General features: G+C 36.1%; 7 protein-coding genes and 1 long non-coding RNA gene across 10 annotated transcripts in view; 6 read left to right on the plus strand and 2 right to left on the minus strand.

The window, feature by feature from the left end:
- Positions 1-4,651: 4,651 nt before the first annotated feature.
- LOC121424372 lies at positions 4,652-30,171 on the minus strand. The gene is made up of 7 exons (XM_041620036.1): positions 30,092-30,171; positions 28,350-28,403; positions 12,157-12,513; positions 11,123-11,482; positions 9,419-9,559; positions 6,797-6,957; positions 4,652-6,134 (listed from the first exon to the last, which is right to left on the minus strand). Exons 3-7 carry the CDS (start codon positions 12,314-12,316, stop codon positions 5,130-5,132), a joined length of 1,827 nt encoding a protein of 608 aa, XP_041475970.1. The 5' UTR covers positions 12,317-12,513; positions 28,350-28,403; positions 30,092-30,171; the 3' UTR covers positions 4,652-5,129.
- LOC121424380 (tyramine receptor tyra-2-like) lies at positions 19,737-31,652 on the plus strand. 2 transcript variants are annotated; one of them, XM_041620057.1, is made up of 6 exons: positions 19,737-19,834; positions 20,124-20,571; positions 25,874-26,057; positions 28,262-28,543; positions 30,011-30,289; positions 30,690-31,652. In XM_041620057.1, the coding sequence occupies exons 2-6, from the start codon at positions 20,269-20,271 to the stop codon at positions 30,908-30,910; spliced, it is 1,269 nt and encodes a 422-aa protein (XP_041475991.1). In that variant the 5' UTR covers positions 19,737-19,834; positions 20,124-20,268; the 3' UTR covers positions 30,911-31,652. The 2 variants fall into 2 exon arrangements, with proteins under 2 accessions (XP_041475991.1, XP_041475983.1); XM_041620049.1 differs by lacking the exon at positions 19,737-19,834 and having other exon boundaries at positions 19,855-20,571.
- A 625-nt stretch (positions 31,653-32,277) lies between these two features.
- On the minus strand, positions 32,278-39,051 carry LOC121424397. The gene is made up of 7 exons (XM_041620068.1): positions 38,967-39,051; positions 37,553-37,795; positions 36,844-36,989; positions 36,129-36,259; positions 35,022-35,136; positions 33,997-34,159; positions 32,278-33,695 (listed from the first exon to the last, which is right to left on the minus strand). Exons 2-7 carry the CDS (start codon positions 37,773-37,775, stop codon positions 33,544-33,546), a joined length of 930 nt encoding a protein of 309 aa, XP_041476002.1. The 5' UTR covers positions 37,776-37,795; positions 38,967-39,051; the 3' UTR covers positions 32,278-33,543.
- A 232-nt stretch (positions 39,052-39,283) lies between these two features.
- LOC121424406 lies at positions 39,284-43,095 on the plus strand. Its single transcript, XM_041620081.1, has 5 exons — positions 39,284-39,689; positions 40,331-40,495; positions 41,355-41,506; positions 41,797-42,079; positions 42,690-43,095. Exons 1-5 carry the CDS (start codon positions 39,524-39,526, stop codon positions 42,833-42,835), a joined length of 912 nt encoding a protein of 303 aa, XP_041476015.1. The 5' UTR covers positions 39,284-39,523; the 3' UTR covers positions 42,836-43,095.
- Positions 43,096-50,807: 7,712 nt separating this feature from the next.
- Positions 50,808-53,886, plus strand: LOC121424407. Its single transcript, XR_005971368.1, has 4 exons — positions 50,808-51,006; positions 51,383-51,469; positions 52,050-52,137; positions 52,764-53,886. It is a non-coding gene; the product is annotated as an uncharacterized LOC121424407 (long non-coding RNA).
- Positions 53,887-66,267: 12,381 nt separating this feature from the next.
- LOC121424413 (tetraspanin-8-like) lies at positions 66,268-88,675 on the plus strand. 2 transcript variants are annotated; one of them, XM_041620102.1, is made up of 11 exons: positions 66,273-66,632; positions 73,765-73,967; positions 77,047-77,136; positions 79,082-79,130; positions 79,875-79,927; positions 81,043-81,123; positions 82,926-82,982; positions 84,326-84,382; positions 84,662-84,748; positions 85,839-85,914; positions 87,024-88,675. In XM_041620102.1, the coding sequence occupies exons 2-11, from the start codon at positions 73,911-73,913 to the stop codon at positions 87,044-87,046; spliced, it is 630 nt and encodes a 209-aa protein (XP_041476036.1). In that variant the 5' UTR covers positions 66,273-66,632; positions 73,765-73,910; the 3' UTR covers positions 87,047-88,675. The 2 variants fall into 2 exon arrangements, with proteins under 2 accessions (XP_041476043.1, XP_041476036.1); XM_041620109.1 differs by lacking the exon at positions 84,662-84,748 and having other exon boundaries at positions 66,268-66,632.
- Positions 88,676-98,885: 10,210 nt separating this feature from the next.
- LOC121424429 lies at positions 98,886-113,422 on the plus strand. Its single transcript, XM_041620118.1, has 4 exons — positions 98,886-99,179; positions 109,180-109,320; positions 110,817-111,908; positions 112,973-113,422. The coding sequence occupies exons 1-4, from the start codon at positions 98,963-98,965 to the stop codon at positions 113,122-113,124; spliced, it is 1,602 nt and encodes a 533-aa protein (XP_041476052.1). The 5' UTR covers positions 98,886-98,962; the 3' UTR covers positions 113,125-113,422.
- A 7,139-nt stretch (positions 113,423-120,561) lies between these two features.
- Positions 120,562-121,929, plus strand: part of LOC121406562 — a 6,337-nt gene continuing 4,969 nt past the window's right edge. The window contains exon 1 of the mRNA XM_041597573.1: positions 120,562-121,152. The gene's annotated coding sequence lies outside the window, so the exon portion shown is untranslated. The remainder of the gene's footprint in view (positions 121,153-121,929) is intronic.

Below are 121,929 nucleotides of genomic sequence, written 5' to 3' on the forward strand. Positions count from 1 at the left end.
TACGGGATGACATTTTGATAACAATTTATAGTCTCTTAGCCGAATGCTTGAGCAATAAAACTTTCTTTTTTTTGTCAATGATAAAGTTAAAGCGGGTAATGATGTAAAAAACTGATACCCAACAAAGAATGTTTGAGTACGGGTGAATTAAAGGTGAAAATGTTGTGTGTCGTAATAGACTCAGGAAATGTCCCGTACGACACGCATTACATGATTACCCTGTACTAGTACTTTGATATGACCAGAAAACACAATGAAGTTCCTCGTTTGTTTGGACAGCAGGTTGAAAAGTCTTGTGAAAATGGGGGATTATTCTAGCAAGGAATCGTCCAGTAAGACATAATGCCTTCTGATCTTACTGGAGCTTAGCTCCATGCTGTATCTGTCGAGTTGCTACCTTGTCTCATAAATTCTGTTGCAGACTGCACTATCTCGCCCCCTCCACCCCCCCCCCTCCGCTGTTTCGAGGACGACCTCTCCCCGTCTTCAAAATAATGAACAAATACTAAATGAAAAAAATACAAATGATCAATCAATATGGGGGTCTTTCATTTTACGCCATTTTATCTTAATATTGAGTTCCGGATTTAGTTATTTTGAAATACTGCAGGGACAGACTTATTAAATCCTGTGTGTTACTAGAAACGAAACGACTCAATCCTTTTCTGTCTAAAATGGGTGGCACTGTACAGTTCATAATAAAGCGCGGTGAAATGGGTTTGATTGAATTGTACTAACACTCAAATATAAATAGAGTGACCCGTTTTAGGTCTAAATCTCTTTTCTTCCGCTTGCGCGTTACGCTCGCATTGTTTATCTATATACCTATACCCTGTTCATGAGCGCAAAAAGTGCTTGTTATGTCAATTGTTAGGTCGGAATGTTAGAATTTCAGCTCGCGCTTCGCGCTCGCGTTATTTCATTGTTGAAATATGTATCGTCTTCATGGCTAACAGAAAATACCCCATAACAGGTCCCTTTTCGATCAGGCCAGAATGCATATATAAATTTCTGCTCACGCTCGCAGTAATTGTATAGTTACATTATAAGCATCTTGTTCAGGATCACAAACATTGCCCAGAATGTTAAATTTTCAGGAAAAAATACATGAAATTTCTATACATTTTAGCTCGCGCTTTGCGCTCGCAATATTTAAATAGGGCTTAAGAAACTATTATATATTCATGTTGTTTGAATAGCTTAGAGAGGTGACTTTTATGACTATACCCTTAAAAGAAACAAAAAAAACTTGTAGCGGCCGATCGAGGAAAATATAGGGGAAATTTTTTTGCCCCCTCTATTTGCATGGGCATAAATCCCAGGAGGACAGGGGGACGCGTCCCTCCTACCTAAACCTACCCAAAATAGTAAGGGGCACAATATCAAATGTCCCCACTACTCTTTTTGGTCTTTTATGATGGAGAAAAATACATCACTTCATAATCGAAATAATACATGTATTTTGGACTTAATGACCTTACATTTTGGGTGAAAACCTTTTTGTTTTTTTTTGCTTGTAATTTTTTTTTTTTTTGAGGGGGGTTAAAATTACGGCACCTTACATTTTGGGAGATAATTTTTCTTTTGCTTGTCAAATTTTCCAGGCCCTGGTCCCCCTTACCTTTGGGGACAGATTTCCGCCCATAATGTGAAAGCAGGACCCGCCCCTGATAATTACCAAAAAAATTGAATATCAGAAATTTTTAACTCGCACTGAGCGCTTGCTTTTCGATTAGAAAGGTAATAGAATAAAGATGGTTTTGCTCCAAGAAAAATTTGACAAGCAATAAAAAAGGTTTTCACTGCAAAATGAAAGTGATGTTAGTTACATTTCAGCTCTTTAGCATACCTTCCAGTCAGATTTCCTGGGTGCTGCGTACGGCGAATAACACACGAAGCACCCCCGAAGCAACCCTGTTTCCCAGGGTCTTGCCCATGTCAGGTTTCGCCAATGGGTGATTTCAAGTTCAGTGTTGACCGTTTGGTGTTGGTGTTAGGTCAATTTTTACACGAGTATAACACCAAACATAAAATGAATATGGTCTGGAAAAGTCACTCACTAGCTTTTGAGATGTCAATAATGTGATCTGGATCAGTTTTACAAACGCAGAATAGATTTTGGAGCAAGGGGAAGCAATCCAAATTTCAACACCAATGCCAACACCAGACTCGAAATCGCCCACTGGGGGGAGGGGGTGTTTAAAAAAATATTTCTATCCACAATGTCCCCGGTCAACCACTAAGAGCCGATTTTTGTTGTTATTTCTATAAGGGGATAGTCGAAACTTAAGACATATATTTTTATTTACATGTTTGCTTCATTCTTACAAACAAATTAAGGTATCTCATAAAATTTAAACAAATTATGCCCAGCGCGAAGCGCGAGATGAATTTTTGAATTCCGATCTGAAAACTCGATACTCTTAGTGCTTTGTAATAATGAACAGGATTAAGTATTTTTAAAAAGCAATTGATGTGTGCGCGAAGCGCGAGCCAATTATTTTTTTTAATATAATTCGGTTTGAAAATTTGACATTCTAAGCAATATTCTTTGTAATCATGGACAGGATATATATCTCACTAAACAATTGATGAGAGCGCAAAGCACGAGGTGAAATAAATGTAATCTAATATGAAAACTGGGCATTTATTAAAGCGTTCCTTGTAATCAGGAACAGGATACACGACCTTTTTTTTATTCTGATATGCGAACTGAGCATTTTAAAGCATCCGAAATTTTGCGCAAAATTCATATTTGAAATATTAGATTTTTATTAATGTGATTTAAAATCTCCTATAATTTGGGTGAAATTGTAAAGTGTGTGGGAATTTTCTGTCCTAACTTGCCTGTGTTTCATTTATGGCAGTATGAGTTAGTGCATCATCGTACATTTAACTTGAAGTATAGGACATGCCTATGCTTTTTGTACACATTGTCCTCACTTCCATGAAGATTCCAGGATATGACACCCCCCCCCTCGCACACACATTCACGCCAGTGTATAAAAAATGTTTATAACTATATCTAAAAGTTATTGGTGTCATATCAATTCATAAAATAATGGACATATTACTCTCTGATGATGCAGCGGATTACAATCTTTGCAATAACCTAAACGTAAAGGGATTTGTCATACAGCCAAATTGTGTGAGTGCCTGCCGCGAGCAGAATTTTGTTATATTCATAATTTTCTAGTAAATAGGAACATGAATCTAATCTCGCTAAAAAATAAAATAAGAAAACTCGAATCGGGAGCAGAACAGTTTGAGCATATTGACTTTAGACCTATTTTATTTGAATATCAATGTTAATAGGAAGTTTTCGCATTTACCACGGAGAAACTCTACAATTCACTGATTCCTTTGAAAATGCAACTAAAATCACAATGGAGAGCTGACTGGTTCCGATGCTGCTCCGGTCCACTAACTTTCGACAAAAGCCTCTCAGCTCTACATTGTGATTTGATTTGCATATTCAAAGGAATTGAAACGTTTTAGAGAGTTTCTCCGTAGTAATGCGAAAATTTCCGATTTTTCCACTCGACAGGCACTGCGAGCGCGAAACAAAATTGTTATTCTTTTTTAATATGTTTATTCAAATTATCCCCCTCCCTTTATTTCGTTCACTTATATTTCTCTCCTAATCTCTCTTCACCTTCCCTCATAGGAAATCTTCTTTCTTTTTTTGCACCGCCAGTAATGGGCGTGTCGGCTTAGTGCTCATGGTTTCATTAACACATTTAAAAACAGAGTAAAATTCAGTCTGCAGGCTGATAAAACAAAAATACATAAGATTTACGTTAATTCGTACAAAGAAGTTTCTACATTTAATGCGACAATAAAAAATATATTTTAAAATATATTTTCTTGAAACAAACTTTGACTTTTCTCATCGCAATTCAATAAAACACGCATTTTCTGCACTCAATGTATACTAATTTTAACATAAAACAATTGCATTCTTTTCTCACACAATACAAATGATATTCCCTCTATAATCTTAGCAGGATATAAAAATATCAAACTACTTACAATGACTTGCAATTAGCGTTAGAAATACACGAGCCAAGAAATGGCTGTGCTGTCACCATCGATCACCAAAGAGGCTGAAGAGTGTGTGTCACTAATTACTGGCAGGCATCTCTCTCTCCCTCTCACAAGCCCAGGCACTGCAATCTCAATTATTCACATTCATGTCCACTCAGCCTCGCATTCTCTTTTGCATTACAATAGTCATTACAGCTTCTAGAGAAGGAATGAGAACGTGAAGTAACACCTCATCACATTTGCTCTACGGCGCGGGAGCCGTATTATTATTTGTTCAAACCATCTATATGTACATGTATGTGTAGCCACTAGCGTATACCTAACGAGGGGGGGGGGGCAGCCACCCCCCCCCCCCCCCGCTGACGAGTCACAACTGATCCAGGACGTGCCCCCCCCCCCTTTTGAGAAGCTTTTGTAATGTAAAAATGCAATGAAAACAGACATGTGGGCCCTCTTTTGAACCTGAAGACATTTTTTTTCTGGTAAGAAATCTTTGATTTTTGGTTGAAGGCCTTTTATTTTTTTGCTTGTCATTTTTTTTCGCGGACGAGATAAAAAAAATTGCCAACCCCCCCCTTTGGAAAATCGCGGTAGCACCCATAGGTACGCCAGTGTGTGCAGCTATTACAAAAAATGTGTTAAAACGGATTTTCTACTCGCCGTACGGCCGCCTCAGACTAAATGTGACTGAGGTATTAGTTACAGGTTGAAAATCATTCAGATCGAACGAGTAAAAATCTTAGTCAACACGTTGCATATTCACGAAGACGTGCATAAAACTTTTCAATTACATAATGCTAAACTTTAAATGTCACATGTTCGTTATTTTCATCCGATATCTGTTTCATCACAATATTTTCAGCCTGGAGTCCATAAAAATCTCTTGCAAATTTGTACTGCATGAATGTAGTCTTCATGTTATGAATAAACCAGATAATCAACTAAAATTATTGTGCACCCCAGTATTCCATGTATGATGTAACCATCTTTACGCTAGCTAATGTAAGTCACTCTTTTATATTTTACGAATTTAAATTTGAGGTCACAATCATGTTATCATACGTTAGGTCTCGGTCACAGTGTTATTCAATGTACTCTCTCTCAAGATAGGTGTGCTCGATTGTTGAACTACTTGAGACTGATTCTCTCACCGAATATATGTTAGGAGACGAATCGAGTTCATCTGACGTTGACCAATGATCGCTGCTACCACGGTAACGTAATTTCTCGTCACGGTTGGACGTAAGTTGCCGAAATCCACCGCTTTTCGGTGTCGACGTTTCGCAGATGAGGTAGCCGAATTCGTCAACGTCACAATGTGAAAATCTCAAATCCTCTGTCGACATTATTGATGTTTTTGTGGACAATTCCTTAACCTTGGAAGGAGGAAAGTTACAAGACTCATCTGATTGTAACCATTCATTACTATGTAGACAACAACAACGGTTGTCATTAGATGATTCACTTAATCTGCTTCCACCAAGTCCTGACCTGCACGACATCACACTTGAAGAATCGTCATCAGATTTCGAGGTAGCACCGCGTGAGACGACAAAATCATCTTTACCATACCTATCGTTAGGTCTTACACGTCTTGGTGATGAATGTTCAGAACACCCCTCTCCAGGTCCATACCTCTTAACTTGACTGTCGTCAGCTGCTGACCAATCATATTGGACCTTCTCAAGTCCACATCTGTTACATATGGCACGAGGTTTAGCGCCAGACACCTCGTGTACATCACATGCTCGTGAAACAGGCCTATCAAAACCGAACTTGTCAATTTCATCACTTTCATCGAAGGTATACTTGCCTAGGGGATCGGGTACGCAGGCATACGCGCCATCGAATTTTGAGGACTCAAATGCAACTTGTTGACTCGGATAAGGGGTGTATTTAACCTCGCTAAAAACTTCATCTTCCAAAGCATGACTGTTCTTTAAAATATCCATGGTGCTGTCACTTTCGTCATCTAAAAAAGCGTGTCTGTGAACGTCGGGTGGAGAGGCAGAGAGTGGAGAGGCGTGTTGTCTGATGAATCTACGAGGGGGTAATACTGGTGCCGAATCTGTGACAGTGCAGTATATCTAAAGGACAAGAAATAATGATATAATGAAATGAATTAAATAAAAATTGTGACATTCTTCAAATCGCATTTACATTAGTTGGAGCATACACAGAGCCTGATTATATTACACATAAAACATATTTATTTCTCTTGCGCTATACTCTTTTTTTTTCTATATTTGTATTTCCACATTAGCTGTTACATTAATTTTTTTTGTAATTAGAATTAAAGATTCCACTTACAAGATGCAATATGCATAGTTAAAACCATGCTTATAGCATAAAGCTCTCATCACACACAAAAAATTCCCTTTTCGTCAAACTTACCATAATAAATCTTCCGTTATTTGTACCTTCCGAATTCTTTATTGATATTGGCTGTTGTAAGCCCGTTACCAAGTCAGTTAAATCTAAATATAAATAACAAACTGACCATACCTTGGGTTGACGCCAGGGTAATTCGAGAGAGGGGGCAAGACAACTTTAAAAAGACGTTTATTCCTTTATTTTCTCAGTTGTTATATACGTTGACACTCATTTTGATACTATTCTTCTTAATATTTTTCTCAACTTTTTTTTCACTATACGACGAAAAAAAAAACACCATAGGGGCGTTCGCCCATGCCCCCCCCCCTGTAGCACATTCTTGATCACGGCAGTAACTTTTATCGAACATATTTACCCTTCCTTCTGCCTGTGTTAAGTGATCATGGTGGCATCGTCTAAATTTCATCCCCACATAACGCAGGAGGATCACTAGCAAGATGAGAGAGAATGATGCAGAAAGAGCACCGAAGATTATTGAGAACTTACTCGAGATGGTCGTCCATTGCATTTTCAGTACTAGAAATAAAAGAGATGGAACTTGAAGTTGTAAGTAGGTCTAACAAAATTATTCCAACGAGGTCTCAAAGTAAAAGGAAATGGAGGATCGGGTTAGCTTTAAGAATAATTGATTGCAAAGGCATTCATCAAAGGATTTCATCACCACAAATGCATTACAGTACAGGCGTATAAAGTGAGACAGGCTACTACGACCAACAAAACAAAATAAATAGAACGAGAAATGGAAATAAAATGGAAACGGATATAGGAGTGAAATATGTATTCAAAACATCTCTTACCCAATAGGACTTTCGTTTTATGTTCGCTTCCTCGGCTCGAGACTTTTGTGAAATTTGCTCCATGTGCCATGATCATTCCTTTATTTATCTATTCATTTATTCATTTATAGGTTTTCCCGTCCAATTTCGTCAAAATTTCAACCAATTTAATGATGTAATAATTCAATTTGCAACTTATTTGAATGACCTATAAGATCAGCATTTAAATAGCCAAATACTTAATTTAATTTAATTCTACTGGCACGCGATTTCATAGTTATTTCATTTAAACATTTATAAAGAACGATCAAATTGAAATAGCTGAGTAGTGTTTTCAAATTCGCACCGGTACCTTCCTTGCGAACGTTTAGGAATTCAAAATCATTAATGTGCAATCACTTACAAGATATGGACAGTGTTTTTCGTTGTTTTTTGTTTATACTTCTTTTGAATAATTATGGAAATGGGTTTTACTCCTAAATTAGATGTTAAAATATTTTGCTGAATTTTACATCTGACAGACCATCATCGGAACAACAACTCGTTTTTGTTCCACTTTCATAACTCGAGACTGTGGTCAATTCCATGATACCCATCCCTTCCCCAAAACGATTTAAATTATATACAATTATGTACAATACAAAAGAACAAGATGATGAAGAAAAAATACCTACCATTGGCATACTAGGTCATCGAACCACTCGACGGCGGATCCAAGGGGAGGGCACAGCCGACTCATGCCCCCCCCCCCCTTTAGAGGCACAATTTTTTTTCGTGGACGAAATACCCTTATTCTTTGGTTAACAACCTTCTTTTTTTTACTCGTCAAATTCCTCCGGAAAATGTGTCCCCTTTGGGGGAAATCCTGGATCCGCCCCTGCACCTACTCATCAATCACTAAAAGAATAAGCGTTTACAACCATATCCTGTAAGTGTTACATGAATTACCTCTTCATCAAACATAATGGAATAAAATGATTCTAACTGAAAAGATCCGCAAAAAATAGAAATATAGGGTAAAGTTTGAAAAAAAATGAATACAGAAACTTTATCAGAATTTGGAAGTTTAAAGTGCAGATATGTGTGCAGATAAATGAAATTGAAAATGGTGTTTCAGGCGAAATTAAACGATCAGTTAGTCGTCGCGAAATTGAATGACACCTTAGGGCCATTAATTTGAACAAGCTTCTCTCTGAATTGAATTTCTACAAAATTCAAAGGAATGATATAGAACGGAATTAAATGCTAAATGAATGAAAATGAACTATGTGTGCAGAGGGTGGACGAAATATTTCGAATTTGAACGTCCTTTCATTAATTTAATTGCAACTCTGATGAAATTGGACGGGAAAACCTATATTTATTCATTTAATTATCTATTTATTTATTCATTTATTTATTTCAATTTATTTATTTATTCATTCATTTATTTTATTTATTTATTTATTTTTATTTCATTATTAGTTTTTTTCTTGGGGGGGGGGTCATTATTCCACTGTTTAACTGAAACTGTGTTTTTTTTTTTTATTCCCATGTTGTCAATCCTTTCTTTCTTATTATTTTTGGTGAGCGCCCTCTTCAAAAATACCCAGCACAAGAAGCGACAGTAAAGATATCATTTTTTTTGGTGTGGTGTGAAAATTGTTTCAATCAATTGCGGATCCAGTAGGGGCACATCCGATCCCCTCCCCCTTGAGATTCATACCCATAGGCGGCGGAAGCGGGGGGGGACGTGTCCCCCCTAAATTTTAGGTGGGGACGACCTCCCTAAATTTTTTGGTCCTTCCTAAAATTTTTGGCTTCCGCCGCCAATGGTCATACCCAATATTCCAATGTAAATATGACAGTAATATACACAAATGTGCCCCCTTTTTAGAGTCACGTGAAGACAGTGAGGACCTTTTGCTTCTCAAACTTGACGCGGGAAAAAATTACCTTCATTTTTTACTAATAAACTTTTTTTTTCTTTTTCGTTTTTGTTTGTTAAATTTTCCTAGGGAAAATGTGCCCCTCCTTCTTTGGAAAATCCTAGACTCCCCCCTTTGTTTTAACAGAAGTACGAAGGTTTGCTTATGCAAGTAGGCCTAATACAAAACTAACAACAAACAGTTACTTACTCGAACACGATTTATTGTTTGAGGGCATGAGTGAAAAGTTTTAAACCATTTCAACTCACAAGATAAAGTATCTGTCTAACTTACCCCCATTTATTGTTGTTCCTGGATGTACAGCACTGCTTTCCAATGTAATGACGTCATTGCTATCCCGTTCCGATGGGGATGAAGATATTGGTATGGTAGTTACACCATATACCATGGTTACACTTTGTAGTGTAGACTGAGCTGTAGGTAAGAAATCATTTTATTAAATCTTTGGGCGTACACGCAAATTATGATGGGAGGCAAGACGGTTACAAACTAGACAATGCTATTCCATACAATCTAAAATTCAAGGACTTAAAATAAATCCGGATCGGCTGTGAATAGTGTCCAGTCGAATTTTGAATTTATTTTAAATCTTAAGGATTAACTATTTAATCTCAAAAGATTTCAATTCAAATCTTTTAGATTTATATTTAAATCAACAAGGTTTAAATCTAAACTTCGGCTTGCCACTATTCACAGCAGATCTTAATTTTGACAATGATAGTTTTACAATGTTATAATTTCAATCAATTTTACTCTTTTATTGAGATTGTCCAAAATGATTTTTTTCTGGCTTTTTGTTGATTATTTGTCTAGCACTAGAATTGTGATATATTGTAATCTTTTGATAATATACATGTACATTTTTTCTTTGTAAATATGATAATATGAGTCTTCGGACTTTTGTCATGTACCATTTTGACAATAAAACCAGAATTGAATTGAATTGAATCGATCTGGATCCTTGGAATTTAGAGTGTATTGTTAATTTCACTACAGGAGTAATATCCACGACACATACCTCTTTTTATACTCTTCCTCCTTCTATCTTACTTTTCTTTCCCCTTTTTTTATCATTTTTTATACACTTCTCGCAAAATTATGGTGGCTGTAGCACTGATTTACTGATTTGACAAGTAAATAATTATTAAGGTATTTGTTTCGAGTAAAATGTAATAAATATGATGACGTGTTTCATCATCATTTGTCATCTAGGAAGTTGACACGTTTACCATGAGAACATTTTTTGAGTGGCCGAGCTGTACAGGCATCCGACTGTCACTATATAGTTATTGGATATGACAATTCGTCAATGCCGACAACTTTTAAAATGTTCCATAATATTCCCGTCTAACATGTTTACTGAGGTATTTTATCTACATTACTCTCATTCATACATCGAGCAAACAGTGTTTATAATAAAGCACACTTTTTGTTGATGCTACAAATAAATGTCTTTTACTGCCCTAGCAAGGGTTGTTAAAACTTGCCGAGATTTTAACTTTAAAAACACCAGCAATTGGAATCTCAACTGAAAGGTAAAGAATATCTTCATCTAATTTTTTTAAGTCTAAAACTCTTAATAAATATTTTTGAATTTTACAAATTCAATTTTTAACGAAACACAATGTCTTGAATCACACAAGCATATATTTCAATTTGTCGAAAGCAAGATGAAATACATGGACAAATTGCTTACAATATATATTTCCAATATTTCCCATCCTCATTAGTGACAAACAAAAAATGTCTTATGTAATTTCATTAGAAGCTTGGGAATTGATCTACAATGAAGCAATAATGACACTAAAGGATGAAAAAAAAGAAATACACAAAAGAACCATACCATTGGGTGTTTAAGAAAATATATAGGCCTAGTTGCTCCGACTGAACTATTATGAAACGTAAAAATACGTCATAGTGACATCATTATGACGTTAACATTACAGTCATAGAATCGTAAAATTAATTGTTTCTCACCAACTTGTTCCATCGCTCGCAGTTCAATCTGAAAACCGGATTCGACGGTGACGAAATCCGTTGTGAATATGATCAGTACCGGGGACCAAAGAGAAATGAAATATCGATACTCGCTGATTTCGATCAAATTCCCAGTTAGATCATGCCACCTATCCATCTGGTTTGAGAACCTACTTGCACCTTCTCCGATGTAGAGATGGTCCCTATTAAACTCGAGATCGAAGTGGTGAACGATGACGGATACGACAAATCCATCGACTGCTTGAAATTTCCAAAATCGGTAGCAGTTTTGGGGGTATTCGGCAGGATAGCCAGGAGACTGAATGAAATAACTATCCGTTGTATCCAGGGTGATTTCATCTGTAAAAAATACAACGAAGTCGCTGAAATGAAGCGAGCAACACATTCAATTTATGAAAGTTCAACTCAAAGCATATCTATAGTTTTAGTAAATCCTCTTAATGTACGTATTCCAATTGATTGCTAGATTATTTGAATGTCTTATATGTGTGCCCTAAAACGACAGTGACGTGAAGGCCTTTGAATAAGAATGTGTTTTATCGAATAAGAAGAAATTGTACAATAGAGTGAGAAGAATGGGGACGGGGGATAAAAGTAAGAAAAAAGGAGAAAGATAAGAAGAATGAGGAAGTGTAGAAAGAGGACACTGTAAAAAGTTGTTTAACATCATAAGCACGTTGCTGTTTAAGCCCGTCACTCTAACAGCTATTGTTTAAACTTTTTAAACAACTGTTTAAAAAAAATTAAACAAGTTGTTTAAAAGGTTTAAACTATTACAAAAAAAAGTTAGAACAACTTGTTGTTAGAGTGACAGGCTTAAACAATGTGCTATTTTTCTGTGGAGGAGGAATAAGAAACTGAAAAAAAGATGATGCGATTAAACACATAAAGGAAAAACAACGGTGGTTGGAGGATATGAATAAAGGGCACTCCGATCCCTATTTTTCATCACGTACGCCAAGTCGACATATTCAATTGAAATAATTATTAAAAAAAAAACTTATTACTATTACCTGTTTGATTGACGGCTGTGATCTCCAATGAAAAGGATGCTGAAATTGAATTAATGTAAAAACCTATCCAGACTTCATTCCTGAGCGAAGTCACGTGACTTGTCATCGTGCGTCCGCTGAACTTCGCCAAGGTGGTGTACTGTTCGTCACTTGTAAACATTGCATTATGGGTACTATCCGGTTTGAGTCCATCGCCGATGCTGATGAAATCAATACCGGGTACCAGGTTGAAAGAAATGAATTTGACCCGGATCCGAAAATGTTCAGATGTATTGAAAGAATAAGTTTGCCATTGTTCATGATTTACATGACCGGTTGACAGACGTCTTACTGAATCTGTTGACAAATATGAATGCTCTGAAATAAAATAAAACATATAAAACATAGAAAATAGTTAGGATGTTATTATTTTCATAGTGATTATCAAATCATCTTCATAACATGCGAATTTTTTTGTGGAAATGCCTTATCACCAAAATACCTACAATAGATTTGGAAGGAAATGGAGAGAAACATCCCAAATGGAACTCATTTTCAGAGGGTCTTCTAATATTCATAGAGTTTTTTTTCTTGATGGTTGTATCTTACATCTTGTTGTTAGCATAAAAGGCTATTTTACGATTTTGCGGTACCAAACACTATCTATATGAGTTTAGATTAAAGAAGGGACGTAATAAGTAGGGGAAGGCGGGGTAAGTTGAGCATATAGGGGCAAGTTTAGCCACCACCGCAGGCCAATAGAAAATGAGTCAGACATTGTGGTGGTATCATGTATTGATGACCTATTACATAACCCTTAACTCCACCACATTGTTTTCAATTTTGAAACAAAAAGTAATTATTAGAGGAAAAAATACAAATTTAAGCCAAAAAAGTAAAAATGGGTGTGAAATAGAGAAGTGTTTTTTACCTGCACACGTCTTTAAATGTAATAAAGAAATAAAAACAATATTGTTAGTCCTGGTATGGATTCTCATTTTTGTCATAGTCTTTTACATGATGGATGCAAAAGAAATGTGTGGATGTGAAAATATCGCATTAAGTTCGGACCGGGGTAATTTGAGCCAGCCAACATGGGGCAAGTTGAGCCATTACGGTAATGTATAATAATAATAAAAAAACCTTTAAAAGTCATTGATATGCAATTGCAGGCAAAAAGGGGCAAATTCACATGAAAGTTCTTTTACTTTTAGACGATGTTAGAATGGCAAGTGAAAAGACTTTAACTGAAAACAATTGACATGCTGGTTCTTCCCGCATACATTTTGTCAAAGTTTTTGTGGCTCAACTTACCCCAGAAGGTGGAACAATTTACCCCACAGATGGGGCAAGTTGAGCCATTTGACATCGTTTTTTTAAGGTTACAATGAATTTCAGTGAGGGGGTAGAAAGTTATATATAGGTGAAAAATACTTCCCAAGAAATAAAATTAAAAGGCAAGATACTTAATACTTCAATATTTTTTAGTCATATCAATTCTAACATACAAAATGCAATAAGTGTCACAAATTACCCGCCTTCCCCTACACCAAATAGGCAAATGCGATCCCGCTGGCAAAATTCTAGCAAATTTGAATTATTTTTATTATCGTCAATATTCCAATTTGCATGCTCTTTTTGTATGAGTGCCAGAAACCGATGACCAATCACGACTATCTGTCAAGGGCTTACACTATCAATTCCCATTACAGTGGCACTATTATATTTGCCACCAATATTACACTTGCCCTATACAAGAAACCCTAGTCGATATATTTGTACTTATACGGGCTTTCTTAAAATATGACAGGGGTAGAATTTAACGTTCGTACGAGATACCATGCCAATTGACATAGATCAAGCAATTTCATATTATGTTCTGTAGCGCCAGACCAACCTATTGTGTGAAAGTACGATTTAGGAGGCCACTTCCGTTATTTGATATCAAGTGGATTTGTTTTAATCATGTACTTGAGTTATCACTTTCTTTTCCTCTATCCAGTGGCAACAGCAGTAGGGGACAAGTGGATGGCAAAAAAACAAAACGTTGGGGACGGGGGCGAAGAAGGAAAAAAATCGTGTGTACCCGCAAAATCGAGCGCGAAGCGCGAACATCATAACAATTATTATTCGAAAGAAACCTTCCTAAGAACGACCGAGTGAGGAAATCTTTTGAATTTAACAGAAAAAAATTTATATGCTTTTGCACCTTGAATGGGGTGCTTATGTCAGAATTCAATTACTATTTACAAGTGATATACAGTGATAAAATGATATTAAGTTTCGCTTCTACCAACATTAAATTCGTTTTGGGGCGAGCAATATTTTCATTTTTTTCCTTATTTCTGGGGATGGGCAATTGTCCCTATGCCTAATTGGTTCAACTGCTTGATGTCTTTTATTCCCTTCACATTTTGTTTAATTCTGTCATATGGAGGCTGATAACCTTTTACCTCCTTCATAACACTATTTTATTCCGTGTAAACGTTACAGCAAAACTAAGTATCTCTGTACACAAAACTAACAGGGAGCCCTTCAAGATTTTCAACTTTCAGTTTCTGGTCAAAACCATTACACTTTGTACTCACACAAAAATTATAGGCCCGCATTAAACGAGGAAACAAAATGCATTTTGTGGATTCATACAGAATGCTATTTGTATAGCTTTTTACACTAAGTGATATGTAGATGAAGCAAGTAATCGTAAAAAATGTATTTTCAGCTGAAATATCAGTTCAAAGAAATACAACCAAAGTCTGTAGAAGCATTGGAGTTCAAAAGGAAATGTGAGAATGAAACAAATTAAACAATAGTCATGTCAAATTGAAATGAATATTCCGAAAATTGAAAGGCAGCAAAGAAATATGATGACCTAGTAGTGACATTGCATTTCTCAATTGTCACAAGCTGTTTATAGTTGTCATGTTTTACTATGATTCATTTATTAAAATATTTTCACACTTTGAAAACACATTGACATATAACGCAACATAGATAACAACATCAATACATTAAAAATCTCTTGGCTTGTCAGAGATGACTACCTGACATGATTAATCTCAAATCTGTCTTGCAATCACCGATTATGCTATTACAATAGTGTGATTGATATTCATTTGGATTGTATTTTAATGGAAATAAATATAAAATTATGAAAATGAAAGAAATGAAAATAAAAACTGAGTGAACCACGCATGATATTAGGCAGCAATGCACGTTGTCGGATGCATATTTGAAAATAAAATGTTGATTTGACTGATGAGCCCCTAATATCATCTTTGTAGAACTATTCTGTTTGCCGTGGGCATGGTTAGCATTGTTCTTTGATGCTGGATTAGTACCTTTTAATTTCCCTCATAATAGCCAAATAAATCAATTTCGTTATGAAAGCCATTAAACTAAAAATACAAACTTTCTCTCATACAAATCCATGTACGAAATAAATTGCATTATTAGTGTTATTATTGATTTATCATTACCGTTAGGGCCTACCATTGTCATCATCATCAGCGTCATCATTGTGATCAAAACTTTTAGGAATGCTGGTCATCATTGTCATGATGAAATTATTTATTTTGTTATCAAAACCATCATGGTCGTCGTCGTCATTATCATCATCACCGTCATCGTCATCACCACCACCACCACCATTGTCATCATCATCATCATCATCATCGTCATCAACTCGATCATCAGACATGATTATGGGCTCAATCGGTTGAGCGCCCGCCTCATAGAGATTCGGGTTCGATCACTACTGGCAGATTGATACCCACACTTTTAAGATGGGACACTCTCAGCCTTCCTGCTGCAGGCGATCGGCAGTTCAAAATGGAACAATCGCTGGGATTTGTGGGATGACGACATTATGATTTATGTTACGCATGGCAAACTAAAAAAAAGAAGACGCCAATATCGGCTCAACTAATAACGAAATGAAAGTGAACTTACTTCCTCCAGAGCAGATGCCAGTCACCAACAGAAGATGAAAATATATATACCAACTCCCAATACCTTCCATTAATAACAGATAATAAGTGACATCCCAGAAGAAACAATAATAGACAAATGCCTTGCCAAATCAAGATTGTGAGTGTCTCCGGTAGATTGTCTCCTACCACTACTTTACTTATAAATCGTTGCAGTGTTATATTTTCCCTATTAATCGCATGGTTTATCCCATTAACGAACACGGTTTCACATGAAGTATACTTTCACAAAATTTCACAAATCTTTCTGAGCTGAAAGTAAAAGTGCAATGAAGAGTATTTGTGAAGTGGTCAAAGATATTGTTGGGAAGGTCAGATGATGGACATTATGTAACTTTTCTTTCTTTTGAAGAAGAAATATAAAATGTAGGAAAACACTTGTCCAAAAAACAACCAAAATGACCGCGACCCCTTAAAACTATTTCTCTTTTATTTTTATTTGATGACAAAATGAAAAAAAAAGGGTTTATTTCAGCGCCCTGGATCACCCATCATTAAAACCCTTTATTTCCACGAGAAGGTGGAATAATCAACATCAAATAATATACTAGATGATTTCATCGGAACATTTTCCAGTCAAAACTATCGAAAATAACACACAGAATATACATTCAGACATGCTTCAGATTATATAACATAAAGAATGTTCAAGTATGACATTATATGTTTCTGTATTTTCATGAGCGAGTGAGGAGCCGTAAGCAAAATGGTATCTGGGGTATTGATAACACAGTCATATTCAATATACTTTTACTCCAGTCTTGAGATTTTAACTGAAATATTTCGTATTATCATCACACTGATTTTGTTATAGACTTTTTAATTAAGGATATGTTATAAGTCACGGGCTGGTAAATGATAAAAGTTATCATAAACAGGTCGTCCTCCGGGTGCAATTTAATTACTTATGAGGAAAGAAAAATAAGCATATCTTGCACATTACAATATTGAATGTTATTAGAAATTATTTTGAGTTTTCCATGCATGAATGGCTAATGTAATTAAATGGATCATCCACAGAGGCACGTGAGCGGGTTTATAAGATGGGATGCTGGTTGATATGGAACAAAAATGAAAAGCACCAACATGTGTGTGTGTGGGGGGGGGGGAGGTCACTCCAGATTACAGGCGCTTTTTGTAAAAAAATCAAAATTTGATTTGATTTATTTATTTATTTCCACATTCCAATAAAATCATATACAAGTGAAATCATTTTTTTTTCTTAGCATAACATACGTAAATGATATAATTAATAACATATACATATATACAATCTAATAATCTAATCAAAATATATTTATACCTGATATTTTTTTTATCGTTACAAAAATTAGCAGAAAATATCATATATAATACATACATCAACATAGTACATTTTGAAATGTGGGAGACCTTCATCTTAAGCTTAGAGCTTGACATTGATGAAGGCCTCAAAAGGAAAGGGGAAGGAAAATCAGACAAACAGTGCAAATGAAACACAAGCCCCTCTAAAAAATGAAATGTGACTCTGTCCTATGTGTTTTCTGGTACAAGATACATAACGATACACATTATAGAATAACAACCAAATTTCCAGGGGGTACAAGTAACCCTCTCCCCACAGCCCCTCCTCCCAGAGCCTTGATCATCCATGGTCATCATTGAGGAGACTTGGGGTCGCATTCGTTCATTACCAGAAATATTTACATGGTGATAAATAAGAGAAAGCACTGGTATCAATTGCGAGTACTGATTATGCAAAGTTGGATCCTTGACCTATACATGTATACATAATTATTTTGTGTTCGTTGCCACGTTTATTAAAGGGTTATTCCATGAAAAAATACATCAATCCCAGCAATGGCCGATTGGCCGGAAGAATAGGAGAAAATGGGCAAAATGATATAATTCTCCTACCATCACCAGGGTTAAAATAAATTCTAGACAAATTTATGGGACAAGCGAATATGTCCTACTTCTGTATTGTTTGGCAACCCGGATCTAAATGAACTTGATATGTGATATTGGGTTGATAGTACTAATGACGTATTATTATTTTTTATCAATAATACCTTATACGGAAATAGTCACAACTTGCTTCCGGTCATTTGTATCATGTATGTATACTAATAACTAACACCCACTGTCGTGCGATCCATTAAGAACGCTACGATTGGACCTTCGTAACTGATCTCGAAAATTTTTTAACCATGCAATTTTTTTCTACGATCATTACGATTTCTACGACTGATCTGATAAAATCTAATACGATCTGTTATGATCCCTACGATTACTCCACGAGTATATAAGATCACCGTTTCAATAGTAGCGCGAATCGTGACAGATGGAACTATGTATTATGAGCTCAAATACAAACAACAACAACATCAAAACTTGACAAACTTAAATAGGACGAAATAAGCTTGAACTGCCGTTTGTCAAGACCGAAGCAGAATTTTGAAAATTCAAACATACCTTTAATGCGGGATTGCACCCATATTACATACTAAATGAAAGAGTCACCTGGGTGCAACTATCATTTCAGTCATAAAGGTCAATTTCTGGTCATATTTGACTAAGGTTGACTAAGAGTTAGGTAGTTGGACTTGACCTCAATGATGTCCCCTTTATGCTACCTTTTGTCAAAGAATGTAAACAATCAAAAGCAGCGTAATAAGCAGAAAACTATGAGGGAGCCCAGACGTGATAGATGGTGCTAAATTTGTAAAGAGTTTATAGCGAACAGGCAAAGTTTTTGAAATTGTTTCATGCATGTTTCACCTAATTTTGTGATACATTTGACATGATATTCAGAAAATAATCATATTTCACCCTTTTACATTTGTTTGTTTATTGTTTTTTTTTTGGGGGGGAGAGGGGGGAAGCTTATTCAATTTGTACACCATTGACTACAATGAACCTTTGGAAATGACAACTTTCTTTTCAAGCTCTAGATCACAACTTGAGGTAAATTAGCACCAATCCATACAATTTATTTACTGATCAGGAGCGCGCTCCAGTTTTAGTCTATATGATGCTTTGTTTTATATCTATGTCATGCGTTTCATTCAAATGCCAAACTCTTCGTATTTTCTTTGTTTTCATGCATAATTATCATTAAATAAACACAAAATGTTATTTTAGTAAATCGAATTAGTATATATATATATATATATATATACATGTATATCCATCATTGACCCTTAATGACGATGGCGTATCGAAACAGTCGACATTTTAATGCGAACGCTGCATCACTTTAAGAAGTCATGTACCAAATAATTATGTAGATTCATAGTTGGGTTTAAACGTTCCTTGCTTAGTAAAATGAAGCCAGGAAAATAAAAAGAAATTGACAATTCAGAAACAGGCAACGGCATAAATATAATTTATGTTCTTCCTAAATAATTGATGAGAGTAATATATTGAAATATAATTAGGCTACTGATCAATCTAAGGATAGTTTCCTTGAATGGTAGTTTTGGTTTTGATACCAAGGCCGTTGTACTGTGAGTTTTTAGGCTTTTATTATGGACAGGCACCTCGGATTGTATATAAAACGAACATCCGCAAAAAAGAAAGAAATAAAACAAAAATGAAATGACAGCACACGGATATCATATTCATGAGACTCCACAATGGACCAGCAACCCGGTACTCTACGACGTCCTTCAACCTGTTTGCTAATGCATTATTACTGTGCATGTATAATAGCTTCTTATCAATGACATGTAAGAGCTTTTCATTTGAAAATTAATCCGCTTTAGCGATGTAACTCTACAGTATTGCTGTCAATATCGGCGCATTAAGTTCTTTGACGCAGCGGCGTCCATTTCGGCCTTCTCATTAGTGCCAACAATAATAAAAGGCCTATATTAAGGGAAATGATGATTTCGTCATCTTAAATCCTTTACATTTTTAAAGGATTTCTTTTCTATATATCTTCTCTGAAAATTCAATGTATTGGGGTGCTCGTTTCATCCGCGTGTCACACTCTCTCCACATCCCTCTTTTTTTTAGGATGAGACTCTACATTCGCTTTTCATCGAGAGAATTGCTATTCTGAAAGAAGACTCTTTACGGAGAGACATCAAAGTTCACTACGACGTATGACTACGATTCATCCGTCAGTCATAACAAAGGACAGTGTCCACTGCTTATAATCATGACGCCGAACGTCACCGACAACGCCACGGTTCAATACCGGTTCATGCACGACCTCGGGAGCCCTGCCCAGATTGCCGAGATCCTGACGCTGAGCGTCATCCTAATCGTAGCATTATCGGCAAACATCGTGGCTTTTACTACGATCGTTCAGGATAGAAAGCTGAGGAGGAATCCACATAACCTTCTCGTACTGAACCTCATATTGATGGATTTGGGTATCGCTGCCCTCAGCATGACTTTCTCCATGATTTCAATCTTTGATGGAGGTCGGCTTCTCGAGGCTTTTCCAATCTTATGCAAGGTAAAAAAATCATTATGGTAAAAAAATCATTATTATGGTAAAAAATCATTATTATGGTAAAATGTACAGGGTGGCGTCACGGGACAGGGACAACAGGCCCTATTGTGTTTTCTTATTCTTACAAAATAGGAGCCAATGACACATGAGAGTGAGAAAATTATTACTGAAAAAATGAGAAGAGATTGCGAAAAGAAAAATCTTAGTTGCGGAACTATGTAATCAATACTAAGCATACCCTTATTTTTCACTGATAGAAAAAAAAACAGAGAGAAAACCTTTAAAGGTCATTACTTAAGTACGCAGGCACCGCCTTTGGAGATTTGAATGAGGTGAACAAGTAGCAGGTGTAGGTGTTTGCTATTTGCTAAGAGAGGGTTTGACAAATTGTCTGACGATCACGATCAGTGGCGACAAACTGAGTTTTCATCCCCACTCCGGGGCCCTGTCTTACCAAGAGTTACGATCGATCCGAACAATTGTAATTCTATGGAAATCCATCAGTGTCGTAATTTTTTTAACGAAAAATTTGCACAATTTGCTATGTATGCAAAGAGAAGCGCAGTGAATTTTGAAGAAAACAATGAATGCATGAATATACATCATTCATAGCTAGAAAATATTTTGAACAAACATGCATAATTGATGTTGACGTTGCTGGCCGTTCATAGTTACGATTGATCGGATCAATCGTAACTCTTTGTAAGACGGACCCGGAGGACCCACCACTGTTCTGCCTGCGCGATATTATGAGCACCAGACAAAACTATCCACCTCATGGTAACGTATGATTATGATATACATAGAGGGTCTATTGTCATGAGTAATTCATTAATTCATTTCTGATATCATTTTTAAAGTCTAATTCATGTTTTCGAAAAGCAAAGTTTTACATTCAAAATTGTTTTAACACACACAAAAAAAAACATTCGAAAGCACAATATTCAAATGTTGGCTACGCCCCTACTGTAAAAGATGCATTAAGGCTGCAAAACTACATCCCAAAGAGCTTTCACAGTTGCATTTGATGGGTGCAAAATGTGTGTTCGTTGACATGTGTTCGATAATAAATGCGAATAAACTACGGAGGAATAATTATTTTCATGATGAGTGCACCAATGAACTAGTGTATAGCTTCTATAGACCGAGGTCAAAAGCATTTTGATCCGGGGGGGGGGGCACTTACATTGACGAGTGGATACCATGCGCGACCAAAAAACACGTAAAAAGGATGTCTTTTTCAAGATAGGGCACGTAACGTACGTAACGTGATAAGAGTGTCAAAAACACAAAAATATTGAAAAAAGGGTATCTATTTCGCTAAAAAAAGCTACGTGTTTAGGGTAAAATTTTCGGGGATGATAAAACAAAATCAAGTGTTTGTGTTTAGAGTCCGATTTGCGCGAGGTGTGGAAGGTGGGGCCGTACCAAACTAAAATGGTCTGAAAGGTAAAATCGATGATCGATGTCCGTGACATAACAATCGAAATATCGCTGTACTTGTTTAGGGATCATTTCAGGGAATTCTTGCCAAAAGTATCGTTTTGTTTCCAATACTTGTTAAGGGTATAGGGAATTCACATGCCAAAACTTGTTAAGGGGTGCATTTTCAGAATATGGAAAATATGTGTTTAGGGTGCTTTTCGAGACGCCATGGTCGCGCATGGTATCCACTCGTCAATGGAAGTGCCCCCCCCCCGGATTTTGATATTATCAAGAATCGTGCTCTGGGGATAACTGAAACCATAATAACCTTAAAACTCTTAAGGAATCGTGCTTCAAGCTTTACTTTTCCAGAAGTGTTCGTCTTTCTTCCATGGATATCTGCAAAAGAATCATTACAATTCAATCGAATCGACTTCTTTAGACAATGGTGCATCATGGAAAGGCTTTGTAAATTTTATTACTTAAAATGTTGAAAACGTTCCAAATCGATGAAATGCAAACGACGTTTGAAAATATAATACGACACACAACTATACGTATATTTTCTTTACAATTTGGAAGTGATTGATAAAAGCCCATAATGTTAGTGTCTTAAGCCCCTTTCACAAATGGTGGTGCGACTGCTTACAACCGTTGCGATTCTGTGCAACATATATTGTGACCAAATGATCGCAAACGATCGTATGAGCAATTGTGAAAGCCCCTTTAAGGCACCTTCTATTTTTTTTTAATCCTGAGCCTCTATCCCTTTTAACACTGAAAAAGATTGGCACTCCATTAATTTCAGTTCAGCGTTCCCAAGACAGTGTGTATCATTATACAATTGAATGCTAAATAATTATGCAATTCATATAATACCATGTACATGTTCATGTATGAGCGTTTCACCTAATCACTTTTATCGTCAGTTTTACTGGAGATATACACTTTTTATTATGGCCTACCCTTTTTTCTCTCCGAAGTATGAACTTTGTGATTTGTATCTCTTGTCTCGAATCTGTAATCCCATTGGTCAATCAGCAACTTACGTCAAAGTCACACAAACCAAATCGACTCCAGACTGATCAAAGATATATACGTTATTTTCAATGACCTACCGTCGGTCGATTAAAGGTCAAGTCCACCTCAGAAAAAAGTTGATTTGAATCAATAGATAAAAATCAGACAAGCACAATGCTGAAAATTTCATCAAATTCGGATGTAAAATAAGAAACTTATGACATTTCTCAGTTTTGCTTATTAAAAAAAAATGCTTATATATGAACGAGCCAGTTACATCCAAATGAGAGAGTCGATGATGTCACTCACTCACTATTTCTTTTGTTTTTTATTGTTTGAATTATACAATATTTCAATTTTTACGAATTTGATGATTAGGACCTCCTTGCCTGCAGCACAAAATGTTAAAATAATGTAATTCCATGTGTTCAGGGTGGAATGAAACTTCATTTCACATGACAATGACGAAAAAATCATATTTCCTATTTCATATAATAAAATACAAAAGAAATAGTGAGTGAGTGATGTCATCAGTTCCCTCATTTGCATACTGACCGAGATGTGGATATAACAGTTTTGTGAAATGAAGCGAAACTTTAAAATGTCCTAACTTTCTTATTTTACATCCGATTTTGATAAAATTTTCAGTGTCATGCTTGGTGAAGTTTTCTCTTTTTATTCGAATCAAGTTTTTGTTGGGGTAGACTTGGCCTTTAAGAGTCAATTTCCTCAGTGTGGCGGCGACATTTGAAGCAGATACGAACCAATGGCGCCATCTCGAGTCCTCAACTACTCATACGTGGCCAGTTTCCTGACCTATAATGCTAGTGTAGTCTAGAAATAAAGAGCTCACTTACAAAAGGGGTTAGGTCCATCTTTCATCGAATTCTATATATTTTTGTCTCAATATACAGATTTTTAGTAGCTCTATAAGATCATACTAAAGAAAAGTTGAAATTCCCATTAAAATTGAACTAAAATGGCAAAGATTTTTTTAAAAGGGGTAGGTCTACACAGAATTTTTTTGGAAAAGAATATTTTAGAATATATGAAGACAGGTAGATTTCTTTTGTACCAAATTGTATGTTCTCATGGTAGGTTATCATGAAAATTTAGTTTCGCACAAGAATATTGCAATATGGGAGATTTTGAAAAATGTAGTTTCTTGGAGTGGACCTAACCCCTTTTGCAACCAAACTCTTCTGAAGAGCTCATTTGTCAAAAGGGGTTAGGTCCATTTTTCATAAATTTTATTGTGTTCTGTCTCAAAACCTCTAAATTTTTAGTCGCTCCGATGATACCAAAGAAAATTTGACAATGAAATGAAAACGTGAAAAAAGTGGCAAAGAAAAATCACTTTTTTAATCAAAAGATATTGGATTCATTTCAATTTGTTTGCAAAAGGGGTTAGGTCCACAATGGCAATTTAAGAAAAAAATATGTAGAAAAAAAATTGAAGACAGGTGGATTCCTTGTATACTCAATTTTATGTTTACATGATAGGGTAGTACATCATGACAGTTTAGTTTCTCATAAGAATTTTGCAATAAGTGAGAATAAAAAAAAACATGTTTCTTCTCAGAATGGCTAACCCCTTTTGCAACTAAACTCTTCAAATATAGACCCACTTGAATGATAACACGCTAATTAACTACTCAATACATTACCGCAGTTATTGTGTTACCAAGTAGCAAAACAATTATTTTCCTCTTAAAGCATTTTAGTTTCTCTATACAATTAAAGGTCAATTTATTCTCTGTAGTGTTAGTAGATATCTGGAAACGTATAGTTTAAGACTATGAGAGACCACACACAAGTTCACTCTCCCTTTAATGTTTCCTGTACTGCATTGTATCATAAATTGACTTATGACGCTGGTTTGGCGCACTGAAATGAAAGAAAATTTGGCATTTCATGGGTAATACAATGATTATCTCTTTTGTATGGGTTAATTGATAGACCTTTCTCGTATAAATCATTCACAAACGAAATGATATTGCATGTATTGGAAAATTGTAGGCCTACTCAATATTAAAAGTACTACGATGAATGCAAAATAATCCTTGGAATACACAAGTAATCGTGAACATGATTAGGTCTGTAGCCATTAGCCAAATTGATAAAAGTAAATGGCGAATCCATGGAAACTCCACACTACTTCACCAACAATTACAAATCGTTGACTCTTTCATTTCATTTAAACCAGAGGCGTATGAGGTTTTCAGCCCCCTTTAATTTTTTGATACCCAACCCCCCTAAAAATTTAGTTCAAGACCCTTTTTTTTGCTTGTCAAATTTTTTTGAGGTACAAAAACAAACGACGTAAAATTTTGGGTGAAGACCCTTTTATTTTGGTTGTCAACATTTCATTCAGCTTGACCCCCCCCCCTCAACAATTATGCGTACGGTACTGATTTAGACTACTCTCTAGCAATAACACAATAGTTTGAAAATATGTAAGGGGATAACACAAACTACATTCCTAACTGAAAAACAACAACATTTCTAAAGATACATGGGTAAAAGAAAATAAGCAATTTCAATTGCAGAAACGCTCTCTATTAATTTTCCAAGCATACAAGAATTTGCAAAAAAAAGTTTTTCAATCTCGCACAAAAGGTGAATTACGACCACTTAAATGGTGACAAAATGATTATAGCCATGACAGAAACAAGCCTTCCCACCTTAGATTATAATGTTATCACATCGCTATTTTATCTGTAACAACCTCGTGGGTATTAAAAAAACATTCAGTCACTAAAAGCACAAATCAATAAAAAAATACTGACATAATATCCCCTCTAGTTATTTTTTTATAATCTCATCTTCATTTAATTATTTACATGCTTTTCTTTTGCAGATCAATGGCTTTAGCGCTTCTATGTGCACCATAGGAAACTTCGCAACTGTCTTGTTCATTTCTACTGACCGGTTTATGGCGGTTGTTTGGTCTGCTCGCTATCCGTCTTCCCGTAAGCGGGTAACCGTCATGATCGTAATCACCTGGATCATCTCGCTATTGGTCGGCATAGCACCGTTGACTGGTGAGATTCTGCTTCTTTTGAACCATCAGACGATGCACGGAATTCTAAGATTATCATAGCAGGGGCCGCGGAACGGATTTAAACTGGGGGAGGGGGCTGAAAATCATAATCAGATGGTAATTTTTACGTTTTTGTACACGGGTTTGGAAAAAAAGTATTGGGGGGAGGGGGGTGGGGGGGCTGAAACCCATCAAGCCCACCCACCCCAATCCTCCGTTTCCGCGGTCCCTGCATATTTCATAAAAGGTGGTTCTCAATAATTATGATGGAAGAAAGGTGCCCTTTGTTTTCATGTCAAAGAATTCAGGGGATAAAAGGAGAGGCAAAATCATTATTGGAGGACAAAGGGAAGAAAACCCTTCTATCCCAAATGAGGTTGGTTTTTCACAAAATACTTAGAATCATAGTGAGTATTCGCAATTGCGACGCTAACGGATTCTACAACGTAGAACATTTTGTTGTCAAAAGGCCATCATGACCAAGTAGTAGCCCTATATTTTTTTTTTTAAATTGGTGGACCAAAAAAAGCAGTGTCGTCTTTGACCCCGGACAAACGACATTCGCATTTTTTTCGTCAGCTCAGAATCTTATACTTTGGTCACATTTGTTCTACGGCGGCCGTACTGTAGTCTGCAGGCACAGACCCTCATTGAAACTTAGTGTGCCTCCACGCAAAGACTAGCACATACAATACGAGAGAGCCTTCAGTACACAAGGCAGAAGTAGGCTGCACATTCAGACCCTTATTTCGAGTGATGGGTTTGCCCAGCAGACTAGCCGTACTGCGAGTCGAAAACAGTCGTTTTATTCATTTTATTCAAATTACCCGGGGGGGGGCCACTTACATTGACGAGTGGATACCATGCGCGACCAAAAAACACGTAAAAAGGATGTCCTTTTCGCGATAGGGCACGTTACGTACGTAACGTAATAAGGGTGTCAAAAACACAAAAATAATGAAAAAAGGGTATCAATTCGCTAGAAAAATTACGTGTATAGGGTCGAATTTGCGGGGATGATAAAACAAAATTAAAATGTTTTATAAAGGATGTCCTTTTTGCCCCAACACTCAGTGTTTAGAGTCCTATTTGCGCGAGGTGTAGAAGGTGGGTTCGTACTAAACAAAATAAGGTAAAGCCGACGACCGAAGGACCCGTAACAATAAAACATTCCTGTACAGGTCCATTTCAGGGAATATTTGCCAAGAGTATCGTTTTGTTTCCAATACTTGTAAAGGGTAAGGTTTCACACGCCAATACTTGTTAAGGGGTGCATTTTCAGAATATGGAAATTACGTGTTTAGGGTGCTTTTCGAGACCCCATGGTCGCGCATGGTATCCACTCGTGAATGGAAGTGCCCCCCCCAGGTCAAATTATCTATATCATGTATATGTAGCTGTTTTCGACTAGCCGTACGGCCGCCGTCTGTGACCAAGGTATTACAACGATCAGCTGTCCCCGGTTCACCAATCTAATATGCTTAGTCAGAGCGTGGACTTTGATATTAATGCCAGAAAATTGGACACTTTAAGCATTTTGTAATAATGAATAGGACACATAGGTTAATATTTTTCAAGGGGCCGCGGAACGGTTTTCAAAGTGGGAGGGGGGGGGGGGCTGACCATGCAAAAAATCACAACCATATGGTAATTTCTTACGTTTTTGTACACGGTTTTGAACAATGCATGCGAGTGCAAATCGCGAGCCGAAATTCTGTATAAATTGTACTATGAAAAGGGGATTTTAAGTAGCTTGTTATATAACTAATATACATGTAGATTTTTACATAACTTACCAATCAAAATGAACCTGTATAGTAGAACCTGCTCTTATTAATGCGACGAGAATTTCGATCCAAGTCGATGCACCAATATTTTTGGAACAGTGACAAGTCTTATTGCCATGTCCCTCACCAAGGTATGACATAGCTAGAAGTTGTACGATTGATAACCTTCAATATTAATGTCTATCAAGTTAAAGTACTGGAATTAAGATGCGTTTTGGTATTCTTTTTTCCATGATTACTTCAAGGGAAGAACAAAAACACTCCCAAATGATGTCGTGATGAACCAGATGCGCTGCTTTATTTCAGTGCATACATTACCTTTTGTTAGGAAGACTTCAACTTCCTCCCTTCGTAAAAAAAATGCCATTTAAAAAACGTCACCTGAACCGAATTACTTGGGACTTTTATCATATTACAGAGGGCCTCTCCTACTACCATTATAGCAGTTCAACCCATCACTGCTCTCCGGCATGGACGAACTGCATCTTCTATGTCTTTAACCTCACCTTCATATATGGACTGGCAGTCCCCACCATGCTCATCTCTCACGCTTTTATCATCTATAAATTGAGAGCAAAAGAGAAGAAGCTTAGATCGTATGGTGTCGGCAAGTCAGGGCAAGCTCAGGCAAGCCATCCGGAGGGCCATATCAGTACTGTATCGGGATCAGCTGGAATGGGAACTGACATATCTATGGAAGGCAAGTGAAGTAGAACGGAGAAGTGATTTTAGAAATGAGGGGCCAAAGGAAGACTAAAGGAAGTGGGTTGAATTCTTGATATTTGTTAATTTCATGACAAGCCAGAAAAAACAATGCAAAAACAATCCAAAACAATGCGCTTAACATTTGACCAGATAGGGGTGTGGTTATCACTTCAGTAAATAGATTAGACATGATTGTGGACACCCAACCAGACACATTCTGTGGATCCTTGGGTGTTGCTATTTTTTTTTCTTTCTTTCTCTTATTTATTTCTTTCTTTCTCCCTCTCTCTCTTTCATTCTTTATTCATTTTCGTTGGATGTGGTCTCGTCATCTTTTTTTTTTTTAATGTAGGCCTACACAGACATGACATGATTGTGGACACCCAACCCGACACATTCTGTGGATCCTTGGGTGTTGCTGATTTTTTGTTCTTTCTTTCTCTCTTATTTCTTTCTTTCTCCCTCTTTCTTTCATTCTTTATTTATTTTCATTGGATGTGGTATCGTCATCTTTTTGTTTTTCTTTTGAATGTAGGCCTACACAGACATGACATGTTTGTGGACACCCAACCCGACACATTCTGTGGATCCTTGGGTGTTGCTGATTTTTTGTTCTTTCTTTCTCTCTTATTTCTCTTTCTTTCTTTCTTTCTTTCTTTCTCTCTCTTTCTTTCATTCTTTATTTATTTTCATTGGATGTGGTCTCGTCATCTTTTTGTTTTTCTTTGGAATGTAGTCCTACACAGTTTGCAGACCATGCTGCTTATAAGTGCAATGAAGTCAAAATGGTAAAAAAATAAAATAAAGAAATTTTGGCTAACAACGTATCAAAACAAGCAATTCATCATTAATGTAATAAACCAAAAAGCTTAAGGGGCCAGATATGGTGTATCTGGCAAAATTTATAAAAAGTTGCGAACGAGCAAACATTTCGACATATTTATTACGAAATCCAATTTCGTCATAGATTTTGACATAATATTCAGAAAACAATATAATTTTCACGCTTCTATCTTTCCTTTTCTTTCACTTGCTCTTTATTTTTTTTCTTGGTCGTGTTTTTTTTTTTTTTTGAAGGGCAAGCAAGCGCTCGCGTGGCCCCCATTACATCACTGTAATTAATTGTAATCTTATAATTACAGAAAACGGGATAACGCTTGTTTATGAGTCATTATATTAAATTTGCTTGACTTTATTTATGGAAAAGCTTTCATGAGACTTGGGTATTTTAATAATGCTAATTTTAATTGGTAAGTATTGATTCGCAGGTAACCCGACTGCCGTTCTAGAGCAATTGTTGGCAAAGATAATTGTCTATTGATGAGCAATTAATTGGAAAGTAAATATCGTGCTCACTATTTTTTCAGTTAACTCAAGGTTCGGTAAAAGTTTGTATCTATGTCGGAACCAAAAACAGACGCCAATTATAAAGTCAAAATTTACTGTTCAATGATCATTTTAGGCATACAAGAGAAAAGTGACAAGATTCCCTCGAAGGTACCTCAAAGCAGTAACATGAAACAAGATCAAGAACACAGCTTACATTCTCTTTCGGTGGATTTCGGTGACACTTCGGACACAATCGGCACTTCCGAACTTGATCTCTCTTCATCGGATATGGTGTCTCGGGGGCAAAAGAAAGAAGATCGGCCGAGGAAAGCAAAAGGGAAAAAAGACAAACAGACCCAGTTGGCAGTAAAGTGGGCGAACCTAAGCGTGGATAAACAAGTTGCAGTTGCAGGTAAAACATATTATTTAATATATTATTGTCGCTATCAATTAAATTCTATCTTCACTTTTCTCTTCAGGTAAGGTTAAAACCAAGAAGGGAGGGTGGGGGCACAGAAATGATTTGATTTTGTTTGGCAAAATTCTAGACGATAAAATGACCAACTCAATTTTTATACAACATATCCGAGAAACAACAACAAAAGAAGAGAACAGGGACGACGATACAAGTACGCCTAGATTAGAAGTGATGGTTTTTATGTCATTATTGTTGATGGTTGATCAACATCATTTTATGTTAGAAGATAGAAATATGATAGTTACCGACAGTATTATCCTCAAGAGGCATTATCATCCGTCCCTTTACCACATACTCTTGCAATAATTCCCACATTTCTCACTTACTTTTCCAGGTGGTATGGTTGTCCTGACAACGACCCTCTGCTGGGCTCCTTACTCTCTGGTTCATGCTTGCTTCTTTGACTTCACTCCATCTCACATGGTTGGGGTTGCTACCATGTGGCTGGGATACACCAACGCGATGCTCGATCCCCTGATCTATGCATTCTTCAACAGACAGATACGATCCAAGATTGTCCATCGTTTCAACGACTGCTTCTCATGTTTGAAATGATCCAAATTGTCAATACTACTTCCTTTGGAGGGGGAAGTGCTGATGGGTTTAAACAGGGCAGTTTCTCCGTCATTCTCAAAGCAATCCAAAACGGGAATAAAAGGTTGGGGGCATTGAAGATATGGGAAAAGAAAAGTCTCAAGCACTAGCGATACAATGTTCCAAATTGATAGAATTCAGGCGGGAATAATCCAACTACCCTCCCCCATTTCCTAATAAGTACCTAGCTGGGCGTCATGATCGTATAGTTGTGTTTTGACATGTAAATATAGCCATTTTATGATATACCTCTGATGTAATCTTACGATTTATAAACGTGTAAATAGCGTTATAAAATTAAGTAAAAAGCTATTTTGAAATGTTAGCTTTGATACAAAGAGCTGTAAATAAATGTATATTCAGAATAATATTTACACCTAGAACTGCATTATTGTGAAAGCAACATAATATCAATAAATCCTGAAAAAATCAAATAAGTGCCTGTACCAAGATTTTAAAAGAATGGAGATCAAATTATAAAAAAAAATGAAGTCTACTGATGTCAAATTGGATATAATGAAATATGATATTATATAAAAATGGAGATGTCTAATGATGTCACTTGCAAGCTGTACAATTTGCCTATTTTTATTTTAGTTGTATATTTTCTTAAATATGTATGTATATACCATTTGTCAACTGAATGTAATTTAGCATTTGGCTGCTATTATCAGTGATTATTATAAACCATTCAATAATAATGCCGTGTTCCATAAAATTCCATCAACCGTCATCTTAGAAATTTTTATTTTTTTTTGCCTGTGCATAATAACATTAAAAACCTATATATAATAGGTGTCAAATGATATCACAATGAGACATTTTTTTTTTTTGGGGGGGTCCTAGTAATTCTCAGAATTTTTCATAGATTTCTATTTTATAATCAAAATGCTCCTCTCAAACCAACATGTATATTCAAATGTATTTCAATAATATGGATGTAATTACATACTCAGCAAACTAAGCCTTATGCTTGTATTATGTTCAAATATTGTTGCAGTATTTTTCCCCTCTTTTTTTTCAATCAAAGTAATTTCAAACAAGAAAAAGAAATTTGTGCTACACTTGAAGCCACGACTTCCCTTATTCATGCAAATAATCAAAGGAAATTTAAGATTTCGTTTCATCTTCATAACTTGTCTTTACTAGAAGAAATAAAAGAAATCTGATGATTCTAACAATGGCACAGATGTTTAGTAGATGTTTTTTAGTTCTTATCTTGTTATGTTTTAAGCAAAAATAATAAATTGTAAAATCAATAAAAATATTGAATAGCTGATACATGTACAATTACAGAAACTATAAATGAAAGGTTTAATAAAAAATAATTTAAATAGCTAAATATTTTATTCATACATACACATCTCTTTGAGAATATTGGAAATCTACAACATTTGCATTTACATACTTTTCAAAGTGTATTTTCACAGTGAATTTAAAACATATATCCATAATATTATGTACAAGTAATGATACAGTAAAATTTTATTCTTGTTTATGATAATTTAGATTTCTAGAAATCAAGGTGATAATAATTTGCCAAAGAGATGCCTCAGTGTGGCAACAAGTATACCCATTCTCTTTGCTTCTATACATTGATTTACAACACACTACAATAATACATTTATTTGCTCCTGAAAGTATAGATCAGATTTCATTTGAGTTTTGCAATCATGCCAGTTAGTTTCACACAATGGTCTTCAATAGAATCATGAACATGTTAAAACCTGATGTGCTGGCATCTCTGGATTTTATCAAAATATTTGTAAAGTTGGGAATGACTCCAAGAAAGACTGGAAATATGCAGAAATATGCATCCCCAAAACCTTACACTTCCTTACATATAACTGTAGGTCAACTATACACAGCTAGACGAACATGTGCTGTGCATATACTAATACACTTTACATACTGATCCATCAATTCAATCTTGAAAACGGTGAAATATAAATGTTCTCAAGGTGATAATTATCCGAGTCAAGATGTAACTATTATAGCACTGATTATCAGTTACAACTATATCCAGCATTTGATTACGAGTGCACTTTAGTTGTTGACTAGACCATCATCAGAGTGAGTAATGGTTTGTGCTTTACATGTGTAGTCCCAGTGCACCAATACTAAATATTAAAGTTCTGCAAAATCCCCCATGCATTTGATTAATAAAGACTGTTATTCTATCATTATTGGCCGGTCAGGATCTGGTTAATGCCACAGTCACATCGGTGAATCCGACTCCAGACAGACCAAAGCTGTTACATTATTTTCAATGACATACCATTGGTTGGTTTTGAGTCGGTTTCCTTGGTGTAACTGCAGCAGAAGAGTGGTGTCTGTGAAGCTCTATAAGTATTATGGTCCTTGTGGGGTAGTACAGGGCACTGCCACTGAATATCAGGTATTCTTCTCTCCTGGCATTTCATAGAGTGTTCTATGGTCGTTGACTAGACAGTATTTATTCAAAGAAGTGGTTTTTGCTGTCTGAGTGCTATCCAACATCAATCCCAGAAAAATACATATACACCACACTAAACTAAGACATGTTCCCAGCATTTGATTAAAAGTATCGTTCTATTCTTGTATGCTTGTCATTGTTAGTAGGTGTAGTGGTTTGTGCTGTCCCAGTGGGCTACATGTGGAGCCCTCAGTCCCATCTCCCCGTCGGGTATCTTCGGCATTGGGAGGTTCTTGCCGGTGAATTGAGGAAGGTTGCCGTAGTTATGCATGTTTCTGATGCCGGGGTAGACTGTAGCAATAAAGAAAATAAAGAAACGAATGGATCAAAATGATGTGGAAAAAGAAGCGGTTCTGATTCTTTGAGGGTTAATACGTTAATTTCCTTCATCAAGAAATTCATCCATATTGTGCTGCACTCAACCCAGGTAAGATGAATGGCTACCCAGCAAGATTAACTACTTGAATGCAGTAAGCATGTGAACGCCAGCTCAAGCCAAAGCAGGGTATCCAATATGTGCCTCAAAAAAGCTAAATTCTAAATAGATGTTGTTACATTTATCTTACTATTATTTCAGAGGAGGTATTGTTACCTAATGGCGGTTGAGTCCTTTCAAAAGGCAGGTTGGGTTTCTGATCTCGCTTGGGCCAGTTAGGATCATGCTCCGGGTAGATGTTGGTCATTTCTTGGATGTGCTCAAAGACACCGGGTTTGCTGGCCTCTGGGTGGTGTGTTCCCGAGGACCACATTGTGGTCTTTAACAGGGTAAAAGAAGAAAATCATGAAATTAAATTTTTGAAGATAACATAAAAGGTTTCACAATCACTTCCTGAAATGACAAATGCTGTGTATTAGTCATACTCAAAGACACCAGGTATGTGTTTTGTAAAGCCATTTGTAAAGTTATGCATGACTTTATGCATGACTGGAACATGTTCTTCAGGTGCTAATTCAATCACACATAGTGATATATCACTTGTAACTTTTGATTCTGAGACCAATTGATGTGAGGGTCTATAGCCTCTCTGTGATTGAAACAATCTCTTAATTATTGACATGTGCTTAGTAAAGATTATCGAAGCTTTATCTGTACAGGAATCATTGTATGTATCCTGTCTATTGTGTATAAGCATACAAATACTTTCCATCAAAGTTGTGTTAAATATCACGTCTGTGCCATTGCATAAAACTTTCTGCTTTTTTTCCTTTTTCTTTCTTTTTCTTTATCATTAATATTTATACATTTTTGTTTTTTTCTTATGATGTTATGATTACTTGTAAATAGTTTAATTATGTTTGATTTGTTATTTTTGTTTATACTTGGTCTGCGTTAACCCAATAAAACCTGTGAAGAAATCTTTCAAGGCAAAGGAAGGTTGCTACCCATGTCATAACTCTAAAGTCTAGCTTATTCTGAGCTGTCATCAAATTATTTAAATTTTGAGACACAAAGTTTTACCATCCTAGCCACGATATAGAGGAAGGATTATGACATCTATGGCTTTCCGTGGTTGAGGTAGATCAAATGATACATGTACAGATAAAGCTACAAAAATAAATATAATTAATCACAAATATTTGTAAATAGTATTATTAATTAAGAGCTAGGTAACTTACCACCGGATGTGAGTTGGTTCCTGGGTAGGAATCTGATGTGGCAATCTTAGCATCATTTACATTTTTCATGAATGTTTCTGAGCCTTTTGGTTCTAAGCTTATTTCAGCTGGTGGGCTGCAGAGACAGAAAAAAAAAACATTAATGAATGACATGACTGAAAAATAATAGAACACATAGAAGAAAAAAGAAGCAATTCCAAAGCCAAGCCAACTGATTAATTCCTACAAGCTATGTTGTAAGTTTTTAGCTGGGGATTTAGTCGAACCACTTTGGGTTAATTTGAAGAAAATAATAAAATATCAGTAAATACGATGATTGAGAAAACATAGAATACAAAGAATGCAATGGGACAACCATAGAAGAAAAAGAAACCGTTTCAATGTCAAGCCAACTGATTAATTCCTTCAAGGTAAATGTGCGCTCAAAAGTTAGTGACCCTCACCACAAAGTGCACTCCTTAATGCCGATTGTTGAATGTAGATAACAACAATACAATGTTCGGCAAGCACAGAGGAACAAACTTTATTGAATGTAATATCTTATCACCTGACTTCAAAATCAGATATCATCTAAAACATGGCAGAACTTGAACACTTTAAATATGTTCATTTTCTGGTGGGGTTCACTATTAACTTTTTAGCACCACTGTATGTATCAGATGCCAAAACAATGCATCGTTAAGATATGAAGAAATCGATTACAATACTTGTTTTAAGCATGTTCACAATAAAATGCTTTTAGCTTTAAAGTGGCTTTATTGTGCCTATAAAAAGCATCTGCATGAATAGCATGATTTTATCACATGTAATTGTAAAATGTTAAAATTACATGTTCATGCATTCAGATTTTGATGAGTTCCATTTATATTCTTTAACAAAATACAAGTTGGTAATCATTCTCTGAAAATGCATGAAACTTGCATGAATGTATTTTTAGCTTTCTATTGGTGCAAAATTCACCAATTCCATATTTTGCTTCCATTAAGGTCTATAACATATCATAACATTTAGGAACAAAATAATAACAATGGCTATCCAGATTGACCATGCATTCGAACCATGATAAGAAATCATTCTATGAAGAACATCAGCCCTAATTAAACTTACGTTTTGGTCAATCCTCCAGAAGTCATCTCTGTGGGTCCTTTAGAAACAGTGTTCATTCTCAGTCCTACTCCACTATCAATTCCCACTGTGTCTGTTCTGAATAGGGTTTGCTGGTGATATGTTTCAAGTTCCTAAAAAGAAAGAAACCATCATAGATCATTCTAATGCTATTACAGCCATTCTTTATAAAAAAAAAAAAAAAAAACAGGTACCAACTGGCAAGTACTTCACCCATCTTTATTAATTTTGAAAAAAAAAATACCGAACGTTTGTGCAGAAGTCTATGGAAAAAAAAGTGTCATTAAAAAGTGAATTTTCTCATGATTCGTATTGGTACTATTTAATGTTCCGGCATTAATGTAGGTAATGCCGTCAAGACATACATGAAAGACTGCTCCATACTATTTTATGGAAAGTTTATGTAGCATATTTTGAAACTCAACTATTGATATGTCACTCTACTTGTTCAAATTTGTGCAGTGGTTAGAACTGCTCCTCATTATTAAACAATTATTAAATAGAATCCTACATGTAGATGTACATTCATTCAACCATTAATGTTTCACTAGGATGTTTTCTTCTTGAGATGCCTGAGATACAAGTACAGTCTAGACCCCAAAAATGCACATTATAAAAATTGATACAGTGCTCATTACATGTATGAAGAAAACAAGGAATTTTACAAAAGCAATGTTTGAAAATAAATGTCTCTCACCTCAAGAGCGGTTCTTATATCTTCAACATGTTGTACTAGGTGTCTTTCAATGTACTCTTGACCGTTGATAGCTGCACTCTTTTGGCTACATGTTCTCTTCATTTCTTGTAGCACACTCTTTGCTTTCAAAACATTGGCAGTCAAAACTAAAAATGATGCAAAAGTATAAGAAATAAAATTACATGTAGCTTGAAAAACAGAGTAAAAATAAATTTATTGAAATCATGTCTTTATTGAATCTAAGATAAACTACATGTTGACATATATACCAGATCCTTGGTTCTATTCTGAATGCATGGCAGGACAGTCACAAATGTACAATACATTAATTATAATCATATTATATACACATTCAAATATATCACACTGTAAAAATGGTAACTTTGGAATAAGGTGAAGTATGGTTGTGCTACCCCCCTACAGGCATCAAAAATGAATTTAAAAGTATCATGCATTTTAACTATTTCAAATGCTTGACATGGCAATATACACACATTAGGATACACCCAAGCCAAAATTACATTTAAACAAATAAGACACAGGTTAATATATTACATACAGGAAATTGTCACAAAATGAAAAATGATTTTATACGTACAAATAAATTGTACATGTGAAATTCAAAAGGAAACATCGATTCCATACATTCTACAAAGTGTACAAATCTGGTAAATGATGATCCTACCAAGAGACAGATCAAACTACTCACATCTCACCAGTGGGCCATCTACCCAGTACTCTTTATTCTGCTTGACCTCAGGTCGAAGGTCACTGACCATCTTCCCCAAACGGTTCAACACTTCCCATGACCTTTCATCTATGACAGACTGTTGCCTCTGGAGACAATTCAGACCCTCTAAAACACTGGTACAAGCATTGAAAAATTCTGCTCGGGTATAAGGTGTTGCTGGATTAGCTGAAGTCACACTCATGATGAATAGCTGTTTATTTCCTGAAAGAAGTAAGAGCATGATAAGTGTTCACTTTTATACAAAAGATGTGGAGCTTGAAAGAATGATGGTGTTTGGTAATTGATTAAATGTCACTATGAATTGATCAGAATTTATCATACAAAAAATCCAGGTCAAAGTATATCAAATGTGAAAACTGAATGAACTAATTAGTTCAGTTGATTACAAGTATACCATACGGTGTTCTATTGAAATGAATTTGATTTTAAACTTAAATAAGTTGACTTTTAGTTTTACTAGGTATTTATATCATGCTCAAGTGCAATCAATTTTGACCGAAATCGACAGCACTAATAAACATCACTATGATACTATGCTAACTTCTTTTATCATTCTTTTGTTTGTCTGTCTGTATATCATATCAAATTTATAACAATAAAACCAATAGACGATACATTTTTCATAAAAATAAAACAGTACAGAAGAATACAGACAATTTATATCAATCTAGGCAAGATGGCATGTTACTGTTTGTTAGGGTAGTTAGTCTTGGAAGTTACGCTATGAATACATGTAGATCTACAGATGTGTGAACCTGCGCGATCTGAAAATCAGGTTTCCGCCGAATGTTAGATCTAACATTACTGCTAATGTTGTCTTTACATACAAGCCAACAACACTTCAGTCTGAGTCTATGACTATATATTGGTGTGTTGAGCCAACCCAGCACAACGGCAAGCACGCAGTTCAGCTGAAAACAGAGTCTCAGAGTCTGTCTGAAGTCTGGACTGAAGCTTAGTTAGATTCATGGTAATGAATTGAACGTCAAGATTGACTTGACCGAACATGCCTTAAGATCTTTATTTCATTCTCATATCATTATCAAGTTTATTAAAAGACAATACAATATTTTTTAGAGCAGATTACCCTGACTGAGGCTGAGCCTGCGCTGCGGGACCGGCCGGGGCGGGCGCGGGCACAAGAGCCGATATGCGGCGACCACGACATGAGTAGCGACGAGCTGTCTGAGTGAGTCACTCTCGAGTCAAGTCTCGTGTCATATCATGCTTCTAAAATCCGTGACATTATACGTTTGAATATAAATTTATTTTCACAGCAAATACTACGATATGTTAAAATTTTTAATCTTCAACATACTAATTACACGTTGCCCTACCGGTTTATAATAGAAATCACAATTAGAATACTCACATTAGTCACAACTTGGTTCAGCTTCGAGTTTCTGCAGCGCACCTGACCTTACAAATTTAGGTCAAACGTAATTGGTTCATTGTAATTAAAAATAGATTTATTTGTAGGTCAATCATTATTTTAAAATACATTTACTTTACCTAAATAAAATAATTAGTTATTTAATATATTTAAAAAACAAAATTATCATATTTTAAATAACAAAATAAAAAATAAATTAATGTAGTCATTATTTATTCAAATTGGCTTCCCGCAAGCAGAAGTTTGTTGATAGCAACGGCCAGCTGGCACCAAACCCACGTGCAATGATATTGTATGTAAACAAAAGGGCGTTGACTACCGATCGCAAAGCAAAGGCACGGTGGCATTGCATCGGGTCTCGTCTAAATAAAAATACGATGTTGATTAAACTGCATGGTTTTTCTGTTTGATAGTTCTAATATCTGAGTTCTAACCAACACTTACTTCAAACAATACTCGCACCGAATTCAACCTGTTCTTTGACTTCGAGCGATTTATCTCTTGCCACTTTTATTTTGAACAGACGCCACCAAGCAATGAATACCGACACCGCCCCGATACCCGCGGTCCGTCCTCCGGTGGACAAGCCTATGCGGCTGGTTGGTGTTAGCCACAGTAACAACAGCTACAGCTTGGTCGACCATGCTTCTGCGAATGATCAGCTTCACCATGTATTTTTGGTTGTGAAGCAGCACGTTGCTGGTAAGTAATATATATAGGTCTCCGCTAATGATAGCCCCTGATCGTATATAGGACTATATATCTTTCAGTATTTATGAAGAGGAAAAAGAATCAAATAAAACAAATCTTCAACAAGGTCAAAGACAAGGATTAAGATGAAAGAGAAGAGGAAGGGCAAGAAAGGGACAGAAGAAGCAGATGGTAATCCCTAACTTTGTTATGTCTAACAAGAAAGGAAGAGAGGGTATATTTTACTGGAAAAAGACACAATCATCTTTGGCAAAACTGATCAAAACATGCATCAAAGAATTCACTTAATTGTGCTTTCAGAGCTCTTGTCTTATAAATGCAAAACGATCTTCTACTTCTTCTGGAAACAGTACAGTCCACGGTCTGGTGTATTGTCGTACTGGTGAAGTGCAGCGTGCAAGTGTATGTACATTATCTGATAAAAAATTGCTTACAGCATGCAAGTAAAAAACAAGTAAAAATCTGTCCATGAAAACACAAAAAGTTGGTATGCATATTTTTTCCCATCTGTAATCTCATTCTAAAATAATCCACCAATTCCTGAGAGATATATAGTCTACTTTACTTGTCTAACAGTTGACATACAATGTAGAATTCATCCACATTTCTTTTTCCCCATCTTATATTCTCAGGTATCCTTGCTGATGCCCAGTATTACAAGATAGCTGACCTCAAGAATGAATTGATTGCTCTGGGTACAGATGTTGCTTCCCTGGAAAGAGACAGGGCTTTTGAGGAATCTAGGGATAAATATCACAGTCATTTCTGGAGAGCAGATGATGAAGCTGAAAACAAACGTAAGTGATTATGGTTTCAAAAAAAAGTATTAGGATATATTATGTTGTAACTGACAATAGTAAAGCCTAAACAATAAAGAGTCTAAAAACTCTAAATCCTCACAAAATGGTAAAATAATGAAAAATGAAAGGCAAGCATATTTTGTATATTAAATCTTTTATTGTGAATTATATCCCTAATGGTATTCAAAGTTTTTCTATTCAGGGGTGTGAGAGTTCAGATTTTTATCTGATTTCAGATTTTTTTGTTTTGATTTTCAGCTGAATTTCAGCTTATATTTGGCTTTCTTCTGTACAAAAAGTATGGGAGCTCTTTCTATTTCAGACTTTTTCAATACTCTTCAGCTTTTTTCAGATCTTTTTATTTGTAACCACTCACACCCCTGTCTATTATCATGTTTATTAATTATTTTTGCCTTGAGCTGGAGATACCATGTGATTGATTGGATTTTATTTTATTTTCTAATAGGATAAGCTAGAAAGCTTATTCCTTAAAGTGTATGTATAAGTCCAAAGTTTTTGATTAATACAAACACAAATATTATTGCTTGGAGAGAAGATTCATTTAGGGGTCTAAAAAGAAAAAGACGAATGATCAATCTGCAGAAGTCGTAATTCTTTAGGAGAAGGAGGTACAAGCAAATGAGATAACAAGTCATTCTTCTAATCTTATGGGATCATGTTCAATTCAAAATGGTTTACTTTTAAAGGGAGTAAATTATTGTATAAAGCTTAATTACTGAAGTTTAACACTGAAATTAAAAAAAATTGACACGATGTCAACAAATGACCTTTAACAGTTTGTAAAACATAAATGTTCTATAAATATATAACATTTTTGTTTGTGTTCTTTTTCTAGAGCTGATTGTGAAATTGTCTGAGGTTGCCTACGCACTCCTTGATTACAAACAGAACTGTTGCACAGAAAGCAGAGGTCCCTATGCATTAGATGAAGCAAAGCTTGAAACACTTTGCAAGAAGCATTTGTATGAATTACAGAATTTCAGAAGGGTATGTATTAAGCTTACTATTTGCTTTGACATTCCAATTTGCTATGCTAATTTTCATATGTATTATCAAGGATCTCTAGATATCATTTGTGTTTTATGTTTCTCAGAGATTATTGTAAAATAATAGCTTCAATCATATCATCATTATTTGGAAGAAAGTAAACTATGCAAAGAGATATCCACCACATGTATGATTGTTATCCAGGTGCTGATAAACATTTGCGTCATCCTTTCGTTGTTTGTTAGGTTCATTTTGAAAATATGATTATTTTTCCTTTCGTACATATCCAGGAACTTGCACAGTTTGTCAACACAGCCCGAGATCGAAATGCCCATGTTACCCGCCTCTCCGCACCCCTTCAGTCTCAACTCGAATGGCATCAGTACAAATCACCTCTAGATGACCCCAGTATCCGTCGACCTCTGCCCTATGAATGCACCCTGACCACCCGTGATACGATAGGCCCTAGAACTGACCCTCCAGATGTGGATGGGCACAAGTCAGGTGTCAAGCAATTACGAAGTCAGTGGGATGTACCAGATTTATCAGGGAAACCAGGAGCAGTTAATTCTGGTATGATTCATTTCAATCATTTGTATGAGGTTATGTGGAGGCATCCATTATTATTCTCCATAATTGCCTATGACATGTACAACAAAGCTTGCATGATAAATTGATTGAATACATTTGGTACCCTTCTTCTTTTCCTAATATTTTGATCAAACTAAGGAATCATCATGTGTTATGATAGCTGAAATATGAAGCAGTTCCAAGCCAATTCATACAATTACTTTATTTATAAAGGAGTTAAAAAGAATCACGTGACCATGCTTATTTGGCAAGTGAAATATTCTTGTTTCATTTGCCGCAAAGTTATTCATTGTCATCTGTGATAAGTTGTAACTTTATTGATTGCTCAGACACGGGATAGTTCCATGCCAGCACAATAACATTATAAAAATTAAATGAAAAATACAATATCTGTATTTCAATATTCCCAATACAATTATGTTCTTATGTTAATTATATTGTTTTATAATTGTATAAGAAATAATATTTTTTGCTCCTGTATTTTTTGGTATTTATGGCATGAGGGGACAAAAATACATCCAAACCTGGAAAAAAAACCTTCTGTCGAAAAACATAATATTCAACTCCCATTTATTTTTTATTGCCTATTTAGGAACACATGGAACTTTGACTAGCCGAGGACGATATGGTGGTAGACACATCTATGAAAGGAACATCAACGAGAGAAGAAAACCAACTGAGCAAGAAATTCAACATGTTTCAAGCCGATACAAGCATTATCATGGACTATGTGAATAAGCAAATGATCTTACAATGATGTTAAGCATAATCACGTCTTTGAGGACTGCTTTTGACTAGGTTCATTACATAATTTTGACATGCCTAAAAAGTGTAGTACAGCATCTCTGTCTGAAAATGCAGTGTGTTTCTGTGAGACTTACATGTACATGTATGTCAGTTGGGTAGTAGGTTAACCCGAGGTATAAGTTCAAGACTAACGGTGGGGAAATACCTGCTTCTATGGAATTCAGATTGTCTGATTCATTATTCATGACAAAGATATATAGTATAGTAGTTCTAATCTACAAACATAATTGGAATGATTTTATACTCATTTTCTTTATTGAAAAAATTAATTTGGGGGACAGATTTTCTGCAAAAATAAAGTTGGTGAATGAGTCACGGTCTACAAGTGGCACTCCATAAAACTATGTTATACCTGTTACATGTATCAGGTTAACTGCAATCAGTGCCCGGGATCAATGCTGTTAGAATAACGGTCAGATATCTTGTTGATAAAATGAAATAAGATATGGCTGACAAGTTGTGCATACAGGCATATGGCAAACTACATGGAGTCTCCATTGTGGAGTCTCAAAATTCTACTTTATGTCAAAAGGCTGATGCTATGCAGTGGAGGTTATGAATAAGAAATTATATCATGCTTGCTGGAATATTGTTAAATACTTGAGGTGACATTTGGCCCGCATTTGGTACTTCATATTTAAGTTGTTTATGAATTATGTGTAAATTTGAGAATTTCTGCATAATGTACAATGTACATTGGTATAAATACATGGGATAGATTATATGTAATTTGGGTTTGCTTTTGAGCACGGAGCCAAACCACCTTAAATTTTGTAACCTTTGTATTGCCAATCATGAATACATGAGGAGTATAAGATTATAATGGATATAATGGAACATTGCTGAGCTTATTGAACTTTTTTACTTTGCACGTATTTTGATCTCAAGGAGGTTAATCGTCATATATTCTTTTTTTTTAAATGATATACAGTGCATAATATATGTTAGCTGTCAAATTGTGTAAATGACTTGATGTATGACAATCATTTCCTGCTATATTTTGATTTCCCCTTTTCAGTTTTTCCCTTCATAATTGGAAGGAGGGGGGATAATGAACTCATTCTATTTATTTATCTGCTGTATCTATCTGTTTCTTTTTTTTTTGCCAAAGGTGAATTTAGTCTATTCTCACATTGAATTTATTAATTCATATTATATTTACCATTCACTTTTCAATGGAAAACAATCAGAGACGGCAGAACGTCAGGCTCATACAATGAAAGTGGTGGGGCATCTATTGTTTGGCAGACAAAAGGTGCCCCTCCACTTTCTTTGCCTGATGTTCTGCCACCTCTGAAAATAATTTTGAAAGACTTGTTAAAATGCCGCTTTTATTTAGCTTAATATTAATTTCCTATTTGTAATAGCAAGAAACAAACAAAATGTACCTGTATGGCATCATGGGCTCTGCCTAGATTGGGTGCAGATTAATTGATTCAATGGATCTAAAAAGATATATATCACCTGTAATAAATATTCAGCTTTATTTGTAAATAAAGAAATGACAATTATGGTATATTCATATAATTTGTATTTTGCTCAGTGAGTTTTGTAGTGTTTAATGCATGGGTAGATGGGCTATGGCACGCAAGGTGGGGGGGGGTCACTTTTCTCTGCAAAATTTAGGCTTACACCAAAGAAAAAAAGTCATCACTCCACCTCCTTGTCGCCAGGGAGGGTTGCATGTGGATTTTTTTTTACATGTTTTTGTATTGGTTTTTTTTTCTTTACTTTATGTTCACATTATTTCTTGGGGGGGGGGGGCTAGACCCGGCATAACTATAATCGGGAAATTCAGCTTTGTTGCCTGAATCCCAGTAGAATTATACAAATGAGACTCGCAACTCTAATTCTGTCATCCCCAAACACCAAGCTTTGCGATTGTTTTGAAAGTTGATTTGTATGATTGGTTTCATGAAAGAAACCAGTACTCAAATGCCATAGTGAAAGGGGGGTTGATTGGATTCCCCTCCCCCCCCCCCCAAAAAAAAAAAAGTTTGGTGATCGAGGAGAAAAAAAGGGACAGAAAAAGACGAAGAAAAGGCAGGAAATAAATTTGGAGGAAAGGGCCATACCACCACCAACCCCTCATTAATTCCGCATTTGCCCCGTTTCATGTATTTGGGTTTTGCTATGCTCCTCTCAAGTCAATGAGATAGGTCTAATGATCTAGTTTGCTTATTGGCTATTATCAATTGTTTCATTGTTTTTTATGCCAAAACGTGGAATGTTAGAGAATTAAGCGTGTATTATGTCTCGCTTTATTGAATACACAGACGGGTATTATTTCTTTCTTTATCTTTTTTTTTAAAGAAAGTAACATTTTGGTGAAACATGACAAAATATCGCAAAAATCCTTCTACTAAGGTCGGCGGAATTTTTTTTCTTCGGGAGGAAGGGGGGGGGGGGGCAAAGCTCAAAAGTGCACTTATAATTATGTCAAAATGTGCATTTTGGTGCAAATAAATATTTCCCGCACCATGAGATTTTCATCTCTGTGAAGTAGTAATGTGTTTTTTAGTGATTAAGTTGAGCAAAGCCCTTTGATTTCTGAAAAGATATTTAGGATTTATTTTTCCGCAAGAGAGCATGCTAGCGAGCGTAGCTATAAGCAAGCTGTTTAGTAGTAAAAAAAAACCTTTCAAATATCAAGTTGCAAAACTTGCTCTTTAATTATTGCGCTAATTACTGCATGAAAAAGCGCAATCATGGCGAGATGTTGTGAGTGTGAATCCCATGCTCAACTTTGGGACATTTCAATTACTAGTAAGACAAGAAAATTAAATATTCCGAGCAGTTTTTGTACTTTAAAATGGTATTTCATTTGGAAAAGGGCACATTTTATTTTTAAAAATAGGGCATTTTCATTTAAAAAAAGACATTTTTTCCTACTTATCATTTTTTGAGGGGGGGGGGCTATCCCCCCCCCGTTCCGCCAACCCTGCCTTCTACCCCCTTTTACCAATATAGATACCTTATAAGACTAATGCTTTCGGTTTATTTTTACAAGTACATCTCTCGTCTGCATCGTCAATATACTGATATACACTTCAAGGAAAATAATTTTAATACATTTATTAAGAAAAAATATCAAAAAATGAAAATGAAAGTAAATAAATAGCTCAAAACATTTATTGATGAAATAATGAGACGAGAACAGGGGGACAACAAAACAACTTAAATTAGTGAGTGGAGTGCAGTGGCGTACCCAGGACTTTCCAAAAGGGGGCAAATTCGTCCGCCAAAAAAATTTGACAAGCAAAAAAAAAGGTCTTTAGCCGCAAATAAAGGACATTTCCCACAGAAAAAAAAATTAACAAGCAAAAACAGAAAAAAAAGAAAAAAAGGTCTTCAATTTCCAAAGAGGGGGACACTTTAACGGTGGCTCGTGGGGGGGGGGGGGGGCAGTCTGCCCCCCTTAGGTACGCTAGTCAGGCGCGTACGCAGGATTTTTGAAAGGGGGGGGGGTTCGAGCTGATTTTTTTTTTAATCTCCCGCCCAGTCTCTAAAAAGTGATGAGCGGGGGGGGGGGGGGGAGGTGATGACTTTTTTTTTTTTTTTTCAGCGCTGCAAATAAGACAATAACATTTAAGTGGGGATGGGTATGTAACAGTGCGGTCATGACCCGCGAGCGAGCAGAAATGTTCTCGTTTTTGCGTTGAAAACATAACCTTTTTGTCAATAGTTTGTTGGTATCATAGTCGATGCTACATGTCCTTCGGATCGTAGCACTCATGATATGGCCAACCGCGTAGCCAGGATTTCATTTTGGAGGGGGCGGTATATGCACGCTTCGCGTGCCAACACTTACAGAGCGCGCGAAGCGCGCTCCCTAGGGGGTGGGTGCAGGGAGGGGGAGTTTCCCCCGCGCGAAGCTTTTAGTGTTTCATAAATTAAAATGAAAAGTAGCCGTTTCTCTTGTCTCTAGTACCTCCAATTCGGTTGACTATATTGCGATTTTGAACCTTGTTTTCAAAAGTGATTGTAAACGCACAAAAGAGGTATACAATGGAGGAAATTAAAATGATAATAACTCCGCGCGAAGCGCGGAAGCTAAAGTGATTTATCAATTTTTCTTGCCATAAAAAGGGTCCCGAGAAAAGGGTATTCTCAAAGATATATTGAAACTTTCTTTGGAAAGATCAGATTTGATTACAAACAATTTAGCATCAGTGCATATTTTTAACTCGCAAAACAGAGGAGAAGATTGGTAGAGGAAGATATTCCTCCCCGCGATGAGCAATGAAACTCTGAAATTTCAAAGGGCGGACGTTTCATCAAATTGTAGATATCTCTAATACCCAATCGTCTCTAATTCAATTGATATTCTAAGATTATTGAACTTCATTACAAGGAAAATAGTGCGCATAAAGTTGAAACTTCTGTGATTTTTTGAAATTATCTATCTATATAATAAAGGATGATTAATTTTTTGACTTATCCTGAAGCGCTTCATTTTGAATATAAAGAAACTTAAGTGTCATTCAAAATTTCAACCGAGGGCGCAAAACAGGACAGGAGATGAATGTATACAGGGAAATGACATGAAGTTTAATACAATTTGATGAAAAAAATATTGTACTTTTTTATTTAATACGTCACGAATTCCATACCTTCTTTTTTTAAATTAGGAAACTGTTTGTCCCAAAATTATGGTTGTTTATAGTAATGAGCTGAAAAGCGGGAGAAGCTGACTTTATGGAGGTGACGGCAGAAACTGATATAAAGATTTTACCCGCTCGGAGCCGACCAGACCAGAAGTTGCGCGAATCAATGAAAAAAAAGATAACTTCATACATTTACTTCGGCCTAACCTTACTCAAATTCATGCCCTAATGTATACAATTTTAACTTTAACTGACAAGAAGCACATAGCTGAGGTGGAAAAAACAGGGTTAGAGAAAAGGTGGGGGAACAATGGAGAACTTCAATATTGTCATTTAACCGCGCGCAGCGCGGAAGCAAAATTCATATATGAATTTAAAGCAAGAAGAGTGAAGGAGTTTCTCTTTTGAGAAAAAAATAAAGAATAAATAGAAAAACACAAAGCTACCTTTCTTCCTTTCCTTCCTTCCCTTTTCCTTTTCTCCTCTCCTTTTTTCCCTTCTTTTTTTTTCTTTTTGGGGACTTTTTTTGGGGGGGGGCGACCGCCCCCCGGCTACGCGCCGGATATGGCCTTGATCAGAACACTAGAAACTTGAGAAATGTCATGAATAATTACGAGGCGAGGACCAAGCGAGCCGAAATGTTTGCGTTTTTCCGTCAAAACATACAATTCTTCTCAATAGCTTGTTGGTAATGATTACATATTAGTTGATGAAACATCTCCTTCTGCTCGTAAGTCTCATGATATGGCCTTGATCAAGAGACTAGAAACTTAAGAAATTTCATAAATGATTACGAGCGAGCGGAGTGAGCGAGCCGAAATTTTCGCGTTTTCCGTCAAAACATACATTTCTTGTCAATAGTTTGTTAGTAAATCAAGTATTAGTCCGATGCTACATGTCCTTCTATTCGTAACACTCATAATACGGCCTTGAAAAGGAGACTTGATACTTATGGAATTTCATAAATCATTACGAGCGAGCGGAGCGAGCTAACCGACATTTTATCGTTTTCCGTCATTTTGGTTTTCATATTGGTAAACAAATTTTGTAAGAAAACGTATGTCTTTGTCTTGGTTCACTTGTATTCATAAGTATACATCATGATAATCAATGTATGGCCTTGTTAATGGCGATACCGTGATCATGTCGGCGACATGCGGAAATAAAAGATATAATAAAATGGAGCGAGCGAAGCGAGCGGAAATTTTTTCTGTGTTTTTCGTCGGAAACATGAGATTCTGTTCATTATTGCTGTCATATAACATTATTGGGTTGGGGAACTGTCCGTAACCAGACCAAGGAGTTATCAGGCTCTTGCCCGATAACTCCTTGACCAGACCGACTCTGGGGAGACAAGCAAGCAAAAAAAAAAAAAAAAAGGGGGGGGGGGTTGAACCCCCGAAACCCCCCCCCTTGCGTACGCGCCTGTCGCTAGTGGTGGAGTGTGTGATATATGATGTGATATATACGATCAGTGTTTACGAGGGAATTTTCTATTCTCAATATTACATAATGTCATATCGAAATAATGAAATCCTCTATTCGTCGCATAATAGACGATTTTTTTCTCCACTCGATCATCATTGATGACTGTATAAGTTTTCTATTTAAAAAAAAACCCCTCAAGAAAGCTTCCCTGACAGCTCTTTTCATCATCTTCATCATCATCATCATCATCATCATCATCTTCATCATCATCATCATCATATCATCTCATGTTCTTCATCATCATCATCGTAAGTCTTGTGAGAGGTACATGTATACGGGAATGATTTAATCCTGTATATTCCCGATCGTCGACGAAGTCATTAGCATGTATTAATTTAGAAATACGATATACATAATTTTTATTTATAGAGAAATATACCGATTTGCACAATTAGTATACTATTTTCTCCTGGCTAATTTCATATTTGTATCTCAATTATTTCAAAAGTGGCTTTCCATAGTAGTACCTACTGTGGCGTTCCGTTGCCAAGCATCAGCTCTGGCGATTTTCATTTTCAAGGACGTAATTATCTAAATATTTATCGGATTTATTGAGTATTTGTAGGAAAACTCATGGTTCTCGGTACGTTGGAAAAACATTGTTACATTTAATCACACAGTACATATTCCATTTTTGCTAATCTACTCATACCATAGAGGCCCTGTAACCGGATGGACAATGCAAAAACTGCAATGTTTACATTCGATTTACCAGTCCCACGCGCCTATTTCTGTGATGGGTTTTGTGTTCGTTTTTTGCATAAGGATTTTAAGCCAGTGGTCGATCATGTATTTCGGCACTCATTCAATGAACAAGGTTATGCATCTGGAACTGTTTTCGTATAAAAAAAGATGTCACGTCGAACTTTAATCTGTTGAAATTCATGGATTGGTGAAATTTAATATGAGGTTTAAAAGAGAATGATAAAAAAGCCACAAAAAATATAGATATATTATTATTAAAGGTCTCAATAATAAACGGGTGGGTGTTTCATGAAGGTTGTCAGTGCTGACTAAATTGTCCTGGAGACTCGTCCTGGATCCAGTGAACATGATATTGTAAACTTAATCCTTATTTCTACCATCAGATCATATTCATTGGTTGTTGAATCAAAGTTTAGTGATATGTCTATGTTTTTATATTAATAGTAGGCTATATTAAAAAAACATAGATATCACTAAACTTCAATTATTACAGAGTTTTAATAATTTGAATATACATGTATTGTTAACTGTTTGTATTGTTAAAATTTGAGGTTTTTCTATATCAAGTTCCCCCAGGTCTGCAGTATAACCAGTTGTTCTGTGTCCAGACAATTGATTTGTAACAGCCATTTGGAAAAGCTACATGTAATAAGCAAAGTTTCATCAGTTTTTTACAAAGTGTTAGGCAATATCAGAGAGAACAAAATTGAAGAAGATTACATGTACAAACTATTGAATTCATTTTTTTGTGTGTAATCCAAAGACAAAAAAAGAAGGCTTCAAAATCTTTTTAAGTGTCCAGACACACACCCCATCCTACCCCATGTCTGCGAAATGTTCTAATAAAAGAAGACCTGCAACATACACAAACTTCACACCAGCAATACATAGATAATCATTAAAAAATCTGACTCAAAATTGTGGAAAAGTATTGAATTTCAGGCATTTCATGTGGCGGCTTCAAAATGTGGCCTTTTCTCATCAAAATTCCAGAATTGTTTGTACAATGAATAAATGCGTAGACATGGGGCAACATTTTTTTTTTTTTTTGGGGGGGGGTTAAATCTAAAAATGACTCGCCAAGGTTTTTTAAAAGAAAATAATACATTTCTTTCAAAATTTTGTGAGAATTTTGGCACACTTATAAGAATATAAGGAATATTATCGGCTGAAAATTTATTCATGTTTAATCTTAAGTTAAAGTTTTAGGTGCGCAGACATGGGGGCCCCCTTCATTCATAGTTGAATAATCTATTTTCAGGTCTTGTTGATTCAAGGATGTACAGGCCACAGCAACAAGAAGTGAGTCATTGAAGTTGCACTTTACAATTCATTTATCTTTTTTTTATACTTCTAATACATTTAATGATATCAGCACTCTAAATATTTATAGAGTATTTTTTTTATTTGCATCCAGTTGTATTAGATTCTGTGGATTTGCTTGTACTACATGTATGACAATGGATGCTGCAGTTATTTTGTTTTATCAGTGATGATAATAATAAATGATGATAACAAAGTAATAACATCAACAACAATAACAATGATAATAGTAATAATGATGATGATAATAATTATAATGATAATGATGATGATAATAATAATGATTACAACAAATAGTCATAATAGTATTGTTACTATAGATCAGCTCATATGTTCCTTGATATGTTTCTTCCAGCTTTTGATAACTGCTGTGGAGCAGGGAAACAAAGCAGAGGTCGAGACTTGTCTTAATATGCCGGGTACAGATATCAATGAAAAACCGGTGAGTATTTGAAATCTTTTATAATGTACAAAGTAAGTCCAGAGGATCATGATTTGAATGAAACACCTGATAAATTTGTTGCAAACCCAGTAGTGAAAGCCATTGGCGGCGGAGCCAAAATTTTTAGGAGGGGACAACCCAAGAAAAAATTTGACAAGCAAAAAAAAAAAAAAAAAAAAAGTTTCTCAACCTAAAAATTTTGGGGGAAGCGTAGGAAAATATAATTGACAAGCAAAAAAAAAAAAAAAAAGGTCATCAACTACAATTTTAGGGGGACCGTCCCCCCCTCCTCAAATTTAGGGGGGACACGTCCCCCCGGTCCCCCCCCCGCTTCCGCCGCCCTATGGTGAAAGCCCCTAAATGTTTAAAACCCCATCTAAAGCTAAAAAATTGAAACCTGAATGCATGAATTCTGTGAATGAGAGAGTTTTCTTCATATTTCCCCTAAATGTATCTTTCTTGGTATGATACACATATATGTTATGTACTCTATTATAGTGTCCACCCTTGATTTATCTTTCCCTATGTCACTTGTGAGCAATAATGTATTATTTTTATTATTTGGTCTGTCTGTTTGTAGTGGGGAATGGAATCCTTGCTGATGAGAGGCAATACGTTGCAACCACAAGGATGTGGCAGAACTCCTCATTGAGAGGGGTATTGATGTGGTGAGTAGAAACTTATTTTACAGGTCAATACTTTAATTCAGGGCAGCACCAGAGGAAGTGAAAAAAGGGGGGGGGGGTAGAAGAAAAAAAAATAAAACAGACGGGTCTGTGTGCACTTCTTGAGTCTATTCTACCAATGGTATTCAATTGAGAAAAAAAAATAGTCACATTTAGATAATCATCCTTCCCCTCCCCTAGACATTCCACACCCCTCCACACTGGCAAGGACATGGTCAATATGTTAAAAAGTTCAAGAACAATATTAGTGGAAGGCCATGTAGATAATATTTGCTCCCATGAAACCAAATGACATGGTTGGATATATTCCACATTTCTTCCCTCCTAACATATTTTCAAGCACTTAAAGATAAGACAATTGGATTGATTTCCCTGTGAATTGAAGTTTATAAACATTTTAAAGATTTTTAATTTCTTTTCAATTTATTTTCTGCATAACTTCAAGTACTACTAATTAGTTTAAAAGTGCTTTTAAGTATTGTGAATACAGCATACTAATTTTATGAGAAATATTGTGCAACATGATTCACATAATCAGGTGACGTATGAGGCTGTTTTACTAACAGCCACATGTGTTGTTTTCTGAAACATTAATGTTTTAATCCCAGGAACCAGACTCTCCAAGAAGTGAGACAAAGGATTGCAGTCAAAAGACAGCTAGAGATTATGCAGAGTTCTATGGAATGCCTGACATCGTTAAGAAAATTGATGAACAGCGGATTAAACGTATGGCTAGACCTTGAGGAGAGTGTCATTATGGGGACATATTGATGATAGTGATGTGACAGATTGGTGAAGCTGAAAATGCCATATCTACTGACTTAAATGTATGTACACTTCATTAATTGGTCTAAAAACAATTTGGTCTCATAACCAGATAGGCTTCCTACGTTGTGGCTTGACCCTTTTGGTCCATGATGTTTCATTTTGTCAAACTTACACTTGGTCTAATTGCTGCCAGAAGATTTAATGATCACTTGGGCTGATTATCACTTAGTCTAATCTAGGTCCCATATTACACAAAGGTTAGTGATTGATCATACAATTGGTTTGTATGATCGATTGTACATTGTGGTCAATGCAATCATAAGATTATTCTTTAAAATGATTGCAAAGCTTTGTGTTACAGGCCCCTAGTTGGTCTAGTTACCACTCTATCTTAGGGGAGTAAAAATAAGTATAACGTTATACCTGATAGTGGTTAGCCAAAGTATGATATTTGATAAGTATACAAACTGGCCGTAGACTATATAAAATTGAACCAATTACCATCTGTTGATGAGACCAAGTGAGAGTGTAAATTAATTTCTACTTTATCTTTCTGGGCCTGCCGCAGAAGAGTAAGTGTGCACGCTTCTGATTTGTTAAAATTCAAGTTGCTTTTGATTTGAGATTGCATTTGGTGGCAACTTTGGCCGTCCTGGCTAAACATATGTGAGTTCCTGGGTTAAAAAACAAAATGTAAATGATTAGGGTTGATATACAGTTTCTTTTTTTTTAATTATAAGTAGAATTTTGTTAAGCTTTTAAATCATTTTCACATTATTTCTGAAAATTGCTACAGTAAAAAATGTATTCTGTCTGGGAATTATTCTTCAGATGCTTCACATTCCTTTGAACAAAATAGCAAACAACGGCAGCAGACATTTTCAAGCCTAACATTTGTGTGTAGTACCATATATATGCATTCTGGTCTTCATTACATATTTCTCAGCAATTTTGGGGTGATTATAAATCTCAAAACAGTTATTAGTTCCAATTTCTCAATCTCTTCTTCTAAACATTTTCTTCTAGTACCTCATGACACAACCCATTATTTATATATGTGTATATATATATATATATATATAAAACAAAATAATGCTTTTATTGCCAATAAAGTTTTTATTGTTTACTTGAATTTTCGACGGTCCTCCCTCTTCTTCAGGAGTATATACAATGTATATACAATGTGTACATTATATATACTCCTTAGAAAGACGGAGGACCGTAGAAAATTCGAGTAAAAAATAAAAACTTTATTGGCAATGAAAGCATTATGTTCAGCATTATTTTGTTACTTACATAAGCCAATACGTGAAACTTTAAGATATATATATTTAATTGCATTGGAATTGAACAGCTCATTGTCATTGGAGACTTATTGGGTAATGAATACGTTGAGAGACTACAAGAATGACTTCTTGTGAGCATAAATAGCTTACTTTGTTATCACATGAAGTTTTTTTATCATGACATAAATTGACTTGAATCAAATATGAATTATGTATTGAATGCTATACATGTATACGTATAGGCATATTATAACCGAATTCAATTAAAATCTTAATTATGTATTGAATTCTATAAGTAAGTGAAGAATTCTTGGAATCCAATTCAACTCATCAGAAGAAAACAAACTCATTGGAAATCATCAATTTGAATTTCATTTGACATTGAACTAATTTTCATTATAATTTACAAACATAACAAATGGGTATTACCTGACATAAGTAATGTGATTTCTTAAAAAAAAAATGGGCTCACATTATCTAAAACACAAATAAAGATTAATCTGAATTATGTTCTTATTTCAATATGAATATTTAACTGAATTCAATTATTTCAGATCGAATATGAATAGAATTATAATTCACCAAAATTAGTCTTTCCTGTACCATTTTATTAATAAAATTTCTGTATCCATTTCCTGAGTGTTTATTTGATGTGTAATGTAATATATTATATAATATTATTTTGTACACAAGACAAATTTTTATTGTAGAAATTTATATTGAATTGAATTGCATGTTATTCGAAGTAAAGATGAAATATATGGATAACATTATATTAATCAAAATACACTGGAACCAACAATGGGTTTGCTACAAACAGATTTTGAGTATATATATATATATATATATATATTATATATATATATATTTTTTTTTAAATGCACACTAAGCACACCTATTTACCAATAATGCATATAGCATTTCCATTTATTTGAAAGCAGGATAAAAAACTATGTAGATTAAAGGGGAAGTTCACCTGAAGAAAACTTTGTTGTGAAAATAGCAGAAAAAATAGTGAAAATATTGGTGAAGGTTTGAGGAAAATCCGTTAAAGAGTAAGAAAGTTTTAGAGTTCAAAATTTTGGATTTGTGACGTCATAAACGAGCAGCTGCCCCATGTGTTACTTTATATAAAATGTATGAATTTCAAATTTTGTATGGTTCCTGATCAGGCGCGGATCCATAGGGGGGCCGAGGGGGCCTTGGCCCCCCCTTCGGCTAAAAAAAGAGAGAGGGAAAGAAAGAGAAAGAGAGGGGAAGAGGGGAAAAAAGAAGAAAAAGAAGAAAGGAAGAAAAAAAAGAGAGGAAAAGGGGGGAAAGAAAAGAGAGAGAGGAGAGGGTGAAAAGAAGAGGGGAGAGAGAGAGGAAAGGGGGAAAGAAAAGAAGAAAAAGGGAAAAGGGGGAAGGAAAAGGGAAGGAAAGAGAGAGGAAAAGGGGAAAGAAAGAGAAGGAAAAAGAGAGGGAAAGGAAAAAGAGAGGGAAAGGAAAAGGAGAAAAAAAGAGAGAGGGGAAGTGGGGAAAGGAAGAGAAAAAAAGGAGAGAGAAGAAAAAGAGGAAAGAAAAGGAGAAAGAGAAGAAAAGAAAGGGGGAGGGAGAGGGAGGAAAGAAGAGAGAAAAAAGAGAAGAAGAGGGGAAAGAAAGAGAAAAAAGAGGAAGAGAGGGAAGGAAGAGAAGAAAAAGGGAGGGGGAGGGAGAAGAAATAAAAAGAGGAAGAGGGGGGAAGAGAGAGGAAAAGGAGAAAAAAGGAAAGAGAGGAAGAGGGAAGAAAGAAGAGGAAAAAAGAGAGAGAAGGGGGAAGAAAAGGGGAAAGGAAGAGAAGAAAAGGGAGGGGGAGAGGGGGAAAAAAGAGGAAGAGGGGAAAGAAAAGGAGAGAGAGGAAGAGGGAGGAAAGAAAAAAAGAGAGGGGAAAGAAAAGAAGAAAAAAAAGAGGGGAAAGAAAAGAAGAAAAAAGGAGAAAAGAAGAGGGGAAAGAAAGAGAAAAAAAGGAAGAGGGGGAAGGAAGAGAAGAAAAGGGAGAGGAGGGGGAGAGGAAGAGGGTGAAAAGAGAGAGGAAAAAGGGGAAAAGGAGAAGAGGAAGGGAAGAAGAAGAGAAGAAAACAGAAAGGGGGAAAGAAGAGAAGAAAAGGGGAGAGGAAGAGGGGAAGGACGAGAAGAAAAAAAAGAGGAAGAGGAGGAAAGAAAATGATGTTCGAACCAAAAGGGCGCTGAAATGATGTTCGAAGGAATGTCAAAATGCTGTTCGAACTGGGGGGCAGAATTGATCGATTCTAAGTACATTGACCCTGATTGTTCGACGTAGGGGCGTCAAATTGATGTTGGAACTGGGGCGCAAAATTGATACTCGAGCTAGGGGGGGGGCGAAATGGTATTCGAACTAGGGGCGCCAAATTGATGTTGGACCTACATGTAGGGGCGCCGAATCGATATTCGACCTAGGAGGGCGCCGAAATGATGTTCGAAGGGATGCCAAAGTGATGTTCGAACTGGGGGCCGAACTGATGTTCGAACGGGGGGGGGGGGGGGGGGCCTAAGTGATGATCGACCTACATGCAGGGGCGCCTAATTGATATTCGAACTAAGGGCGCCAAATTGATGTTTGACGTACATTTAGGGGCGCCGAATCGATATTCGCACTAGGAGGGCGCCGAAATGATGTTCGAAGGGATGTTAAAATGATGTTCGAACTGGTGGCGCCAAATTATTACTCGATCTGGGGAGGGGGGCCGAAACGATGTTCGAGCTAGGGGCGCCTATGATACTCAAACTAGGGGGGCGCCGAATTAATGTTCGAACTAGGGGGGCGCAAAATTAATACTCGAGCTAGGGGGAGACGATATTCGAACTAGGGAAGGCAAATTGAATTCGAAGGGATGCCAAAATGATGTTCGAACTAGGGGCCGAATTTATGTTCGAAAGGGGGGGGGGGGGCGAATTGATGATCGACCTACATGTAGGGGCGCCAAATTAATATTCAACTAGGGGCACCAAATTGATGTTGGACCTACATGTAGGGGCGCCGAATTGATATTCGAACTAGGAGGGCGCCGAAATGATGTTCGAAGTGGGGGCGCCAAATTGAGTTCGAAGGAATGCCCAAATGATGTTCGAACTGGGGGCCGAATTGATGTTCGAAGGGGGGGGGGGCAAATTGATGATCGACCTACATGTAGGGGCGCCGAACTGATATTCGAACTAGGAGGGCGCCGAAATGATGTTCGAAGTGGGGGCGCCAAATTGATACTTGAACTAGGGAGGGGGCCGAATCGATGTTCGAGGTAGGGGGCGCGCCGAATTGATGTTCTAACTAGGGGGACGCAAAATTGATACTCGAGCTAGGGGGGGAAATGATATTCGAATAAAGGAAGGCAAATTGAGTTCGAAGGGATGCCAAAATGATGTTCGAAGGGGGGGGGGCAAATTGATAATCGACCTACATGTAGGGGCGCCGAACTGATATTCGAACTGCCGCCTTGTTGTTGGCTCATTGTTCCATGTATTGAAAGTTTGAATTGCCTTGGCCCTGAGGTTTTTAGGCATGGCCTTGGGGATTGAAGCCTTGGTCTTGGGTATAAAAGCCTTGGCCTCGGAGGTTTGAGCCTTGACTACAACACTGATGGACATATTTTAATATTTATACAGAAAATTTTGAAGTTTACTTGCAAACACTAAGAAATAAATGTTCAGAATTGAATCCCGAAAAGTTGATGCAAAATCAGCTCCTATGGTTAAAAAATTGAACCCCTGATTTGGGTGTTCAAAAATTGAACCTGCGATTGGGGTTCATTTTGCACTCTGCGGGTTCAAAATTGCACCCTAGGGGTTCAATTTGAAATTTAGGGGTGCATATTGATGATGATTATGATGATGATGAAGGCCATGGAGATGATGGTGGTCATGATGAAGATATTGGTAATGACTAAATCGAAGGAGGAATAAATTCACGATAAAAAGGATATGACACAAAAAATTTTACTTCAAATATTCTGATAATAACATAGATTTAACGTTTGCCTTAAATGAGTGAAGAGACGAAGATTGTTTTACAGACTCTGCTGGTAGAGAGTTACACAAATCTGGACCATGGTGTCTTGTGGATTTCTGCGCAAAAAGCAGTTTGGGGTTGATTAAATGGAAATTTGAAGAGTTACGAGTAGGGTATGAATGAATAGATGTATTCAGAGAATAAAAATTGTGGAATGAAGGTAGATGGGAGCATGTTATTTACGTACTTAAACATAAGTAGTAAACTTTGAAGTGTATTTATGTCAAATACTGTTAGAGTCTTTAGTTTATGGAATAATGGATTTGTGTGTGATAAATATTGGGAATCAGTACAGATTCGAATTGTTTTTTTCTGTAATTAAGTAAATTGTATTAAAGTTTTCCATTCTTTATGTATATATGTCCAAAATTTTCAGCTCGCGCTTCGCGCTCGCATTGTTTAATTGATGAAATACGTAATGTATTCATGGCTAAATGCAAGCAGTCCTTAAAAGGCACTTTTCGATCAGTTCAAAACGTATACAAACATTTTCTGCTCGCGCTTTGCGCTCGCATTACTCATCTTTTTCATGATTTAGGAAACATGAATAGAGTGTCCCGTTCTAGGTCTAAAACTAGAATTTTTCCGCTCGCACTTCGCGCTCGCATCAATTGTTTAGTTATACTGTATAGCTATCCTGTTCATGATTACAAAAACTGATTATTATTTTTTCCATTCTTTATGTAGAAATGTCAAAAATTTTCAGCTCGCGCTTCGCGCTCGCATTATTTGATTGATGAAATATGTAATGTCTTCATGGCTAAATGCAAGCAGTCCTTAAAAGGCACTTTTCGATCAGTTCAAAACGTATACAAACATTTTCTGCTCGCGCTTTGCGCTCGCATTATTAATGTAGGAAGATCCCCTCTTACTCATTTTTTCATGATTTAGGAAACATAAATAGAGTGTCCCGTTCTAGGTCTAAATCTAGAATTTTTCCGCTCGCACTTCGCGCTCGCATCAATTGTTTAGTTATACTGTATAGCTATCCTGTTCATGATTACAAAAAACTGTTATTAATTTTTCCATTCTTTATGTAGAAATGTCAAAATTTTCAGCTCGCGCTTCGCGCTCGTATTTATTTGATTGTGAAATATGTAATGTCTTCATGGCAAAATGCAAGCAGTCCTTAAAAGGCACTTTTCGATCAGTTCAAAACGTGTACAACATTTTCTGCTCGCGCTTTGCGCTCGCATTATTAATGTAGGAAGATCCCCTCTTACTCATCTTTTTCATGATTTAGGAAACATGAATAGAGTGTCCCGTTCTAGGTCTAAATCTAGAATTTTTCCGCTCGCACTTCGCGCTCGCATCAATTGTTTAGTTATACTGTATAGCTATCCTGTTCATAATTACAAAAAAAACTTATTAAAGTTTTCCATTCTTTATGTAGAAATGTCAAAAATTTTCAGCTCGCGCTTCGCGCTCGTATTATTTGATTGTGAAATATGTAATGTCTTCATGGCAAAATGCAAGCAGTCCTTAAAAGGCACTTTTCGATCAGTTCAAAACGTGTTACAAACATTTTCTGCTCGCACTTTGCGCTCGCATTATTAATGTAGGAAGATCCCTCTTACTCATCTTTTTCATGATTTAGGAAACATGAATAGAGTGTCCCGTTCTAGGTCTAAATCTAGAATTTTTCCGCTCGCACTTCGCGCTCGCATCAATTGTTTAGTTATACTGTATAGCTATCCTGTTCATGATTACAAAAACTGATTAAAGTTTTCCATTCTTTATGTAGAAATGTCAAAAATTTTCAGCTCGCGCTTCGCGCTCGCATTATTTGATTGTTGAATAATATATACGTCTTCTGGCTAACTGTATGCAATCTTTAACAGGATTGGTAGGCCTACCTTTCCAATCAGTTCAAAACGTTTATCAAAAAATTATACTCGCGCTTCGCGTTCGCAGTATTGCAGGCACATCTTTTTTCAGAATGTTCAAATTTTAGGAAAAAATACATACAATTTCAAAAAAAAAATTGCTCGCGCTTCGCGCAGTCATTATAAAATAAGGATTATGATATTATACATTTATGTTGATTTAAAGAATAAAGCTAAGAGGTGACTTATAGGACTACCCCCTTCAAAGAAACAAACGAAAAAAAAACATCTTCGAGCGGCCGATCGGGGAAAATGTGGCTGAAAAAATATTTCCGGGCCCCTTTATTGGCGAAGGCTGAATCCGCCCCTGATTCATGTGCCTATGAAATAAGATAATTCAACATGCATTTAAGGCACTTATGATTGCCTGGGGGGAGGGAGGGGCCGCCATTGGCGGCGGAAGCCAAAAAAATTAGGGGGTGTGCACCTGAATTTTTGGGATGGACACAGGTAAAAAAATTGGACAAGCGCCCCCCCAAATAGGTTATCAACCTAAATTTTAGGAGTTGCTAAACCAAAAATTTTTGACAAGCAAAAAAAGAAAGAAAAAAAAAGGCCATACCTAGGGGGGGGGGGACAACACACGTTTCAGGGGGAGTCCACGTGAATTTTAGGGGGGAACCAGGAAAACAAATTGCCCAGCCAAAAAAAAAAAAGTTTATCAAAAACAAATTTAGGGGGGACCGTCCCCCACCTATATTTAAGAGAGGATACGTCCCCCCGCTTCCGCCGCCTATGGGGGCCGCCATTTTTCCGAAAAGTACACAGGGGCGCCAAAATCAGGTCGAATTGGGGCCCCCTCCCTACGAAATCCTGGATCCGCGCCTGTTCCTGATGACTTAATTTTGTTTTCTTTTTCATGATCGGGTATGAAATGATTTGTCTATTGATATACAAAAGTTGCAGTGAAAACCATTTTCAATTTTCTGAGAAAATGACATTTCATTGATTTTTTACCATTCGCTATGTAGGAATGCTGCTCGTATATGACGTCACAAATCAAATAATTGAAATTCTAATAACTTTTTAATTATTTGATGAATTTTTCTCAAACCTTCGGCAATATTTTTTATTATTTTTTCTGCTATTCTTACAATAAACTTTTTGTCAGGGTGAACTTCCCCTTTAAATGCCTCGCTCATGGGCATAGGTGCCGCGGCCGGGGATCGAATCCCTGACTTTCCCTGTATAGCCAGGCGGCCTTAGACCACTCGGCACGGCACCTTTGGACCTGATCCAGTGTTGCTGCCCTCTACGTTTATATCTCACCATGGGCAAACAAAATCAAAGCAGTTACTTGATGAATCACCCGTTAAATAGATATGATTTCAAACATTGGTTCAGATTTTTACTGTGTTTTAATATTTCCCATTCCCACGGATATAATAATCAGACACATTTTTGTAATTGTTACTTCCATGTTTTAGGATACAAAAATCTATTATTTTACAACTCTTACAAGGTAATGAAAATAAAGACATTCCAAGAAAAAGCAGACAAGCTAAGTGCTGCGAATTTCTTAAAAATTACATCGAAATCGGGTGTAAAATCAGGTTAATATGACAGAACAAGTGGAGTGATACACATTTAAGAGAGGCAACGATATCGCGAACTCAGTATTCTTTTGTATTTTTTTATAGAAATAATTTTTTAAATTTATTTCTACGTTTCCTTCAAAGTGGAGACACTGCTAAAGAAGTTTGCGCGTTTGGCTAGGTGTTGTGTTCACTCGAGAAAAGTGGTCTGAAAATTCAGCCTAAAATCCCAGACAGTGACAAGCACACAGAAGGTCGATCTCATTCTTTATGCTAGTCTTGTCGGAAGACCAGCTTGTCAGTGCTTCATTCGGGGTCTGTGCCGGCAGACTAGCCATAAAGTGCGAAAGATCAGGGAGGCACAGGTTCATGGCTATTCAATTATATCTGGGAATTCCCCTGCAATTGTAGTCCAACATATTCTCTGGATCACCCCCATTATCCCAAATAACGATGCCATGGCAACCAAATTACGTGTCAGCGTGCCATCATGGTGTCTGGGAAAACAAATTAAACGCAATAGTTCAAAATTTTGATGCTGTATGTGAAAACTGTTTGATTGTGTCTAGTTTTGCATGATTATTTTTTTTCAGGGTGCACACACATTCCGACAATTGCATTCTAGTGAGAAACAATAAATTTCTGGAAATTGAAAAAGGTACAGATGAGCTAACATGATTTTCACTATATTATAAGTTATATATCCCGTGGGACATTGTTCATGTCTTTTCTCCATTAAGTCACCTATCATACATTTTTCATACGATTACCTTTTTAATTTAGATTCGGTAATAGACCTTTATTAACTTACATACATGACTGCATGGTAAAGACAATAAAGGAGATATCATGACAATAGGACAGAGGGAGAGAGAAAGAGAGGCGGGGTGTACCCCTCCAATTTTATGTTATTTACGTTTAAGGCCAAAATGGAGATTAGGTCATTAAAAGAGGCATTATGGAGACGAGGTATATCGCATGATTTAGCGACGAATTAAATGTTCTGCCTGTGCAGTATTCATTGTTTAGTGCTCTGATTGATTCATATAATGGGTGCCCTGTCAACTGATGACCTGCATAATTTGCTCAATCGCAATATTGGGGTATAGGTAAAGATTATATTGGGTGGTTTCATTTCATGAAATTAAATACCGAACGTGTATCCGTCTACGATTCGTGCAATATTTTAACCTATCTCGTGGAATATCTATCTGGGACCATTTCATAAGAAGCTACTACTATTGCTAGTGTCATAATGGCACATGTACATTTAGTTGACGCTGTTTATGAAACAGATTGATTCCCTTTACTGAGTTATTTGCAAAATTTTGTACCGTTTAACATGAAAGAAAGAAAGAAAGAAAGAAGGAAGGAAGGAAGGAAGGAAGGAAGGACGGACGGAAGGAAGGATGGAAGGAAGGAAGGAAGGAAAGAAAGAAAGAAAGAAAGAAGGAAAGAAGGAAGGAAGGAAGGAAGGAAGGAAAGAGAGAAAGAAAGAAAGAAGGAAAGAAAGAAAGAAAGAAGGAAAGAAAGAAGGAAAGAAAGAAGGAAAGAAAAAAGAGGAAGGAAGGAAGGAAGGAAAGAAAGAAGGAAGGAAAGAAGGAAAGAAAGAAAGAAAGAAGGAAGGAAAGAAAGAAAGAAAGAAGGAAGGAAAGAAGGAAAGGAAGGAAGAAAGGAAGGAAGAAAGAAAATTAAACGCTAAAGTTTGCCTCACCTGTACAATGCATTTATTCAATGTCAGAATACATGTAAACCACGCCTATTCAAGGTTGAAATTCTATCAAGACCCTTCCAATGTACTGGCGAAATCAGTGACGTAATGAGCCAAACATTTTTAGGGGTGCAGAACATCGCACATGGGGCCCTGGGCATGGGGCCCCATGTGCGATGTTATGTGCACCCTAAAGTTATGAGCGAGTAAAATTGAAATTAAAAATGAAAATCCCAGATAGTTTTTTTTTTCAATATGATAATCAGATCATTCTTATTCTGTTTTTTGCTTTCCTTTTTTTCTAGATTGTGGAAGTCTTTTATTCGGGGAGGGGGGGGGGGGGTGCCCTCGAAGCCCATATCTAAACGTCTGGGTGTACTTGTGTATACGGATGCGTATATATGTACGCATAGCATGTGCGTGTACACATAACCTCCTACCGAATTTTCCCTTTAAAAAAAATTGAGAGCGAGCGAAACGAACGAAGAGAAAAATCGAATTTTCTGACTTGATTTCTTGTATAATACAAACTATGATGATGATGATATTATGATAATAAGAAGAAGAAGTAGAAGAGGAAAATGAAAAGAAGAATAAAGAAGATGCATGAAGGAGAAGCATGAGGATTGTAATGATAATAACTGTAAGCTTATAATAGCACAACACCTTGAACCGAGCGTTACACAGACCCCCCCCCCCGCTGTCTACGCCACTGCCAGGATTGGCGTATCCAAATTTTTTTCATGAGTAATACGGCACCATCACTTTATTGTACCCCTATACCTTAATAAAACAACAAACAAAAACTCACGATAAGGTTGATCCGTCTGCAATGGCTACCGTTGCCATACACGAGAAAACTATTGTATTATTTCTTTCATTCATTTTACCTTTTCCCATTTAAAGCCATTAATAAAATTTAAGATTGGGAGATAATAAAAACCATACAATAGCTTAGAGGTGGTCTTTCTGCAACGGGGCCCAGGGCCCCGTTGCAGAAAGAGTTGCGTTTAAACGTAAACCAAAAAATCAATCGCAAGTCCCAAATGCTCGCTGTTGATTGGTTGAAAATCAAGTTGCGCATGATTTTTAGAGTTTCGATTGATTGCAACTCTTTCTGCAACGGGCCCCAGGTGGGTGTTTCATAAAGCTGTTCGTAAGTTAAGAGCAACTTTAAGAACTACTGGTGATCCTTTCTTGTGGTAAATGATATATTCATTGGCAAAGGTTTAGCGCATAAGAAAGGATCACCAGTCGTTCTTAAAGTCGCTCTTATCTTACGAACAGCTTTATGAAACACCTACCAGGTCATGATCATACTTGCATGTCAAAATACTTCGGAATAACAAGATTGGTGGATCATCATACTACTGATACGTGTTCTACATTGGTTCTACTACTCAAACGTATTGACCAGGGCCCTGGGAACGATTTTTTGGATAGCAAAAAAAGGAGAAAAAAGGGAAAAAAAGAGGTGTTCATTCCAAATTGTTGAAGGCCTTTTGGTCTCAAGAAATTTGAAAATTTGACAAGCAAAAAAGAAAAAAGGGGGTTCAGCACAATATGTTGTGGTCAATTTTCAGCTCGCGCTTCGCGCTCGCATTATTTAATCATTGAAATATGTATCGTGATAATGGCTTACTGCAAATCGTCCTTTACAGGTCCCTTTTCGACAAGGCCAGAACGCATTATAAAAAAATAAGTAATTATCTAGATACATACGCATCTTCTTCAGGTTTACAAACGATGCCCGGAATATTCATTTGAATTTTCACGAAAAAATACATGAAATTTCAAAAATGTTTAGCTCGCACTTCACGCTCACACTACTTTGATAGGGCTTATGAAATTATTACGCATGTTGTTGTAAGAATAAAGCTAAGAAATTATTGTAAGGACATGGGTGTTTTGCCCCCCCCCCCGAAAAAAAAGAAATCACGATCACGAAATAAAAGAGAAAAGAAAAGGGTGAAATATAATCTAAATATTATGTTAATATCTATCACGAACTTTTTGCCTGCTCACTTTGCTCGCTCGAAACTTCTTAATTTTACGCAATACACCATTTCAAACTCCCTCAAAGTTTTGAATCATTACGCCACTGGAAAAACCCCTTCAAAGAAACAAATAAAATCAACTTTGAGCGGCCAATCAGGGAAAATATGGGTGAAAAAAATTCGCCCCCCCCCCATTGGCGGAGGCTGGATCCGCCCCCGAAAAGGATGTCTTTTTTAAGACAAGGGCACGTTACGTACGTAACGTAATAAGGGTGTCAAATACACTAAAATATTGGAAAAAAAGGGTATCTATTTTCGCTAGGAAAGCTACGTGTTTAGGGTCACATTTTCGAGGGTGTAAAAAATTAAGACTAATTTATAAAGGATGTACTTTCTGCCCCAAGAGATCATCACTACGTGTTTGGGGAACGATTTGCGAGAGATGAGAGGTGAGGCTAAACCCAATTTTTGTAAAGGTATAACGACGACATTACAATAAAAATATCGCTGTACCTGTTTAGGGGTCAATTCATGCAGGGAATACTTGGCAAGAGTATCGATTTGTTTCCAAAACTAGGGTAGGGTTTCCACTCCAATACTTGTTGAGGGTGCATTTTCAGAATATGGAAAATACGTAATCAGGGTGGAGGGTGCTATTCGAGACCCCATGCATGGTCGCGCATGGTATCCACTCGTAAATGGAAGTGACCCCCGGGGATAAAACATCCGAAATATCCGAAGTTTTTTATAAAACGTTCCCATCCTGAGAGAGAGGGGGGGGGGGGGGGTCGACGGGCCCTATGAACCTCTAATGATAAAGGCAAAAAAAAACACAGAATGCATACAATTTCTTTGCCGAGTGACACTTGAGAGAGTCACCGATTTCTATCACTCCGTCATAATAGGATTGCTCCCTTTGTCGTTCTACTTCTGCTCAAAAGTCGTTCTGGTATCTCTTGTGTCCGCAAGTTCCCATACAATGCATGTCATATGACTCTATCAAAAGTATCATCAACGACGTCATAGTTGGTTCACGGTCTCAGCACAGAGCGTCGCCCTTGATCACAAAGAAATTGACAGTGATAACAAAAACATCGATATTTTTTGTGAATTATTTGTTGTGAAAACAAATGGCGTGAAATGGGAGCATAGGCCCATAAATCGTAAGGGTACCCGTATTGGAACTGTACGTATGAAACCAGTCTTGTTTGCGTTCTTGCCACAGCCAAGCAGACACCTGTAAGACAGACAGGTAGGTTTCCAGTTTATTTTTATTCTACCAAATAGTAAGGCCTATTGCAAGACATAAGTCTACTTTTACCTGTATAATCATGACAACTCAGCGGGATCCAGAAGTAAGGATTTCTGGATGTGATATTTAGATTGCATTATTTCATGTCTTTAACCAATTCGTTTTGCCTTTTAGTGCGCAAGCTGCAGCCATCCAGCATGGATGTTTTGGTTTAGAATGTTAGGTAAAACATGATTTCCATGATATGTATTTTTACACTGACAGTATCTTTACCCTGTTACCCATCAAACCCAAACAAAAGTGCACTTTCCGTCTTTCTTTAACCAGTTATGATTTAGTTCTAACATTCTAGTATTTTTTGATTGCCTTCTCACCTAGAGCATGTTAGATATAAACATTTTATTTCGAAATATAACATGTCTTTTATAGGCGTATACATAATTGATGGTATGTCTCTTTTTTGTTATATGAGTATGCACGGCCCAATACTGTGAGCTTGTACTTTCTATGCGTTTCGCTCTTTATTTTTATTTAAACTTCGATTAAAGTTAATCTTTTTCGAAACTTTTTTGCAACTAAAAAATACTTTTTCATTTTGAACAGTCGATAAATCGTGTAATGAGGCTACAACAGACTCTGGAATTTTGTCCCCATCAATGTACGTGAGGCATCATCGTTAGAACTGTTTAAGTCCCTCCTTAAAACCCACCTCTTTTAATTAGTTTCACTTTCCAATACTATACGATTCTATTGTGTTCTGTATGAAATCATACCCCTCGGTTAATTTGCATTATCATATTGCGTTCAGATTTTTAAGTCGGATTGTGTTCTTAGTTATTATGATTATATAAATTTACATACATGATTATCGACCCGTTATATTCAAGTTGTGTATTCGCCGATTATCTCTTTATTTGTACGCATAATTAATAATCAATTTTTCGTAATGGTATTTTCACTTTCAGTTCCTTTGTTGTTCTTAATTTACTGAAATATCTTGTATTATTTTCTCCCCTTCTTTCTTAGCGCTTTGAAACTTATGTATAAAGCGCTTTACAAATGTTGTATATTATTATTATTATTAACAGACGAACTATATATCATTGGTAAGGCAATGCAGAGGAAAACGGGCTAATCCAAATCCTTCACAAACAAAAATAATTGATGTTAAGGTTCAGACAGGCGATTTAAAGGCTTTGTGGATGTATGCAAGCAAGTTATCTCATTTAGTTCAGAAATACAAAAAAAAAATCGTGTGATACGCTCGAAAACAGACAGAAAAAGGGGATTCATCTATCCTTGTATACCTTTACGTTTTGTTCGTTCTCTTTGGAAAATGGTCGGATTAAGGTAAGCCCCAGAAACCATTAAGTAATCACACAATCACCGTGAAACTCGTCTTTCAGTTTCAAGAAAGGTAGAAATCTCGAAACATTTCTAAGGACTCGTAATCTGGTTTAATTCACATCCTTCCAATCCAGTATCATCTTAATCGAAATAACCCCTCTGAAATGCTTAAAGGAAAAGTTCATTCTGACAAAGTAAACTGTTTTGTTCAAAAAATGAGAAAAGTTAGAGGAAAGCTTGATGAAAATCTGTCGAAGAATAGCGGAGTTATGACTTTTTAAACTTGTGATTTTGTGACGTCCCAGACGAGCAGCTCTTCCCCATGTCGTGTCATCTATGAATTGACAAAAAAGGTCATTTAAAAAAATGAATTTGATTTTATCTGTACGATAAATATATCACCAGACATATCATTTTACATCCCCTTCTATATTCTATTCGGAAAATATTTGTATTTATCACATTTCATTACAAATTTGGAATTTAAATTAAATGGATTAAGCTGCTTACACACAAATTTCAAATGCTAAAACTCTCCCATTCTTTGATGGATTTTCATCAAACATTCACCAATATTTTCTCAAATTTTCCTGCTTTTATTCAAACCAACCATATCGCCAGGGTGAAATCTCCCCTTTAAAAATAGGCAATGTGTACTGTCTTAATCCTGCCCCCGCTTTAAAATCTACGATACCAAGTACCCGTCTCACTCTAGGATTAATATTTTTGTCCCTTTACCTTTGCGAAGAGATGAAATCATACAAAAAGAAATAAATCCCTATTGTAGCTGAAGTTTGTTATGCGTTTCCCCCGTTTCCAGTCACGATGGTATTTGAGTTACCATAACAGAAACAGAAACTCTCATCATGATAGATTTTGTTCATAAAAGTATCATCAAATTCACTAGCCTTCGGAGGAGACATCTCTATTCAAGGACATTTCGTCATTCTTGATTGATTTATAAAAAAATGTAACAAATGATTGAAATAGCAATGGTATTTGATATTTACGTGGGCTAAAGGTTTGATTGCTTCGTCCAATATTCTGTTTAAAGCTAAGCGGTAAACAAATACTCCATAATTATCAGAGTTGGTTACCTTTCTAGCAAGTTGGGCAATGTTCATGAATATATTGATATGTGTCCGAATACCAGATCAATGCCAAATGATGGTTGCCGATTATTTACCCATGTGTTGTTTGACACATAAAAGTAACATGTCAGTTCAACAAAGTAAAGGAACAGAAAATATATTTGAGGTATCTTCTTCTTCGTCCTCTTCTTCTTGTTTTCTTTAATTTACCCTTCGTCTTCTTTATTTCCTATCGAACTATCTTCCCATTTAACTACTTTCTTCACCCTTTCCTCTCCGTCCTTTTCAGCTTCTTCTTTTTCATTTATTTTTTTTCTAAAATTCTTCTTTTTGGTTTTTTTCCCCTATTTCTTCTTTTAAAGTTCCCCCATATTATTTATTTCTTATCGATCCTTTTTCCTTCTGTTATCATTATTCAGTACAGTCTTCTACTACTTCTACTGTGCTATACGGTAAAATTACAAATTCGTCTACTAACACTAACAACTCGTCCACTCACCACATATTCTACCTTCATTTAGTCTAATGCCATTTCGTCCACTTTTTATGTCTAACAACCACTTGGTCCGATAATTATTTGATCCAATCATCACTTCTTCTAATCTTCCATTCGTCTATGACCATTTCGTCTCATAACCAGTTATTCTAATATCCGTTTTATTTTCATTAATTTTGCCCAGATTACAATTAGTCTAATTAGACCAAATGGTATATGGACGAAATGGCTATTCGACCAACTGGTTGTTAGACGAAATGGTGAGTGGATGAAATGACCATTAGACTATGTTGAAATTGGACGAACTGATAGTAGACTAAATTAAAATAAACCCATATTCTGCTGCTGCTGCTGCTACTACTACTACTACTACTACTACTACTACTACTACTACTACTACTACTACTACTACTACTACTACTACTACTGCTGCTGCTACTACTACTACTATATACTACTACTACTGCTGCTACTACTACAACTACTACTTCTACTACAATTATACAATCATAAAAAACTACTATTTACTGCCATGTACATGATGTAACAATGATATTCCAATACTATTTTTTATATTATATCGCAGACATGGCAAATGATCCGTATATCACATACATACCTTCCTGAATCAATGGTACTACACGCAATATCAACAGTTATAAATTTATCTACAACTGAGGTTGGTTCTTAGTATTTAGTACACGCAGAACCAAGACAGCTATTCTATCACCTTAGTAACGGTGTCAAAAGTCAAACTGAACCTGATCTTCGAAGGATCATATTTTAGTCGATGGGTAATGAAAGTGAGAAGGGTAACAGGCGATCAGGATGTGGGAACTGATTTATGTTTTTTTAAGATGGTGAAATAGAATATTACCAAGATAGTAAACGCCTTCCTTATTAGGTATAGTGTCCGTTTAATTAGTAGTGGTGTGCAGTAACAAGTGTTTCGGATACATTACTCGGTGACAAGTGGAAATAAAATTGTTGTCTCCTCTTTTCTTTTATCTGAGTCCTACACCGCCGGCAACACTGTGTTTGTATTCCGACTAAAACTGCAACTTACATTTTCAAGTATATCTGTATAGAATTGTTTTTCATAATTATTTCTTAAACTTGATTAAACATATCCTGGTGGGTGCTACATAAAGCTGTTAAGAGCGACTTTAAGAACGACTGGTGATCCTAGCTTTCTTGAAGAAAATGGTGTAATTGACCATGGTTGTATCTGCTATATCAGGATATCATCTTGATTATTTTGCATCTGTATATCAATTAGAAGTTGCCAACCTGTATCTGTAAATTGTGCATCATTATTGTGTTAAATTGTAGTCTATATTTTGTTTTGATATATGAGTAATGAAAAACCACTTGAATCACAAAATTATGAATTTTTATGAAAAATTATACTTAATAATTGCCATGAAACAAGAAGAAGGGGGGGGGAGGAGGGGGAGAAGAAGAAGAGGTAGTCGAAGTAGAATTAGTCATGGTAATTGTATATGTTAGTAGTAGTTATTTTTGTAGCTCAAGAAACAGTAGTATCATATCATTATCATCATGTTATGTTAATCACTGTCATCCTGAAAAAAATAGAAATATTAGTAGAAATAACACAAGTAGCAGCGTTAGAAGTAATCCTAAAGCAGCAGCGGTATGGGTCGAATATCATTCCCATCGTTGTGAAAATCATCCTCATTAAACAATACTACAGAAAGAAACATTCTCATGTATTTTTTAGATTCGCAATGATTGTGTTTACCACTTGAGAAACCTGTTAGAAATCTTATACGGTTTTAAAACCTCGTTCTAAACACCCAACAGTCATACCCCCACAATACCAATACACTTTTGTTTATTTATTTTTCACCATGCATAACAATAAATAAATTGACAGAATATAGTGTTATATTGATGATAATAATGCACAGTATAGGAATTAAGCATAAACAAAAAAGTAACTTCTCTTTCTCCATCTCTCTTATTTCTTGTGCCCCCCTTTCAATTAGGAAGCATATACCTTTTTATAACATTTTGATCGCTAGGAAGAAAATGTTCGTCAAATTGAGATTTGGGAAAACACATTAGGACTACATGGATTTCACACAGTCTTGTATGGAAATAGTTATAAATCATGAATACCGTCTAGCTGGTGTCTATCTTCATATCTATGTGATTGAATCTCAGCTTCAAGCATCATGACTCTTTCATTGTAGAGAATGGCGCGTCTGGTGTAACCATAACAACCGGAACTAAGCAAGCCACTTCAGTTGTTCTAGCAGGTGCGCAGGGATTGTATCGAATGACGCTGAAAAAATAATGAGTTTTTAATGAACACATCGGATAAATTTCTATAATGAACTTTTTTTTATTATTCGTGCATTCAATATAGAAAGAAGAACCCTATTCTTTCCCGATCATCTTTACCCCAACACAGGGGCGCGCGGCACCAGGGTAGTTTGAGACAGGGCCTTGAGAGGGGCGTCCTGAAGGCGACGACATTTTTTTCTTAATCCAAAATTTGGGGTATTAAAGAGTGACACGACCCAGGCCTTTTAATGTATAGATATCTTTTTCCCTTCTTACTTTTGATCTCCTTTGAAATTATAGAGGACCACTTTATCCTCATGTTCCCTTGTTTGGCCACCTATTCGGGCCCGACATGGGGTATAGGTATGGTTCTTGAATGATAATTTCACGTCCTTACAGTCCTTCTGTATATTAAAGGCTGAGACATTAGTTTCTGCATCATCCGAGTGCTTAAGAGTTAAGTTTATCCATTATTTGATATTTTCATGTACTCCTTTTGCTTCTCTATTCAGTTTGTACCCTCCTTTTACCACCCCTCCCACTCCCCCTCCCTTGAAAGGAGGAGTCATATCATTGCTCAAAGACGGGTTGAAGGCCTGAGGGAACATGTTTACAATGGTTTCTAATAAACTATGATTAATCTACGAATCTAATCAAATGTTTTTATATATCATCAGTATTACTTTATTCAGTTTCCTATTATTTATTCATCCGTGTATTCAACAATGTTCTGATGCACGATTCTTTTTTGCCTCTTTTGTTTTTTTATTTTGTTAATTTCGTTATTACATTTGTGATTAAAATAATTATTTTATCCTACCTATGATCCCATTGTACGTTTTTCGTGGTTTATTGTGCCAATCCCAGGGGCGGCGGAACGAATTTTAAAGTGTGTGTGTGCGTATGAAGGGGGGGGGGGGAGCCTGCGGCCCCTATTTTCACCTCAAGATACCTTCTCTAAAATCTCTGTTTAAATGGAACGACTGACGATTGGGGAGGGGGGGGGGGGGTAGAACCCGATATGCATATATTGCTGGATGATGTTACATCTGTTATTAAAGGGGGACAGTGCTAAAAGCAGGGCAATGGCATTGCAGGGGGTTTCTAATCATGCTAAAACTTTTACCATTTCCATACACTGGAGTTTTCTTAATTATTGTCCAAAGTTTCTGAAATTAAAATCGTGATTTTATCAAGATTTGTATAGTCTATCTGTACTTGATATTAGGGAATTTGCTCGTTTTGAGGATTTGTGTTACGTGATTATATTTTTGACAATATTTTGTTGTACGCATATAAATGTTGTTGAGTGTAATAATGAACCTAATGTGATATCGTTATACAGTTTTTGTATCAGACATTATATAACAAGGTTTAAATGTTGCACCGTAGGTAATCAGGGATCGTTTGAATACACCATGCGCTGGTGCTAAACAAGGTCTCTACGTACACAATAATTACGTAGGCCTACTCCTGCCTTTAACATGAAATCGGTATACCTCAGTCTCACCCTGCCCTTGTAATAACCCGTTGCAATAGGATACCCTGAATCCACCATTATCTGATTCATTGTGTCGGATTTCCCTCCAACGAGTATTTCTTGTCTTTCGGAAGTATATAGCACGATATTAATTATGTGGTTGATATTAATATCTACATAATATTGTCTATCACTTCCACCCCTAGTAACACATTAGTTTTCATGCTTTCAAACTAATTTGAGAGACATTTCCGACTGACCAACGACTTGAGAAATTGTGTGCAAATTATAGCTTTTACCATAAATCAGAATTTATATTCTCATCCCGTCTCTTGCTCGTATACTGCGCAGTTTATAGAAATGTATAATGTATTCCATTCTCCTTTGTTTTCTTTCGTTTTATTTTAGTGATATTAGTTGGTCAATGGATGGTAAATAGAAACTGATCGATACTACATCGGTTGCAATCGATTCATTTGATAAAGAATAGGATACAACTCAGCTGTGAGGAAATTCTTTGGTATTTTTTTAAACTTTCAACGGAAACGTTCAAGATGTGTACTATCAACGGTATTAAGGTGTTGCTCTTCATCGAAAACTTCATATTTTGGGTGAGTACTGACAATCATTGATGGCGTAGTCTATTCAAGCAAGAAACCAATCGTTATGTTTTCTATCATTATTGTACTATTAGTATTAAAGACATTACCATGATTACAGGAGCCGCGGAACGGTTTGGAAATGTGAAAAAGAGGACGGGGGATGACCGTGCAAAACACACAGTCGGATGATAATTTTTTAGCGTTTTGTATACACTTATTAAAGCAAAAAAAGTACACCCCTGCCTCCCCCACTACTCCCCTCTCCGGCCCCGCCGCACAAGGATCATGTTGTCAGAACCTAAGTCACATTTACCTTACGGAGGCCGTACGGCGAGTCAAAAACAACTGTTTTATTCATTTTAATTCAAACCAACGATGTAGCTATTACAAAAAAAATGTTAAAACGGCCGTTTTCGACTCGCCGTATACGGACGCCGCGCCGTCACGAAGCGCAAATGTGACCAAGGGAAATAACGGCGGCATCAAACAGCATTGCAATTGTCTCTAATGCCCCACTCCCCCCATCAGTGAATATATAATATTCGCTTCTATCTTGAGTCAAGGGTTGTACCAAGATTCGATGTGAAATATTATTTCCCCAATAGGGAATAACACTCCCAATGAATATAAACACAATTGGACGTGTACCAGATATCCAATTACATGAATATGTGCATGAATGAAATTGCATAAGTACTTACAAAAGATTGAAATTGAATTTAATGAAGTTTTAGTTTCATTTCAAGTGATCAGAAATGCATGGACAAACGTTAAGTGACAGAATTAATGTCTATACTCTGACTCTTAGCAAGATTGAAGTAGTTTTGGAGTAACACATTTCTGCACTGCTTAAAACCACACTTGTGTATCTAGAATACCCGTGTACATTGGTAAGTGTTAGCAAATTAAAGGGATGGTCCAGGCGGAAAGTATTTATAAATTAATAAATAGAGTAGAATTCACTGAGCAACATGCCGAAAATTTCATCAAACTCAGATAACAAATAACAAAGTTATTGTATTTTAAACTTTAGCAATATTTGTGAAAACAGTCGTCATGAATATTCATTATGTGGCCTGATGATGTCACATCTCTTCTTGTTCTTTTGTATTGAATTATTTAGGTTTATTCATTTTTTTTCCTCCAAGAACTAGAAAAATTGGATTGACTTCTAGTTTAGTGCATTGGATATTTATTGCTGCAACTTATTTCATTATAAGGGTGACATATTATTCACACAAGTATGAAATAATGAAAAAATATGATTTTATGTGATAAGAAAACGGAAAGTGTGGATGTGACATCACCAGCCCACCTAATGAATATTAATGACGACTGTTTTCACAAAATATTGCTATACTTTAAACTTCAATAACTTTATTATTTGTTATCTGATTTTGATGAAATTTTCGGCAATTTGCTTAGTAAATTCTACTCTATGTATTAAAATATGAATATTTTCAGCCTGGACCATCCCTTTAAATGTTATGAAATATTTGAATGATAATAGACACAGGTCGATGTTTTCCAATAGTTTTAGTCAGATACACTTTTTTCCACCAACGCGCTGATTCGATGGACGAAGAGTGATAGGCCGTACTAAGTTCAGGTAATACGCAGGACGTGTTAAAAGGAAAGTTCACCCTGACGAAAAGTTTGTTGTAAAATTAGTAGAGAAAAATTATTGGTGAAAGTTTGAGGAAATTCCATTAAAGATTAAGAAAGTTATTAGATTTTCAATTTTTTTTAAAATTTTTGACGTCATATAGAGCAGCTGCTCCATATGTTATGCCATATAAAGTCCATGAATTAAAATTTTTAATAATGATAATAATAATAATAATGGTGGCTACTTATATAGCGCACAGGTCCACCTTTCGGTGCTCATGGCGCTTCAAGGAAAATAAACAGAAAACACAACAGTAATAGAAAACAAACAAGAATAGAATTTCAATTTTCCTGAAAAAAACACAATACTAAATGTTAATGGGAGATTAAATAAGTTTTTAGCTTGGACTTGATGTTTCTGTAGATGAAATTTGACGTAATTGGATAGGCAGTTGATTCCATAGCTTTGGTCCTATAACAGAGAATGCATGGTCCCCCCATTTGTGTTTTGTTCTGGGTGTCTGGAGCAATAGGGCATCAGATGATGAGCGAAGACTACGTGAAGGCTGATATTTTGAGATAGAGCTGCTGAGATATGTGGGGAAGAGAGAATAAATTGAATGATGTATTAGTAAAAGAATTTTGAAGGTGATTCTTTTACCAACAGGCAGCCAATGTAGGGACTGGAGGATTGGTGAGATGGTGTCATACTTTTTAGTGTAAGTTAGGAGACGGGCAGCAGAGTTTTGTAGACGTTGAAGTTTTGTCAAGTCTTTTTGTGGGAGGTTAGAGAACAGTGAGTTTGAAAAATCTAAACGGGAGGAAATTAAAGCATGGATAAGTATCTCGGCTGCAGGTTTAGACAGTGACTTTCTGATGAGACTCAAATTACGTAGTTGATATCTAACATTTTGTTGGACTTCAGTGATATGGTTCGAAATGTCATTTCCTGATCAAATATAACCCTAAGATTACGGGCTGTTTTAGACGGAGTGATGCAAGAGCTACCAAGATGGACATGACATGACTGAAAGTCAATTTTTCTAAGCATAAAAATGGTTTGTGATGACTTAAAATGTTTTTTTTTTCCGGAGTGGGTGTGAACTTTTTCTCTTGATGTAATGAAGGTATAATAAGAAGCATTTTTAATTTCTTAGAAAAAAAAAACGTTTCGTTGATTTTTTTTCCTTCACGATGCAAAGGAAGCTGCTCGCATATGACGTCACCAATAAAAAAATCTAATAACTTTTAAAATCTCTGATGGGTTTTCCTCAAACCTTAAGCAACATTTTTTTTCTATTTTTTTCAATAAACTTTGAAGTGAGCTTCCTCTTTAATTCATTGTCAGATCGAAGCTCCTTGGTCAGATTAAACCATGCTCCTACCATGTTTTTTTTTGGTTAGTTTGTTTGCCATACTCGTTTCTTTATCCCCAGTATGTTTAGAAAATAGATGTTTTCATGTTTTGTTCACGTTTCAGCTGTTAGGAACTAGTCTTCTGGGATTAGCTGTGTATATTTTAGTGGCTGAAAGTGTACCTGGCATATTACAGATATTTAAAGGAGCTACGGTAAGTTGCTAAAGGCCCCCCCCCCCCCACCTTTAAGGACAAGTCCAACCCAACAAAAAGTTCACTTGAATAAAAATAGAAAAATCCAACAAGCATAACGCTGAAATCTTCATCAAAATTGGATGTAAATAAAAATTCCCCCCCCCTTTGGAAAATCCTAGGTACGCCAGTGCTGAGGTCCAAGTTGCGCGTATAACTGTTTTGTGGGGGGAACAAATAAGCTTAAAAGTGTCATAATTTTCTTTTTCTACATCCGATTTTTATGAAATTTTTTAGCGTTATGCTTTTTTTTTTCTTTATTTGGTCGAATCGAAATCTTTCTGGGATGGGCTTGACGAAATGTTACTAAAAGAGAGAGAGGGGAGGGGGGAGACAGCAGACAGACAGAGGGGGGGGGGGGGGGGGAGTGGAATGGGGAGAATAAGTGATAACCTCAGGAAAACCCCGCAAAAGTGCATTCTAATTTAACTAGCAATTATGAAAGTGATGGAGTGAAGCACGGAGTGAAAATGAATTATTAATACATAATTAAGTAGTTTGTTATGTTAATTGCTTCATAGCTTCATAATTGAGTCATGTAAAACCGACTGTTGGAGGTGATAATTAATGATCTGATGATCGCTTCACTCTTCACTGCCATACCCCACTGTATTGATTCAAAAGATGTTATTTGGGTTGTGTTTTTGAATGACACTGTTGAATTTTTTTAAAATAAAAAAAATATGAAGAATATGGAGACAGAAAGAAAGAGAATGCTCTGAACTAGATCTCATGAAGAGATTATATACAGTGATTAACGTGATTAATAACAGATATTATGTAAATTTATGATCGTACTATGGCAATGCTTGAGGCAGGAAATCAATACTCAATCGTAATAAAAAAAATATTCTCCGGTTTGATAAAGCTTTGTATTGTTTTTCAGCTTTTGTATTTATCGAATTATAAATATGTTGGAAGTAGAATGTCTGTTAGTAGTATTCACTAATTGTAGAAGTTCTATCTATGATTTTTTTCGTAACCATGGGTTCTTCAAAACGCGATCATTTTGGAAAGTCAAATTCGAATCATAATTCAGATTCCAGCTTACTTGTGCAAATCTCGGGTATAGGGCGGGAGTGAAAAGATAGGGATACACCCCCACCATAACTGTTCAGTTTAAGAGACAACCTCTGTAAAAAAAAATAATAATAAATAGATAAAATAAATAAAGTATACACTTTTCAAGAAATAAATATGGTTTTTGTTTTACTAATTTTATTGATATGGATAAATTCATTTGACTTTTTCTTTGAACCTGTATTCGTTAAATTTCACTTTAAACGATTCCTCTCGTTCAGACGCTTCGCTTCCTCGCACTCCTCACCCCACTTGAACATATTATCTCGGCCACTAAAAGATCACACGCTTTGGCCTTATTAAATAGGTTATGTCAACTGCATCACCAGAGTGTGGTAACAAATGGCAATTTGTTTTAAATTGTAACTTGAATCGTATATATCGCTTCAAGGAAATAAAATCAGTTACTGGTCATGCTGGTGCTTATCCAGATTTAAGAATAGCACTTGATTTATTTTTGGTGTCATAACTTTAATTTTCAGCTCACAGCTATGATTTTTTATTTCTTATACGGCCCCTTCAAAGAAATACAATAGTGAGACAACAAATATTCATAAAAAAGTTAAAAGATAACAAAAAACTCTTACAACAAACAGGTAAAAGGCAAGAATCGAAAATAAAATGTATGGACTAATAACATGGCATGAAAATACTCTGAAAGGTCGGTTTGTGAGATTTTCTGAAAATATAAAATAAAAAAGAAACCTTTTTCATACATTAGCAGAGATTACAAACGTATCAAATGTTTGTATTGTGTTTTAGTCATATTTCGTGATATGAATCTCTTTCAATTTACCACAAAACATTATTTTGATTGTCACTACAGACTCTGTGCTACGTTGCTATTGGTGCCGGTGCATTCCTGTTTTTCCTTGGTGAGGATTTTGTTTTAATTTTTTTTCGAGCTTATATTTTGTAGACTGGTGAATTCAGTACACAACACGTTACACAGCAATCAATCTCATCCTAATTATCGTTCACCCAACAGAGTGAGGATTATCACATAATGATTGACTGTCATAGTGCACCATTCTTGGAAAGAAGTTTCATGTTATGATTATGACTATTATTATTATTATTATTATCATTATTGCGATGATTTCTATGGCGATGATGATGATGATGATGATAATAATAGCTAGTTTTATATACTGTAGCGCTTTTCCCATATACGGCTCAAAACGCTCCAGCATAAAGATTATTTTTATGATGATGATGATGATGACGAGGATGATGATGATGACGACGACGATGATGATGATGATGATAATTATAATAATATAGTTATAGTTTTATATACTGTAGCGCTTTTTCCCCAAATACGGCTCAAAGCGCTTTCCAGCATAAAGATGATTTTGATGATGATGATGATGACGACGACGATGATTATGATAATGATAATAATAATAGCTAGTTTTATATACTATAACGCTTTTCCCATATACGGCTCAAAGCGCTTTCCAGCGTTAAGATGATTCTTATGATTATGATGATAATAATGATGATGATGATGTTGATGATGATGATGCATGATGATGTTGATGATGATGATGATGATGATGATGATGATGATGATAATGATGATAACAATGTGTATCACCACCATTCTCTAATCTTAGGTCTCGTCGGATGTTGTGGAGCTGCATATCACAATGACTGCCTCTTGAAAACGGTAAGTAAAACTTGCCTTTGAATGTAAAAAAATATTAAAAAAGCGCCCTCCTAATGCATTTGGTTAAACATAATGATGGAGTGTATGATGAAAGTTAAAGGAGAAAAACTAAAAAAAGTGATAACGTTGATTGCCACACTGACCGTCTTGGGGTGTGTTGCAAAAAAAGAACTGTATTTGATAAAATAATATAAAATCACGTCGGATACGTGGTTGGACTAGTTAGTTTGCCCCAATTCTTTGGCGGCGAAAGCATAAATGCTTATAGGGGGACGACAATTGAGGGGGTTGGGTCTTCATCATTTTTGTTTATTATATATTTTACTTGTAGTATAATTATTCCCGGGAAAGTCTTTCCAGAAATGGCCTTTGACCTCTTTGTTTTTCTTGTCAGAAAATATTATTTGTTAGCCGAGATCCGCCTCAGGCAAACGAAAAGTATAAATTTTGATATAATTTACCAATCTCACTCTTTATACCTGATATAATTATTTTCTACACTTGAATATGATTTGCAACATGCAAATTTCTTGGGTAAAATATCGAAAAATACAACGTAAAGTTTAGGCAATGTTTTTCACCTGATATTTTACACAGCGAACATAACTCTTCCAAACACATGCAAACATGGAAAATCGAAGGTCTTTGGTGATATAACTCTTTTGAAAATGGCACCAAAATAATTCATTGTGTAACATGTGTAACAGCCTATCTCATATCAGCTTAAAGGACAAGTCCACCCCAACAAAAACTTGATTTGAATAAAAAGAGAAAAATTCAACAAGCACAACACTAAAAATTTCATCAAAATCGGATGTAAAATAAGAAAGTTATGACATTTTAAAGTTTCGCTTAATTTTAACAAAACAGTTATATGAACGAGCCAGTTACATCCAAATGAGAGAGTCGATGATGTCACTCACTCACTATTTCTTTTGTTTTTTATTGTTTGAAATATGAAATATTTTGAGTTTCTCGTCATTGTCATGTGAAATGAAGTTTCATTCCTCCCTGAACACATGGAATTCCATTATTTTAAAATTTGTGCTTCAGGCAAGGAGGTCCTAATCATCAAATTCGTAAAAATTGATATATTGTATTTTTCTTTCCTGCAGTATATTTTTGTGTTGATCCTTTTGATATTGGCGGAGATCGGAATTGGGATCTACATTGGACTGGGCTTCGGTGAAGAGCAGGTAAGTCAAATTATAATTTAGACGATAAAATCCTGAGGGATGGAGGTGGAGGGGGGGGGGTGTACTCACATTTTGTTTCTTGCGGGAATGTGCCAGTTAACCTGCCGCCCTTTTAAACGGTAAAAATAAAATCGTAATTTGAATGATGATTCCAGTGCAAAATAAGGCTAATGACGAATATATATCGCACGTGTGAAACCAAACTAGAACATGCTTAGAATCACGAACGCTAATCACAGTCACGGTTAAAATAGCAATCATTATTACAATGATGATTCGAGATTCACGTGTGAAAAGACCCGTAGTCCTAAGATTACTCAGAAGCCTGTATAGTTTCTCTCCACTCAAGTCAGGGATTACTAGAGTTCCGCTTTCACCTTGTCAAGAGCCGATAAAATTCTTCGATGATCTCTATATGGTATACCGATACACAGGTGTCGTCTGTTCTGTTTACACTTTAACACACTGATGTTTTATGCAGCCTTTTGTCACAATGATCTCCGAATGTGCGATCTGGGTAAATTTTTGGCCTTTTCACACGTGAATCTTGAATCATCATTGTAATGATGATCGCAGGGGTTCGTGATTCTAATCATGTTCTAGTTTGGTTTCACACGTGCTAAAAAAAAAATCGTCATTAGCCTTATTTTTTCATTGGAATCATCATTCAAATTACTATTTTTTACCATGTGAAAGGGCGTTTTGTTAAAAAGGCATAGTGCTCACAGAATAACGTAGATATTATATTTAACGTTTTGACATTGTGACTCACAGACTAGCAACGTCTCCATAATTATGTGATTCGATTTTTTTAATGCCATTTTCTACAAAAGAATGAAAGTGGTTGTATTTCAGACACACTAGATATTCAGACTGGACACAATTCCATACCCCCTTCTTTGGAAAAAAAAAATCTTCATCATGTTCCTTAAAATAAATGCAATTCATGGATTTTAAATAGAGGAGCTAGCTGTTGCCATTATGAGTCAATCGTGTGATATTTCAAAATACCGCGCCCGTAAAACTAGAGACCGGACCCTCCCCCCGCTTGTCTCGAAAAGGTGCGTTAAAGCACCTCTCCGTTCTCAACACAACCCTTGGAGACAAGCGAGGAAGGGGAAATTTTTCATATACCCTTATCATATCATCATGTTATCTAAAAAAAAATACTTTTCATTCTGAACCTTTCACTTCATTTATGTATTATTTCCACAAATCTGCGACGCAAAAAAAAACTTACAATAACATAATTATGCTACACAACCCTTGCATACATAATATATGGAAAATAATTAACAAGCATTCTCTATTAGTATGCTACAAGAAGAAGTGCAGAAATGTGGAGGGAACCTTAAAAGAATAATGCTTGTAGATAGGGTTCCCTTATCTAAATCATTTTTTTTTACAAATGATTTAGATGACATTTGAAATAAAAACCCTGATGGAATAGTCAAATTATAACTTATTTGGTGCATGCACAGGGGTTGAATGTTTCATTCTAGGAATAATTATGAAATATGAATTATTTTATTAAGTGCTTTTTAAGTTGAATTATTCCTTCAGTACTCTCTGTAACGTGTATGTTCTAATATGCACTGTAGTGATGACACTAGTTGAGATAATAAGACATTTAAGGGAGTGTAAAAAATGCCTCCTTTATGTTGAAAATTTGAGAAAAGGGCTTTTCTTAATCCTTAGTTATGTTAGTGTAGAACGCTTTAGATTTTTTAATGTTTCAAAGCAAATGATATTTTAAAAGTTATGTTTACATAATATTATTTCCTTTTCAACTGTAAAATTAGATAAGAAGCATATGGAACAGCATCGATCAGGGCAGCAAAGAAATCGTCTATGACACGGTAAGTCTTTGAAAAATGATATTTCGATTATTTTAACCTGAATAGATTGGAAATGACTAGTAAGATCACACTCCGCGATTGTTTTCATTAGAAACATAAATGAATGTCGTATCCAATGAAAATGACAATTATCACTGCGCTCGCGCTTAGGCGATGGTCGAAAAGCGCTCTACGGCCGCTTTTCACCAAAATTGCAGCTCCTTGTAGCAGATCAATGCGACCGGAACGGCGTAACGAAAAATATGCGAAGATTTGGAGCGGATTTCTTTCTTCTTTTTTCTCGATAAGAAGAAAATGCTATGCCTTAGAGCGGCTTTCTTTGTTCTTTTTCTCAATAAGACAAAAATGCTATGCCTTGGAAAGGAAATTTGAGTGTAAAAATGGGGGTCCCCTCCGCGGCACATACCCACTATGCATTATATACTGAGTGCCCCCCCCCCCCCCCGGAGTTTAAAGGAGCGCGTCAGTGCCTACACCATATCCAGAAATTTCCGAAACAAACATGCATTTTATAGGTTGACTTTACTGGCTTTCCATAGTTGCTGTTGATTGGATCAAAAGACGGGTCCCTGGACTGGACGGATGCAAAATCGCAGTTTCATCCAAGTCCAGTATGGACGTTGTTATCTTTCCTAAATTTAACGTAGAGGGACACAGACTCCCGATAAGTGCTATTCTTCTATGGCCACCCACAACTCAACATTTCTCCAAAAGCTAATGTTTTTAAAATGAGATTGGATAAAATTACTAAAAATAATTGTTAATAATGCCGCGAATCATACCTTGGTACCTGAAAGACCGTCAAACATGCTTCATTTCCTTACAATATAAAGATATTTTAGCCCCCCCCCCCCGTAGGAATTGAATTAAACTAAATGGGCTGCAGCAAAATAATTGATAGGTTTTCTTGAACAACTAACTAAGTCCCAATAGAATACTCAAAGGACCAAAATAATGATCCTAATTCATTGGTCTTATTTGAAGAAGTCCCAACATATTATGTTCATGTGATAAATAGTTCTCAGATGTGCATTATTGATTTTACATGAATTCATTTTTATGTACTACGTCTATTAAGGGTACGGTCGGGGGGGGGGGGATCCCCGATAATGACCGAAACTAATTAGTGATGGTGTGCATCCCTAGGTTCAAGAAAATGAGAGTCGGTCCCTTTAAGTAAGCTGCGTGAAAGGTAGCTTTTTCTTTTCATCTCCCAATCTGCTTTGATATAATCCCAACAATATAAAATTGTATTTAAAAAAGTATTATTGGCAATTTGCATACCCCTTTATCATGTTTTATAATACAGGTTTATCTCCCCGTAAACATTTTCTTTTTAACAGTTCAAATGTTGTGGAGTAGACGATCAACTATGCGTTACTGAAAATCCTACTTATGAGGTAAGAAACGCATAACTTCTTCAAATAACTTCTTGTAATTTTCGGCCAATGATAATGTTCCCCTTGAATTTATTTTTATATATTTTTTTTTTATGTGGATGAGATCTGTCATACACTTAAGATGCAAATGCTGATTTTAATTCGGGGGTTATATAGATAAACTTCCAAGTTTACATTATTTTTTTTTTAAACTTACTCATTCCAATTTTGTGAACAAAACGCTGTAAACTAACATCGTTTACCACCTCACTCTTTCTAAATTAATAAAATCAATTGCAGGTTGGCTGTATCGGAAAGCTTCGAAATGCTTTCAAAGAACTAAACATTGTGACCATTTGTGTGGCAGTTGCGGCAGCCCTGTTACAGGTAGGAACTATGCATCTGCTTAAAAACATCTATAAAGGCAAGGGTTAATTGAGCGAATCCTTCCCAATACCATGGATGTATGACACAAAACCCAAATTTAATATGTATTTAGTATATATTTTATGAACAAATTTAAATCAATTACGATAAAAAAAATTGACTTAAAGACAGTGCGTCCCCCCTAAATTAAGGTGGACCCCCTAGAATTTTGGTTGATAACCTGTTTTTTTTTTTTTTTTGGGGGGGCTTGTCCATTTTTTTTACGTGTGTCCATCCCAAAATTTCAGGTGGACCCCCCTAAATTTTTTTGGCTTCCGCTGCCAATGGAGTGTGCAAAGTATGGGGGGGGGGGGTATTCAGTTCCCCTACAAGATGGACGATTAAGATAGCCGAATACCATTGGCTTTTCCCATTTTGATCAACATGTACTATCAATTCGGTCTAGTTGCCTTGTGGTCTAATATGTACTTGGTGTAATACCCGCTAATTCTTACATAGTCCAATGCCCATGCAGTTGGTGTAACTATATATATAATTTACAAATAATTATCAACTAATTATTTCATTTTTACTTTTACAATATTTTGGTTCATGAACAGTTCATCTAACTATTTGGACTAAATGGTCTTAGACCAAATGGATAAAATAGAAAATGGAAAAAATAGCCTAACTGAACATTGAGCAGGATGAATGGGTTAATTGGCAATTAGCCCATTTTTAAGTAGACGAACTTCTTGAAGGCGAACTAGGATCATGTGGGATGTGACTATTATTTTCATTATTATTATTATCATTATTATTGATATTATTATTATTATTATCATTATTACTATAAGTATTATCATTATCATTATTAAGATTTTCATTATTATTATCGTTATTATTATTATTATTATTATTTATCATTATTACTATTAGTATTATTATTATCATTATTATTATCATCATCATCATCATCATTATTATCATTATTATCGTCATCATCATCGTCGTCATCCTCGTCATCATCACTTGCATTACAAGTATCATTATCATCACTATTGCTAAAATACCTTTTCATAATTATTGTTAACTTCTTCGTCATTCCTAGATACTTGCTATCATCATGTCATGCTTTCTGGCCTGCAACAGAAAGGAACACATCGAAAACCAAGTCGTACCTTTGCGTAAGTATTAATTAATCCACACCGTTTAAAAAACTTATTTAATCGGTCACTATGTAAAGAACAAAAGGAGATACATCTTTCCTTTCTTCATTAGCTTATTGTGATGCATTTTTATATAATTACAATTACCTATAACTATTATGTATCTTGATTGTATAAAACAATAAAATGATAAATGGACGCTATTAGGGAGGGTCAATTGATATCGGCAAGATCCTCCCTTAACGAAGACATTTTCGAAATACAATATTGAATATCAGCTGTTTGCTATACAATCAAATATGTTACTCTGTATATGCGGCTGTGGTGATTTTTTTTTGTCTAGATGGGGGTACGGAGAAGGGGGGGGGGGCAGGGAGAAATCGCCTGGCAAACATATCGATTTGCCCCCATCCCTATTAATTTTGACAACTTTGAAAATAAGATAATATATTAGATGAAAACATGTTTTAAAAAGTATTGGAAGCACTTTAAACTATATATAAAACTTGGCTTAAAATGCTATTAAATCTACAAACTTGTCACTTTTTCGCTGTGCTTTTCGCCTGAAATTCTGTATCATGATTCGGCGCCAAAAATTTTGGACATTTTTTTCAGACAAATGAGTCGCAATTATCCCCAATGAGGTCTGAAATACACTAAAATGCAGTCCTTTAAAATGTTCTATTGGGGTTGAAATCGCCATCATCCTGTTTAATTGCTTTTAAAAAAATGTATGTGGCAAAGGTTTTCAAGTTCAGATTGATTGCAATGTGATGACATAAGAATTGAGACAGAAAATGTTTTTACTTTTTTATGACATTACAAATTACATTATTATTATTATTGTTATTATTATCATTATTATTATTATTATTAGTAGTAGTAGTAGTAGTAGAAGTAGTAGTAGTAGTAGTGGTAGTAGTAGTGGTAGTAGTAGTTGATATAACAATGATGATGATAATAATAATAATGATAAAAATAAATCTTCTTCCTCGTTCGAAAATATTGCATTGTGAATATTCTTTGCATGTCAATCATGTTTGGTATGCTATTTCAGAAAAAATAAATCTACAAATTTCATTTCGAGTTTAAACACTTTTAATCGTCTCATTTTTTTTGTTATACAGAGCCACGTGGAGGATATCGGTAAAAAACGCAATGGAACAAAATAATAATAAATGATTATTTATGAATTAACTAGTTGCGGAAATTAATACAAATAAGAAATAATAATTCGGGTAATTTATGCTCGGTAAGTGGATATTTCTAGAAGTTCAATGGTGAGAAATATCACAAAGTTACAGTTTCAAGGTAAGTCGCAGTGAATAAAAAGGTTGAAGATTAAACATGAATATGAAAGGGAACACTTCTATATTCTATGATGGTGTGAAAATGACCTTGAAGATTGTGAAGCAAACTTTATATTGCGAAATCATAACAATTACAAAGCAAAAAATTTACAACTAAATTTAGAAATCAGTGATGAATGCTATATATCACTTTATGAAAAACTGTTTTATTCCAAAATAATTGGTATCATTTTTACCAGGAGACACTTTTTTATACAAGAGATCCAAAATCAACGCCATATATTGCCTTTTTCATTTTTTTTTATTCATAAAAACACGAAGAGCAGTACCGTAAAATGATACCACATTGTTTGGGTTGAAGTTCTTCAAAATTATGATGTATAATTATTCATAGTTCATCTAAAGTAGTTGGCCTTTTAGAGTAATCTTTTTTTAAACTCCTGCGCCTGAAATGTTTGGTGTGCAGTCGAGATTTTTTTATTTTTGTCGGATTTGTGTATAGTGAGTGAATTAGCAGAACATGTTTGTGCAATCGTCTTTGTGTTTTTTTTTGTGTTCGAATTTCATATTCTTATTATGAAATGTTCCTTACAGAGGTATGACATGGGAAAAGATTCAGATTGTTCTGCGATTTCTCGCAGGATATGCAATACAAAAACTCCGGATGATTATTCAAAGTATGATCATGATAATACTTGGTGTACCGTCAAACCGCTATATACACTCTTTCTACTTCACCATGGAAACCTTCAGAAGTTTTGTGATATTTTGTCCGAGCAACATAAATCATCCTTATTGTTTTTAATAGGGTTTACAATGAAAATATCGTGAAAGAGTGCTGGTTTTAAATTAATCAATAAGTTGATACAACAAGCCGGTTTTATACCAATTGCTTTATAAATATAGGTTTATTTTCTTGCTGTTCTCAGGGGCGACTGGAATCCAGGATTTTCCAAAAAAGGGTTCAGAAAATTCTGACAAAAAAGGTCTTCACTTAATAAGTATGCCAAACATTTCAGCTAAAAATATTTTCATGGCTCTCGAGGGGGGGGGGCGGGGGCATGGGGCGGATGAGCCCCTCCACTTGGATCCGCCAATGGCTGCACTGATATGATGCTTATTTGTAGCATCATGCCGCCAAATCCTATTGGCATTTTTGTGTGCTTGTCATGCATGTATATTGCAGCTACTTGATCACGTTGATGTTATGTTTATCATTGGTTCTTGATTACATATGAAAACTCTGTTACCCCCTCCCCTCTCATTTTTTTTTTACAATTTAAATTGAATTGTGATATATTATTCTTTCTAACTTTTCCGGCTTACGTTATATTTGCATTTATACCTTATCTTCGGTACTGTATATTGTAAATGGCTGAACAAATATTGTTGGAGAGTTGTTTTTGACAGTCGTCGAGTTTATTTAGGCGTGTGAAACGATATTAAATAATACATTGTGTCCTCAAATGGAGTGATTTTGTGTGATAGCAAATATCGTGTATATAATGTTTATTTATCAAGTTTATAGTTTATATTGTGTTCTTGTATATAAAATAATGAATAATTTAGTTCCAAATTATTTAAAACCTTTAGTATGTAAATGGCCCGTGAAATACAGGACACGGTTTTCTTTGCGACGCCCCCTTCAGCTTCCCAAAGCTAGAATTGAATATAAAAGAAAATCTTTCGCATACTTCGGACCCAAATTATTCAATGCACTTCCTTCAAATTTACAAGCCTGTACCTCCTTGTTAGTTTTAAAAAAAAATATGCAAAGCCTTTCATACGAATTGATAAAGAGCGAAATAAAATTCCATTGATTTACAATGCTATGTACTTGTATGTTTAAATTGTCACTTCCCACTCTATATTTTTGGTGTTAATTGTTTCTGATGTTAAATAGTTTGTATTTTGTATTTATGACGTTGATTGTTTTTTTTTATGTTATATTTTATAGTTATCTTAATTGACATGTATTTAAACTGCAGGGCGCCTTTGTAAAGCAGTTTTAAGAACTGAACAGGCCTACCCTGCAGTATAGAATAAATGAAACAAAATAAATAAATAGGAATGATTATTGGCAAATAAGTTATTGCAAATTTGTTGAAAATCTGTTTGCGTACGCCTAATATTATTGAGTGTTTTGTAATCATACATTATGCAAGCGTGTGATTTGAACCCCCCCCAAACAAATATCATTAAATACACGTATGCACATTAACATGTATATAGGGCTGAACAACATTGTTAAGGTCTGCAGAAGGAGAGGAGATAAGCCAATGACCAAACAAAAATCGTTATAATTTTTAGAAATTCACGTTTTCACTTTTGATCAGTTTCTTTGATCTAGGATAGCAAGTATAATTATGTATTCACACTATAGCAAATCTAAAATTTTAATAATTTTACATATTATTCGGTCCAATTAGCACGACAATGTTGAATTTACATAAGGCTGATGACAAACACAACAAATACAAGATATTTCTCATTTGTAACATTCTTTGGATGTCGCTGAGCTTTACTGTTTTGATAAAAATACTTTGTATACTATATTTTCTGTTTGAATAATGAAATTGCAGTGTCTTTCTCATGCTAGAATGTTGTTGTTTGTTTCTTATATTTTAGCTTATAATGTGCTTGTTTTTGTGCTTTGTTTGTTTGGGGGGGTGGAGGGGAGGGGGTTTGGCGGGACTTGGGTCTAGGAGGAGAAGGAGACACGTGGACGGGACGATCGAGACAAGATCGAGATACATAATATACTCATCGCTAATAGGTATTAGGGCCAAGGGTACCCGAAGCGGGGAAGGGGCAGAGGGCGGCATATATGGGCGTGGATGGGTAAAGGATTGTGAGGTCCAACTTGCATGGCACAATGTCAGTAATGCTTGGGCCATTATTATGGCAACTATTTACGAATAAATCTGTGAATTTCGTACAGGATTAAACACCGAAGTCTAAATTGTCAATAGAAAAGAGTTAGAGGAGAGGAATAGGTGAAACTTTTTGTTGTTAAAAGAAGGAAAGGCAAGGGCCGGGAATGGGGTAGAGAAATGGGCTAAGAGAAGAAAATGAGGGGCTTGTCAAAAGATAAAAAGTTTTAAAGAACAAGAAGATAAAGAAGAAGAGGAAGAAGAACAACAGTAAAATGGAGAACAAAAAAGGAGGAGGAGAATAATAAGCAGGAGAACAGAGAGAGCGAGAGAGAGAGAGAGAGAGCAAAAAGGAAGAAAAAGATGAGAGGGGGCAGGGTGCCAGAATTAAAATCAAATTACATGTAGTTAGAAATAAGAACAATCGATGAATTTTCAAGGCACATTCTAACTTTTACCATATCAGAGGACTGATAATGCACCCAAAAATTTAATGAGATTGATTGTGCACTCGTATTCTTCTCATTTTGGTGGCGTCGTCGTGGTCTAGTGGCTACGACTCTCGTCTTTCACTCTGCGGGATGTGGGTTCGATTCCCAACCATGGCGTATTTTTCTTCAGCAAGAAATTTAACCACAATGTGCTGCACTCAACCCAGGTGAGGTGAAAAGGTACCCGGTAGGAAATCAACCTCGAATGGCGGCTCAACTACAGCCTGGATGATAATATTATGATACTAAATGTAAAGCGCAATAAGTAGCTGCGCTATATAAATGGTCTATTATTATTATTGTTATTATCATAATTATCATTATCATCATCATTTCACACCACAATTAATTTTGGGCCTTTTTCGGGATGAGGTGCAGAATCAAAGATTTTTTTACTTGAATTTTTACTGACACAAACCATAGACCTTACTGAGAGTCAGGACAGGGAAATAGTACATGTTTCAAGGGAGGTAAAATGAGATATAGGACCAGTCATCAGCGTTTCATCAACATTTTCGTCCGACAAGGGTTAGTTGTCAGATCAGACAATTTTCATTGATTTTGATTGGCTGCGAAGCATCATTATTATGGCAACTGTTGTATAAAAAAATAATGTTTAACAAGTCCTTTTATGAAACGCTCGCTTGATCTCCTGGCGTAATTTCGAAGGTTCGTTTGTCACGTTAGTCCGAAAACAAGATAAGGTTCGTTAGTCCGAAAACGGAATGAGGTTCGTATTTCCGGAGGTTCGTTTGTCCGAAAACTAAATGAGGTTCGTTAATCCGAAGGTTCGTTAGTCCGAAAGCGAAATAAAGTTCACTTATCCGAAGGGTCCGTTAGTCCAAAAAGGAAGTAAGGTTCGTTAATCCAAAATGAAATAAGGTTCGTTTGAAGTACTTATTCTATTCATGTATACCATGAAGTTCTCAAAATATTCCTTTTCAGGTCTGATCGTAAAAATGTATCAGGTGGCGCTGCGTGCTCGCATTTTCATTAGTATGCATAGGCCTACTTCTATATGAATTCTAACAAACTACTAAGGCCTATTCATGACAGTTTATACAAAAATTTCAACTCGCACTTCGCGCTCGAAGTAATTAGTTAGTTCCATACGCGCCTTGTTCATAATCACAATTATTGCATAGACTGTTCAATATTTAGGAGGAAATTCCCGAAATTTCAACAAATAAATAAAATAGCTCGCTTCTCGCGATCGCATTATTCAATCAAGTATATCTTGTTTATGAGCATAAATCTAGGAAGTCACTGTTCGGATTACCCCTTAAATAAAAAAACAGCTTTGAGCAGCCGCTTTGGGAAAATGTGAATGAACCCCCCCCCCCTTATTTGGCAAAAGCTCGATCTAAATCTGTGTAATTAAATGTGCATATTATATGCATACAGATATAAATGTAATTTGAAATAAGACTAGTGTGCCCCTTCCCCTTATTCCGAAAACCTGGCTACGATGGCTGCGGGTGGCTTTTTTTGCCCCGCCCCAGCCAAAAAGGGGGGTGTTTGAGGACTTAATCTGGTGCAAACATTAACACCCCCCCTCCTGCGCAAAGAGTTTTTTTAGGTTTATAAGTGGTAAATATAATGGATCCTTAGTGGACATTTTGAAATTTGACAAAACAATTTCAAAATGCATCAACATGCCCTTAGCGATAATTAATTTGATAACTTCTATGATAATAATTCTACTCTTATACTTTGTTTTGTTAATAGTAGTTTTCTCGCTGAACAGTGGCGTACCGTGGGTCACGGCATGGGGGGCACCAGCAAAATTTTTGAGTCATTTAGGGAGCGCGCGAAGCGCGCTCAGTTGTCAGGTATACTAACCTAATAGAGATATTTTGTGGACATGCAGTGCCATTAAACGGATATGTATCTCACTGATTGAATAATGAGAGCGCGAAGCGCGAGCTGAAAATTTTTGATATTCAGAGCTAAAAAGGGACATTATAAGCAATTTTGTTTTAATCATGATACGTAACTGTCTCGCTAAACAAACAATGCGAGCGCGAAGCGCGAGCTAAAAATTTTGTATATATTGACCCTAAACAGGGAAATTTTAACGACTATATTTCAGAATCCATTAGGAGTATAAATATCTCACCATAGTCATCTAATGCTAGTACCATCCTTTGCAGATTTTGTCAGAATTACATCTAAACACAGTCATGAAGCACCTTTGGTAGTCATTGTAATCATGATTATCAACCGCATCTTACTAATCAAATCCTGCCATCGCGAAGCGCTAGCTGAAAATTTAGGAAATTCAGACATGAAGAGAGGTATTCTAAGGCGTGTTTGTAGGAATTCCCTAAGACCGTGCATATTTCACTAACCAAATGATGCGAGCGCGAAGCGCGAGCTAATTTTTTTGTATATATTGACCCCAAACATGGATGTTTTAAGGACTATGTTTTTTAGGAATTCATTAAGGGTATACATAACTATCTCACCATAGTCATCTAATGCAAGTGCCAAGCGCTTGCTGATTTTGTTAGAATTACATCTAAACACATGAAGTACTTTTTGAAGTAATTGTAATAATGATTATCATATGCATCTCACTAATCAAATACTGCGAGCGCGAAGCGCGAGCTGAAAATTATGCAGAAAATTCAGACCTGAAGAGGGGCATTCTAAGGCTTGTTTGTAGAAATTCACTAAGACCCTACGTATTTCACTAACCAAGTGATGCGAGTGCGAAGCGCGAGCTGAACATTTTTGATAGAGCAGAAATCTCACCAATCTACTTATGCGAACGTTAGCACGGACAGGAAATGTTTTATATCAAGACCTTAAAATAGGGCGATCACTTTAATTAGTCATGAAAACGAAGAATATGTCACTACATAAAACAATAACTCGAATTGCGGGGAAATATATTTGCTGTATATTGATTTAAAAACGGGAGGTTTTAGTACAACGGGATTATACATATAGTTAAATAGTCTATGCGAACACCAGGAACAACATGAAGAATGAAGACACAATGAAGCAAATAATGTTTTATAAAGCTATGAAAAAACATAATATAACATAATATAACATTATAATAAACAATAATTTCTTCTTTCCCCACTACGTTTCTCTTCCCTTTCCCTAATTTTCTCCTTTTCCCCGTTTTTTTTTTTTGGGGGGGCCAGCCGATGGAGGGGGGGGGGGGCACGTGCCCCCCCATGCCCCCCTAGTTACGCCACTGTCGCTGAATGTATTTATAATTTATTTGTTTGATGTTCGGTGGTCTTTTTTGTAGGATGCAATTATTGTAAACATGTTCAGTTTGGTCCTTGGTCCTTCATGTTACATTTGTCTATGTTTAAACAGGATAAATAAAATGAATAATAACATAAACATTTGCAGGGCTAGCAATGAGAGAAAAACATGAACTAGCCTCATAAGCCTATGATCATCCCTCTGAGTGAATTCTGCTTACATAAACGCCCCTGGTAACGATAGATCAGCCCCTTCCCAGAGGGGCGGTGAAAGCGGGGGGGGGGGGGGGTGCAGGGGGAACTTGCACCCCCTCAAAAAAAACCGTAGGAACGAAATATTATTCTTTTTCAAAATGAAAAAAAAAAACTTTTTCAAAATGAAATATGCCTTTTTTTTAACAAAATACCCTTTTTTTTCTTTTTTTTTTCTTATATTTACCTTTTACTCTTTACCGAATCACCTCCTTCGTTTCCTTTTTTTTCTTTCAATCTTTATTGATCAAAAATAAATCAGAGTACAAATCAAACAAATCAACAAGCTATTTACATGATTAAACAGAGCAGCACTTACATGCATGTAGGTATATACTTGTCAAGACAGATATATAAAACAAATTAGATATCAAATCTCCACTTTTTAAAATGTACAGGTAATTTAACATTTTTCTTCGCCAAAACATATTCAATATCCTTAATACCTTTGTTATGAGCTTTGAATTCCACAATATTTGGGGTTTTGTTATTAAATTTACAAAAGTGAACATAGTATTTGAAAGCAAGGAAAATGAATGTTAGAAAATTATCACCTTGAATACCAGACTAAAATCTTTACAAAGGGGGAAAAGATGATATTCGAATGTTGTTTTTGGTTTATTATAGATAAAAGATCGTCCCATACAATACTAACCACCAGACAATCACAAAATATATGTATAATTGTTTCAGAGTCTCTTTTACAGAATGAACAGTTTGGGGAATCTTTTCTCTTGATTTTAATGAAATACCCTTTTTAACGTATACATGTAAGATTAGAAAATCCCATTTTTTTATTGATTGTTATCATTTATTTTAGTAAGACGGCTTTGCTCTACTTTACTCTAATTTGCTCCGTCGCCCTTCCTTTTACCTCACCATCCACATAACAATTGAACAACAATTATATCCCCCCTCCACCACGCTTACCCTGCCGCTTCGCCATTGATTATTTCATTTTCGGTTTAATGAACTTTCCGAATAAATAACCTTATTTGGTTTTCGGATTATCGAACCTTCGGAATAACGAACCTTATTTCGCCTTTCGGATTATCGGACCTTCGGAATAACGAACCTTATTTCCTTTTCGGACTGACGAACCTTCGGAATAACGCCACAATTGTTCGGATTAACGAACCCTTTTTCGTTTTCGGATTAATGAACATCGAGGTATAGGCAATTTACGCGTTTCGGAATTACGAACCTCCGAAATTTCGAAGTGTAACCGTGGAATGCAATAGGCCATGTCCCAAAAATGTTTGAAAGTCTTGTATTTCGGTGGAAACAATGCTCGCATTTGGCTCTACAGTACGTATCAAAAAAAAGTTTACACTTTGAAAAAGCCCTGGGAATTAAAAAATATACAACATGCGGGTAATTTTTTCACAAATAATCTTGGGTTTGGGTCTCATCTATCCAATGAAACTAAAAGTTTTGTCAGAATGTTACACTTGAGTGAGCACTGTCCATTTATGTAAAGCTCGCAGAAATCTGTTTGCGCAGAAATGCTCGTATTCATGCTGTGTCAAGGGGAAAGGGCGAAACCAAACTTACACTATGAAAGATTTATCATACATTTCCCTTGCACTTTTAGTCAATTGGAATAAAACGCATAAATTCAAGCATTTTGTGACAATTTTGCCACCCAAATTGAAATTTCAACACTTAATAAGCACAACCTTTTCCTTATTTCTGCCAGCTGGATCTGAGGACATAACTGAATCCGAACAAAAGTTTATATCAGACATCTCCAGCATTTTTTTACTCAGTTTTTATCATTGAAAGTTGGTTTACATTTCATTCTTCATTTAATACTGGTTTCTCCACACTTTTCCCAAGCTTAGCAATGATTAACAACATGAAAATCAAGCTTAAGCCATTCCATGCAAATCACAGCTCAATGTAAAGCAAATATCGTCACCATGGCCTCGGTGTGTGGGGGAGTGGGGTGGGGCGAAATGCACTCTTCGAAGTGTTTTGGGGCAAGGAAAACAAGTCAAACAATGTAGAAGATATCTTCAAATCAATTTTACTAGCTAAATTCCATGTGTTCTTCATGATTAAGGTCTACTTTTATTCGCATAACTATTTCAAATTTCTGCGCAAATCATTTTTCACTAACTTTTCAAAAGTAAGTGGTGCGCACTCAAGCGGAAATATTTTTCGACAGTTATATCGTCATTTGCTTTAATGAACCTGTACCAATGTTAAAATGTGGAACAATCTACAGGATATTACAAATGTATAATTTTACAGGATTTTTTCAAAGTGTAAACTTTTTTTTTGATACGCACTGTATAATAAGTGAGATACTGAACATGCTTTTGTTTACAAGAAAATGTTTAAATGTTTCATTGTTCATCCCTTAATATACAGTATAGACATAATCAGCCTAGAAACAGACCTAAAAATGTTCATTTTACATGTAAGTACATGGGAAAAAAACACCCGTTCATACTTCTGTTTAAGATGAACAAGTGCGTGAAAATCTCAGGTCTTTATATATAAAAAAAAATCGCGCTTTGCTTTTGCATATAGTTCTATTACTGTTTCAAGTATTCTTCATGATCAAACAGAGATTTACATCTTCTTACTTCGGGTTATTAAAGGTCTATATAAAAAAATGCAGCTCGCGCTTCGCGCCTGTTTTATATATCAATTGAGATTCGGAATCTTCGGTTTTGTGGTGGGTGTTTCATAAAGCTATTCGTAAAGTTACGCACAACTGTACGCACGACTGGAACATGTTCTTAGGTCATATATCAATTATATAGGGATATCACATAGCACAAGAAAGGATCACCAGTCGTGCGTAAAGTCATTCGTATCTTACGAACAGCTTTATGAAACACCCACCATGCAGGTCTGAACATCAACGATTTCCAGCCCGCGCTTCGCGCTCGCATCATTTATATACTTTATGAAACTATCTTAGTTAGTTGTAAAATAAAACCATCATGATTAATTTTTAAAGCCAGCAACTTTAATTTTACTCTTTTTGGGGGGAGGGGGAGGGGGGGGAACTACCCTCTAAAATAGTTATTATAGCTCTTCGAACAATCTATCGAGCAAATGCTCATGAAAAATCCGGCCAATTTCCTCAAACAATGCTGGACTTGTCTCTGCTAAAATGCCTCTTTTTTATATAACAAATAAAAAATCAGGGCGCGCTTGGTTCTGATTTTTATTGCTAAAACACAAAGTATTTCTTGACAAAGGCCATCTCTTCGAGTCAACATAAACTCCTATAAAAAAAGGTTTGGAAATCTGACTTTGATCGATGATCCCTCCTCGGTTTTAATGAATAGTAATGTGTGATTGACACCAAAGAATAGATCATTTAATTTTTTAAATGATACCCTACACGATATAATTACGGTTAACGTGGACGTGCAGTGCCTTGAAATGTGGTGTAAGGTCAAAATTCAAAAGTTGCAAAATGACACAATATTGAAAGTCACTGTTTTCTTTTCCGTGGTGATGAGTGAGTTTCTCAGCGGTTTCTTTTAACATGAAAATCAAACACACCTCTGCACAAGCAAACACATAACAAACAAACAAACATGGGAATTTCAAACCACGATTCAAATCACTACATAAACCAGATAAAGTTAAAGGTCAAGTCCACCTCAAAAAATGCTGATTTGAATCAATAGAGAAAAATCAGACAAGCACAATGCTGAAAATTTCATCAAAATCAGATGTAAAATAAGAAAGTTATGGCATTTCAAAGTTTCGCTTATTTTTAACAAAATAGTTATATGAACGAGCCAGTTACATCCAAATGAGAGAGTCGATGATGTCACTCACTCACTATTTCTTTTGTTTGTTTGAATTATACAATATTTCAATTTTTACGAATTTTACGATTCGGACCACCTTGCCTGAAGAAAAAAAAAGTTTAAAATAATGGAATTCCACGTGTTCAGGGAAGAATGAAACTTCATTTCACATGACAATGACGAGAAAATAAAAATATTTCATATTTCATATAAATACAAAATAAATAGTGAGTGATGTCATCAGTTCCTCATTTGCATACTGACCGAGATGTGCATATAACTGTTTTGTGAAATGAAGCGAAACTTTCAAATGCCATTAACTTTCTTATTTTACAATGTACATCCGATATTAATGAAATTTTCAGTGTTATGCTTGTTGAATTTTTCTCTTTTTAATTCAAATCAATTTTTTGTTGGGGTGGACTTGTCCTTTAGAGACTGTCAAGGTAAGCCAGTGCCTTGGCAGCGTTGACATTTGAAATGCCTGAAGTACATGGTATATGAATGAACTCTTATACCCTTTTCATAAACCTATCCTCCAATCCTCCAATTAGCCGCCTGAGAGTAATGCGGATAATTCAATAAAAATTGCGTTCATAAACTCCGAAAATAAGCCGCATTATTTTTACGAGCGCCCGTCCTGAAAAAGGCGGATAATCGCCATGACAACTGGACACGCCCCCTCCGATGCGGTTGTGTTGGAAAAGGGTGACCTTGTGACCGCACCATGGCAATTATCCGCATAATTTGGAAATGCGTTCATAAACTCAAAATCTTGTCCCGATGCTGCTATTATGCGGATAATAGCAGCATCAGAGTAATGCGGATAACTCTTGTCCTCCTCCAATTTTACGACCAAATTATGCTGCTATTAGCCGCCTAATTCATTTTAATGGGGTTTATGAAAGGGGTATTAACCTGTTCATTCTGTACCCAATCGATAAAAGGGTAAATATGTTACATAAGAGACGATCAAACACTGAGGGACGGACGCAATTTGCCTGTCCGCCCGTGATGGTTATCAGCTTTACCAATGAGATATCACCTCTATCTCCTTGGCTTTACAGGGCTGAGTTTATTACAAGGAGATGAGCTCTACACGCAAGTACAGCTGGGAAACCGATTTGGAAAATGGCAGCAACTCTGTCGCGGTCCGTCAGTAGTTCATCAAGGATGGATGCATGGCGGTATGTTATTGTAGTAGCGAAGTTCATGTGCCATTTCATGGCCATTGGATTGGTCAAGTCGCTGTCAGTTCTTATCCCTCCGCTGGTCATCCAACTCGACATTGAGCAAGCGACCGCTGGCCTTCTAGTTTCAGTGCAATTTGGAGTGTATTTGATTGCTAGTAAGTAATTCAACTTTCACCTTTTATTTTGTTCGGCAATCAGCAGTATCCTGAACTGGCTGATTTGCTGACACTGTATCATATACATACATGTAACATAGATCAGATACAAGTACATTGAAGAATATATTATCTTTTCTGTAGTGATATACATGAGAAGGAGGTGGGGTGGATTAAAGGAGATGCATCAATAAAATTCCTCTGAAACCCTACAAAACTGGTAATTGCAAGTTAAAGAATAAAATCATTGTTCGATTCGGCTGAAGGACCTAATACCATGCATGGTCACATTTGCTCTACGGCGGCCGTACGGCGAGTCGAACAGTCGTTTCAACATTTTTTGTTCCAACTCTATTGGTTTGAATTGAAATTAATAAAACGACTGTTGCCGACTCGCCGTACGGCCGCCGTAGATCAAATGTGACCAAGGTATAATATAGGTCGTGACCAAGGTATAATATAGGTCCATGATGGAGCCAACACATCTCACGACGGAATCGATCTGAAATACGTTATAGCGAAAAAAAGGAAGAAAGAAGCGAATTCTTAAAATGTAAATGGGAAATTTTTCTGAAAATCTGAAGAAGTTCATGCATGCCATCCCAAGTTCTTTCGTATGCCAACACAGACCTATATATAGTCCAGCACCCTGGTCAATTCATCCCGAAGTAGGCTTATAATGCAGACCACTTTATTGTAAAAGAATACAAAAACCCGGGGTTCTACTTCAAACAATACTAATGAGTCACGTTGTTCGTTCTCAACCGAGTGTAAATTCAAAGTGACAAGGAAATGATTATTGACCTGATATATAAAACAGCTATTACATTTAATTCACAGTAAATGGTGACCTTGTGTCGGATGGTAGCCTACTCATGATTATACAAGAACGGAACAGTCAGACGTGCAGACCACTGACATCACACCTACAATAAAAATTTGGTTTCCATGTGTGCTCTCAACTTGAACGTATTTATTTATTTATCTATCTATCTATCTATATTTATTTATTTATTTATTTATTTTTATATTTATTTATTTATTTATTTATTTATTCAACATATTTATACAGGATTAAAAAGAAACTATTCAGCAAAGCTGTTATTCATCGATGTCATAAAAGACATATATACATGCATACAAATAATTTCCTCAGTTAAAACAATAGAGATCTAAAAAAAAATGTAGTAAATTATAGTAATAATAATAATAATAATAGCGGCATATTTACCCAGGGTAGCCACTTCAGTTCCGAAAACTTTTCTCCCAGCGGGCCCTGCTATTATTACCCCGGCTTTAGTGTGAAGTAAAAAGCTGAAGTAGATTCAAAGAGGATTATGTTAGAGCAGTATCAGATTAAAATAAGAATAGGACTGCAAACAAAACGTGCGACAAAATTGACAAACACGCATCGTCACGCAACATTAAGAATACACCCTCCTTTCTCTCACCCCTCTCCCTTTCTCTCTCCGCCCCACCCCGCTTCCTCATTCTATCTCCCATTTTCCTCCTCAGCCACACGTAAGACACTCTCATACTCAATGGATTCTCAACAAAAAAAACATTCAAAATCAACCACACACATCAAACCTCAGCGTTAAAAAAATACGAAAAAAAAATATTAAAAAATCAAGATGAGTGGAGAAAAATAGAAGGATTGTTGTTATTGAGGGGAATTTGCACCTAAAACAAAATGATAGCAGATTAGTAGATTATTTGTGATACATAAGGGCATTTTGCGGTTGTAATTACTTTCAACGCTTACAGAAATTTGTAGTTAGTAAAAGTTTCAATTGTGTAGCCTAACTCATACCATAATACAACCTAGGGTTCTTCTGCGGAGGAAGCTGGTCAAACAGCGCATGGCAAATCAAGGCTAATTCATCGGGCTGATATGAAAATATCAAAAGATATCTTCCTATCTAACACCTACGCCCGGCACCCACGTACTGAATAAATTAATCCGAAAGAAAGTAGATACATAATTCTATTTCCAAGTTTTGGTATACAAGTAGGCGTATTACATATACAAAATTCAAGAGAAACATTTTTTAGTCTTTCATCAAAGGGGAAATTGACCCTGACTAAACGGGGGTTTTTTTTAAGGAAGAAAAAATGAAAAGAAATATTGCCGAATGTCTGAGAAAAATCCATCAAATTAAGAATTAGAATTTTGATTATTTGATTTGTGACGTCATATACGAGCAGCTTTCCTGCATCTCGTATGGAGGTGACTTTCCCCTTTAAAGGGTCAGTGGGAAGGAAAGACCTTTTCATATCTTGCATTCATTCATGACCCGAGCATTCCGGACCCACAAGCATTAATTTTGTGTAATGAGGTATGTAGCTTTTTTATTTCTTCAGTCATGATTGTGTGTGTGTGTTATAAAAAATAACAGTAAATTACTATTAAATAAGGAATCTTTGGAAATGCTCTTCCATACTCTGGTGAATATAAATTAAATCCTCTCAACTTGGACAACCTTTTCTGTAGGCGCAGAAAATGAGAGGGGGCTTCCCTCAGGAGTGGGGACAACCTCCCCCCCCAAAAAAAAAAAATTAAAACCGGAAAAACGGCAACGCGAAAGAAGAAGAATATAAGATCATTAAATGTTAACTTTCAAAATCATCCACATCCAACGAGAGAAATAGCTATTCCGAAAATATTTTGACTATTTATTGAACGAATTTAGTCAGAATATGACACACCAACAGTCTTAAAAGAGGGATTTTGAACACCAAAATTATGGAATATTGTTAAATGAAAATATCTTATCTTTGTCGATAGTGAATATTTCAGAATAAACTATAGTGGCTTATTCCCTAATGGCAACTCCCCGGTACATTCCCGAACGTTCAATATAACTCAAAGTTTAGATATTTTCCAACAAGCATTCATTGTATAAGTTTGAAAATTTGTGCTATCTTTTTGGTTGGAGACTTCCAGGATATATTATTAAAGTGCAATGAAACCTTTCGACTTGTGTCGTAACAGAAAAAATCAAAGAATAAGAACAAAGAAAGTTTGAGAAAAATCGGACAAATAATGAGAAATTTTTGAGAATTTGAATAGTGCAATCAATAATGCTATGGAGATCCTCCCATTGGCAGTGCGACAAGGATGTGTGATGTCACACATGAACAACTTTCCCTTTGATGGACTATAAAATACCCCCAAAATGTATCTTTTTGCTTTTTTCTCATGGTGATGCAAACTCTTTATCCATGATGTATTTTTTAAAATCTGTATTGCATGCCCTCCTATATATAAAGAACACATGATCTACTGATAGATGTGATAAAAGAGGCAGTTTAAGTGAAATATATGCTAAAGTAATGGGGAGAGTTGTTCAAAAGTGACATCACACATCTTTGTCGCATTGCCAATATGAGGATCTCTATAGCATTAATGATCGCAACATTCAAATGCTCATGACTTTCTCATTATTTGTCTGATTTTCCTCAAACTTTCGTTGATCTATTTCTTTTATTTTTCTGTTTTCACACAAGCTATCTTGTTCCAAACGTTTCATTCTCCTTTAAATCACATGAGAGATAAGATCATGCAGCGGATGGCTTAATGTCCAATTGTCAAGCGTAATTTGCAAGGGATTTCAGGTATAGTGGGTTATTTTTGGCATGAGTTTCCTTTAGAAATGAAGAAACAAGCACCAGGGCTCGTTGTCTGTTAAAAAGAGCTATAAATTGCAAGAAACTCTTTATTTGCGCATTATGCATTATTATGCATTGTACTTCTTGCAATTGACTTTTTTTTTTTTTTTTTTACATTATCTTCCTTTCTGTAATCACGGATGCTTCTCTTTACGAAAATCAGGGATCTGTGAGGAAGGATAATAATAACAATATAATAACGGTATATTTACCCAGGGTATAGCCAATTCATTTTCCGAAAACTGTTTTCCCAGCGGTCCCTGCTATTATGTTTATTATGTACCACTACCATCCTATGTTTGGTTGTTTGTTTGCTTTATTTTTCACCATGCATAACAAGAAACAAATTTACAGAATATAATGATACATATATAATACACAGTAGGAACTAAGCATAAACAAAAAGTGTTTGAAGTGCGGGGCCCTTATTTTTTTAATTAATAAATTTTTTTTTTAATTGTTTATTTTCCACCCGTGAGCTGGATGACCCTCTTCAGCCACAGGGTGTTCTTCTGATGGGTCCAGTGTTCACGTTTAAAAACATACAATATACAAACAAATACATATATAAAATAAAACATAAATCAAACAAAAATGAATTAATGCAATAACTAAAATAATGCCCCTAAAGCATATAAAGATATGGACATCATTCGCATCTTGAATAAAATGAAAACAAATCATCATGCACCTCAATTATGAGAGTAATTCGGAAAAATATCATTTACAGTATTTGGAGAGATATGAATCCCTTATCCTTCCTGCATGATAAAATGTTGTTACAAATTCGTAAATTAAAAGATAGTGAATTCCAAATGTAAGGTCCTACATATTTTATTGATTTATGGGCTAAGACACTTCTGGGAGGTAATAAAATAATGTAAACCAAAATATGTCTAGTTGGATAACTATGAATGTCTCTATTCAAAGTAAAATCATCATGAAATTATAAAGGTAGCTAATTTTAATTCAAGTGATTCATTATGAATATCAGTAACTTTCAGTGTTTTCAGTCTACTACATAAAGGATCAGCATATCCAGACCCAGTTCAAAGCCGTGCGGCTCTCTTTTGTAATCTTAAAATGTGATTTGTATTTACTTTCTTGTAATTGACCCATGCTATACTGCAATATGAAATCCTAGAGTGAATGAATGAATTCATATGACGAGCCGACGACAAGATACAATAATGTCTTTCAATCCAGACATTTTCATCCGGCCACAACAAGATAAAAGTCAGATTCTAACTTGGCTTGTCAAGTTAATGATGCACTGTACGTTACTACGCTTAGTGGGCATATCGGTTATCAGCAAACAGAAATAACCATAATTCGAGTAACATTAAAAGTTGACTCAGATTCACGCAAGAACACATATTATAGGCCTACAAGCACAATGAGTGAGCTCTGAAATAGAGCAAATTGTCAGATAATCCTGCAATTTATCAATTTTGTAACTAGTTATAAAGTTGTTAATGTCTTTTTCACGATTCTTTCATATCATGTTGGTATGAAAATATCACAAGGGCTTCCTTTTGGTCTCGATACCAGAGGCATCGTTCAGGGGGGGGGGGGGGTGGTCGATCGCCCCACAATTAAAATATTCGGGGGGGGGGGGCAAAAATAATTCCGGATGTGCAAAGATAAAATAAGATTGTAATGCTACACAGATATCGGCATGCGAGATTGAGATACGCAATTCGTTCTTTATTCATAATCGTAATCAAGATGTCCGCTTTTCAGATTGGAATATAAGAGTTTTCAGTTCGCGCTTCGCGCCCGCATCATTTCTTTAGCAAAAACCCTACTTTTCATGATTATATAAGTGAATAGAATGTCCCGGGGTTTTTTTTGTTCTAAATCTCAAAAGAACTACCGCTGCGATTTGCAATAACTGTTTATTGGATATACATCTTGTTCTGTATTAAAAACGTCCTTTAAACTGTCAATTTTTTTTCAGATCAAAATATCAAAAATTTTACCTCGCGCACTTCGCGCTCGCATTCATTGTTCTTTTAGATACCCATCTTATTTCATTGGTTCCAAAAATGCTTAGAATATCAAAAATTCAGGTCAGCATATAAAGAAATTTCAGCTCGCTCTCCGCACTCGCATTATCTGTTAGTGAGGTATGTATCTTAATCATGAGTCACTAAACAGTCCTAAACCGGTACCTTATTCCTATTTTCAGGTTAATATACTAAAAAAACTTTAGCTCGCGCTTTGCGCTCGCATTAATTTGTTGGTGAGATATGCGTTTCCTTCTCATGAGTAGCATACAGTGCGTCCCAAAAAAAACTATACACTTTTGAAATGGCTGCCAAATAACAAATGTAGCACTCTGGGGGAAAAGACTTATACACATGGAAAGCCAATAAAGTCAACTTTCAAATGACACCAAAAAGTTGGAAAACTATTCATGCTTGAGCGAGCACTGACCACTGAAACAAAGGGTATGAAAATTAGGGTGGGCCGAAATTAGCCTTCCAATTTCTTTTTATGTTTGGTACTTGCAAAGTGGAGGGTTATTTGGTGAATTAACGATCAGATGTGATCAGTATGTTGTTTATGAAAATTTAATGCGTTATTAAATTGAAATTTAATGCATGAGTGATCGTGAATTGCAATTTTTAGTGCAGCATTTTGTCTTTATCATGTGGATCTCAACAATGTGTTCATGACACTCAGGAGGAGAGGGGGTAATATGACTCAGGTAGGTGAAGTACATTGATGGGATAAAGGTCAACAGAACATTTAGCAACCCCTTCCTCCATCTCTACCCCCTCCCCCAACTTCTGTCCTCCTGAGAGACTAATAAGCTTGGCTTGGCTGGGCAGGAATTAGCCTTACAGTTTTCTTTGAGAGGTTAGTCATTTGGAACTTACAAAGCTAAGGGTGTTATGCTATTTATGAGTGAGATAAGTTATGGTTTCTTAGGCAAATTTCATTGAATTACTATATTGAAATGTAATGCATGAGTGAACAGGAATTGTAATTTTAGTGTAGCATATTCATTGAAATGTAATGCAACTTCTGTCCTCCTGATCGAGAGACTAAGCTTGGATTGGCTGGGCAGGAATTAGCCTTACAGTTTTCTTTGAGAGGTTAGTCATTTGGAACTTACAAAGCTAAGGGTGTTATGCTATTTATGAGTGAGATAGGTTATGGTTTCTTAGGCAAATTTCATTGAGTTACTAAATTGATATGTAATGCATGAGTGAACAGGAATTGTAATAGCATATTCATCTTGTGAACCTCAGAAGTGTGTTCGTGAGAGCCAGAGTAATGTGATGGTACCTGTTACAAGCAAGAGGGCGAGATATGTTAAGACATGGTTAAAACCGGGCATTCCTCTTCTTTTTGTCCTTTTACAAGTGAAAAGTCATATGTACCCTCCCGTCTCCACCTTCATTTCCCAGCCCCCACACTTTCTCTGTGTCACTCCAAGGATTATAGCCTATTCAAAACTTAACTGCCAAGTGACCGGTGGCTGATGGTCATTTTTTTTTATTGAATGATTACCAAGAAATTTTATGATTATGATGATTAATGAAGTACTTTACTGAAAAAAAATGAATGTTTGATTGATCACATTGCACATTGAATGAGTTGATTGACTAATAAATTGTTGATTAAATGATTGATAGGAAAAAGTTGATGCCCCAATTCAGAATCAATCATTAAATCAGCATTCTGCTCTGGACTTCACTCGTACATGACAATAGCCATCAGTCTCTCCCCAGGGGCCCGTTGCAGAAAGAGTTGCAATCAATCGCAACTCTAAAAATCACGCGCAACTTGATTTTCAACCAATCAACAGCGCGCATTTGGGACTTGCGATTGATTTTTTTACTTGCGTTTAAACGAAACTCTTTCTTCAACGGGCCCCAGGAGGGGAGGGCGGGAAAGAGGGAAGAGGCGGGGGCTGAATGTTCCGTTGACCCTTATTCCATCAACAACCTTCTCCCACTGAAGTCCTATCGCACCCCCTATTCTCCCGACTCCCATGAACACATTGCTGAGGTCCACATGATAAAGTTGAAATGATGCCCAAAAAGTGTAATTTATGTTCACTCATGCATTAAAATTCAATTTAATAATCTAAAAAAAATTTACTTAAGCAACCAAAACTGGTCACGTTGATCATTTATTTATCACAACGCCCTTAACTTTGCAAGTTCGAAAGGATTTGCCTCTCAAAAATGACATAAATTGGAAGGCTAATTCCAGCCCACCCTAATTTTCATACCCTTTGTTTCAGTGGTCAGTGCTCGCTCAAGTATGAATAGTTTTCCAATTTTTTGGTGTCATTTGAAAGTTGACTTTATTGGTTTTGAATATATATAAGTCTTTTTCCCCAAAGTGCTACATTTTTTATTTGGCAGCCATTTCAAAAGTGTATAGTTTTTTTTGGGGACGCACTGTATATATATATATATATTATATATATATATATATATATTTATATATATATATATATATATATATATATATATGTATATATATATATATATATATATATATGTATATATTATAGGTCTATGTGTGTATATGGGTTGGTGAGTGTGTGTACGTGAAATTGTTTTGTGTTATCGAGCGCTTTTGGAACGTTTATTCGTGATTTTGCCCCCCCCCCCATCTGAAAAATGGATTGACGCCCCTGCCCATAACTAATTTGAAATTTACAAAAGAAATTGATCCAAAACGATGCTTCTATACATGTATTATCGCCTCTGCAGAAGCCAGTCGGCTCCGAAGCAGTGGCGTACCTAGGATTTTCCAAAGGGATGGGGGGGGAATTCGTCCGCCAAAAAATTTGACAAGCAAAGAAAAGGTCTTCAACCCCAAGTAAAGGACATTTCGCACCAGAAAAAAAAATTGAGAAGCAAAAAAAAAAGAAGAAAAAAGTTTTTCAAGTTCAAAGGAGGCCCACTTGTGGCTTGTCAGGGATCAGTTGTGACTCGTCAGGGGGGCAGTCTGCCCCCCCCCCATCGGCTGGCAAAAAACCGGGAAAAGGAGAAAAAGAGGGAGAAAGGAAAAGAAACGTAGTGGGAAAGAAGAAATTATTGTTCATTATAAGGTTATATTATAAAATTATTATGTTATATGCACTGTATATTAGATTTAAAAAAAAATCATAATTTCATGAAACATTATTTGCTCAGGGCGTATTTCTTCATTATTTCTGGTGCTCGCATTGTCTGTTTAACTAGATATTAAAGATCAAATATTTTTTCGGAATACTATAATATATATTTAGTATATTGAGAGACGTGACGTTCACTATACACCAAATCAATTTCCTTTATAAACTTCGAGTTATTATTGTTTTATGTAGTGACATAATATGCTTCTTTTTCATGAATACTTTAAGTGATCGCCCCCGCCATTTTAAGGTCTTAATATAAAACATTTCCTGTCCGTGCTTACGTTCGCATAAAAGGATTTGTGAGATATGTCTGCTCTTCATGAATTCCTAAAATCAGTCCTTAAAAGTCCCTTTTTCTGATCTGAATATAAAAAAATTTCAGCTCGCGCTTTGCTTGCATCATTTTGGTTAGTTAAATACGGTCTTAGTGAATTCCTACAAACAAGCCGTATAGAATGCCCCTCTTCTGGTCTAAATTTCCTATATTTTCAGCTCGTGTTTCGCGCTGGCAATATTTGATTAGTGAGATGCGTATGATAATCATGATTACAATGACTACAAAAGTGCTTCATATATGTAATTTTAATTATAACCAAATCAGCAATGCACTCACAATATATAGATATGTATACTCTTGGATTCCTAAAATATAGTCCTTAAAATGACCCTGTTTGGGGTCATTATACACAAATTTCAACTTGCGTTTCGCGCTCGTGTTTGTTTAGCAAGACCAGTACATGTACGTAAAAATTTGCTCATAACGCCCCTTTCTAGGTCTGAATATCAAAAATTTTAAGCTCGCGTTTCGCGCTCGCATTATTTGATCAGTGCACATATCCATTTAATGGCATTGTCCTTAAGATATATCTATTAAGTCAGTTTACCTGGCAACTGAGCGCGCTTCGCGCGCTCTTCAAGTGACTCAAATTGTTTGCTGGTGCCCCCCATACCGTGACCAACGGTACGCTACTGACTGTTATTGTTAAGTCTAATCTCCCGTATTTCTCGTCGATCCCGTATCATTGAAATGTCTATAATGGGTTTGATCATGGGGAGAACCGTCTTGATTTTGGAAGTGAGCTTCTTGATTTTCTTCGCCTTCCCCTAGTGATTCTGAAGCCATGATAAACAATAGTAAAAGACAACAATTACTCTCTGCTGAGTCTGCTCTCTCTCCAGGTCCGATCAGCCTCTTTTTCGGTCGGAAGTTTGGTAATCGTCTGGTCCCAACGGTAAGCTGCTTTCTGTCGACAATCTCGCTCCTCGCAGGAACATTCAGTCAAACAGCCACCCTCTTTGGTTGCTCCTTATTTTTCACAAGTGAGTGAATGTAGTCGTTATTAATTAATTAATTTTGTTCTTAATGTTGTTCTTGTTATTGATAGTTGAACAAGTTCTAGGCTTTCACAGTTATGCTTAATAGTATATCTGTGCTACATTACACAGACATTCATGGACTGATGGTATAAACCCTAAAGGCGACCGCACACCTTACGATTGGTCTGCGACCCGATTTCAGAATAAAATGTAGTAGAATTTGATGCTAATAATTATTGAGACTTGAAATATCTCACTGTGTAATGTTCTATATCATCGTACGAATTCTTATGTTCAAAACTGTGACTATAATACAATCATCCTTAATAGAATAAAAGCGAATTTGATATCTTGTCGTAATGACGTCATAGCAGTCGTACGATTGGCGACGATTTGAAACTGATTTGGCCTTTACTCTAAAATAAAGTCTTGCAATCTTTCAAAATGGTTATTCTTTCAATTAATTTTAACCTCAAATACAATGATATGTTCCATTCACATTTTCAGAAAATAAGCAAAATGCGATTTGTTTCAAAATCGGATCGCGAACAGTCGTAAGGTGTGCGGTGATTGCTAAGATTGGTAGGATCCGGGGGGGGGAGTCAAATTTATTGCTGTACACATGCGTCACGGTGACCAAAAAAAATGCGTTTAAAGAGGTATATTTTCAGTTTTGGACGCGGGTTGCGCGTGCACTCGCTAGGGGTAAACACCGATTTTTGTTTTAGATGGTTTTGAAAGACTTGTCAATGGTTAATCGCGGGGTCAAACGTATTAAGGGTATGTTTTTTTCCAATTTTTTTTAAGACTAGCCAAACGTGTTTAGGGTATGTTTTTCCCCCAAGCTTTTTCCCGGGGTCATAATCTTGTTTAGGGGCCAAAATGTCTAATTGAAGCCCTCGAAAACTTTTTTAGGTGGTTATTTTGCACACAGAGGAAAACTGGTTTAAGGGGTGTTTGGAAATAATTTGGTCAATTTGGGGTAGGATGCGCATAAGCAATTCCTCGTCCTGTTTCATAAAAAAGGATCATGACTCGGGAAGGGATTCCGAGCGGCAAGTTGACAACCAGTCGGTGATTGTAGTCTCCAATGCCCTAGGTCCAATTCGGTATTTGCTCTTTGTCTTCAAGCAGGTATTGTCTTTGTAATGGATTTATATTGCTAGAGACTATTATGACTAATATTAGTCTTATTCCGAAGATAACCCAGAGACCGACTGAATACTAACGTCATCGCAACTTAAGAGACCACTCTGAGACGCGTCTCGGGACTACCTTGTGGATTTGGATGTTGCATTGTATATTAGATTTTACGTCTCTAAGAATGTTCCTTCATGATTTGTCAAGGCCGGCACGCGTTATCAACAAAAGCAGCAACAGCACGTAAGCACTTACGTGCTTTGTTAAGATGTCCATTTTAAACCCATTTTAAACTTTTCCTTCATACGTAATCTATATATATTTCATGCATTATTTCGATGTACACTTTGTTGTCCTAGGTCTTTGCCTTTCGCCATGGAGGCAGATATCAAGTGAAATCCTTCATCAGCACTTCGGAGAAGGGTTTGGACTAGCTACAACAATAACCCATCTGGGTGACCACCTCGGGAATTTTTTAATGCCGTTCCTGACCTTGACGTGTTTCGATGCCTACGGACTCAGGGGAAGTTTATTAATCCTGACTGCCGTGGTGTTTCACGGGGTACCTATGGCAGCCACATTGCGACCTCCACGATATTCAGAGGGTAGATCTGAAGAAGGTATTGATAGTCGAGAGGACGATGCTAAAGATGGCGTATTTGAGCCGCTTCAGCCACATTGTAGCAGTACTGCGGACAGTGCCAATCAGACTCGGAATGATATATTCCCATCAGACTCCACTGATTTATCCACGAATATTTTGAAGCAACCGGTGAGGCATGGGTTTGATCAAGATGTTGTTAATGACTGTGAAATTGATCCGCTTAAATCAGGTAGCTATGAGATGGACAGTGCCAACCAACCTGAGAGTGAAGGAATCACAGTAGATGCAGATTTTATGTCCCCTAGGTCAAATGAACCAAATGATACACGGAATCTACTGCATTCAGCTTACAACTTGATAGGTAATGTGGTACATGATATGTTCAGCTTCGCGAAGAAGGAATGTGTTTTTACTTTTCTGTTGCTTCCCTGTCAAGTTTTGTTCGATATATCATACTGCTGTTGGGAAGTGTTTCTCTTCTCTTATGGAATATCCGAAGGATTGACTAAATATAAAGCCGCCTACCTTTTGGTGATGGGTTCCATTGGGGGTATCATGGGACGGCTTTTACTTATCGCAGTCCTCTACAAGCATCCATTACTGACCACTCACCTCCTGACATTGAATCTCGCAGTATCATCATTTGCACTCCTAGCCTATCCTATCAACTCGTCTCTGACATACTTGTTAAGTATTTCCTTCGTTGCTGGCTTTGGATTTTACGCTTCCTACTCTGCACTATTCGGTACTTTCCCACTGAAAGTGCAAAAGGAGAATTTTCCGAAGGCCATGGCGTGCTCTCTGATGCTGTGCGGAACTGCATATCTTATCTCAGGATTGCTCGCAGGTAAAGATGAATACTTGATCCTTAGGCAGAGGAGGGGGCATTCAGTAATACAGTGGGGGTATTGAGGAGTGCGCATGCACCCAGGGGGAGTTAATGTGTTGTTGTTTTTTAAACAAGTGCACACCAAGTTACCAATAATGCATATAGCATTTCCATTTATTTGAAAGCAGGATAAAAGACCATTGTACATTAAATGCCTTGCTCACGGGCATAAGCGCCGCGGCCGGGTATCGAACCCCGGACTTTCTATGTATAGACAGGCGCCTTAGACCACTCGGCCACGGCACCTCTTGTACAAGATTAAACCGATTCTCAAGTTTTACAATACAAGAAAACACTTGGATCACAGCAATTTAGTGGGTGCTCAAAACCAGTGTCATGGCGGACATTTTTAAATTCATCCATATTTTCACATCTACGATATTCGTAACTTTTCTCTTGCTGGTACAAGGTTTATCAATATTTTTATTAATAATAAAGCCAATTAATTTAGGGGAAATGTCCTATCGTATTAATGACCATGTACATTAAACTTGTCCGTCCTTGAAAGGAACAAATGCCAAACATTAATTTTCTCCACCCTCGTGGCAGGCTGGCAGCCAGATATATCAATATTTTTTTGAACAATGGAATAATTACGAAACTCTGATAAAGTTTATAAACATGAAATTGATTATCAGATTTTTACTCATGGAATTCGTTAAGAATGCTTGAAAAATCTTACCGATGCAATTTAGAGGTTTCTTAAGCATTCTCATGTAAAACATATTTTACATGTATTTACTAATTTGACGCAATTATTTTGGTAATATGAATATACAAACTTACGAAAACGATTTTCCAGATGATCTTTTCCATTCTTGCTTCATTATTATTATTATTATTATTAGTAGTAGTAGTATTAATCGTTATTATCATTATTGTTATTCTTATTATAATTATTAATATTATTTTATCATTATCATTTAAAATCATCAAAGTTAATGCCATCACTGCTAATAGTGACAGCCTTTCGAGTATCGTTGGTAACGTAATACTATTTACCTTTTCTCTTTTTATAACAGGTTTCCTGTACAATATGTTCGGTTCATACCGGGTTGTCTTTCGCATCTTAGGGATCAGTCTTGCCGGGATCTGCATGGTCATCTTGATTTACATCTTCGTTGATTCGGTACGAAGTAAGAAGAGAGCACGGTCAAGATTAGAGAGGAAGTAGAGGTCATTTATATACGCGATCGGAACATTATCATGTTATTCATGCTCTTTACTATTCGAAAAGGACTAAAGATATTTCAGCACAATTACGATAATACAGGTGCAATAGTTTCTGGGGTTGGTAGCGTCATACAAAAAAGGAGGATTGTGATGAAGAGGTCGTTGACGTCATTCCCCTTCCATGCACATATTGCTTTCTGAACGAGTGTAATTGCCATATTGCTGCTTGAGACAATTCATTCGTTATCATCATTTTTGTAATCACATTTCATTAATAAAAACAAAAACCCAAAATTGAATGTGTGATGCCATCGACTTCAATTTGCACATCGACCAGATTTGCATAGTCATTCTTTCAGCAGTCCTGAATTGATAAAATTATCAGTATCAAAGCCAGGCTGACACTTGCACGACTTTTGGCCACGATTTTGTCGTGGCAAGTCGTGCCATTTTGGGGCACGAGCTGAGAGGCTCCCGCACTGTTTACGACTTGTTCACGCATAGTTCACGAATAGTTCACGAATGCGTGCCCGTCAGTGTCCACATTGACACGAACTGGCACGACGAGTTCACGCATAGTTTGCGCACTTCCCGCATTGGCACGACGAGTTTGTGCAATTCGGACGGTGTCGTGTTGAACTATTCGTGAACTCGACGTGAGCTGTTCGTGACAGTCGTGGCGTGGCGCGCACTGCCACGCACTGACACGCATCCTCCTGCATCGTCCCGACGAGTTCACGAACAGTTTGCGCATAGTTCACGACCCGGTCGCTAAATTTTGCCGTGATCAAAATTTTGAACATTTCAAAACTCTCGTCCCGACATGGCACGCAGTCACGACGTGTTTACGCACACTTCACGCCAGTTCACCACTAGTTCGCGCACTGGCACGACTTGATTCGTGCCAATGCGTGACACAAAATCTCGCAAGTGTCAGGCTGGCTTTAAGCCAGGCTGACACTTGCACGACTTTTGGCCACGATTTTGTCGTGGCAAGTCGTGCCAATTTGGGGCACGAACTGGGAGGCTCCCCCACTGTTTTACGACTTGTTCACGACAAGTTCACGACGAGTTCACAAATAGTTCACGAATGCTTGCCCGTCAGTGTCCACATTGACACGATACTGGCACGACGAGTTCACGCATAGTTTGCGCATAGTTTACGCACTTCCCGCGTTGGCACGACGAGTTTGCGCAATTCGGACCTTGTCGTGCTGAACTATTCGTGAACACGACGTGAGCTGTTCGTGAACCATTCGTGACAGTCGTGGCATGGCGCGCACTGCCACGCACTGGCACGCATCCTCCCGCATCGTCCCGACGAGTTCACGAACAGTTTGCGCATAGTTCACGACCCGGTGGCTAAATTTTGTCGTGACCAAAATTTTGAACATTTCAAAATTCTCGTCCCGACTGGCACGCAGTCACGACATGTCACGACGTGTTTACGCACACTTCACGACTAGTTTGCGCACTGGCACGACTTGAGTCGTGCCAATGCGTGACACAAAATCGTACAAGTGTCAGGCTGGCATCAGGCTGGCATTACTCTTAGTTTCTGCATTCTTTCAATTCAGCTTGATGTTTGGGTGACATAAGAATTTTTTTAATGAGGGGTGGGGGGGGGGGGAAATCACCCCTCAGTAATTATGAAGAGCGAAAGAAAAATAAAAAATGTTATAATGACTAAGTATTGGAACATCCCATATATGCAGACCATCAAGTGGTATGAAAATACGATATTTGACATAGATTTCATTGTGTAGCCCACACTCTGGAATAGCTTTCATTTTGGAAGTCAGGGTTATAATAATTGACATTTCCATAGTGCCTTCTTCCATATAAGGCCCCCATCTCACTAGGATGGCGATACAAAACACTTCGTGATGCAATCCTTAGTAGGTTCCGTGATATTTTGTTCCTACTGGAAATTACCCGTACTAAGCATGTTGAGCCAAATAAACCCGAATTCGAATCCAACTTTCATCAAGTCCATCGTCACTGTCATATGATTCTGAAGCATAGAACCCTGTAACAACTCGAATCCTCACCCATAGACGGATTCTAAAAAAAGGAAGAAAAGGGGAAAGAAAGAAAAAAAAGAGGGAAATGAGAGGAGAAAAAAATGAGGAGGAAGACGAGTGAATGAAATAAGATGAGGGGAAGAAAATTGTGACTATATGAAATTTTCGCTCGCATTACCTGTAAAATGATTTACATACCTTTGCTCATTATGGAGCATACAATATCAAGTTTAAAGTAATATACAAAATACACTACCTCGGAAATCGAACTTTAATTGTTTTATTTGATTTACAAATTTATTTTTAAGAAGAGCTCTGTAAAGATGTCAGTTTTATGGTCTGAATATCAACATTTTCTGCGCGCTCGCAAAATTTGATAAGGTATTCCATTAAGTTCTCAAAATATCCCTATTCAGGTCTGATTGTCAAAACGTATCAGCGAGCGCTGGACGCTCGCATTTTTATTGGTGATTATCAATTCTATAAAAAACTATTTCAAATCCCCATTTCATGACAGTTTATCAAAAAATTTGCGCTCGCATTCATTGTTAAAAGATATATAGTAACTCATGCATCCTATAATTCATAATTACGAAAGGGCGTGAAATGTCCAGTTCTCGGGCATAATATTAACAGGTTTCGCGCTCTTATTAGATTAATACATAAGATATTAATTCAATAATTAAATTGTCCTTTTTTCAGAACGGAATATCGACAAGTTTTATCTCGCGCTTAGGAAGAGGAATAGGAAGATGGTTATAATGTCCTTAGAATGTCCCGGTCCTATATTTCAAAACTCAAAGTAATTATAACGAAAAATATAAGCTCTTTATTAAGTGCGATAAATATCCACCTCACAATTTTCCTGCAAAGTGCTTGAAAGATAGAGCTTAAATTGACCCTTTTTCAGATCGGAATATCAAATATCCATTAACTTTCATGATAAAAATGTATTCAGAATGCCCAGATTCTAGGTCTGAATCTGAAATACGCTCGCGCATGATTTTTTTTTTTTTTTTTTATTTTTTTAGATAAGCTGCTTGTTCTCCATTCAAATCATCATCCAGTTTCAGATCAGAATATCAAAGATTTTCTGCTCGCATCATTAATGTAGGAAGATCCCTAATTACTGACCCTTTTCATGATTTCATGACGGTGCACTGGCCTAATATGGCGGCTGAGACCTTAGAAAATGACGGATGTATTGGCATCGTGCGTTGTAAGGATTCAATGACGCACGAATTGAAGGTAACTAGATTCTCTCTGATTTCATTACAGACCCACACTCGTCGTAAAAACTAGGCTGTCCGTTTCAAACAAAGAGTGAAACTCCCGAAATGTGTTTAGTGAACTTCACGCATCGCATGCATGTATAAACCATTCTTAATATTTAGCTAAAATTACAGCACTATAAGTTTGGGACTAAAAGTCAACAGCTCTATCCAAAAACAAATGTATTATGGACAACAAAAAAAAGCCCCATGTTGACAGATTTTATTATTTTTTGCAGAATTCCATCGATATTTTCACCATAAACTAAGTTTTAAAAGAATCTAGAATGTGTTAGTTTTTATTTTCATTTCATACTTTTCAGTTTCTATTGATTAAAGATAAATAATATGCAACATTTATATAGCGCTTAATACAAATGTTATAAGCGCTGCATAATTATAATAGGCCTACTTACCCCGGCTTTAGCACGGTAGTCCAGTCAATATAGGGTTTGACCCACCACTAATTGCAGCACTGGATATTCCACTGCAATGCTTTCCAGGAAGGTCCCCTTAACAACATACTAAAAGTCCCCCAAAATCCAAGCTGTAGAAATTTATGAAATTTGCATATTATGCAAATTAGCAAAACAAAGATAGACAAATCTGGAAACTAGCCCCAAAATCACCAATCAAGTGTCAAAAACATTTTTATTTCAGCGAAAATTCACGACAAATAACTGTTTTCAATGTTTTTAATCAAAAATGCAAACAAATCTACCTCATTTGCATAATATGCAAAGAAGCATCCTTATATGGAAAAATCCAAAGATATTGTGATTTTTCTCATATTGACTGCTTGAAAATGTCATTAATGTTGAAATTTACAGGCTACTATTACTAAGGACGTTAAATACATTTATATTAAGCTTAGTGTCTGCCATGACTGTAGTGTAATTTGCATATTATGCAAATAAGCATCTAACATGCTATAAATATTCAAGAAAACACACTGGTGACACATTCCTCAATAATTGCAAGTAGATTATCTATTGAAACTGGAATATGGAAATGCCTTTTATGAAGTTTTCCTAAACACCATATTAAAAGTCCTAAAATAGACGAGCATATGAAAATCACAAAATTTGAACTTTATGCAAATTAGCCATAAGTTGCAAATAGGGAAAGTAATCAAAATATTGAAAATCAAGTGCAGAAAACAACGTAAATTGAACGGAAGCTCATGATAAGTTGTACAAAGTTATTTATTCCTTCAATTAAAAAAATCGTAAATAAATCTACCTCATTTGCATATATGAGCATCCTTATGAAGAAAAAAATCCAGAAATCTTGATTTTTCTCACACAAACAGTCAGGGGCGTCGATCCATTTTTCAGATTGGGGGGGCAAAATCATTAACGTTCCAAAGCGCTGGATCGTACAAGACACCCACACATACACACGAACACACACACACATATGTATATATATATGCACACACACACACACACATATATATATATATGACATATGATACACAGTCACGTATCTCACCAACAAATTAATGCGAGCGCGAAGCGCGAGCTGATTTTGTTTTATTATACTGGCAGGAAAAGGGTGCCTGTTTAGAACTGTTTGTAGTAACTCATGAGGAGGATACATCACTACACAGATAGTACGAGTGCCGAGAGTGAGCTAAAAAAATTATAGTCTGACCTGAAAGCTTGATATTCTAAGCATTTTTGGTACCAATGATTAAAATTGGCATCTAAAAGAAGAATAGATGCGAGCGCGAGCTGAAAATTTTGATTTTTCGATCTGAAAAAAATGACAGTTTACTGGACGTTTTTGATAAAGAACAAGATATATATCCAAGAAAAGATGATTGCAAATCGAAGCAGGAGTTCTTTTGAAGCTTTAAAGTGAAAACGGGACATTTGCATTTAATCATAAAAAAGGTATGGGTTTTCGCTACAAAAATGATGCGAGCGCGAAGCGCGAGCTGAAAATTTTTATATTCCAATCAGAAAAGCGGGCATTTTGAGCACGATTTTAAATAAAGAACGAGTTGTGTATCTCATTCTCGCTTGCTGAACATTACAATCTTGTTTTTTTTGCCATATCCGGAATTATTGGGGGGGGGGGGGCAAAATGATATGTTTGCCCCCCCAATATTTTCATTGGTGGGGCGATCGCCCCCCCTGCCCCCCCAGGATCGACGCCTCTGCAAACAGTTATGGAAACATTTCAGTCTAGATCAATATGATGTGATCACTAAGAATGCCCAATACATTACTACTCAGCTAAGTATATATGAAGTGTAATTTATATGTTATGCAAATAAGCATCCGGCATCTTAGAATGCATATTCACCAATAAAGTTCAAGGTCAAACGTCGGTGACCTTTAATACCGTATAATGGTGTCTCTTAGATAAAACGTTGCATGTTGATGATCTTGGTGTCAAGATGCACAGATTGTTACAAGAAGATAAGAAGGCACAAAAAAGTCACAGAGAATGATCGATCACCGTTAAAATCCAAACTCAAAGTTCAAAAGTTGATAAAGTTATATTTATATATATATGCAAAGCCCCCCCCCCCTCCCCCAAAAAATCCTTTATGTTCACATTTATTTGTGAATAATATAAAGAAATGTGTAATAAAAACCTCGATGTTTGATGATGATTTCACACTAAATGAAGATAAATGAAGATGAATAAAGGCTATGCAAAAAGTATTTAGGGGTTCGAGGTCAATGAACTATTACAATAACGTCAGGATAATTTAAGTAATAGGTTAATAATTTGATTGTGGCATGTATGTAAAGTGATTCTGATGTGAAAACTACTGGCCTGCATGGAAAATGAACACAAAATTAAAAGTTGAATCCTTGATCAATGCTGTCAAAATACAAGTTCAAGAATTGAGATCAAATAACACTTCTTAATATTGCAATGCGTTGCCAAAAGTTTAAAAATTCATGTTTATAATTGAAATGGTTGACTAAAGTAGCAGCAGCATTTAGACATATGTAAATTCAAATTAAGGTACTCATATTCTTTTCATCTTCATTATCATCCTTCATCTGCTGTTTGGAAATGCTCTCAGATGATGTTAGCTATGAAATGAAAGTTGGGCCTATCCTCTCCATTTTTAGACGATATAAGCTGTTAGTTTATACTACTTATTATAGCAATGAGATGAGTGACATATTGCCATAGAGAAAAAGACATGATTTTAGATTTATGTTTCATTTAATGCTGCTACTTAAGATACATGTATATACCCCCATTTATTTTTTCATTGTTTTTAGCAACGCATCGCAATATAAAAAGAAGTGTTATTTGATCAGGGGCCCGTTGCAGAAAGAGTTGCAATCAAACGCAACTCTAAAAATCACGCGTAACTTCATTATCAACCAATCAACAGCGCGTATTTTGGACTTACGATTGATTTTTTGACTTGCGTTTAAACGCAACTCTTTCTGCAACGGGCCCCTGAATATCACCATGTGTTTGTATTTTAACAGCATAATTGATCAAGGACTCAACTTTTAATTTTATGCTTTAAGTTTCCATGCAGTTCTGTCATTTTTACCTATATGACCTTGGATTTCAAGGGTGAATGTCCATTCTTTATGCTTATTTCATTTCTTCTTGTATGAATCTGTGCATTTTGGCACCATGATCACCAACCCCTGGAATATTATCTCAAAGATACCATTATACGATAAATGTAAAAAAGGTCATTGACCTTTACCATTGAATTCTATGGGTCAATATGCATTCCTGGTGCTTAATTTTATTACGTTTGATCTTCCTGTAAGAATCTGTGCATTTTGACACCAAGATCACCAACCTGCACCGTTTCATACAGCATGGTATATACATGTAATGTAAAAAAAGGTATTTGACCTTGAATTTTATGGGTCAATATACATTCTAGGTACTTATTGTATTTCATTTGATCTTCCTCTACGAATCTGTGCGTTTTGACACCAAGATCACCAACCTGCGCCATTTCATCTAAGAGATAAAATTATACAGTATGGTATATAATGTAAAAGAAAGGTCACTGACCTTTGACTTTGAATTTTATGGGTGAATGTGCATTCTAGGTACTTAATTTTATTTTAGTTGATCTTCTTGTAGTATGTGCATTCTGACACCAAACTCAACAAACTTAAATCTTTTATCTGGGAGATATCATTATACAGTACGTAAGGTCATTGACCTTCAACCTTGAAAAAAAAACACTTTCCCCACCCCATATTCTTCCTAACTTTTGGGGGTTAATGTTTACACCCATACCTACTCAAATCAATTGAAAAAAAACATTTCCAATAATTTCATTCCAGATTGACTGAAATAGGGTCTAATTTCGGGTTACTGATGAATAGATAAGTACCTAAGTATAAAAACAGTCAAACAAATTTTGGTATGAAAAGGGAGAGTAACAACGATCGCACATTACTATCTAAAATAACATACCAAAGAGAAATAAAAACACGCGAAATTTGTTTATGATGTTGGATATTGCTCTATGGATTCAGCTACATGCATGTCGTTGATATATAGTCACGATCTATTGAACGTGATTATGATGTCATGATGACGCAAGTCTTCAAGAAATTCATCTTATAATGCATATGCTTTAACTCGGTATTGACAGTTGAATGTTTGACACCAGGCACCACGGGAAGCCAACCAGCTCTAAAGCAGATGATATATAGTGGTTATATCACACACGTTAAGAATGAATTATTTTGTCATCTAATATTGCCAGCTTTGCAGGTAAGATTTGTTATGTTTATTTTATCTGATATGACCACCTCGACATTGTAATAACACAGAGACATTCAGCTATATCCTAGAATGTATTTTTAATCCTACAATTCGTAGTTTGTTATACACATTCATAGGCGGATCCTGGGGGGGGGGCGAGGGGATCCCCCAATAAATGAAAAAAAGGGGGAAGAAAGAAAAAGAAGAGATAAAAGATTGAGGAGAAAAAGAAGGGGAAACATAAGAGGAGGAAGACGAGTGAATGTAATAAGATGAGGGGAAGACTTGGAAAATAATTTTTTTTAAATGTTTCATGTCACTATATAAAATTTTTGCTTGCACTTCGCGCTCGCATTGCCTTTATGGTGATTAACATATATTGCTCAATATAGAGCTGAAAATTCTTTACATTGAAAATCTTTTAGTCAATACACAAAACACAATTCAGCTCGGAAATTGAACTTTCATTATTTTGTTTGATTTACAAATTGATTTTTAAAAAGTGCTCTGTACAAATGTCTGTTTTATGGTATGAATACCAACATTATCTGCTCGAGCTGCGCGCTCGCAAACACTGATTTGTCAGGTACCTATTATTTTCCTGTATTCCATAAAGTTCTCAAGATATCCCTGATCAGGTAAGATTGTCAAAACGTATGAGCTAGTGCTGCACGTTCACATTTTGATTGGTGAGCTATGTATCAATTTTATTACTAAAAATCTCCGTTTAAAAATAGTATATCAAAAATTTCGGCTCGCAATTTGCGCTTGCATTGATTGTTGAAA

This window comes from Lytechinus variegatus, chromosome 1 (assembly GCF_018143015.1).
Source record: "Lytechinus variegatus isolate NC3 chromosome 1, Lvar_3.0, whole genome shotgun sequence".
Taxonomy (NCBI): Eukaryota; Metazoa; Echinodermata; class Echinoidea; order Temnopleuroida; family Toxopneustidae; genus Lytechinus; species Lytechinus variegatus.

Coding starts and splice junctions, on each gene's coding strand:
- LOC121424429 (XM_041620118.1), top strand. CDS start 98,963: ATGGCAGCAACTCTGTCGCGGTCCGTCAGTAGTTCATCAAGGATGGAT. Junction 99,180..109,179: donor TGGAGTGTATTTGATTGCTA/GTAAGTAATTCA, acceptor CTCTCTCTCCAG/GTCCGATCAGCCTCTTTTTC. Junction 109,321..110,816: donor TTGCTCCTTATTTTTCACAA/GTGAGTGAATGT, acceptor TTGTTGTCCTAG/GTCTTTGCCTTTCGCCATGG.
- LOC121424406 (XM_041620081.1), top strand. CDS start 39,524: ATGAATACCGACACCGCCCCGATACCCGCGGTCCGTCCTCCGGTGGAC. Junction 41,507..41,796: donor AATTACAGAATTTCAGAAGG/GTATGTATTAAG, acceptor GTACATATCCAG/GAACTTGCACAGTTTGTCAA. Junction 42,080..42,689: donor ACCAGGAGCAGTTAATTCTG/GTATGATTCATT, acceptor TTGCCTATTTAG/GAACACATGGAACTTTGACT.
- LOC121424413 (XM_041620102.1), top strand. CDS start 73,911: ATGTGTACTATCAACGGTATTAAGGTGTTGCTCTTCATCGAAAACTTC. Junction 79,131..79,874: donor TGCATTCCTGTTTTTCCTTG/GTGAGGATTTTG, acceptor CTCTAATCTTAG/GTCTCGTCGGATGTTGTGGA. Junction 79,928..81,042: donor ATGACTGCCTCTTGAAAACG/GTAAGTAAAACT, acceptor TCTTTCCTGCAG/TATATTTTTGTGTTGATCCT.
- LOC121424397 (XM_041620068.1), bottom strand. CDS start 37,775: ATGAGTGTGACTTCAGCTAATCCAGCAACACCTTATACCCGAGCAGAA. Junction 36,990..37,552: donor AGATGGCCCACTGGTGAGAT/GTGAGTAGTTTG, acceptor CATCATTTTTAG/TTTTGACTGCCAATGTTTTG. Junction 35,137..36,128: donor TCTGGAGGATTGACCAAAAC/GTAAGTTTAATT, acceptor CTGTCTCTGCAG/CCCACCAGCTGAAATAAGCT.
- LOC121424372 (XM_041620036.1), bottom strand. CDS start 12,316: ATGTTTACAAGTGACGAACAGTACACCACCTTGGCGAAGTTCAGCGGA. Junction 9,560..11,122: donor GCGAGCGATGGAACAAGTTG/GTGAGAAACAAT, acceptor TCTTACCTACAG/CTCAGTCTACACTACAAAGT. Junction 6,958..9,418: donor AGGAACAACAATAAATGGGG/GTAAGTTAGACA, acceptor TTTTATTTCTAG/TACTGAAAATGCAATGGACG.
- LOC121424380 (XM_041620057.1), top strand. CDS start 20,269: ATGACGCCGAACGTCACCGACAACGCCACGGTTCAATACCGGTTCATG. Junction 28,544..30,010: donor AACTGACATATCTATGGAAG/GCAAGTGAAGTA, acceptor TGATCATTTTAG/GCATACAAGAGAAAAGTGAC. Junction 30,290..30,689: donor TAAACAAGTTGCAGTTGCAG/GTAAAACATATT, acceptor TTACTTTTCCAG/GTGGTATGGTTGTCCTGACA.